We start from the raw sequence: 132683 nt of genomic DNA on the forward strand, positions 1-132683 counted from the left end.
AATAGCAGACAGGTTTTGGAATTGAAAGAGTTACATAAGCTTCTTGTCTATGCGGATGACGTGAATATGTTAGGAGAAAATCCACAAACGTTTAGGGAAAACACGGAAATTTTGCTCCAAGATATTTTAATTTTTCCACCTCTTCGAAGGATAAATCTCCAATTTTTATATTTCCATATCTTACAATAATCTGGTGACGAGGTATAATCATATACTTTGTCTTTACGGGATTTACTTCCAAACCTATCGCTTTACTTGCTTCAAGTAAAATTTCTGTGTTTTCCTTAATCGTTTGAGGATTTTCTCCTAATATATTCACGTTATCCGCATAGACAAGAAATTGATGTAACCCGTTCAATTCCAAACTCTCTCTGTTATCCTGAATAATAATAATAATAATAATAATAATAATAATAATAATAATAATAATTTAGTAAATCAAGTCCAATTAGTAAATCATCCTGGGTAATATAAAACTCGGGCATAGATCTTTATGAACAATACTGATCTTTCATTTTGTTGTATATCGATAAGCTGCTATTATGAATTAAACAATTTTGTTGGGCCACCTGTGCTTATCTTCTTAAATAGTTTTTTATACCATTAACGTTTTTGATACTACTTATGTATCATCATCAGATGTTAGAGCATTGTGTTGATTATATGTAATGAAAACCTTGCCTCATGGTATTTTATGGATTTACTATTTGGTTGCATATTACTTATCGTAATGTCTAAGCCTTGTTAGAGTTAACATGGTGACAGTCCGTTATGATTTCTTAGCCTAGGTCAGTGTCTCTAGTTCACAATAAAATGCAATATAAAATACAATAAGATACAGTTTTAAACAATTTAAAAAACACTATATAAAATATAACATGTAAAAACTATGTACACTTGTAGGAATGGCTGTGCTGGTCAATCGTTTACGCCGTTAAATAGGGCGGCTTTGCTGGTCCTAATTCAAAATCATTGTCTGGAAAACGAAGCACTTCTTGAGGTCACAGAATTTCTGTCTATGCTGTATGTTGTTATTAAGGTATGTATTAACGTTTGAAATGGCGTTTTTATGACTAAAATTTTCTTTGTAATAGTGTTAGCTGCAAAATCCTAGTACAGAGCATTGTACGCATAAACAGCAAAAACTCAGTGAAAGAAATTTCAAAATTGAGTAATTTTTAGAAAATATATGGTATTTTGAAGAAATAGAATAATTTTTAATTAATCATTTTTTTAAGGAATCAAAAAGTGAAATTGAAGTTTCTGATATATGGTTATGTTAGTCTACTTTCATATGTTGTCTGATAAATATCTTAAAAAGGTTGGTTAAAAAATGTAGATTTTCCTCCAAAACGTTAATACATACCTTAAGACCTTAATGGGATTTTCATTTGTAACCAGTTTCACTCTAACTAAACTGTTCAAAATTCATTGATGTCTACTGATATGCAAGTATCGGTGGTTAGACATATGTGATTTATATAGAACTGACACATTTCTTTCATTAATTGTTTCAAAACGAATTGTGCTAGCGAAAACTTATTATACCTAAAATGTAGAGGAATTTTGGGAGATTATTTACCTCTATAGCAAATGTTAAAAATGTCCTCCATCCTGCATAAGGCACAACTCAACACGTCGTTCCATGTTACTGGCCACTCGTTGGAAAACTCTGTTGTTAGCTTGAATCTCCTGTGTGATGTTGTGCTTCAGATCGTCCAATGTCTGGGGACGTGTGGCGTAAACCCCATAGAAAGAAGTCCGGCGTTGTCAAATCCGGAGATCTCGGTGGCCACAGGTTCCTGGAAATTATTCGGTCGTCACATAATCGGATAAATGGAACCATGCTTCATCTGTGAACCATGTGATGGACAATATGGCAGGATTTTGCACAATGAACGTCTGAAACCAACGACAATAATTCAATCTTTTATCCTTATCTGGTTCCTGTAGCTGATGAACAACCGTAACCCTATATGGCTTTAGGCTCTCTGACACATTGAGTAGGTGTACCCTGTCTCCTGCGACAAACGTCTTAATGATTTTTTGGGTGACTGCTCCAGTCGTGCTCTTACGTCAACAACAACCGTGGGAAGCCTAGATGAACGATGCTTGCCCTTTTCACTCACCAGAGATCCAGTTGTTTCCAATTTGTTTACCAGTCCCAGTATTGTGTTTCTTTTGGGAGGATTTCGAACACCAAATTCTCTCTGGTATGCCCTTTGAGTAGCTGTAATTGAATTCGTAATCCAGTATTGCTTCACAAGGAAGAGTCGTTGATTTAATGTGTAATGCATTTTCACGTTGACACAAAATGTCGAAAACAGCTGCCAACAATAGGAATAAAACAAACATCTGCGCATCTAGTGCTGCCAACAATAGGAGTAAAACATAAACATCTGCGCATCTAGTGACAAGGAATCGAAACTACAGAACATTCTGCTTAATTTGGTGCTAAAATTGGGTCACTGAATGAATTTCTAACGGAATAATTAAAGAAAGAAATGTGTCAGTTCTATATAAATCACTCTGTAGTTTAATGTCGAGCTCCGTGAATCTTGGCTTGGCTTGGCTTGGCTTGGCTTGACTTGACTTGACTTGACTTGGCTTGGCTTGGCTTGGCTTGGCTTGGCTTGGCTTGGCTTGGCTTGGCTTGGCTTGGACTATTTAAGAAGATAAGCACAGGTGGCCCAACAAAATAATTTAATTCATAATACTGATCTTGTTATATCATTTCTGGTTTTACCTTAATCTTATGTTATATCCGCGACTATAATGGCTATGAGAAGTAAAATTAAGGATATGCCATTAAGTAACTCAACAAGTAATCGAGCTGCATTCCGCTAAAATATATCGAGCATAACAAATCGATCCTCATAATTGGGGCAAACAAGAGACGGAGTAGTGCAGATAGGAAGAAAAGTTTCTGCATCTCTCTCGCTTCCTTCCTTCATAAGTGAGAGGCAGTAATACTTGTTGCTCGGCATCAGACCAGGAGTGAAATCTCCCCACCGCAGGCATATACAGAGAGTACAGGTGGCCCAATGCAGCACGGCAACGCCCATCTCAAGAGATGCCTTTAACACTCTCTAGAAGAGACACATTAAAGAGAAGGGACAGGTGAAGGGGTGCAGGGTGGGGGACAGGGAGCTCAAAACATGACCATTTCATTAGTGACAGGAAGAAAATCGGTAGATGAAGCATAAGGAAGGTTTGGTCGGAGAAACAAAACCAGGGGAACGCTGTCGGCAACAATCTAGTTGACTTCCATCGGCAAACCAGATCGTATGTGCAACAAGTACAGTGGCCAGTGGTAAAGGCATGGTAGGACGTGTGTTCTGAGAGTGTCATTTAGTTCAAATACAGTACTGTAGCGGCGGTACATCGGGAAATTTTGACTTTCTAAAGTGTTTCTGGTAGCCCCGCTGTTACCACAAGACAATTGTCAACACTATAATGGTTCCTCACAAGGTACGAACAGAACTTGATAACAAACACTAGCATGTTTTACTGTTTATTAAATAAATTTCTTACATAATTTATTATTATTATTATTATTATTATTATTATTATTATTATTACTGAATTCAAACTGTACCAAGTGGGTGTTATTTCTACACTAGAGCGTACTTTATCCTTAATGATATGGAAAACAGCTTTTGAGTCAAAATTTTTACAGCTTTTACGTTTGACTAATTAATAATTCGTTAATTTATATTACTATATATTTGATATAGGAAATGTCCTCAGGAGATATTTCTGCCACATTTTTATGAATATTTTGTCTCTGGAATATATGTATTATTATTGTTATTATTATTATTATTATTATTATTATTAAATTTAAATTATATCATAAGGGTGCTATTTTTAACTAGTATGCCTTCTTCTTGAAGATCCAGAATAAACAGTTTTTGAGTTGAAATTTTTACAACTTTTACAGTTGATCGTCTATAAATAATTCGGTGATTTATATTTAAAATATTACTCTGTTTTTAATATGCAAGAGGTTCTTAGGAGATATTTCTGCCAAATCTTTATGGTGCCTGGAATTATGATTACTATTATTATTATTATTATTATTATTATTATTATTATTATTATTGTGCATCAAAAGTATGCTACTTCAAGACTACAACATATCTCATACTTCGCCCTTAAAGATCTTTAGTAAACAGCTTTTGAGTTGAACTTTTTGCAATTTTTACGGTTAATCTCCTCTAAATAATTCGGTAATTTGTACTTTCTTTAATACCGGCATGTGCGAAGTTCTCAGAGTTATTTGCCTAATTTTATATTACTCTGGATTAATTTCATATTATTATTATTATTATTATTATTATTATTATTATTATTATTATTATTAATACTACTATCATTACTATTGTCATTATCACTATCTTAATCATGTACTCATTATAAACACTAGTTGCTGAGTTAAATTCTTGCTGATTAGTTTTGATTAGATACATAACAAACGATATCTTTTCATACGAAGTGGCACTTCCTCCTCGTGTGGTTAGCTTTAAACAAGACAAAACTGAATATGAACCATCTCATATTTTGGTAGCAATAAATGTTATGACTGCGGAATACCCTGGCTTCACTTTTAATTCTGCAGTGCTCGGGAAAAGTGACATAAGTCAGTTTCCACAAACCTTTTTTGATAATTTGACAACTTACGGAACATCTGCTCGCTTGGAAAAAAAATACATAAGTATTTCTCCAATCATAAAATTCATACAGAAAAAAATCAAATCGACATAAACCACAGTAAGTTGTCAATAAATTATAAAAAAATACATATAAATATATATATATATATATATATATATATATATATATATATATATATATGAAAATATCCCACAAATATTATCATCGTTTTAATCCATTTGTACGTAATGGCAATCATGTAGTAACTTTCTATATTTATGCAAGTATTGTGCACGCATCTATTTTCCGTCCATGTCAAAACACAAGTCACTAACATTATTTTTAAGTTTACTTCAACCCCCTCCCAACATGGGTTATATATATATATATATATATATATATATATATATATATATATATATAAATCCCACAAGGGTAGCTGCCCTTCAGTAAGGTTTGCCAAAAGAACAGCATAATAAACACATAAAAATAAAAATAAACATTATGAGTATTTATGATTATTATTTTCAAATGGAAGCTACCCTTCGGAAAGTACTTTTATTCAATAATTATTAGTGATGAGATAGAATATAAGGAAATTTAGGTGTACAAGTGATTACGTAAAATCTGAACAGAATATTTCATTGCGTCTATAGCAATAATTTAAAAAATTTTGAAGGAATTCCAAAAGACGTAAAACTCTTCCAAGTAGGCTATAAGTATATGCGGAATCCCCTTGTGTATGTGAATAAACTCGTTCATAATGTTCATGGAATATGACGTAAGAATTTACAAAGGCGTACTTTTGTTCTAATTTTTTTTTCTATTCATTTATGTAAGTCCAATATAGACGCTATAATACGTGAAAATAATAACAGAAGAATGGATGGACAAGACTGACAAGATAAACAGAATATTCCGATGTATATAGGTCTATTACAAAATAAATCATAGAGACTTTGCTGGGGTCAAACTAGCGGTTATATTATTGTGGGGAGCTGAATCTGAGTGAAGTATAAGTATTATATTGTTTTAATCTCTGTATTAGAGTTCCACGTATGCCATATATAAAGTGATAAATTAGAAATAGCCCTAATTTTCACTTGACCCACAAAGATACTTGAGACACTGGTCCTCAAGATGTGGTAATGACCTACCACAAGATAGTTCAAATTTTTTCTTTAGATTATAACGTTCGTATAGCATGCCAGTGCTTTGTAATGTCGAGTCATTGTAAGATGTGTTCCAGATTGGATACTTTATGACCATACTCTCACTTCACATTCAGAACACAATACCCATTTCGGATAAGACTAACACACATATCAAGTAGGTTAAGTGCCCACCAAGATGGGAAGAATCAATCAATTACGGGATGTATTATGCTTAAACTTAGAAAAGATTTTGATGGGTTACTATTATTAGAGGAACAGAAAGTTCTTTTGAAGATTATTAGCAATAATGGAAGAAAGAGTACAGGTTAGATCAAGACCCAAAGTTAACTGAGAGATAAACTTGCGCGACCCATGGGCCTATTTTGAAATTAAACAGTTCTATTGTAATAAAATCAAGCAAATAAGTGTAGCAATTATTTATTAATACAAAGTTGTAATATTTCATAATAAGGAATAATTATAAAATATAATCATAATCCCAAGTACTTTGTTAACATTTCTTTAATTTTATTTTTTCTGGAAGCTACGGCGACCCATCAAGAAAGCCACGCGACCTATAGGTTAAGAACCCCTGGGTTAGATCATAATCTTTGCCTAGCGATCGAAAATGAAGCAAACTCCTATAGACACACTTGTCATTATAACTTCTTTATTTATTTTTTTTTACATACATTAGGGTAAAGGTTGGTAATATAGTGATACGAGTAATATTGTGATAGTTATCTTTGAGAATTTATTACAATTTTACTGAGCGAGAGAAGAACCGGTTTTGTGCAGCAACTTGTCATCGAACATTCCCTTAATACGTTAACGCAAAAAACCGAGCTTCCTCTCGCTCAGTAAAATTGTAATAAATTCTCAAAAAGAACAATCATAATATTACTTATACCACGATATTACCAATCTTTACCCTATATTTCACATCAATAATTTGTGTGCCCACCATTTTGCCCCCTTTCCCCGAACGGTATGCAATCTTACCTAAATTAACAAAGGGGGAGGTGTATCATGGACTAGCAACGTCTACCGCTGTGGAATAACAGTTAGCATGTCTGACCGTGAAACAATGGTGCCCGGGTTCTAATCCTCGTTGGCACAAATTACCTGTTGAAGTTTTCTTCGAGATTTTCCCTTAATTCAATAAGTTAAGCAGAATTGCTGGGTAACTTTCGGCGTTGGACCTCGTACTCATTTCACCATCATAATTTACATTTCCGTCTTTAATCATCATCTCGTTTCTTTCCAATATTTCGGGATTGCTCTGATGTAGATCCGGCAGCGGATCGCCATCGAACTTGGACTCCGTGGTGCAGTTTGTGGTCATTAGTTCCTGGTGGAAATGCTACGCACTATAGGCTCTGCCCTGTGGCTCAAGGTAACTCATAGGATCGGAGTAGGGGGCCGTGGTGATGCCTACGTGGAAAAGTAAAACGGATTCTGCAGGCTATAGGGGAGTTCGGGGGCGGCTCGCAGGGGAATTTGTAGCGCGGGAGACCTTAGGGAATTCACATTCCATTCCGGGTAGTACAATGGACCCACTCAAAGGGGCCTACAACGATTGAAGTCCCCAGTTAGTGCCCCTTCTCTCAAGGGGATAATAGAATTGAATAGATGGACTAGGAACTATTTCATGAATACCGTTTTAGATAACGAATTGCTTCCGTTTTTTAGGTATCCTGATAACTTCCTTGATTATATGGTTTCATTTATGCTCGATACAACATTATGTTTTAAGGCAAACGCAACACAAAAGCTCATGTACGATAGCAACATTGAGTACTTCGGGAACGTAGAATGGCCTAGTACAGGGCTGGGGGCAAGCTTCCCTCCGAGCGCTCTCGCTCTCACAGAGAAACCAACTTGAACAGGTGGATAAACAATGCAGAAGTTCAATGACGTGTTATTCACAATGAGTGAAAGACGTGCTTCACTCACATATGTACATTAATACTGCATTTAATGTTCTGTTTATAACAAATGTAAATGTAGCTTACATATTGCACGCCAATGATCGATTCTTATGTCAACGATGAACACAATTGCGGGAGTAGAAGGAGACCGCTATGTGAACATCGCTCAAGCATAAATCCCCCAGGCCTGGCCTAGTACATCACCAGATCTTAACATCGTCGTGCGTGTCGGAAAAAATTGAAGGCCGGAGTGTAGATTCTAAACATGCATAGGTATTGTCGTGACTGTTCTAAATGACATGGAATGGGATTACATCTTTTTGTTACACTATTACGTACCTACCCAGAAAGATTGAATACTGCCCGAGAGGCAAATATTGAATACACAAATTATTAATGTCCATTATGCATATAAGTGAATGATAATTAAAGACGTTACAGTAGTCAAGAATGTTTATATCGGCTTCATTTTACGTTGGACTCGTAGGCAAAAGTAAGACGAACCCCTTACAGTTATCAGTCGTACTCGATAGTATAGTAGTTATTACAATTTGTATTAGAAATTTCTTGAGTTATATTATGAGGGGGGGTGGAGTAACAAAAATTTTGTATCAATGAGAGATTTGCTGTATTTGTTTTTTCGTCTTTAATTCTCGCCTGTGAGGTCATTTTATAATACTTTTATGCTCGACCATGCCGAAATGTAGCAATTATACACCTGGTAGCAGCGCTTTAATGGACCTCATTAAAGTACACCTATTCATTAAAGTTCAGGTGTTCCGCCAATCCGAAAGCACCATATGAAAGCGCAAGTATCGATTTCACCAATTGCACAATAAATAACCTACATTTGAAATAAAGTCAGTTCTGTTACTATAATAATTAGCGGTAATTGTAAATAATATTCAAATAAATTCAATTTGTCATATATCGTTTTTCAATGTATAATTCAATTTCAAGGTTATATTAAGATTGTTTCTTTTACTCTCTAGATTATATCAAGGTCGTCGACATCTGTTTCTCGGAAAAAATCAATACTTTCGCGTCTGCGCACATCTCACAATTTACGAGGTAGGCAATTGCCAAGGTCAGTTCCGCTCCTCACTTAGATAACAATAACATGAATACTTATAAATAATTTCAAGTTAGAAATATGGTCGAGCATAAAAAGTCGTATGAATCTTGCCTATAATGGTAATTAAGACACTCGTATGAAAATTATGAAACTCGCTTGCGCTCGTTTCATAAACATAGTCGGGTCTTAATTACTACCATTATAGGTTCGTTGCATAATGTACTATTACATAGTCTTTCTATGGCTCTACTATCCCATTCGAAAGAAAATTGGAAATAGTATATATTACGATACTGGCTATAAAATAACATCACATAGAAATTATGACGTCAAAGATACGTTACATGAAGATGACATCACAAGATGGCGATATCACCAACAAAAGACACATGGGAACCAGCGTTGGAAACCAAAATTTTTTGATGTGGACATTCAAAGGAAATATAATGATATTGTTAACTAATAAATTTACAAATCGTGGTATCGTACGCTCATAAATTTCAGTAAAATTTAATAATAATAAAATAATATTTTATTATTATTATTATTATTATTATTATTATTATTGTTATTATATACCTATAGTACACATTTTGTACGAACAAAATAAGATGCTGTTGGTGGTTTCGGAATTGGAATATCTGATCTATAAGACACGGGTCTTTGGTGATGGCAGGTTTGGTTACACAATGGCCTCCCAGTCATGTTCGAAAGAAGTGCCGGTTTATATTGCCCAAGGCTTCGAATACGCAGATGCTTCATGAATTGTTTACCAACCCTTTGGATGTCAGGTTTACTACCAAGAGATCACCTTCTCTCTCTCCACGACAATGTTTTCTCGCCTAGCTTTCCAACGGAGTGTTTTGCGGAAACTCCCCATTCAAAAGGAGAGACAAGTAAACGATTTTATATAATCTAAAATTTAACTTGTTCCGCACAAGAGGTGGGCAAGGAGGCAAACATTTTAATAGTAAAGAATGACGCCAATGAAAATAACAGTACAAATGTTGTTATGAACAATGATTAGAGTCAGAAACCAATAGCGGCTTTAAGTGCTAAAACCATTTCTTATAAATATATACATATACAGTCTATAACGAAGAATTTACACGGCTTGTGTTTTAAATCAATTATTAGGTACTGGTATTGCCGTTTTTTATTAAATATTACGTATAATCCGAAACTTTTGAATTTTAAACACAGCATTTTAATTTGTGACGTATCTCAGAAGATTGTGGGTTGGACTAGAGATATAGGCTGCTACGGACAAGGGTTCGAATCTCGCTAAGGCTTATAACATGGTTACGATACCTTCTGTAAGGCGAATGTCAGATAATCTCAAGGTGAATACTTGGACTCCGTCTCTCTATCATTTTTTTTTTCTATTTATTTATTTATTGTCGCTTTAACTTATAACAAAAGTCATATCGCGACACGAATTAATTTTAACAATATCTAACATTTAGCAAGTCGTAAAATAAAAAAAAAAATAAAAAAGAATATTACACAATTTTATCAAACAATCCAGTCAACTTGAAAAACTTTATGACACTATTGCAGTGAGAAGGTTCACCAAGAGATCTTGCTATATCGTTGGGGATTTTTAGTTGTCGTAACTGATTGTATTGAGGACAGTCCTGGATGATGTGTTTCACAGAAAGAGTTTCACTGCAAGTGTTACAAACTGGAGGAGGTTTCTTCTTTAAACCATGTGTGAGCTTGGTATGTCCAATACGTAGTCGGTTGATGAGAACTTGATTCCTGCGTGATAGATGATTAGTTGGATATGATAATCTGAAAGCAGTTCTAATTTCCCAGAGTTTGCTAGTAGAAAATGTTATGTTTTATTTAACGACGCTCGCAACTGCAGAGGTTATATCAGCATCACCGGATGTGCCGGAATTTTGTCCCGCAGGAGTTCTTTTACATGCCAGTAAATCTACTGACATGAGCCTGTCACATTTAAGCACACTTGAATGCCATCGACCTGGCCCGAGATCGAACCCGCAACCTTGGGCATAGAAGGCCAGCGCTATACCAACTTGCCAACCAGGGCGACTGCTAGTAGATGTTTGAAGCCAGTTGGAGTACCATAGATCATTTAACTTTGTTTTAAGATGAGTGGCTATATCACTATTCCAAGTGGCTATGTCCATATCCTGTATAGGAAGACGAGTTGCTTCTTTTGCTGCCATATCGGCTTGTTCATTCCCATGCAGACCCTGGTGGGAAGGAATCCAGATTATGATAATTTGCTTTGATTGATTGTAGATTTCAGTGTAATAATGTCGAATTTCGTTGATCAGTGGAGATTTAGAGGATGAGTTATGTAGGGCTTTTATGGCAGATTGAGAATCCGTGAAGAGCAGATACCGATCGCTATCAGGATGTTTTAGTACATTCTCAAAGGCCTTTTTAATTGCATATAGTTCAGAAGAGTAAACTGTATAAAATGTTGGTAATGTATGCAGCATGATGTGAGTAGGATAAACTATTGCACATGCAGTGCCGTCTTCAGTTTTGGAACCTCTCTATCATTATTTTCAACAAGAAGCATAATAAATATTCAGATCACGATGGCGCATTACTAGTGTACTGGGGTTGTAAGTCAGGAGCCCCGGTTTCAAACCACGATCTCTCCTGAATTTAAAATTCGTCTTGGGCAAGTCCGTGATACAGGAAATACAGAAATTTTCTTTGGGTAGTCCTGTTTTCCTGTGACATCCCAACAATTTTCCAACATCGTCATTCATTTATTCATTCGTTTCTTCTTTCTTTCTTTCTTTCTTTCTTTCTTTCTTTCCTTTCGTTCATTCGTTACGAGTGTAATGTAGATCCACCACGGTTGATGCATTATGGATAATCTCTGAAGTGGTTTATTCTTGTTGGCACTGGCGATATCTATGAGCGAGGTCGTAGATACAGGGTGAATAACGGCAACTAAAGGGTTCTGCCATTGCAAAAAGAAATTGTTTTGAAGTTACTGTACTATTACACTTTTACTGCGTTATACAACTTTTGACCAATAAAACGGTACGACAGGATGTGTTTCAACCAATCATGGCTGTTTATCGCTACAATTTTATCACTTCCCTAGCATTTGTTTGTTCTTATCACTTGCCTAGCATTTGTTTCTTTTATTACTTCCCTAGCATTTGTTTCTTTGTTTGCCAACATTTCAAAATGCAAATTCTTTACGATATTATAAAACACGCTTTGCGACCGTCATTTGTTTCCCGCATAGATAGTCAACTGAAAATAGCAGCTCCGTTCAAAAGTTTTGTTGAAGCTAACATTATTGAAATAGAATTTTAGTAAGTCAATTAATATTTTATTGTATTAGAGTACTTTATTTCTTCTAATATTTATATACTTTCTTCTAATCGTGTATTAGTCAATTAAACCACACTCGAGTTTTGATTTTCTGTAGATAAAATTCACTACGTCATACTACTTTTGACCAATACAACGGTACGAAAGGACATCTTTCAACCAATCATGGCTGCTTATAGCACAATTTTATCGCTTCCCTAGCATTTGTTTGTTTTTATCACTACCCTAGCATTTGTTGTTGTATTTGCCAACATTTAAAGCTGCAAATTCTTTACGGTACTATAAAACATGCTTTGCAATCGTGATTTGTTTGCAGCATAGACAGTCAACTGAAAATGGCGACTCCATTTAAACGTTTTGATGAAGCTAGCATTAGTGAAATACAATTTCAGTAAGTCAATATTTTATTATATTAGAGTACTTTATTTCTTCTAATCTTTATATACTTTCTTCTAATCGTGTAACAGTCAATTAAATCCCACTCGAGTTTTGATTTTCTCTAGATAAATCAAAATCTCTAGTGAGATTATTGTTTATAAAATCCTCGGAAGAAAAAAAAAATCAGGTAGTCAGTCCAAGCTAGATTCGAACCCACAACCTAAGCATACATTTTACGAACATCATTTTTTCTTTGTGTAATCAAATTTTACGTTTCACAAATGTTTGTTCGATCGCTTGCACAGGACGCACATGATAGAATGTGCTGCTATCATTTTACAAAACTCTAATTTTGTTTACTTTCTTAAAAAATATATCGTCTTGTTTATGGTATTAAACATGTGATTAAATTCGTCAATGACATTACTTATAATTTCTTCCATGTGCTACAGAATGCAACCAAAATTCGATCGTTTGTTATTTATAACCAATTTACTTCGTATGAAAGGCATGTCATGTAATACAATTACTTTTGTGTACAGTACGTTTTGAATTTATGGTTAAATTCTTATGTTTAGTATAGTCTCAGAGAAGTAGAGTAGAATGAATGTGATTATTTTGCTAACTAATATGTTTGAAGTGAAATTTAAGAAATTCTGCTTTGAATCTGTATCTAACTAGGGCAATTGTAAGACCTCAATTCAAGTGTAAAACAGTACCTTGAACTGCAAGTATGCAAAACAGTATGTAAAGAAATACATATTCAGCACGTCATGGTGAAACACAGGTGATCCATTGTTCTTGAACTTGGAGAGGAGAAGCACGATAAACCGAAGTGAAATCAAGAGAACAATGTTATTAAGCCCATGCAAACTCTCAATTCAACGGGGAACGTTCGAATAACGGTAAAAGGAATTATGTTAAACGTGAAATGGGAAATCGTATGGGCATATGTTTTGACACAAAATACTACTAACATCATCCCGATTCTTAAAGTTATTTATAGTGTCTAATTATATATTTTATTCTAGTCACTGTCATTACCGTTAGTATCATCATCAAATTTTCATAATCAACATAATTTTCTAAACCATTGCCACAACTTCATTATCTTAATCACCAGCATTAGTAATCATATTTATTTCGTTCTTATCTTTTCGGAGTGCCAGCACTATATTCAGAGGGTTTGGAATTGAACGGGATACATCAGCTTCTTGTCTATGCGGATGACGTGAATATGTTAGGAAAAAATCCACAAACGATTAGGGGAAACGCGGAAATTCTAGTTGAAGCAAGTAAAGCGATTGGGTTGGAAGTAAATCCCGAAAAGACAAAGTATATGATTATGTCTCGTGACCAGAATATTGTACGAAATGGAACTATAAAAATTGAAGATTTATCCTTCGAAGAGGTGGAAAAATTCAAATATCTTGGAGCAACAGTAACAAACATAAATGACACTCGGGAGGAAATTAAACGCAGAATAAATATGGGAAAAGCCTGTTATTATTCGGTTGAGAAGCTTTTGTCATCTAGTCTTCTGTCAAAAAATCTGAAAGTTAGAATTTATAAAACAATTATATTACTGGTTGTTCTGTATGGTTGTGAAACTTGGACTCTCACTTTGAGAGAGGAACAGAGATTAACCCTTAGTTGCCTGACGGTACTTAGAAGTACCGTGATTTATTTTGCATACTGGAAGACCTGGAAGAATAACAAACCGCCAGAAATTACGTGCAACCTGATAAATAATATCCATCAAGGATACTGACAGTACTGTACATAGAAATACGACCTTCAAAAAAAAAATAAATAAAATAAAAAATAAAAAATTTCTGAAAAAATTACTGTATGTTTTGAATTCATATTCTAACAACATTCACTAAAGAAAACGGATTTATTTTAATTTTTTCTTATGTCCGGCAACAAAGGGTTAAGGGTGTTTGAGAATAAGGTTCTTAGGAAAATATTTGGGGCTAAGAGGGATGAAGTTACAGGAGAATGGAGAAAGTTACACAACACAGAGCTGCACGCATTGTATACTTCACCTGACATAATTAGGACCATAAAATCCAAACGTTTGAAATGGGCAGGACATGTAGCACGTATGGGCGAATCCAGAAATGCATATAGAGTGTTAGTTGGGAGGCCGGAGGGCAAAAGACCTTTGGGGAGGCCGAGACGTAGATGAGAATATAATATTGAAATGGATTTGAGGGAGATAGGATATGATGGTAGAGACTGGATTAATCTTGCTCAGGATAGGAACCAATGGCGGGCTTATGTGAGGGCGGCAATGAACCTCCGGGTTCCTTAAAAGCCAATAAGTAAGTAAGCACTATAATAATCTATAAAACAATAATGATACTTTTTAATGTAAACTTATTTATGTATGTAGATATCAATTTGAAGACGAAATGTGTAAACTACCACAATGTTCTCGCATGTTTGCGAAGCCATCTATGCATGTCATTCGCAAATTATAAGATTCGTTCGTAAAATACTGTCCAAGCACAACAGTGCGCGATGAATGCATAATACTGATTGGATTAATTATAACAAGTGCACTAATATCACTCATTACGGAGATATTGTGATTAGTAGGCTACTTGCTAACTCTTCAGTGAGGGACACTTGTCAACCAGCGTGTTTCTTTTCATTGTTGTACTTCCTAGCTCGACCTAAAGCACTACGAACTACTCGTCCGCACATGGTACTCAAACTCCACTTCAACACCGTTTAGATCGCTGCCTTCCTCAAGGAAGGTAAAGGTGCGTAATTCCGTGATACCCCTAATCCCGTGATAAAATTTCAATTGACTACCATGGAGTTGTGGACTCTGACTTTTAAGTTTTTGAAATACCTAACAGATGCCAGGAGATGTCTTCTTTTCATTTCTATTGACTACCCGCCTTTTGAATAGAAGCAGTCGACTGCAGAAGCTTTTGTTCAGTGAAAAGTGGTTAACCAGTAAGTTTTTTTTTTTTCTCTTGTGACCGCTCCTGAAGAAACATTTATATTTGATGTACGAATTAATATAGCATTATATAAATGATATATTACTGTAGATTATAGTCAGCTGAATCAATGTGTACGATTATTGAAACATTATGAGACAATAAAAATGCTACAGGAGCTTTCCCATTTTCGGATTTTTTTTCATTTTTCTCCTTCCTGGCTCACTCGATTAGTGATGCCAATGCTAAATTATGAAAATTAATGTCTATGAAAGAAAATAGTTCTTGGAAATAATAATAGAAATATGTTATAGAAAACATCAATTATAATTATAATAAAATAATAGTGTATATATTTAACTTAATTACTGCTGTTGTTAGGGATATAAATAATGAGAAATAAATTTAACATTCAGTTTATTTTGTGTATAATACATTAATATGTAATATGTATTCCTGTAGTTACACAAGGTAATTTATATGAAATTTGTCACTTAGGCCCTTTTTCTATGTTGTAATTTCTTTCTTAATCCATATTAAAACAATACACCATGACTTTAATGTGTTTTTACAAATACACGTTTGTTTTCTGAGCAGTTAATCAGGATTATTTTAGTATCACGGAATTAGGAAATCATTATCACGGAATTTGGATCCCTGTCACGGATTTAGGAACCACTATATAACAATGTATAATCATATATTATATACCAAACCTGTGAAACTGTTGACACTGAATTTTGTAAAAACTGTAGTTGAAGGTCCAAATAACGTCATTTAAGTGTTATTTGAAAATTGTTATTACAATTTTGGCATAAATATAGACTTCATTAAATATGTCACGGAATTAGGCAACCTTACCCTATACCTTCCGCACTCCGCAAGAATAATCTTATTATTACTGCATACTACACTGTAAATCCCCAGTGATATACCTCAGGCGAAACACGGGTTGTAACCAATTTCTTGAAAAAAAAAAAAGTTTACAATCGTGAGGCTTTACATATCTTCAAAATCAAATTCTTTAGTTTCAGTCTTGATATTGCTCATATAGTTAACTGATGTACCTAAAGTTTTATTCTTCTGGGTGACAATTGTCAACCACGCGACATTTTACGTTACGATTTCTGCAAAGTTTCGGTAATTATTATCACTTTTGTGAGTTATATACTATATCTTTAGGAATAATTTGTTCTATTAAACTTCGAAGAATTGTAGATCAGAAGGCGTTCTCAAGTGTTACTGGGAATTCAAGAATTCGCTACGCCAGCCCCAAAACAAACGAATTGATCCAGGGGCCGTTGTTATCAATTTGGTAGGTCTCGAGACAAAATGACTAAAAATGATGTGTGAAATGTTCAAAACGAACATGTGCCGACCATTTGAGAGATATCTGTTTAAACTGCTTGTACATAACTAGGTATAGTAAAGACATGTCTGCAGAAAGTATTCAGGAATAAAGATTTTTTGAAGGTTAATCCAAGGAAAATAGGACAATAAGATACAAGTTATTGAGGTATTATTGTTTGCTATAGAAAAATTTTTACAAGAAAGCAAGGATCATAAACGTGTTTCCAGTGTTAATTTTTTAGGTAAATGTAGGAAGTATTTGAAATTTACACATAAATTATTTATTATGTATCAATTATAAATAAAGTAATTGTTTCAAAACTGTTTTATATTTATTTATAAATAAACTGTGTATACACCGTGGTAGCACATTTATGTAATCTTTGATATTGAAAAGACTGTTCATATTCATTCTCTAAAGCAGGGGTTCTTAATCTATGGGTCGCGACTCAAACAAGAGTCGCCGTGGCTTTCGAGATGGGTCGCCGTAGCTTCCCAAATAAATAACATTAAAGAAATGTTAATTAAAGTACTTCAGATAATGATTATATTTTATAATTATTGCTTATTATGACATATTACAACTCTATATTAATAAATAATTGCTACTGTACTCCAACCAGGAGAAAGTCTCTGGGGAATGAGACGCAGCGGGGTAATGCTAAGAATGAATGTTGATGTCATAAGATGTTATAAGGTCACACACGTGGATAGACGTATCTCCATTAGCTAACTCTCAAAGCACAAACGATAACACTGATACATACATACTCATACTACCCTAGTTACAAAATTAGATCACGGTTAATTTCCTGGTCTTTTAATCCCTCCATACAGGAAATAACTTATGCAGAAGAGTGCATGTTTTTTAAACTGACGTTATAACGGTAATATTATCTATCTACTTCGCTCCAAGACATGACGCAATAGTAAGCACATTCCTTTCACGGTTAATCTCCTGGTTGGAGAACACTTATTTACTTGTTTTCATTACAATAGCAATAGCACTGTTCGTCTTCAAAATAAGCCCATGGGTCGTGCAAGTTTATCGCTCAGTTAACTTTGGGTCTTGGCCAAAAAAGATAAAGAACCTCTGCTCTAAAGCAAGAATATAATTTGAATGGCAGGTGTCCACCACGCGACCGAATACGTTACGAAAAAATACACGAGTTCTGAAGGGTTAATCAAATGGGGCTCATTGTCGAGAAAAGTGAAAATGTACTCATAATAATTAATGCTATTGAGTGCCTATTGGCGTCCGAAGGATAGCTTTTTGCGTAGAATTTAACAATGGATGACATGTCACTGTAGTCCTTTAAACCGCACTACATCAAGATCCTAATACATTTTAATTACTTTACATTTACAGTCGCAAATATACTAAAATTTAGAGTTGGGCAATATTATTACTGTTTCCTGCCTTAAAGGCATATACACGGTGTTTCAAAAGTAATGGTCAAAAATTTAGGAACGAGAAGTAAAAACGAAGATTAGCAAAAACGGTTTAGTAAACATAGATCCACAAATAATGAAATTTTTTGCTGGTTGGGGTCACAAGTGAACTGACGACAATGATAATGAAAATTATGACAATAGTAATGAAAACGATGAAGACAAAAGAATTAAGATTAAGTAGATCAGAATGGAAATCAGTAAGATAATAGTGAAACTGAGGAAGGTGGTAAAGATAATATTCAGAACAATCATAAGGCCAATCTTGAGAACTATGTTGCTGGAAATGACTACGGCGATAATGGAAGTAATTATGACGAGGAAAATGATTATAGTAATGAAAATGATAATGAAGTCGAGGGCGATGTAATGAAAGTGATGAGATTAAATAAGATAATGATATAATTATAAGAGAGAGATTAATGATAATCATTAGGCCTACCATGATAAAAAAATACGTGGTAATAAACTACATAATTGTATACAAAAATAGTTTCTTCTAGTAGATTTTCGATTATCGATACTGACAATCAAATGGAAGAACTGGAAATTAATTATGTTGATTGTGCGTCAAAATATTTTCTTCTGATGGAAAACAACAACAGTTAATTATTAATTCTATACTTACGACCACAATTTGTAATATAGGATCAAGTTCAAAGAACTCCCGTTTCTACTGTTATAATTCTATACGACCACATATCACTCAGTGGGTAACGTTCGCAGCTCCTATCTACTTTTCGTGCACAGCTGGAAACTTGACAGATGTCTGTCCGAACCGGGAGATGTAATATACTCTTGAAACTGGGTCGTTGACTCTCTTAAGTGCTTTCGAGCGGATCTGCGTCCATTAAAATACTTTTAGATTATTAATAATAAAAGCGACAACGGTATCATTTCAGCATCTCTGAAACAAGAACAATCACTTTATTAACAAATGATATGCAAATTAAATTCTTAAAATTGAAGGGTTCAGAGCCATAGTGGGCCAAGCGCCATTTATTAAAAACCGAGAAAGCAAGGATTAAAATTTAAGTGAATGCAACAGGTTAATGAAGATTGACATATCATTTAGTTTTAATGTGTATACTTTATATTACTTGCTATATGTTTCCATTGAATTATGGTAATACTTTATTTTAACCCATGTTTTCTACGGTTTTAGTAAATGGTGTTTGGCCCACTATGGTTCTGAACCCTTCAATTTCTGTTAATCATAAAGCTAGAGCATAATATTTTCATGCCCGAGACACGAGATCAAATCACACTAAATCCGTATAGAATTTGTAGTGGGCGAAAAGTCTATTGGAACAATTTTCCTTCATGTACTCAATATTTCACTTCCGTTCCGCCACAATTTCTTCATAATAAATTAGCGTCCTTGACATCATTGCAGTAGCAATAGAAAATTACTTCATAACCCCATTTTCCCTGAAAAAAACTGCATGGAATTCTTACGATGAACATTACAAAAAAAGAAAAGAACGGAATTCTTAATATTTGCTACTAACTTCCGAAGATAGAGTATGTTACCATACAAGAGAGCAATAAAACTTTTATTGAAAACTTAAGTTGGGTTCGAATAATTTTAGCTTTTATGCCATTAATACGGACCAGAAGATTAAATTGGGCAAGAGATGTTATACGTATGGGTGACTGCTGCAGCGCAAAACAACATCTTTAACAACAGAAGGCCACTGGGAAGACCTCGAAGTAGATGGAAAGATGAAATTCAGAAGGAATGTATGGAAATGCGAATTACCAACAGGAAGTAACTAGCAAAAAACAGAACAGAGTGGAAGCGTTTTGTGAAATCCACATGGAGTCGAAATGCTCGTCCTTCGATTGATTGATTGGTTGGATTGATTGATTGATTGATTGATTGATTGAAGGCAGGAAACGAACCGACTATTGAAAGGTTCGGGATTCAATCATTCATAATTTTCTGACAAAGGGCAGATCTTTCACTGCAAACCCAGCATTCTCCAATCTTTCCTATTTTCTGCCTTCCTCTTAGTCTTCGCATATGATCCATAAATCTTAATGTTGTCTATCTTCTGATAAGTTCTTTTGCCCTGACATTTCTCCCGTTCATCATACCTTCTAGTGAATCCTTCTATAGGCAGTTCCTTCTCAGCCAGTGACTCAGTTTAATTTATTTTTCTCTTCCTCGCGTTGTTCTTTACCAGTAGCAGAAGACGGAAAAATGACGGATGAGGACAGAAGGTTTCGTCATTATTTATCTCAATTTCCAAAGAAAGAAATATTTTACATTTTGCCAATTTACTAGTGTTACAGGCGTTGGTAATCTAGAGCTCAAGTAGATTTACTTGTTCCTGGGTCTAATGTACCACTAGACGTGATCAGTCGTCTTCTGTCTCCACTGCAATATGTAAGTAGTAGGCCTACGCAATATAGCCTATTTCGATGTCACAGGTCACTCCATATTTTCTTTTTTGGTTACGTCTCCCACGAAGTTATAGGCCTATTGTTGAGCAATCTTTGACAAACTATCTTATTCCATAAGTTCTGATTGAGATTTTCGATTAGGCTATTGTTTCTGTACTTTAATGCTTGAATGAATATATTTTAAGTTCATTTATTTCTTCATAGTTCTCCTAAGTTCGTACAAGCTTTAGTTCTTCTTCAAAATCCCATCTCTTCTACCTGCAATTTGGAAATATATTTTTTGGTTTTAATCTAATTTTAAATCCCATTACGTCATAACTGGTAAAATTATAAATTATGTTTCTTTTCGTCTTTTATTTTTCGGTGTTCGCTGTATTGTCTCACACTTATTATGAAATGTTCGTTTTTTATATTAGACGTATAACAGTATATTCTTCTCGTATGTACAGTTGCAGCCAAGATATCTGAAGTATTCTACATTTTCCAATATTTGATTATTCGCCACATTTTTATCTAACCGTGTTCTTACCAAAAAATAAATTAATTTTGACTTCATTCTCTGGTATTTTTAGATGATATCCCTTTACACATTTTCTGTAAAACAAATATGACTATTTTTAATATAACCTCAGTGTTCTGTATTATATTTTAATAATTTTCGAACATCAAAAAATAATTATTTTTGCTCTTGTATTCCATATACTCGTGCTTCTATAACTTTTTATTGTCGTAAAATCTAAATAGAGATTAATAAAGCGGGTGGCCGCAGGCGTAGCTCAGTCGGCTAAGGCGCTTGCCTGTCCGTCCGAAGTTGTGCTCGGGCGTGGGTTCAATTCCCGCTTGGGTTGATTACTTGGTTTGAGTGTCAGATATTTGATGGCGAATTCTCGGCCTCATCTCGCCAAATACCATCTCGCTATCACCAATTCCGTCGACGCTAAATAACCAAGTGGTTGATACAGCGTCCAACTAAAAAGTAAATAAAGTGGGTATAAACTGCACCCTTCCTTTAATCCTTTATTTGTTGATGGTTCTATTTTCTTGGGTTCTGTTGATTGTTTTTTTAGCCGTAAAATATAGCCTTATAATACATTGTATAATTGGGTAGACATTTCTTTTCACAAGACAATTTGTATCTATACACAGGGTGAAATGATTTTATACAATCTAAGTAGGCAATTATTCTACGTACCTGAACAAGCTAAAGTATATTATGTTATTATATGGCAATGTAAGTTATTATTCGTATTTTTGTGAAATTGTACGGTTTTGTGGGCGTAAGCTTATATATTTATATTTTTCTATTCTAGACAAGTGAAAAGTTTTTGTCAATTTTCTTAGCAACCTTTCGAATTCTTCGAGGACTGTTCAATTAATTCTGCATTCTAGTGTAAAATAACACAGCTTTGACTTTAGGATAAGCAAAGTAAATTCACCTGCTCCAACCTCTATTCCATTTCTAACACCATATTACTACACAGATGCGGTACCATTTGAGTCGCCTTTGTAACTGATACTCATTGTAGCCATTCTACTAACGACGGTATGAAAGTAATTTTAGAACACGTATATAATCGTCCGTCCTTGGGGTCTCTATGACTGTAGGTCGTGAACTGTTAGAAATTGGAGTCCACGAGGACACCCACTGGCCGCAGGCGAGAGGAGCGTCTTGTTTCACTTGCAGCCACCGTTATTGGGAGTGCTGACCACCCAGGTTCAAGGTCACAGTGGAGGCCGGCCTCGCAATGTCATTAATCTCGTAGCTGGACGTTGTGAATGCATTAATCTCACCTGTGTTTACACCGCGGATAGAAACTACGCCATAAGTAACAGCACAGGCTTGGGAAAGTTAAATAGAAAGTAAACCATGCTTAATTATATCAAAGTGTAATCAGAGTCGTGTATTACTTCCACTTTCCGAGCCACTTTATAGAAATATTTATATCTTCAACGATTTATAGACAAATATATTTAGGCGTTTCTATCCTCATTCCTAAGATGTCATATCCAGGCCTTGTACATTGGTTTCTGACAAATTATTATTATTATTATTATTATTATTATTATTATTATTATTATTATTATTATTATTATTATTTTATCTTTTCCGTTATCCACTGAAGCTACGTAGCATAACATCTCACAGTTTCTTTCTGTCAACATAATGTTGTGACAAGATTGTTTTGCCTCTCTACCGAAAAAAAAAATGTCATTTAAAAAGTCACATGAAAATTTAAAGCTTTATACATATTATAGTATTTGAGAGAAAAACAGAAACATCACTGCGCAGGGCAAGCAATGGGGTTTTAGATTGTTACTTTTCGCATTTCCATAGTTAACACTTTTTTGATTAAAACATTAAAACTGCTACAAAAATTTTGAAGTTACAAGCCACGATCCTTCATGAAGTGTTAGAATACAGATGTTCCAATTCGGTCCAATGCTATTATGATGAAAGCGATAGCTGTATTTCTCTAAGTCTGAGAAAATTTAGAACATATTCTGATAATATAAGTGAAGGCTCATATTCATTTGTAATTACGGAGATTTAAGAATTCCAAACAGGTTTCAACGTTGGAAAAGGTTTACCCATGAGTCTATGCTAGACAAATTTTAAGTCAAGCTGACGTGTAATATTTTAAAATGACTAATACACTTTTACTACATCATACTACCTTTGACCAATAAAACGGTATGGAACGACGTGTTTTAACCAATCATGGCTCCTTATCCTACAATTTTTATCACCTCCCTAGCATTTTTAATCACCTCCCTAACGTGTGTTTGTTTTTATTACCTCCCTACCATTTGTTTCTTTGTGTGCCAACATTGTACTATCAATAATGATACCTTTTAAAATGATTCATGTTTATTTCATCATCCTTCAGTAATTAAAACTTTTCTATCATTTAACTTGTTTAAATTGTTTAAGTTATGTTATGGCTTCTGCTGTGTGAGATTATGAATATTCACGCATCAGAGATTGTTTAACATATACTGATAATTGAAGTGGAATTCAATGTTTTAATAAAAAGAAAATGAATCAACAAAGTCTTCTTAAATAGTAATCGTCCATAGAGTTCAATGTAGATTGTATAGTTGTCACAACTGTAACAATAGAACAGCTGATCATAACACACTACTTCCATCTAGCGGAACATTTGTAATGATGAGATGGTATAATAATACATATTCAAGACAGTTTAGTATTTTAGTAAGTCAATTCATATTTTATTGTATTAGAGTACTTTATTTCTTCTAAGTACCTTCTTCTAATCGTGTAAAAGTCAATTAAATCCCACTCGAGTTTTGATTTTCTCCGGATAAAACAAAACCTCTAGTGAGTTTACTGTAGACTATTTCGTTTATATGACGTCATTCCATTTTCGACCAATGAAGTGTAATGAAATTTTGAATTTCAACCAATCACAGTCAGACTTTGCGATAATTTCTGCAGCTAGATTTATCGCTATCAATTTATCGCATGGTCGTTCTTTTGTTTAGTCGTTGTCGCCAACTGTTTTCCCGTAAATTGATGATCATGAATACATTAAGATGCAACTACACGGTTAAACTTTTCTTTCAACTTTAAAGCAATGAATGCAAGATTGATATTTAATATTAATTAATATATTTACGCAGTGAAGACCACGTTCAAAACGGCGCCTCATGTAGACACAAAATCTTTATGCATATTAATTGAACGTACCTTTTAAACTTGATTCTTTCAATATTTTTCCCAGATTGCACGCATACGCAATTGGAATATTGAACTGTGTAGATGCAGCTTTAGTTCCGTTACACACTACAGCGAGAATGCGTTTGTCGAGCTATAAAAATTGCTTTCGTGTAGCACTCATTGTAAGTAACGGTCGAAACAAGGCACAGCTGACATTGGTCCTGCTTCCACAGGTAGGCCTAACGTAACCTATAAAATTGTAGCCTATAACATTTGTATTGAAATTAATCAATTAATAGACGTTCAAATTTATGTAACATCTTCGCATATCAAACTCAAAGACCTTGCATAGTAATAATGTCTTTGATCAAACTGCCTTTCGTATGGCGTAATAAAATTCGTGTATTAATTAGGCCTATCTATACAGAGATGGCTTCACTGTGTAGCAACATGTCTCGCTGTGAATACATAAGCATTGGTATATAGCTGTCCCCACTATTACTGTTAAATTAAATTATGATTTCAGCAGATAATGAAAATGTATTTGTTATAATAATAACAGAAAAGTGCAGTACATGTAATTAACATTGTTAAACCTGTATTTAGCTTTTCGCAATTGGCATTACTGAATAATAACATCGAATTTCTTTATTGCAATAATCGATATTCATCTACGAGTATTTCAACTTCACAATGTCTGAATAGGTTAAGTATTCGTTAATATACAATTATTAACATTTTGTGATCGAATTTTAGGGATATATTATTTAAATTTTTATTTTATTCACGAAATAGTCCTAATAAATGTCACTCGAGGTCTGAGATTTCCCTGATAAATCCACTCGCTTCGCTCGTGGATTTATCGGCAGATCTCAGACCTCTCGTGACATTACTACAGACAATACCACAGTACCTATGATGAATATAGAGCACATATATGTATGTATATTAACGAGTAAATAGAAATATTTTTATCTTTGTAATCTATTTTTTTCACATTGAATATTTTGCACATTGTTACAGAATTACTCAAAACATTCAATAATATTCGCTCACTCCCATTATTGAATCGCTTTCCAGGCCCAAAGTGTAAAGTTGGATGTACAGTATACATTGCAAATGCAATACGTAAGAAGGCACGAATTATCCAAATTTCCAACATAGGCCCTACATATTTTAGCTAGCTTTCATAGCTTCAAGACTTTTCATAAAATTTATTAATAAAGCTTTATTATATTAACAAAGACTTAGGTCTACGTAGTCCGCTGTAACTTCGCCTATACAGAGTGAACCGTAAGGAATGCCATTAAATTCTTTGAAATATTTCAAACAAAAAAGTTTATTACAATTTTGCTCGTTTTTGCTTCCTTTTCGAGATAAGATTTGTTTTATATGAAACAGATCAAAGCATGTTTTGTTGAAGCCATTGTTTTAATTTCCAATATGCTAAGTCAGTTTAAAAGAGCAGTGTATTATGGTAACAGATTATTGAAAAAAAAAATTATTTTATTCTTTAAATGTGCAGAAATTGGATCCCAACAAATGTATCATCGTAAAATTCCTTTGTAGAACAAAAGTTATATTTGTTCGGATCAAATTTCTGCACATTTAAAGGATAAATCTATAATTATTAATTCAATCGTTTATTATCATAATACACTACTCTCTTAAATTGACTATGCATATTTGCAATTAAATCAATGGCTTTCTCAGAACACGCTATGAAATGTTTCATATACAACAATTTTTATCTCGAAAATGATGCAAGAACGAGAAAAATTGTATTAAACATTTTTGTTTGAAATCCCTGAAAAAAAAACCCCTGAACTTAATAACATAGCTTATAGTTCACTCTGTATATAAGATAAATCGGCGCGAAGCAAACGTGCCGAATACATATACAAATACATTACATACGATAGCGCTATTCAATGGCAACTTAAGAAAAGAGATTTTCCTTTTTCTCTTATCTTAAATCAGTGGTTATTAACACTAATTTCACTAGAAGTTTTGATTTATCTAGAGAAAATCAAAACTCGAGTGGGATTTAATTGACTATTACACGATTAGAAGAAAGTATATAAAGATTAGAAGTAACGAAGTACTCCAATACAATAAAATATCAATTGACTTACGAAAATACAATTGTCTTCAAATGTATTATTGTACCATCTCAACATTACAAATATTACGCTAGATGGCAGTAGTGTGTTATGATTAGCTGTTTTTTTTTTGTTATCAGTTGTGCCAACTATGGAATCTTCATTGAACTCTGTGGACGGTTACTGGTCAAGAACGCTTTGTTGATTCGGTTTCATTTTTATTAAAACAGTTGCATTCCACTTCAATCATCCGGATCCCAGTAATCAACGTCACTTGACATTCATTCATTCATTTATTTGATTCCATAGATCTTACATGAGCAATGAAGCTTTAAGATGTGGAACATGTCAACATTTTACAATATTACAATTACAATTTTTACAAATTTTTATAGTTTTACAATTTAGTAATTTTCTACAATTTTGTAATTTTTTTTTTTACATCTTAGTATTAAACAATCTCTGATACGTGACTATCCATAATATCATATAGCAGAAGCTATAACATAACCTAAATAATATAAACATGTGTTAGAAAAGTTTTAATTAGGGATGATGAAATAAATAAGAAAAGTTTTAATTAACGATGAGAAATAAAAAATAAACATGAATCATTTTAAAAGAAGCAATTATTGAAAGTACAATTTTCAAATTTGAATGTTTTAGTGGTTAGTGGTTCAGTTGATGTTATATTGGACGTGTGCATAAAAGGAGTGGAACTCGTTGATGTACATGATGTATTCCTCAACTTATTCAGTATTTCCGAATGGTGCTCTTCATTTATTTGTAAATAGGGTTTCAGGGAAGATGCACAGCTACGACCAGTGACCTTTATCAATTTTTGTTCTTGAATGCCAATGCGAGTCATATTTGAAACTGCTGTGCATCGACTGGAGTGATTTGTAATTTTCTGCTTTTTGACGTCCAGACCAGTGCAGTTTGAAATGTTGGCAAACAAAGAAACAAATGCTAGGGTAGTGATAAAAATGAACAAATGCTAGGGACGCGATAAAATTAAACAAATGCTAGGGACGCGATAAAATTTTGCGATAAGCAGCCATGATTGATTGAAAGACGTCCTTTCGTACCGTTTTATTGGTCAAAAGTAGTGTGACGTAGTAAAAGTGTAATAGTCACTATAAATAAATGCATAAAATCTTATTCCACTCTGTATGTATTCACCTTGTAAGCTAGTTTTAGATCTAAGAACGTGCTTTTAATGAAACATTTAAACTGCTCTTGACTATTACCAATTTATACGGATGAAATTCATACATTTTAAGCGAAAGTCGTTTTTTTAATTTTCCAACGCTATTAACACAGTTTCCAGAACACTAAACGGAGTTCAGATTTTAGAGTACCAACGTTTGTCTGGTAAACAAATTAAATTTCCGGTATAAATTACGTCGCTACTCGTGTCACATTATCACAGCTTGTATATTTATAATTCAACCACGATTATTTAACGCTTATCTGCTGGTATAGACACCTATCCATTGTTGTCGTCTGCAAATAGGATGCTGTAATTTATACATTCTATCATGCATGATTATTATTTAAGTAACGTAACGAGATTAAATGCACACGGGTGGAAGGGCACATAAATCGGTTTGCCGTTGTCACACTGTCTCATTATTTTCCCATCCTGTTTCGGAAAATAACTAGAGAATTAATTACGCTGATTTTAATATATGATTACCAATGCTCCTCCACCAACGCAACCTGCCACCACAGCATTTATTTCTCGATACACCATCGCTATTGCACAAGGTGCATCACTTGTAATCATCATGAAGTAACCATATATCAAACATATTCCAGTTCTGTATAGCCTCCACCTCGAATATGTGATAAACTGATTCTGTAGGAACAATGGGTGCCTACCAGGCGCAAACAGGCAATGCCGGTAAACAGAGATGGACACTGGCTAATCGACATACCAGATTTTCGTCTGCCACTATTTATTATACAGGGTGTATACAAATTGTTGTAAAACAATTTTGGGACGTATTCCTAACAAGTAAACATTGGAAAACTTAAATATTAACATGGTCCTGAAAATGCTTAATTTCAGAGTTATGCTATTTTATTGGTAACTAACACGCGCATAGTACAATTGGTATTAAATAACTCAATTTAATTCAATTTATTTGGTCATTAGACATACTGTTTTAGACTTCGCCAGAATACATTGAAAAACATATAAATACATTTTAAAACACTAATAAAAGAAACTGTAAAATTTAAATAATGCAACGAAAAAATGAAATAATTTGAAACTTTTAAATTAAATAAAACTAACTAAATTGCAATTAAACTTATTTATTAAAATACAATTTCATGCAAGTTTGTGTTGAAAAACTCAACAACAGAATAAAAAGGATTATTTAATAACCAATTGTAAAATCTAGTTTTAAAACTATTGATTGGTAATTAATAATATTTACTGGGGAGTTTATTATATAATATCATCCCCATAATTAAAAAGTTTGTGTTGCTCTTGTGTAATATATAATATGGAATATTAATTTGTTCACTATTTCTAATTTCATGATCATGTATATTGGCCACTAATGAGTAATTGTCGATATTTTGTCGAGTGTAAAGAACTAGATCATATATATATATATACAAATTTATGATTATTAAAATCCGTTAAAATTGTTAACTTATTACAACAATAACAAAAAAACCCTTATTAAAAGAATACCTCAAAGTGGCCTCTTTTTGCGTCCTTGCATCCTCTGAGTATGAGTTCCATGCTTTGGCGCACTCTGTTCAAAACGTTTGGAATGTTTCGTATTTGTTCAAATCCGTTTATGGTATGCTATCTAACAACGGCAAAATTATGTAGAAGGGTTGCATTAATTATGGTCTTCAAATGTTCCCAGTGATAAAAGATACATCGGATTTAAATCTGACGATCGGGCAGGCCATTTAATGAATTACATTATTCATAAGTAGCTACAGGGTGAGTCAGGAAGAAAGGTACATATTGTGAAGGGTGATAATACTGGTGATTCTGAACAAAACATTTATATGAACATATGCCCTCTTCTTAACAGTGTCTGACACACAACTGTTTGAAAATATCACGGGCGTCAGTCTCATGTCTTTCATCAGCATTCACATGCGGACGCAACCAAACCGACATCAGGTTGTAGTAGGAGCAATGAAACGTATCCTAGGCGCTGGATCGGTCGCGTTGAAGTAACTTCTTGACCACTGAGGTCACCTGATCTTACTCAATTGGATTAATATGTGTGGGGTTATCTTATGGGCGAAGTCTACATGCGCAAAGTGGAAACAAGAGAGGAACTTCTCGCTCTCATTTTACATGCTTGTGCTCAAGTAAAGGAATGTCCGAATCAGCTCAGATCAGCAACACTGCAGCTTTCTACAAGAGCTGCAAAGTGCACTGAAGTTGACGGTGGACTTTATGAACATGTTCTGTCAAGAAAAGTGCACGATTAAACTGAACACAAGGTAACAATGTTTTAATTTACTATCAACTTCACTTTTCCCCTTCCTCACTGTTTCCAATAGTTTTCTCCGAAACCTTTAAGAAGAGGACATAAATGTTCATATACATTTTTTTGTTCAGAATCATCAATATTATCGTCCCTCAAACCATGCACATTTCTTCCCGATTCTTGTTTATTATATGCTGCTATCTTGAAAAATATGTAACTTATAGACTATAGTCTAAGGGTGTTTTGGGTTTAGACACTAAATGATAAAAAGCAGGTCTATTTATTATTATTTTTAAATAAAAATTAAGAGTTCGGCTATTCTCGAAATACTGTACTGTATTGAACATACTATTTTTGCACTACTTATTGCAGGGAAGATCTTTTTCAATGCAGTAAATATTTTGTTTCTTTCATTGCCTTACACAGTCATACTACTACACTGAGTGATACGCGTTATAATGCAATTTGACGTCATAATATTTGCATACGTTATGCTTTTATCATACAAGACTTTGTTACTCTCCTCCACACTTAATGGTAAAGAAAATTTGTCGAACGTTAAGAGAAAATTTCTAATAGTAAAATGCCGTCTCCTGAGATACACATTATACGAAAATAGTATTACTGAAATCGATATACAGTGTTTCCCTATCCCTAACTCGCTGTGTTTACTTCTCTACTGACTAGCAAATACTGCACAAGTGCACAGACGTGCATACGACTTGTACATGCTTCTCATATTGATCATAACATGCTATACATTCCATATCTCACAGCATCTCTGTATTTCTCATCTTTCGCTGTTGGTGCTTCTCGTCACTGGAATTCTCTGCCGCCTGAAGTCAAGAGCTGCGGAACTTTGATTTCTTTTAGCTTATAGGGTGCATTGGAAGAATATCTTATGAGTTGCCGGACTTAACGCTTTGTAAACATGTAATGCAATATATATTCCACAGTATTCATTTTCATTTTTTCAGAATATATATTTTATATAGAGTATTAGTTGGGATACCGGAGGGAAAAAGACCTTTGGGGAGGCCGAGACGTAGATGGGAGAATAGATTAAAATGGATTTGAAGGAGATGGTTTAATCTTGCACAGGATAGGGACCGATGGCGGACTTATGTGAGGGCGACAATGAACCTCCGGGTTCCTTAAAAGCCATTTGTAAATAAGTAAGTAGGTAAGTAAGTATATTTTATTGCTATCAAGTGTTAAATACTAGGTGGCCACACCTGTGGAGTAACGGTCAGCGCGTCTGGCCGCGAAACCAGGTGGCCCGGGTTCGATTCCCGGTCGGGACAAGTTACTTGGTTGAGGTTTTTTCCGGGGTTTTCCCTCAACCCAATTTGAGCAAATGCTGGGTAACTTTCGGTGCTGGACCTCGGACTCATTTCACCGGCATTATCACCTTCATCTCATTCAGACGCTAAATAACCAAAGATGTTGATAAAGGGTCGTAAAATAAGCTACTAAAAAATACTAGGTTAGTTGCCGTGTTGAGGGCTGTCAACAAGGTACCGTAACCGAGCATTTAACACGTGAAAGTAATAAAATATATATTCCGAAGTGATATAGTCTTAAAAGTTGTGTAATCAAGATGTATTTTATTTTTTTGTTTCTAATTTTTATTCTGTACACTTTATACAATAAAATTGTTTTTATAATTTTATTACGTAAATCATTTTTGTTTCTTATTTAATGCTTGCATATTTTTCACAATGTTTACTTTTGTATACTTACTTATAAATGACTTTTAAGGAACCCTTAGGTTCATTGCCGCCCTCACATAATTCCTAACCTGTGTAAGATTAATCCACTCTCTATCATCATAACCCACCACTCTCAAATCCATTTTAATATTATCCTCCCATCTACGTCTCGGTCTAATTGTATGGATTCGCAACAAGCTGTTTTTTTTACGGTGATGGGTTGTTAGCCCTTCGCCTAACCCTCAAGCTGGAGGACCACATTATTAAAATTTATATTAATTATTTTATTATTTAAATCGGGTTTACTTACTTAGGCTATCACTTAACACCAATATAAGTTTCACTGTGTTTGTTCTCTTTTATATTATTTTTATTGTGTAAATTTTATTCAATTGTCGGTTTCTGGTTGTATTACGTGAATCTTGTAACTTAATATCAATATGTATTGCAATGTATTTATTTTTATTTTTATTGTGTAGGCCTACATTTCATTGGATTGTCGGTTTCTAGCTTTATTAAGCAAATCGTACTTACTTCTAACAACACTACTTTGTATTTCACTGCGTTTACTTTTATTTTTACTGTGTGCATTTTCGTTTAACTTGTTTCTTTCGAGTTCTTTATTTATTCATATCCGTCTAGCTTAAGACTAATATGTTTATTAATTAAGTCGGATACTGTTATATGCTCAACTATATAAACAAGTTTTGTGCGAGATCGTGCATATTTGCTTGGTTTCCGCACAAAACCAATCCGCGGTAAGTCTAAAATTCCACATTCAGTATTACTAACCTAACACACATAACAATTTCTCTCTTCTTACCGCTTAAGTGACATATTGATTTTACTGCTTTAGGCTTTTAACATATTATTTTTAGAGACGTTCAATATAGTAATAATTATAAATTGGAAACTTACCACTGCAATTTCACCTAAATTGCACTGCTAATTATTGTTTTTAAATATTTGCAAAAATTAAGTAAAATCTACAACTCCACTAAAGTTACTGCATTCGTGATGCATGTAACAGTAAGGAAGCCGTTGTTTTAAGTTCGCATTTATAGACTGGGGGGAAAAAAAAGACAGACGTATATCACGGCCTGCTGGAGTATAGTAAACACAGAAAACATTTTAAAGCAACAATGTTGAAGATAGATATTTTTATTTTGCAAATTTGCCGTCATTCAACAGAAACCAAGATGGAGATTTCATTGCAACTAATTAGAAATTCCTCTTTCAGGTATGTAATAAACGATCTTCGCACAAAATAATGTACGATACACGAGCGGTATGTTTTCTTTCAATTCTCGGAAATTAAAAAAGCTCAACTACGTTTCGCTTTTTCAAACTTTTCCTGGAACATGAAAACTTCAACATACCGCTCTTGTAACGCATATTACTATTACTCCTGGTTCAATGTAAGTGAAAGCCTACGGCCTTAGCTCTGTTAAATGAAACAATTACTATTATTATTATTATTATTATTATTATTATTATTATTATTGGCCTATTATCATATTGTGCATTATTTGTCACGGCTACTGTATAGCATAAAATCTTTATCGAAATTATTCAGCACGCATTAGACTAATGTAAAGTTAGTCATTAACACATGAGAACAAGAGTGGTATTTGTTACCGATATGAATTCTTTCCTACATTTAATATTTCATCATTTACTTATGTGTATACGTACAGTATTCCACAAAGTTAACAATTTACATAATATTCTTTCCGCTGTGTATTATATTTGTATTTTATTTTGAATAAATTTTATTCAGCTTCCTCCAAGTGAAAGCTGCCTAGAAGACAAAGCTTACCATAAAATTGTTTTTTTTTTTTAGTAAATGGTAGGTAAACAATAATAATGAAAGAAAAACAATGGAGAAGGAAAAGAGAAAGAAATAACACAATTATAAATAGTTGCAAACGACTAAACAAAACATCATTAATTCCAGAAGAAACGTAACATTTCCTGGTATCTATTTGCTATCAGGTGATCACAGTCGTCTATTTAGCACTAGTTGCAAAACCTAACTTAAGTGAGCAGATCTCCATAGGAAAGAGATAAATCTATTTAAGATTTGGTAGGATTTTTCAGATCCCTTCACTGCAGACAGAGATACTTCAGTGACAAGAGTTTGTCCTAAACCAAACTGCTAGCAAAAAGGCGCGAATCTTTTTGTGATGGTCCCTCTAGCCCCAATCAGTAAAGAAAAAATATAGGAAGATAATAGTAATAATAATAATAATAATAATAATAATAATAATAATAATATTTACATGCTACATTTTCTTCTGCAGTCTGCATTACAGACGAAACACGGAAAAAATAACATTGCCAGACCAGCAAAGATGAACAAACACGTCTGAAATCGTTAAAAAATTATAGAATGCAAGATTAATACAATTATGCGTAACTTGCCACAGGTTTAACTTCATTTTAGCACTGATGCTTGTTTTAGGATACACGTAAATGTTCGACTATCTGTGGAGGTTTAAAATACGGCCGGCACTCGGTTAATGTCCAACTAGAGGTGAAATGTCTTCGAATTGGAAGCTTCCTGTATCTCTGAACCCGTCAAGCTAAAAGCGAGATCTTGACAGGTCACGTGTGGAATTTCCTCCACATTCCAGCTGACAGTAAAGAGTGTTTCTGTTGTATTAGGAAAGCAGCGGCGTGTTACGTGGTAACGTGAAGTTGACGTTACACGTGAGACCCGAAGTAAGGTAGCGTCCTATCTAAAAGCAATACTTCAGCTGACCTGTTCTGGAATAGATATAACCGCAAGGATCGTGAATTTCCTTCACATCCTTGAAACCTGAGTATAAAATTGCATCATAAGAATTTAACTACATAAATGTTAAGTCAAGTGGTTTTTGACGAAATGTAACTCTAAACGATTAACAACGTTTGTACTACAAGTTGAAAATGAAGTTTGGACGGTGAACGAATTAGATATTAGCCAGGTAATCTTTTGGCGAATCCTCGGGCCTCACCTCATCTCATTATATCTCGCCAAAATATTATAAAAATTGTAGAAATTTTTAAAATTGTAAAATATTGTAAAAATTGTAAAAAAAAATTGTAAATATTGCAATTGTAAATGTAATCTTGTAAAATTTTGAATTGTTCCACATCTTAAAGCTTCAATGCTAATGTAAGATCTATGGAATTTAATGAATGAAATGAAATGAAAAAAAATAGATTATTATATAGTAGCATAAGCATTATTAATGAAATAAATCATTGAAACAAACAGGTGATTTCCAACACTTTGTGATTTTAATTTCAATAAAGGATTCAACATTTACGTATCAATTATACTTAAAAATTGATATCATGTATAAAGTTTTTTCATGTTATTATTTTTTTGTACACACACACGCACGCATGCACGCATGCACGCACGCATACACACTCTACGTGTTAAATATAACAACACTTTTATTACACTTTTTCTTGGTGAAGCATCGTTAAGCAGAAAAAAAAGTCTTTGCCCAATATTTGCAGCGCTCTACTGCGGTAATGTCCCGAGAGAAATGGTTTATTGCTATACAAGCAGATAGGTAAAAATAATCTAAACAGCTAAATCTTTTTTTTTTTTGCAAATTAAAATCTTTAGCCATGAATCTGAACTGAATAATAGCGAAAATCATTTAAATAAATCTTGCAACGCAGTGCATGTCGCGTGTTACCGACTCAGTACAGCAGAGGGGAAGGGGAAGGTATTATCTCGTAAACGGTTAATTTGTTGGCCTATGTTTACTGGAAATTGCTTGCTTCTTTTCATTTCCGGATTTTTTTTTATAATTTTATTTGCGTCAATCTATATACAATATTGAACCCCTTGGACTAGTGTTGCTCTGACGCGAATTCATTAATTTAATTTAATTTTATGTTTTAATATTATTTTATGGAGAAAGTAACACAACGCAGAGCTGCACGCATTGTATACTTCACCTGACATAATTAGGAACATAAAATCCAGACGTTTGAGATGGGCAGGACATGTAGCACGTATGGGCGAATCCAGAAATGCATATAGAGTGTTAGTTGGGAGGCCTGAGGGAAAAAGACCTTTAAGGAGGCCGAGACGTAGGTGGGAAGATAATATTAAAATGGATTTGAAGGAGGTGGGATATGATGGTAGAGACTGGATTAATCTCGCTCAGGATAGGGACCAATGGCGGGCTTATGTGAGGGCGGCAATGAACCTCCGGGTTCCTTAAAAGCCAGTAAGTAAGTAAGTAAGTAAGTAAGTAAGTAAGTAAGTAAGTAATTAAGTAATATTATGATATTTTTGTATTTCTAATGTAATTAGTAGCTTTGAATGCTGAATGATTTCTTAATTCTGTTATTTTGTTTTAATGTAATATCAATATTGCTTGCCAAATACTCTGTAGGATAGACCAGGGTAATTGTACACAGATGCTGTGACAAATACAAAACTGTGAATATAAAAATGGTAATTCGGGACATATTTAAATTAACATGTTGGCTAACCTGCAAAGCAGTTTGGCGCCAAATAGGAGTAACTGCTTAGTTGTGAACGAATGTTTTGTAAGAGTCTACAGAAAAAAGAATTTTCCATCTTCATTTTTTGCATCTTAAGTAAATGTAGAGTACTATTTTTTTTAAGAATATGTTGTTTTTATGAGTAATGTATAGTGGTTAACATTTATTACAACGGTTTTGAAATCTCCCATAACCTCAGTTCATTGAATTATGACGTGTTTACATTTGCCCCATAGTTTTAATTGCTTGGGGTAATTGTAAACATGTTTTACTATGGTTACATTTCGTACTTTTCAGTAATAAATATGCGAAGAAGTTATATTAGAAAGAGACCCCACTCAACTACACTCTAGAGGATTTAGAGAGGGTTGTCACAGATGTGAAAAATAGTAACTACAGTTATCGTGAAGCTCAGGAGAGGTACTGAGTTCCTATATCCGTCATATATCATAGGTTAAAGGGACGAAATGTAACAGTGACCAAAACTGCAGTTGGAAGGAGTGCAGCTCTTTCTTCTGAAACAGAACAAAAAATGTCCAGTGTCTGATAGCCGGTGCGAAAACTGTTGTTTACAATTACTCCCTCTCAAAGGGGTAAATGTAAACAGGTGTGGTAAATGTAAACTGGCAATTAAAAGATGAGAAAACTCAACCTTATTATTTTACACCCATTTTCAGGGAAAAGAAAGATCTAATAATAACACTTACATACTTACTTACTTACTTACTTACTTACTGGCTTTTAAGGAACCCAGAGGTTCATTGCCGCCCTCACATAAGTCCGCCATTGGTCCCTATCCTGAGCAAGATTAATCCAGTCTCTACCATCATATCCCACCTCCCTCAGATCTATTTCAATATTATCTTCCCACCTACGTCTCGGCCTCCCCAAAGGTATTTTTCCCTCCGGCCTCCCAACTAACACTCTATATGCATTTCTGGATTCGCCCATACGTGCTACATGTCCTGCCCATCTCAAACGTCTGGATTTTATGTTCCTAATAATGTCAGGTGAAGAATACAATGCGTGCAGCTCTGGTTGTGTAACTTTCTCCATTCTCCTGTAACTTCATTCCTCTTAGCTCCAAATATTTTCCTAAGAACCTCATTCTCAAACACCCTTAATCTCTGTTCCTCTCTCAAAGTGACAGGCTAAGTTTCACAACCATACAGAACAACCGGTAATATAACTGTTTTGTAAATACTAACTTTCAGACTTTTTGACAGCAGACTAGATGACAAAAATTTCTCAACCGAATAATAACAGGCATTTCACATATTTATTCTGCGTTTAATTTCCTCCCGAGTGTCATTTATATTTGTTACTGTTGCTCCAAGATATTTGAATTTTTCCACTTCTTCGAAAGATAAATCTCCAATTTTTATAGTTCCATTTCGTACAATATTCTGGTCACGAGACATAATCATATACTTAGTCTTTTCGGGATTTACTTCCAACCCTATCGCTTTACTTGCTTCAACTAGAATTTCCGCGTTTTCCCTAATCGTTTGTGGAATTTCTTCAAGCATATTCACGTCATCCGCATAGACAAGAAGCTGATGTAACCCATTCAACTCCAAACCCTCTCTGTTATCCTGAACTTTACTAACGGCATATTCTAGAACGAAGTTAAAAAGTAAAGGTGATAGTGCATCTCCCTGCTTTAGCCCGCAGTGAATTGGAAAAGCATCAGATAGAAACTGGCCTATACGGACTCTGCTTAAGTTTCACTAAGACACATTTTAATTAATAATAATAACACAATGTTTCTTTGTCATACTTACCGTTATTGAGGGTTGTGTAATGTTGAAATATATTTGAAGTCAGTGAAAAGTGTTTACAATTACCCTGGTCTATCTTAAATTAAATAAATAATTAAAATTTAAAAATAATAAAATTAACAAAACTTTCAGTAAATAAATATTTGTATATAAAACACAAAGTTTACAATTAATCATCATAATGTAATTTGTAAGCAGTCAAACAGAGAATTGGGTCATCAATATTAAAGGACAAGGAAGTTATAAAAAGCTTGTCGTGATTTCGAGACACAATTTGTAATTAGGAAACTTTGTCGTGATTAAGCAAATCGTAGCGGCTTCAGTGTGTGTATTGTCTGGATGTTGCAGGTGCTAGCGTTCAGCACAGCAGTGATGACATTGTGTTTGGCCACGCCTCCGCCAGGGTACGTCAAGAAGCCTGACAATGACAAGGTAAGCCGAGATCACTGTCTGCACCTCATTGTTGTCTCTATTATCGGTCGCAGGCACCTGCATGCCAAGATATTAACTCGGCCCTGATGCCTGCTAAATCCTGATTAATTAACATACGACGTGCCGAACGTGGATTTGAGCTGCTTAGCCTCAAGAAACTTGTCATTGTGTAATTCTTAGAGCAAGCGAATAATCATACAATATTGAATCCGCTTATACCACAGTCTACTATATACAGTCGCGAAGCTCAATATGTAGTAAAAATGCAAACATGGGTAGTTGCCCACCACTAGGATCGCTACTATCGCCTCATCATCGCAGATCTCTCCTAACAGCCGACAAAATATGTTATACTTTCGTTGTCGTGTTCTTTTGGAAAAATTAACACCTTCCTTCCATTATTGAAATATTTATTAAATGCATAAAGTAAATTTATTATTTTAATGAAGTATGTTAAATTCCACCATAAACTCGAAGATATCTGCAAGAAATAAGTTAATATAATTTTTGTTTATGCAAAACGAACTGAAATTTACTATAATAGCTTCACTCATTCAAGATTATAGCGATAATTAACTATGAAACCAATAAATATTAATTTGCATTTCTCTTTACAACAATAATAATGGAAATATGAATTAATGGAGTAACTTACGTGTACCGGTACTTGTAGTGTAGGCTTACGTAGTTAACAAAGTGGGATGAGGTTAAGCAATAATAATCACACCAGAATTGGAAATAAAACGTGATCAATAAATTTTATTGTAACAGACTTTTTCTACGTCTCTAGTAAAGCAACAAATAAAAATAACAACAAAATTAACAGCTATAATTAAAAACGTATCCTTTGAAGAAAAAAGTAGGCCTAAGCAATAATAATCCCACCAGAATTGAAAATAAAACGTGATCAATAAATTTCATCAAAGCAAACTTAATTTTTCTACGTCTTTAGTAAAATAACACATAAAAATAATAACAAAATTAATAGCTACAATTAAAAATATATCCTCTGAAAAAAAAGTAGACCTAACCTTTATTTCTCTGGAAATTTAGCAGCCTAAGTGACAGAACTTTAACCGGTATCTAATGTCCTTTCGGTTAGACTGAAACATTTCATTGTGAAATTTAAGGATATAATGTATTCTAACAGTCACAAAGAACTTCAAATTAACAGTTTTGTTTCTGCACGGCATTCTTGTGGAAACCCAGGAACCTTTCTGAATCTTTCGGAAATCGGAAAAAGGATAACTCTGGCCTCTTTCTCTTATTGTTGCTACAATTTATAGCACTACAAAGTCTCCTCTTTGTCCCATATTATTATTCCAATTATTATATTTTAGCCATTAACATTTTCGTTATAACCAATAACGAACATTTCACAAGCATCAATGTGAAATACGCAACGAGCTAGCACTCGATAGAAATACGACACAGTCCAAAGTCGACCATGGACAGTCTATTGTTTCTAGTTGCTAACCGCTTGGAGCGCTTTATCACGAGATTTGCAAAAAAAAACCTCAAGCTTCGCGACTGTATATAGTAGACTGTGCTTATACTGTAAAGGTAAGCGTTCACTACAACGTATCGCACTCCTCGTACGAATTGCACGCAACGGATATTTTAAGTGTCCTAGTGCGTTCACTGTAACCGCTCTACCTCACCGTTCCATCGGATTCTCTCAGCTGTTTAAAACATACAACGTAGGTGCTCGTGTAAAGGGGGTTAAGTCAAATTGTAAGGTATGTAAACTTCTCTCCTTTGGTACTGAACAAACTATGGAGCACTGTAACTGCATCATAGATGGAAGAATAACTTAACCCCTTTAACACAAAAGTAATTGTGGATAGTTCAAATCTGTACTTATTCCAGTTTAGCCAATTCATACTTAACCTCCTTTACACGAGCACCCGCGAATGACGTACGATATTGACATTGCTGAAAACAGAAGAGTGTTGAGGTTAGTTCTATCAATCATGAGTGTTAGAGAATAAGAATTTGTAATTGTTTCATGCTTCTTAATTGAAGAGGAAGAAACGAAAGAGATATTGGTTACATAATATATATGTAAGAAACGATTTGATTACTGTAATGGGAACGCCTCAAACTATATAATTCTTCGCAGTTTTCCGTCTGTCATTTTGGCGCGACACTGAACATGGCACAACATAGTAGTAACAGTTGACCAATTAAAGTTGATTTATTAAAGAAGGCCATGATAGCACGCATCGGAAAAGTTGCTCATCCGAGAAATGTAGACGGATTTACCGAGAGACGATGCGTGCAATACGATGTAGAGAACGCGGTTACATAACAATTGTAGTAAAGACTGTTATTTTCCGATCCTTGAGATTCGTCCGATGAGTGCGAAACGATGTAGTGAACGCTTACCTTTATAGGATATTATAGGGGTGTTGCAAAAAAACAAAAAGGTAACAGAAAGTAAGCAAAGCAAAACCAAAAGTGATTTGTCTGACCAATCTTACACAACTACCAAATGACATCCATCATACTTCACTATGTATTGCATGCTGTCAAAGATCAGCGCAGCCATGGCAAGGCCTAACATACGAGGGTTATATGAAATGTTCATAGCCTGACATACAGTAGAAATTAAACTAGGATTACACTGAAACAACATTTATTTTTCAACATAATCTCCCCTGAGATTTACACACTTTGTCCAGTACTGCAATGCTGCTATACTCTTCTTTACACAGATTTTTTGATGTCAGCAAGAAAAAGCCTTCTCTTGTAGCGATAACTTCTTCGTTTGACGAAAATTTCTTCCCAGTCATGTATGTTTTGAGCTTTGGAAAAAGAAAGAAGTCTGAGGGTGCGAGATCTGGTGAGTAGGAGGAATGCGGCAACACGGCATTTCGTGTAGGAGGAATGCGGCAACACGGCATTTCGTGTAGGAGGAATGCGGCAACACGGCATTTCGTGTAGAACAGCAACCGTGATTGCAGATGCATTGTCGTGATGAAACAACACTTTCTTCTCGGCCATACCCGGCCTCTTCTCGCGAATTTTCCCTTTCGGTTACTGCAGGAGATTTGTACGACTACAAGGAAGAACGATTATTGAATGACTAGTACAGTTCGGTAATAAAACAACGTGGATTAGAAATCTACAAGGTCTACGGTTGTGAAGTAGCGGTTAGTATGCCTGAGTGTAAAACGAGCGGCCCTGAGTTGAAATTTCATTTGGGACAAGTTCCTTGTTAAGGTTTCCCACAACTCATTAATAGCAAATACTGGGTAACTTTCGGCGTTGGACCCTGGAATTATTTCGCCCATAAAGAAATATGGCATAGGACATTGAAACAGGAGAATACAGTTTATGCAATGAGATAGGAATGCTATACGCTAGAAAGTTTGTGCGATTTAATTCACGCACTGTATATTTCAATATTATTTTTTAAATATAGGCTATAATTAAAAATGTTTAACTGTGTTTAGAACTGTTGACATCCAGTCAGGGGTTAGCCTTATATTACAAAATGTGTGTAAACACAACAATAAATAATTTATTTGGGATTAATACAACTATTTAATAATATTATCCGCACACAGAGGAAAAATCTAATTATTGAGATTGATAAATAAGTTGTTAGGCCAACTGTATAATATGATTAGCATACTGTTACCCAAGATGCAATCATTAACTAGAGCCGCCATGCAAATCAATACGGTATACGTATAATAATAGGAGCTATAATAATGGTGTTTAAGAGCTGTTAAACTAGTTACGGCTGGGCAAGTGCATATCAAATAGTACAATGTACTGAGTGAATGAACATAAATAATTGCTTGAATACGAGTATGAAATTTTTCTTCTCTCTCTTTTAAGAACATATAAAATTGGTTTCCATTTCTTACTCAATATGAACCTACTGTCACGGTTTAAACATACGAGATAATTACAATTTGGTATCTATTCAGCTAAGTTCTTATCAAACTGCATATCGTCCACCGCTGTAGAATAACGGTTAGTATGTCTGACTGTGTAACGAGCAGCTCGGGTTCAAATACTGTTTGGGACAAATTGCCTAGTTGAGGTTTTTTTCCGGAGTTTTCCATCAACCAGTCAACAGCAAATTAATAATAATAATAATAATAATAATAATAATAATAATAATAATAATAATAATGGGACTAAAAATAACATTAAATACGAAAGTTATGCGATTATCTCTAAATCCATGAGATTATCGTGTCGGAAGTCGTGTGTTAATAATTATTAATTCTAATTAATTAATTATTAATAATTAATTATTACTGGTGACTCGCGCATTATGTATGAAAGTTTGTAGGTTTATAATTTAACCACACACTGATTAACAAAAACCATCAACAGCGTTCTGCTTTCGATTCAGCTCGTCACTTGGCCTCACAGTCACAGTAAATACAGAGCTCTGATTTTTATAACATTTAATCTAGAAATAAGAACGCGATACTCAAAAGTTAACCGATGTCTCTTCATGCGCCATTTCGAAAACTACCTGCTCTGCGATGCAAAACGATGTGACATTAAACAAAGGATCAATAATTATGCTTAAAAACCAAGCTATACTAGGGTAAGTCAAGTAATTATTGTATTACCGAATCAACAGTGGTAACATTACGCATTACTTCTGAAACGAAAATTCTAATTCAAATTTATTAAGCCAAAAAATAAGAAAGATATAGTCAATTCATGTTAAAATTTGAGCACTAAAATATTCAGGTAAATTGTAGAACGGATTATTTAAAGGTCTGTCTTGAACCTAGTGCTTAAAACATATGTTATAGGTACTACAGTTAGTGTTTTAGCATTTTGAGGTAACATATCATAAACCTCTATTGCTCTAATAACGAGACTATATTTAATTTTATTTAGTCTTGCAAATGGTACCGGTATAATATAATTATTTTATTAGCAATTCTTGTGTTCTGTGTTTGTATTTCTTATGCTAACTGATAAGTCCTGAATGTCTTTTCATATATAATATTAACTCAAATACAGTAGGCCTAAATAAATTATAATATTATCATAATACCTGTATTTATAAATAAAGATATATGTAATTATTCATGAGGAAAATAATAATAATAATAATAATAATAATAATAATCATTATCATCATCATCATCATCATCATCAAACACATCATGGTTTAGGCCTTTAGGCCTGTTCCATTTCCATAAAATCAGATCTGTTCTCTCCATCTCTTTCTGGATCTGCCAAGATCCCTTCTACCAACTGGTTGATATAGGAACATCTGTACAGGAGTGCGGCTTATGTCCATTCTCATCAGATGTTGGTACCAATGCTGTCTAGAAGAGTCTATAGACTTCATAGATGAAGTCAAGAAGACTTTGTATTTGTAACTTTCACGAATTTCACTATTTCTCTTCTGATCTTTCAATCTGTTACCAGCAACCAATAATCTCATCTCCGCCGCGTCTATTCTTCTACGTTGGTGCTTGGTTAGTACCCAATTATCGGCTCCATATGTTAATAATGGTATTCCATTCCTTTATAAAATTTCAGTACCGTTTGCTTCCGGACTCTTTTCATTAAAGTTCGTTTCATTGTTCCCAGGAGCTGGAGAGTTTAGTTTCTTGATCGCTTGGTTGGTCATATGTAATATTACATCCTAGATAATTAAAATTTGAAACCGGTTCTAAATTGACATCATTGATTGAGATTTTGGTTCGTTTGGGTTGAGATTCTTTGAATCCGAAAATTTTTGTTTTCTTTGTAGAACCTTCAAATTGTAACCGAAAGCTATGTTATACAAGCTGAATACTATTTTGTAGAGTGTGCTCATTTTCAGGAGGAAATATAGTGTACAGTAGCGGCAAACAAACCGGACCGACCCTTCTAGCTGAGTTCAGAGCCTTGTTCACTCCAGAGCACGATAGACTGGTAACTAAGACTTTCGTGCTTTGAATCCTGCCTGAGAAGGAAACTTTTTTTGTTCGTTATTCAGATTTATTCCCAATACTTTTCAATTGCTGGTAAAATTCATGTTCTGGGAATAAGAAGTTAATTAAGTAGTAAAATATCGCCGCAATGGAAAAGTAGGCCTATTGGGAATAAATTTGAAAAAAGGAACAAAAAAAAAGTTCCTTCCCTGGTAGGATTCGAACCACGAAAGTCTTAGTTACCAGTCTATCGTGCTCTGGATTGAACAAGGCTCTGAAATCAGTTACAAGTGTCGGTCCGGTTTTTTGTCACTACTGTATAAACACAATGAAGAACAATGTCAAAATCAAGCTTTCGCTTTCAGAGATAATGGAAACTTGCATTGCACCGAGAACCTCAAAATATATATTTATAAATTTTCACAAACACTTCCCCCTGTAACTCAACTAATGAGAATTTAAATTGGTTGCTGACCAGAAAAGTGTCCTATTCAACAGGCCTAAGGTCGCAGTCTCGCTGCACTTTATTCCACCGTGAGTAGAAAGTTGCGGACATCGAGACAAAACTTCTCAAACAAACAAAAATACGGAGAAGTTAAATCTCCCAGAGGGAGGCAGGACATACAGAGAAGAGGGAAGTCACTTTGGGGTTTGAAACTGTGAACGAAAGCCGCAGTAACTGAAGTGTTGCAGATGAAACTCAACACCGTCACATATGGGATCAAAAACAGCATTGCCGTGTTCGCAGTCTGTCAATTAGGCCCCTCTTATGAATGCACTAATTGGTTGAATTATTAAATTTTACTGAAATTATCATTAAAGCGATACAGTGGGAAGTATGTGTCTACGTTTATAAGACACAATACAATAAAATTGCGATCAATTTCAAGTAGATATGTGTGTATGTATGTATTTATTCACACTGCAAATGGGTATATACCCGGAGGCAGTGGTAACTAATTACATTCAATAATGACAATTAATAATAAACACAATTAATAAAAAATAAAATTAATAATAAATTAATAATAATATTTATTTATTTATTTATTTATTTATTTATTTATTTATTTATTTATTTATTATTTATTTATTTATATATGTGCTGGACAACAGCCATTGGCCAATAAAAATCCAGCACAGTGATACAATTAATACATTAATATGAGGGAAACCACTACCCGAAAGCCGTTTGATGTCAATAAATATGAATATGAATATGAATTAATACATTAAAATGAATAAATATGGTTCAATTAAATACTTGTGTTAACAACAAAATAAAGATCATAGATTACAATAATTAATTTACAAGAATTAAAACTATAAATTATTAGAGAAAGGAGTTGGTTCGTACTACCAATTTGTGTATAGGCCTAAGGATTATGCAAATAATATTAGCAAAGACATTGCCATATTCTAATACTTTTATACATTGAATGGATCGAAATCGCCTACATATAAGTTAGCATGTTTAATACATCTGGAGACCGGCGAGGAAAATTTAGAATTTCTAATATAGAAGAGTATGTGATGTCTCATGTCCTTCATAGGAATACGAGGGCTGACACTGTTTAAGAAAGATTGACAGTTAATGTCACCTTTAAGGACCTTACATAAGAATAAGTAATCGAGATCATGACGTCTGGCATACAGGCTTCGACATTTAAAGTGCTCGCATTTTTTATCATAGTTATACCCAGAGTTATTAGGCAGGAATCGGTACGAACATAATGAAATAAATTTCCTTTGAATATTTTTCAGTTTTGCCGAATCAGAACTAGTAATAGAGTTCCAAACTACAGATGCATATTCGAGTTTCGATCTCACTAATGTATAGTATAGTATTATAAGAGAGTCAGGTGTTGAAAAAGAATAAGTAATTGACCGAATTAATCCTAACATTCTTATTGCATGATTAATAGTAATAATAATAATAATAATAATAATAACAACAACAACAACAGGGAGCATCCTAAATTAAATAAAGAACGATCACATAAAATAACATTTAAAGTTAATCTAATTTGTATTTTAACCCCAAGTTCGAACTAAAATCCACGAGTATGATATGTTCTCACTTGCACAAGTACCGTTCAGCACTACACTCATTTCCCTGTAAACTCATTCACTGCACTGGAACTGCGACACATTTCACTGATTCTATCCTGATTTCACTATCACTTCAAAAACATTTCACTGTTCAAATACTTTGTACTGCCAATATAAACTATAAAGCTCCACTGACAGAAACGCACTTCACTTACACAACACACTTCACTGACACAGCACGCTTCACACTTCATTGCCACAATACACTTCTTCACTGATACAGCACTTCAATAACAAAATATTAATTACTCTCTTTAAATAGTGTGTATAATGTACTACCGTCTATTAGTAGAGTCCTTAAGTCTATTTTTAAATACATTTTCGGTTATTGGTAAAGCCTTTTGAAAAAATGCAGGTAAAGCATTCCAGTCCCTGTTAGTACGATTGAGAAAAAAAAAAACTTTCCAGTGTTCGTCCTCTGTCTTCTTTCCCTCAATTTTTATGAGTGGTCGTGAAGAGTAATTTGGCGGCAAAATACAAAATCATACTTATTAAAAATGGGTTTACTATCATTTTATACAAATTCATATCCAGTTTCAGCAACGTTCTGTAAAGAAAAACAATCCGTTAATATCAATTTAACACATGATTTTACAAAAAGAACGTTTCGTCAACGTCTATTAAAATTAACAACTTTTAAATCTCCCGTCAGTTTAACATTCCATTTCGTGCTGTTAATATTAACAATTTGTTAAATTTATAATATGGTGGCGAGACAACATAATTTTCGGACGCAATAAATTGCCATACCAAAAATAACTAAGTGGTGGAAAATATAAAAGAATTTTACCTGGAACAAACTAACAGAATTTAACGGAATACGAAAGTATGGATTGATAAAAAGTGTTTTAACAATTGTACTGGAAAAATGTAAGGGAGATTAGAATATTTCACAAAGATTATTCCTGCAAGGGTCAATATGCAAAAGAGTTCCACATTTGGTAATGTGCACGTTAAAAAAAGCCCATTGTTCAAAAGGTCCTACAGTTAGCCTATATGTTCCCGGTCTACAATGTCAAACATACTAAAATTCTAGCTAAGCGGTGAGAATATAAAAGAATTTTACCTGGAACAAAGTTATAGAATTTAACGAAACACGAAAGTATGAATAGATAAAAAGTATCTTAACAAATGTACTGGAAAAATGTAATATTTCATAAAGATTATCAGAGATGTGGTCATTTCGTGCTAGGGTCAATACTCAAAAAGGTCTCATATTTGGTAATGTCCACGTAAAAAAAAGCCCATTGTTCAAAAAGTCCTACAGTCATATGTTCCCGGCCTACAAGGTCAAACATACTAAAATTCTTCACCTGCGTTTCATAAGTACCACTTTCATAAAATGTCCTTTTCCGGAGAAGTGAGTATTAAATTACGTCAGGTTTTTAAATATCCTACGTGTTACCTCTTGCTGTCCTTCGTATGTTATTCAGAACCTCCCTCACTCGTACCTCTCCGACGTTTGGAGATTCGCTATTACAATGTGTGCTGTATTAAGTCGAACTAAACTAAATTCAGACTAAATTCAGTAGTATACTAATGTTCTACCCTTGAAATTCCTTCAGCCTTGTTATCTATCCATACTACGTAACACAGAACCTGCTCACGCTCAATCCAGGAAAAATGAACAGTAGTGGCAAAAAAAAAAAAAAACCGGACCGACCCTTGCAGCTGATTTCAGAGCCTTGTTCACTCCAGAGCACGATAGACTGGTAACTAAGACTTTCGTGGTTGAATCCTGCCTGGGAAGGAAACTTTTTTTTTGTTCCTTATTGAAATTTATTCTCAATACTTTTCGATTGCAGCGATATTTTACTACTTAATTAACTTATTATTCCTAGAACATCAATTTTACCAGCAATCGAAAAGTATTGGGAATAAATTTGAATAAGAAACAAAAAAATTTCCTTCCCAGGCAGGATTCGAACCACGAAAGTCTTAGTTACCAGTCTATCGTGCTCTGGAGTGAACAAGACTCTGAAATCAGCTACAAGGGTCTGTCCGTTTTTTTTTTGTCCACTACTGTACATACTATCTTCTCGGCTGTCGCGGAAGCCCTATGATAATAAAAGGCTTACATCGGAACGAAAAATATTTCCCGGCGAACGCAGAATTACAAGTTAAAATACTTGCACTAAGAGTCAAATAAAATGCTCTAAAGCAGTCTCATGAAGGTTCATTTCATTACTAATCGTTCATGAAGAAACCGCAGAAATTCATAATCGAGAAATTCTTCCAATATTTCCGGACTAGAACAATCTTCGAAGAATGTCAATTAACGATATAATCGTAATCGTCCACAAAAGTCTGTATTAATAGTTAATAACACCTCACTATAGTGATATAATAACTTTCTTTGGTATTCTGTCATTCTGGTAAAATCGGGAAATGTTATTATCGCATTTATAGTAACTTAAAACGAACGTACGAAATCAAGGACGGCATCTGTTAGCAACGACCATCACCATGGACTTCTAAGTAAATAACATGAACGTAGAAAGAAGAACTTTCCAAATCAATTATAAAAAGTTGCTTGTACCACTTCAAGGAATCGTTATGTGTATCCTAGCTTCGATTTTAATAGTTGTCCGTAGTCTCTATGACAAGAACGCCTTATTTCTAAACACTTTTTGTCCTCATCCCGTAAACTGCTGCAAAATTTGGCTGAATTTAACCTAATCTTATATGAGGTCTTTTATCATCTGCCACTTGACTGGACTATCTTGACGTGAGAGCAGAATAACATCGAACATGCACTTAATACAACAAAAAATATCACATTAACGACGAACGAATATTCATGCTTTAGGCGCAATTTCAACTCATGGATGTAGCTTTCACACAATATTCAAGCTATGCGCAAGTCGTCACGTATTCCGCTAGCAAAGACAAGTGGATATTATAACATATTCAAAATAACTTAAGAAAAAGAAGAAAGATTGATAATTATTTAAAACTATACATCAGAAAATTTCAAATAGCTTAGGAAGTAGACGAAAAGCAATTATCTTGGTGATAAAGAATGAAATGAGGCCTATCTCGTTGGAAGAGACAGAGGAAATATGAGGTGGCAAGTTATGAAATCGAAATAGGTGAAATATAATTCCCTAAAGAGGTTGGCTTGGAAAGCACACCCGGAAGGTTCAACACTTTCGTGCTTCCAGCAGAAACCTCCCAGATACATATTTTGTTCTTGTATTTATGCGGTCTGTTGATCAAACGGAAGTGTTATCTTTCCCAAGGGGACCAATGTAACGAGGAAGTTATTAAAAACAAGCTGGAATGTCAAACCTGCATTTTAACTAATTGAGAGTCTTCACAATATTTAAATGAAATCTAGTTCCTAGGGCTAGAAAGAGGAAAAGGAAATTACAAATTTTCTTTAAATCTCTTATATTTTTAACACAATATCAGATATATGATATGATATGATATGATATGATATGATATGATATGATATGATATGATATGATATGATATGATATGATATGATATGATATGATATGATATGATATGATATGATATGATATATGATATGATATGATATGATATGATATGATATGATATGATATGATATGATATGATATGATATATGATATGATATGATATATGATAAAGTATGTTATGATCATTTACATACATTTTGTATCCGGTGCCACAATTACATTCATTACAGTTTGTAGACGCTCTTACAATTTAAGTTTCGACCCCATTTAAATTGATCAGTATTTCAACCTTTAAAACCTAACACATACCCGCGAGGCAACCACATACTACAGTCCTCATTATTATATCTTAAAATCAAGTATATGGAGGTTTTACGTGATTACCAGTCAAGAAACATCGCCATCTAATCTTTTTATAATGTCAGTATTTGATAATATTTGAAAATTGGACTTTACATTCAGTAATATGATAGATTGGCTTCGCGTGTACAGACATTAATACCCATAAATTATGGCATTTGTTAAACAATAAAGTTGTGTTCACACCAATACCACATTAAGATTTTTAACTTATTTTAATTCATCATGTTTTTATCGACAATTTTAGAAGGCTATGGTTGTTATACATCAACACAGTAAATTTTAACATAATTGATAGTATCATATCCAGTCTTCATTGCATTTGTGCACACATTTTTCACAACATATGCAACATATTACATTTGATATTTTAAGACACTGATATTGTTATGTACCGCCTAATGATGCCCCAAGAGGGCGAAAACGTTGGTATTTGTAACAAATTCATAACAAATGTTATATAAATATATTTCAAACAGTTATACTATGTCACATTTTTTGTATATTTTTATTTTTAAGTCATTAAGATTGATAATACAGAAACTTGATGTAAGTAAGTATACATGTTAATTGTCTTCTCTGAAAAAATCAAAATGAATTGTAAATTACTAACTTAATTTAGGTCATTCAAAATTGACACATTTACAACTCCGTTATTGATTTCCAGTTCACTCATATCGAATACACACCGTTTCTAATAATCCTTGTTACTAAACCTTACTATACCATTGTAGTTCGTTAATATGTCTGAAATTTTCTTTAAATATAATTCATTAACAATGATAGCTTTGCTCTGGAGGAAATAAAATGATCATCACTATCATCACTAAAATCACCAGCATTATTTTCATTTCCATAATCATCATTATCGTCAGTGTCATCTTTCAATGTTCAGAATACTTTTATGCATCTATACAGGTCTTCGTGCGCAGTTTTCCCGTTTCATCTACCTTTCTCTGTCTCATTAAGTTAGAGAAAATATTGCGATGCTGGAGATAATCTACTTACAAATTTTCTCGGAATTCCGTCTGCTTGTGTACGGAGATTTACCCTGAACTAATGGACAGATTTTTTCATATTCAGTACCTAGAAATCAACTTATCCGGTATTATTTATATTACACACCCGAGTACTAAAATTAGTACGACCTTACTTGATATCATAGACACAAATTACAATAAGCACATAATCAATTCTGACGATAATTTTAAATATAGTGTCCTTCATATAATTAACATATAAATGAAATGATTTAATAAATACTTCTCCAGATTTCTATGCTTTGAAGTTTGGAGAAATTAATTATTCATGCATGCAGAAATTTGTCTAGACTACTTCTTTTTGCCTATTTTGTCAGAATCCAATAGTCTTATGCCAAGCGAAGTAATCTTCGCCTCATGTTTTGTGACAAGCGATCTAATTGGAATTAACGTAGTGAAAAATTGGCTTGACTCTAATCTCCTGTCCTTAAATACTATTAAAACTACCTACATTCCTTTTTTTAACAACGAAAAGTTTACCTACACCTATGAATAATAATTATCACTTAATAATACTTAATACTTTATGTAATGAATTAACAATTAATTGTAATTGCCCACACCTAACATCTTCCACACAAGTCAAATATTTAGGATTATTATAGATCAGCATTTAAGTTGAGATATACAAATTGATTTTATGTGTACAAGTATAAGAAAGACAATTTATAAATTCATATTATTTAAAAATTTTATTACTAAGGAGGCATTGAAAATAATATTTTTAGCTTTAGTACAATCATTAATACAACATGGCATAATAAATGGGGGTGGAGCAGCATTATCTGTACTTAATCCATTAATTTTATAACATAGAAGATTAATAAAAATTTGCCTGGCCAAAAATATGGATTACCTAACAAATTTAATTTATACAGATTTTAAAGTATTAACTATTGAAGAAATTTATTAATATAATTTACTTACTTACTACCACAGAAATCAAATAAAACATAAATCTAATCGACATGGATATCATACTCGAAGATAAAAGTCTACTTTCCCATTAATTGAGCCTAAATGTCACACAAGTGCAGCATTTAAACATGGAGTTAGTTTCGGCTCAAGACTTTATAATAAAATTACAAACCATTTTCCAAATTTGAAATATTTTAAAATTGAACTTTTTAAAAAGAAATTTATAAAATTATTCATGATATAGGCATATAATATTAACAAATGTAATTTTTTTACCTTTTTTTCTGTCGACTCTAGTAATGTTTCTATTGAATGTCACTCACTTCTGTCTGATTCTCAATTTATATTAAATGTGTTTTTTCTCTCTTTTTTTTCTTTCTTCTTTTTTTCTTTGTGTGTTGGTTATGATTTGAATTAAGTTAATTAGTAAACAATCTCTGTAAATTTTATGTTATATTATTGGCTAAGATCACACCGCACACGACTCTGGCTGTTACGGTAGTGGCTAGAAACACTTTTATTGTATAATTTTAATTTGTGCTCACTTTGCCTGCTGGCTAAATAAATAAATTATAAACACATATTACTCGTGAGTGAACTAAAGCAACTATAATAAATTAAATCTGATTTCTATCTATAACTCCCCCTTGAGGGGAGGGGCACGGGCTGATACCGCTCTCGCACGTAGACCGCTTGGGTGAGCTCACTGCATTATCCGGGATTGAATCGTGTGCGTTCCGTAAGGCACCCTTTACAATAGATTCCCCCGCGGGCCGCCTCCGAATTTCCCTACAATCTAAAGAATACTTTAGCCTCTCCATGTAGGCATCACCCCGGTTCACGAGCTTCCATGAGCTTCAGGGAAGAACCAAGGTACATAGCACTACCACCAGCAACTCATGACCATATACGACGCGTCCAAGTTCGTTGACAGCCGCAGCCATCTCTGCATCGGAGCAAGAGAGAAATATGAACAAATGGAGATAATGATGAAAAAGAGGAAGTTAAATTATGATGGCTAAATGAGTTCCAGGTCCAACGCCAAAAGTTACCCACTCAGTTGAGGGAAAATCTCGGAAAAATCCCAACGAGGTGACTTGTCCCAAACAGGATTTGAACCCGGGTCCGCTTATTTCACAATTAGACATCCGAAGTTGAAAAAGACGTAATAAGAATTTATGAGTAAAGGTGTTAGATATTTTCATAAGTAAATTACTCCTGATAGCCTAATACTTAACAAATTAATATGTTCATCCCATGCAAATTTAGAATCCAATACAAGTCCTAACAATTTTACCTGTGACTAAGCTTCGGCGTTCGATGAATTTTTCAATGAAAATATTATAGGCTATTTTGAGTTTTATTTAAATTTAAACAATTGTAAAATTGAATCGCTGATAGCAAAAACACCCTAAGTCACAAAATACACATTTCATGAAAACCTGAAAAAACATTATATCGGGTTAATGCATTGCTATACACAGTTTATATTCAAAATTAGATTACAAATGTGTTAAAAAAATAATTTATGGCATGGACTTAGGTTGTTTTTGTAATCACTTCAAAGTAATTGGTATTTTATCTATAAATTGGATTCAGACACTTTAAATTTTAAACAAACTTTAATTAAATCGTTGAAAACAAGTTGATGAGCGTTCTCATTGTACTAACTATACTTAGTATGTTCTAGTATTTTGCACATTTGTTTATGTTATTTATTTTTCTAGCAACAGAACATTGTTGTTGTATAGTCAACTGTCCGAAGTCAGGTTTGATCCTCATAAGACATCACCCATGAAACAATTGAAGGGTTCAGAGCCATAGTGGGCCAAACGCCATTTATTAAAACGGATAAGGTTAAAGTTAAGTGAATACCATAGTTTAATGAAGATCAACATATCATTTAGTTTTAATGTGTATACTTTATACTACTTCCTACTGTATATGTTTCCATTGAATTATGGTATTAACTTCATTTTAACCCTTGTTTTCTATGGTTTTAGTAAATGGCGCTTGGTCCAGTATGGTTCTGAACCCTTCAATTGTGCCAGGAGATACCGGGTTAGAGCGAACATTGACACATCAGTATTTTTCTGTTCCAAATTCTTAAAATATACATAATACTACGTGAGATTATCCTTATTATAAATATTATGTCTCACCATATTTTGTCTTTTAAAAACGTTTTTCTATATCGATGGCCCAGAACCAGACTGTTCCAAGTCCATTTTACCATTTTTTTTCAGGAGAGCTATTTTAAGTTCTGACATTCACAGCTTCATGAAATAATTTGGAATAGCTTCACAGCAACCTTACGGAGAGGAATATTTACAATTTTGTTCGATTCATGTATGTAAACAAGAACTGGAACACAATGAAACACATATTTCTTTCTTATAAAAAGTTGGACTTAGAACAGTCTGGTTCTCAGCCATCGATTTTCTGAAAAATGTTTTGATTTATTTTTGGAATACCAATGAGCTCCTCCACTGTGAGCACACATACATCTATACAGCATAAAGCTCGGTGAAGAGATTTTCTCCAGTAGAGCTAACAAAAACAACTGGGATTCTGCACTTCGGTTGTTTATACACTCAACGTAATATTGATGATTTGTTTATTAATTATCATTTCGGTTATTTTTCTGCCCAAACTGATGCAGCTATGTGCGATGTGACCACTATAATGCTCAACTCATTTTCAATCAAAATGTGACTTAGGGTATTTTTGCAATCAGCGATTCAATTAAGCTTGATGCTAGGCTTTTTTTGTATCACTCCTGTTATAATTTTATAGTGATTTTACTTTATGTCTCCTTAGAAGGGTAAGACTTAATACCCACATCTGTGGAGTAACGGCTAGCGCGTCTAGGCGCGAAACCAGGTGGCCCTAGCTCGATTCCCGGTCGGGGCAAGTTACCTGGTTAAGGTTTTTTTCCGGGGTTTTCCCTCAACCCAATATGAGCAAATTCTGGGCAACTTTCGGTGCTGATGTTGATAAAGCGTCGTAAAATAACCTACTAAAATAAAAAAAGACTTAAGAGGAGAGGATGGTATTTTTTAAAACTTTTTTCCTATTTGGTGTAAAATATTAATTTTTTTATGTAGAGAGCTCATAAACAAAATAAAAATATTTTGAAAACATTATTTGAGGGCCTAAATTTGAAAAAAAAAAATATACCCAATGCAGGATTGTACTAAAACCGATATATCTTAATCGTTTTTAAAAGATAGATTCAAACAGTTTTGGCAATGTATTTGCAAAAGCATGTTCTACAAACTGTAACAGAATTTTGATATTAGTCCCTACGTTTGTGAAATAAACAATTAAATTTTAATAACAATTTTTTGATTTCCTTTCTTGCAAACAAACTGACGTATTTTTAAAATGAAATCAATTAACAAAATTCTGTTACAGAGAAAATTTTCCTAATAGGCTAAAGAATGTGTGTTCTAAATTTCATGCATGTATCTTTAATAGTTCAGAATTCATATCCATTTTTGTCTGGCAATGTAGCAAAAACATATGAAGTTACTGGAAACCGATAAAAGCCGGCGTGTGATTTAAAAATCCATAGCGCAGGAAGTTTAAAACTGACGTCTCAACATCCGATAAGGGCACAAATACCCACAAAATGTTATGCAATTCATTCCACACATATCAAAGGGTATTTAATTTTTTTTTGTTTTTTTTTTTTAATTTAATGTACTGGAAACAACAATAAAAGTGAGCGAGTGATTTAGGAAGTTTAAAAATGGCGAATGAACATCCGATAAGGGCACAAATACGCACAAAATGTTATGCTATGCATTCCACTCATATCACAGGGTATTTTAAAGAATTTTTTTTTAATTCACTAATTTTTCACCAAAAAATACCATCCTCTCCCCTTAATACTAACCACAGTCCTCTACCGCGGTCACTGTTTTCAAGAAAATATTTCTTATTATGAAATGCACTCTATTTCGCACTTCCTCTATTTTAGATGTATTCTGTATATGAATACGACAGTGTTACAATCAACACTGAATACGATGCTCCATATTAGCTTTAAAATAATGTAAACTGTAAGAGGAAATGGAGAATAAACTAGACGGAAATTGGCAATAATTAGCATCACATCGGCTGCGAGCAACGGTTCACTGCGTGCGAGAGAAACCCAAGAAATGCGTTTCCTGTTTCTCTAATGAACGGCCGGTCTACGCGCTCGTCTGCCTGCAAGTGTTCTGTCAATATCACCTTTTATTTCATTCCAGTTCCACTTGCTAAAATTTGGACCGTCGTCGGCCAGAATCAGTCTCCTATTGGAAGCGTGGACCAGGCCTTTCTCTGCTTTCACTTTTCTCCTTGCAGATGTCGTCAGGTGTGGATGAATTATAGTTATTACATTAAGTCGCAGCTTCCATTTACTGATGATGCGTCACAATTGTTGCGCGACGTGAGCTGGCAGCACGCAGTCAGTACCTGACTTGCGAGTTTCGTCCAAATACGAATTTACGGAACCCTATGCCTATAATCATTAAGGTTTCCTACTTCTCTCATCCTATTTCTTCCAGCTTCTCTTACTCTACCTCGCTCTCATTTATTCTCTTACCCTACCTCTTCTTACTTCTCTCATCGAATTTCTTCCAACTTCTACTACCCTGTCTCTTCTAACATCTACTACTCCACTGTCTCTTACGTCTCTTATTCTACATATTTCAACTTATCTTGCCCTATCTTTTCTTACGTCTCTAATTGTATCTCTTCCTACATCCATACCATACCCCTATCCTACTTCCCTTATTCAATCTCTACCTGTTTCTCCTAATATATAGAGTGTATCTAAATTGGTGTCAAATATTTCGGGGACGTGTTCCTAACATCAAAACAATTTAAAAAAAATAATTAGAACATGGGTCTGAAAACCATTCGTTAGACAGTTATTAAAGGATTTGTCCCTTCATTGACCGCTGATTGTTTGATGGATTTTTTGTTTGTTTGTATTTTGTTGAGCAAAGAAATCAGAAGAAAATGTATTCTGTGAGTGAACAGAACGAAATGATTTGCATCATTTAATTGATTATGTGCTTCTGGACGTCATCCAACGAATGTGTTTTAACACGATGCTAGTCCAGCTCATTTCAGTCTGATAGTTCGTAATTTTTTTAATGATCGATTTCCCCAAAGATGTATTGTTCGAAGGGGATTCATTGCATGGCCTGCTCGATCGCCTGATTTGAATCCAATGGATTTCTTCGCCTGAGGACATTTAAAGTCCCTGGTTTATGAGACTCCTGTACTTAATGTTGATATTCTGAGAGCGTATCCAAACTGGATTTCACGAAATACGAAACACTCCAGGAATTTTCAACAGAGTACACCAGAGCATGTAACGCATGTTTAGGGGACACATCGAATCAGGAAGAAGCCACTCCGAGCAATTTTTGTAACATTAAATTTTGTCTTGTAACTCTGAAATAAATTATTTTGAGACCAATGTTCATATGAACTTTTTGTAATGTTTTGGTGTTAGGAACACGTCTCCGAAATATTTGACACCAATTTAGATACACCCTGTATATCTTCCTACTTATTTTAATATATGTTTTTCTACTTCTCTCACCTTACCTCCTACTACTCCTCATATCTCTTTTTACGTCTCTTAGCCTACGTCTTCCTATTCCTTCTCTTTACTCCTTGTTTTTGTAACATCTTTTAAATTCTTCCCACTTTTCTTCTTACACTATCTCTCCCTTTACATGTTACCTCCTCCAATTTTGTATTTTTTCCTTTTTATCTCTCTTCTTCCTATTTCTCTACTACCCTTTTTCTGTTATTTCCGCTTCTCTCAATTTCTTCACACTCTTTTATTTTACATCTTGATTACAGAACTTTTAACACTATATCACTTCGAAATATGTATTATACGTCTTTCTCGTATTAAATTTTATCGTACCTGGTTAACATGTAATTTTGTTATGGCTGTGGTGTGTCCTTTGTAACGTGTTTGAAATGATCTGCCTGTCTGTCCTATGTTGAAGTTGTTGCAGGTGTTACATTTGAGTTTGTATATGCCTGTGTGGTTATATTTGTTTGTTTGTGTTGTTTGTGTGTTGAGATGTTTTTTTAGAGTATTATTTATTCTGTATGCGATGTTGTAATTTAATTTCTTGAATGAGGTTGCAATCTTGTGTGTGTTTTTGTTTTCGTATGTTACAGTAGTGTGATGTATTTTTTGTGTTCTTGTGTTTGTGTTGTATTCTTATGTTTTTTTTTTGTGATTACGTTCTTTCTTTCGTATTATGTTGTCCATTATGTTTGGGTTGTATCCGTTTTCTTGTGCTATTTATTTGATTGTGTTTAGCTCTTCTTTGTAATGACGTTGGTTCATTGGTATGTTGAGTAGTCTGTGTACCATTGTTCGGAATGCAGCTTGTTTGTGTTGTGTGGGGTGGTTGGATGTGTTGTTGTTGTAGTTGTGGGTTTTCTGTAGACTTTGAATGTGTGTTTGTTGTCGACTTTTCTTAATGTGATGTCTAGAAAATTTATGGATTTGTTGTTTTCAATTTCTAATGTGTAGTGTAGCTTTGTGTGTATTTTGTTTGTGCGTTGATGCAGGTTTTGGATCTGTCTTTTGTTTCCTTCGTATAGTATTACTATGTCATCTACGTATCTGTGCCAATATATGATGATGTCTGTGTGTTTGTTGTCTTTGTTTAGTATGTATGTCTGTTCTATGTGGCGTATGAATATTTCTGCTAGTATGCTGGAAATGGGTGATCCCATGGGTAGACCTTCCGTTTGAGTGCAATATTTGTTATTGTATATGAAGTAGTTTTGTTTTGTGATGATGTCAGTGATGTGGATGATTTCTTTAATGTGTTCTTGTGGTGTGATGTTGTTTTTGAACATTTGTTCTAGTATCTGTAGTGTATCTTTCATGGGTATGTTTATATTTTTATTTTTCTTACTACCCATTTTCAATTACTAATTCCGACTTTCCTCTAATTTATACTCCTATACTTATGTAATTCATCTCTTCTTTTGGTATCCTTTCCCTTCTCTTTCTATTTTTGTTATGTACTTCGCTTTCCTCTTTTCCGAATTCATATCTTTACTTTCCCGTCTCCTCTAATGTTTTCTTTTCTCACCTCTTTCTCTTGCCACATTCTTCATATTTACTTTATCTCATATTGTTATACTCTCTCCTATCCCATCTCCCTCTTCTTCTCTCTTCCATTTTCTCTTCATCTTCACCTGTCAATTTTTCTCTTCCACCGCCTTCTCTCCTTGTTCTATCGTATTTCCTTCTCCCTTGTCATCTCCGCTTTTCTACAGTCTCCTCTATTCTATCTTTCGTCTTTCTCTCCTCTCTTCTATCCATCATCTTTACTTCTCTCTTCTTTTCCCTAGTCTATCCATCTTATTCTCCTTTGTTCTATCATTGATCTTTTCTTTTCTTCTACACATTTTATTTTCTTCCTTTCATCTCTTCTTTTGTTACTCTTTTTACTCTCTCTTCTATCTTTTCATCCATATACTAATCATCTTCTCTCTGTTCTCCTTTCACATTATTCTCTCACCTCTCCATTCTCTTCCCAAATTTATCTCCCTTTCAAATTAGCTCCTCTTTCTTCTCAATTTTCCTCGTTCCCTTTTTCTCCTCGTAAAATTCTTTCATTTTTTCTTATCTTATGTTATTAGAGATATTTGTGAATTTATGGTATTCGTAGAGGCCATTTTTCAATCAGGAAATTAAAGCGTTAAAATTTCTGAAAATGTTTTTTAATAAGTTAATTTACCACGCTTTATCAACTGCTAAGGTTATCTAGCGTCTGAATGAGACGAAGGTGATAATGCCAGCGAAATGAGTCCAGGATCCAGTGCTGAAAGTTACCTAGCATTTGTTCTTAATAGGTTGAGAGAAAAACCCCAGAAAAATCTCAATCAGGTAACTTGTCCCAACCAGGATTTGAATCCGGGCCCACTCGTTTCACGATCAGTCATGCTAACCGTTACTCCACAGCGGTGGACTGGGGAATGTCAATATGCAATACTTTAATATTTCACCCTTGATTAACATCGTTATCATAAAACATAACGCTAATTTATTATTATATATGCAGTATATATAGTGAAATAATAAAATTACAGAGTAAATAGTAGCCTAATTTGTTCGTTAATAACAATTTGAAGTTGAACTTGCTGGTATTTACACTCTGCTACCCATATACAGTACATTTTGTCTAGGCACATAGTAAATTCAATTTAAACAAGATAAGAGCAACTGATATTTAGATAACATTCGCACAAGCAGCAGATGTTTATATACACAGAAGCGTGCATGTGAGTTTATTTGCATTATAGAAAGGGTATGACTTGCGAATATCGTGCTGTATAATGCTTGGGTTTAAGTACTGTGTGTGTTTCACTCCTACTCTATTTCAACGTCATTACTGAGCGAAATACAGCATAATAATATAAAGCAGGTTGCATAAAACATAATTAGAGCTATTACGGTTAAGTTAAGGTCATGGCCACACCACAATATGCAGGGAAGGGAGTGTACCACATATTTAAAGCGAGTGGCCGCCACACACCTACTCTTAAGTAAACAGAGACAAGCATTAATTCACAGCTAATATGAATCTCATTTAGCTTTAGGCCTAGTTACTCTAAATTCAGGTTCACTTCGTGTAGAAAGGTACGCTTACTCTCCCTATTTCTTGGAAACATCTCTGTTCTTAGTCTTAATACGGCAGATGGGCACTGTGGATTTAAGCTCCATATCAGATAAGGATGTCCTTTACCACCTACTCTGTTCAACATCTACTTGGAAAATTTAGTGAAGAACTGTTTTCAGAACACGGGAGGAGTGATAGTAGGAGGAAGAAGAATGAAGTGTGTAAGATTTGCTGATGATATGGCGTTGTTATTTTTAGATGATACTAAGGGATATGCTACTGGAGCTAAATGACAGCTGTGAGTAGTATGGAATGAAGATAAATGCCAACAAGACGAAGACCATGGTCAAAGGAAGAAAAGCAAAGAAGATAAACCTGCGAATTATAAATGAGGCAGTAGAACGAGTGGACAGCTTCAAATACTTGAGGTGTACTACTGGGTGTTCATTTCAAAGTGTGTCATGACGTCACTGTTGTGAGTCAGCGATTTGAAGCGAGATTCAGCTTTTATGTCAGAGAAGTCTCCTATTATTCAAGGCGTTCAATCTGAACTTGAGAATGAGTACGGTATAACTTCAACATCATAGCAACAGATGGAGGTGTGTACGGTCTGTGTGCTACCATAACCTCTTTCGAACTGTGTTTTGTGCGGGCAAATCGTACGCAGGGTATTTGTTATCATCGGTTGCGTACGGCAACATTCCACAACACAAATCAAATGCTCCGTGTCCATGTTGACCATCCAAGTTAATGTCAACAAATACGTAAGTAATCGTCTTAACACTCTCGCCATATCCCGACAGTAAGAAAAAATCTCACCTCAGTACGTGTTTCCAAACAGTTCACATTCCTGCCACTATTGGTGTTACCGTAAGTATTGGTACGTACTCTTCAGAATGAACGCCGTACTTGCTAGGCAACTTCTCTGGCACATAGGTAATACGCCTCTGCGGAAGTGTAAGAAGATTGAATTATCTAGGCTTATCGGCTAGCCACATGATGGCATACAGCGAGCAATGACACACTTTGAACTAAACACTCAGTATAAGCAGTAACATGAGCTGCTGTTAAGAAGTCAAAAGGAGAATAGCAACGGCAAAGGAAGCTTTTAATACAAAAAGGAGCATCTTCTGCGGACCTTTGGAGAAAGAACTAAGGAACAGACTAATGAAGTGCTTTGTGTGGAGTGTAGCATTGTATGGGGCAGAAACATGGACATTACGACGAAGTGAAGAGAAACATTTGAAATGTGGATATGGATAAAAGGATGGAGCGTGTGAAATGGACAGAGTAAGAAACGAAGCTGTGTTGGAAAGAGTGTACGAAGAAAGAATGATGGTGAAACATATTATAAAGAGGAAAAGGAATTGGCCAGGTAGCTTTTTGAGAAGGAACTGCCTACTGAATGATGCACTGGAAAAAATGGTGAACGAGAGAAGAGTTCATAAGAGAAGAAGATATCAGATAATAGACGACATTAACATAATATATGGATCATATGAGGAGACAAAGAGGAGGTCGGAAAATAGGAAAGACTGGAGAATGCTGGGTTTGCAGTGAAAGACCTGCCTTTGGACAGAACATTACGAATGAATGACTCATTTTATTAAACTTCCTATGTGGCATTACAGAAAATCATTTTTCAGGAGGAAGAAAAAAATTAATTAAAAATAATAGGCCTACCCTCATCCTCGATGATTTCATTTATGTTCATCATATTCACCAATATTTTCTACCTAATTACATCATATTCTTATGTAGGCCCATTGATTTTTAATTAATTTTTCCTTGATCTTGAAAAAATATTTTCTGTGAAGTCACATAAGAGATTTCATAAAAATCAACGAGGATATAAATATAATATAATTTAAAACCTTCTTTGTATTAAGTATTTCAGATGGGATAAACATATTTCTTCTTTATGTAACAGATTTCATAACCAATTTATAAGTTTGTAATTCTTCACTGTTACATCCCTACAAATATTCTGCGATTAGTTTATTTGGGTTTGGTTCGATCTGTCATTCACTATGGTATAATCGGATGGGGAGAAACAACCAAATTTACACTTTCTCCGCTGATATTGCTTCAAAAGCGGATAATTAAAATATGCTTAAATATGTAAATTGATTATCCAATAAATTTAATTTATTTACATTTTAATATTTTTCCAAACTGAACAAATATATACATATATGTTATTAAAATATTACATAAAATCGTCAGAAATATGAAGAACAACATATTTATTCTACCGGAAGAAATTTTACATGTCCTTTACCTAAACTTAAATGTTACACAACCACTGGACTAAATCACAGCCAGAGTTAAGAGCTAAGGTTATACATCTCTATTTTGATCATAAATCCTGACCTAAGTTATTTCGAATATAATAAATTTAAGAAACAAATAGCAAATTGTTTAGTATTCACGTCTATTTCAGCCCTTTCTTTAAATATAATTTTATTTCAATATACTATTTATTCATTCCAGCTTATATTCTGTTCTTGATTTGATTCTGTACTTTTATCTTCGTAATTATCTCTGTTTTGTAATAATTGTACTGGTTTTGTAATTTTATTGAACCTTTCTTATCTTCCATTTAATACAAAGTAGTTATTTATAGAAACCGCCTCCTAATACGAGCTTGCTGAAACAGGTGTGCGTTATGTCCATTATATGTATTAATTTTCTTTTGTATGTAGCAATCAATACTGAATGAATTAAAAAAAACTAAACTTTGACTTAAGTAGCAAATATCCACTTTGTCTTACAAATCACCACTGAATATTATTTTTATGATGCCTAACGTAGGTATATAAGTACATATTATAGGCTTAAGTGTTGATCGAAATGTTAAAAGATTACACGCCAATGAGAAAGATTGTTGGAAAACAAGATGGTCTGATGACGCAGAGTAAATTCTGGAGACGGAACAAGTGAATTAATCTTGCCGAGGATAGGCACCCATGGCGGGCTTATGTGAGGGCGACAATGAACCTCCGGATTCCTTGGAAGTCATTTTGTAAGTAAGAAAGTTTGTAACTTGTTTTTTATTTATAAAATTTATATCTAGTGAATAAAATAATCTTCTTCTTGTTGAAATTATATTATTAATTTCCTTATCTATTCCGCCTTTGCGATTGATTACAGAAACTAGATATTTAAATTGTGTCACTTATTCCATAGTTTGGTTTCCTATTTTAATCTTACGAATTTTTCTTCTCTGCTGATCATCATAGTCTTTTATTGACATTTATCTACATGTTTCTCACCTCAGTCCTCTAATCCAGGTGCCGAGATTATGTTTCACATCATTCTTGTTCTTTGGTAATAATATCACATCATTAGCGAAAGCTAGTTATGAAATGTTTATGGATTTCATAATCCAATTACCTATATGAAATTGTTTTTTTATTCTTTCTGCATGGTTTAATAATATGATACATTAATATTACGAGCATAAACAGCAATGGGCTTAGAATACAACCCTGTCTTACACAGTCTACTATAAAATCTTTAGATTTCATTTTATTGGTTGGAACATAATAATTTATTTGATTTTTATAGAAACTCTGGACAGCAAAAATTAAAAAAAAATCCACTAATCATAAATATACATTGATTTACTTACTTAAGTTCGGCTTACTTTTCTAATTTTTCAAAAGTGTCATAAGGAAAACCTTCGTTATATTATTCGCACATATAAATTATCGATATCCGGAAGTCTAGCCTGTCTCTCACGTTCTAGAACGTGACTCGATGAAAAGAGTGCAGAAGAAATTAATTTCCTGGTGTGAGGACAACTAAGCGAAAAATTTCGCAATAACGTAGATATCAGGAAATGTATTGTTTCTGAGATAGAAGATGCGAAAACCTACTATGTGAAGGGTTACAATGAAGACCAATAGGAACAGCCAGATTGATACAAATCAGCAGTTAGAGGAACATGGTAAAATATGGAAATACATTAATCATACATCGATCCTACTAAGGTATAATAAAATGTTGAAAGAATGCTTCAGAGAATCTATATGTGTGTGTTATTTTGAATAACATATGCTTAGAAAGACAATAATTAAATTACATTAAATATAGACACTATCGTCAGTTTAGTGTTTAATTATACTGACCATTGTAGAAATGATGCAACTATAACAAACGAAATTAACGGAAGTGAAAATTTCACAAGTACAAAAAGAGTTAAAATGCAGAAATATAAACGACGTCATCTCAAATACAAGTGACTATGTTAGGATGTACGCGATGCATTCACAATGGGTGAAGAAATATGTAAAAATAGCCAAAGAGAATTTATCAGCAGTATTCTCACTATATATTTTGATTTATTTAGAGAAAATCAAAACTCGAGTGGGATTTAATTGACTATTACACGATTAGAAGAAAGTGTATAAAGATTAGAAGAAATAAAGTACTCTAGTACAATAAAATAGATATTAATTGACTTACTAAAATTATATTTCACTAACATTACCTTCACCAAAATGTTTGAACGGAGCCGCCATTTTCATTCAACTATCTATGCGGGAAACAAATTACGATCGCAAAGCATGTTTTGTAGTACCATAAAGAATTTGCAGTTTGAAATGTTGGCACACAAAGAAACAAATGCTAGGGTAGTGATAAAAATAAAGAAATGCTAGGGAAGCGATAAAATTAAAGAAATAGTAGGGAAGCGATAAAATTGTGCGATAAGCAGCCATGATAGGTTGAAAGACGTCGTTTCGTACCGTTTTACTGGTCAAAAGTAATATGACGTAGTCAAAGTGTAATAGTCAAAATAAATTAAACATCGATGGCCCTGGAAAGAGTAAGGGGTCTCTCTAACTTTAAAAAAATACATCGTATTTTCGCTTACTGTAATCAAGACTAATAGACATCCTTATAACGATAGTATTCCATAATCTCCCAGTGCCTTGTGCCTAATTACATGGCATAGGCCTATAACCAGCCAGTACTATGCCAATATTTAACAAAAAATGTTATGCGATTGCTACTATGAGCATGGTTGGAATTGTAAGGATATTTGGAGCTTTCTCATTAACTACTTCATAATCGATTCCTCATATCATGAGACCTAATCTCGAGACAGCAATGCAATAGACAGTCGACGATTCACACATCAATATGATGCGAATTAATTGTCTGAGATTTTTTCGTCTTATTATTTTGGCTATAGCGTGTTCTTCACAAGAGATCAGGAGTCCTTCCATCTCTTTCTTGGCCTTCCAAGGCTCCTCCTTCCAGTTGGGAGATTATCACGCGCCACGCGGACGATTCTGTCCTGTGTCATACGAGATAGCGACGAGCATTACAGGCATTATGTTCGAGTTCAAGTTTCCCGAGTATCTGCAGAACCAAAGCTCGCTTTGAGGAAGCAGATCTCAAATTCGTTCCAACTCGGACAGATAATCCATGGCGAATCCCTTGCCTCATCTCGCCAAATACCATCTCGCTATCACCCGTTCCATCCATGCTAGTAGTTGATACAGAGACGTTAAATAGCAGACTGAGAAAAAACATTTCTGTAATGATTAATAGGTTTTAATTAAATAAAATTAAGTGTGATACTTAAATGTATAACGTGAAACTTTTTCAAGTCTATCTGATATCGAAATAAGAGATCTCAAGCGACTGCTTAACACGCCTCCTTGTGTAAAGATATAAATCACTGAAATAAAGAGGCATCAAGATACCGGTACTTTATCGTTTTATTAATTAATACGTCATAATTTTTGTTGGTACTGCCTGTATAACGAGACGACATCCCGGATGGCTGAGTATCATTCTAAGGTTGCGTATTCCATTTGATCAATGTTGTAGTTTCATGAAATACTGTGATCAATATAACCTCTTAAATATAAAAACAATTAAGGATGGATCCGCTAACATAATTAATACAAGTTGCGCATTCTATTTGATTATTGTTGTAGTAGACTATTAAGGACCACAAATGGAAAAATGAAGCTCTTTAACTAAAGAATTTATTGCGGGTAACATCGACGCAACTTCCATATGAAGCATTGCTGTAATTTTTGTTCCAATTTTTCTAGGGTGGTACACAGAAAAACGTATGACGTTAAAATTGGTAGGTAAATACAGATTGAAACACAATTGACGTCATTGTAAGAAGTAACTAACGAAATTAATTTGACGATGGTTGAAAGTGACTGTTGTGGATTCGAATCCCGATTATATCATGGGTGTTCCGTTTGTCAACTGTTAGTTTGATGCCATTACGTTGCCTAATTTGATCCCTTGAAAAGAACTATCGTTCCTGAAATAAGGGTATTTCTTTTACTTGGTTATTTTACGACGCTGTATAAACTACGAGGTTATTTAGCGTCGATGTAATTGGTGATAGCGAGATGAAGCTGAGGATTCGCCATAGATTACTTGAATCCTTAGATTCAAAATCCTCTATATTCACTTACAAAAATTAAAGGATTTTGACAGTAACTGGTGGAAAATAGAGGAAACTTTCAACCTACCAGTGACGTTTAACAAATCTTTTGCTTTAAATTCAGTGGCATTTTGAATTAAAACTATATAAAACATTAGCATTCATTCTTAGCAAGCAATATGTGGGTATAACTCAATTATGAACAAAATAGTTTTTAGAAGGTTTTGAATCTAGAGGATTCACTTGACATTTATTGTTTATTGTTAGTAAAATAACGTGTACAAAAATAGAGTCTTAATTCTTCCCTGAAGGAGTAAAAACCAAATTTGTCCCCGATTAAAATATACGGCACCGACCGAAATTCCGTTCAGTGAATCAGTAAAGAATCTAGGTATTTATATGGATAAAAGTTTAAATTGGAACATTCAAGTTGCAGAAATCTGCAAAAAAGTATTCTCATTAATCCACTCGTTTAGGCGATTGAAGAATTTTCTACCCTTTTCCATGAAAGAAAATGTTAGTGCAAACACTCGTGATGCCCCACTTCGATTACTGTGATATTCTGCTTACTGACCTAAGCATTACTTCGGCGCAGAGACTACAACGTATTCATAATATGTGCGTCCGTTTCGTCAGCAATATTCGCCGGGCTGATCACGTAACACCATTCTCGAAATGTTATCCTGGCTCCGTCTAGAAGATCGTAGTAAAATCCACTGTCTTTCCCTTCTCTTTCACATATTGCATTTCTCCACTCCTGTCTATCTTGTGTCTCGTTTTCAAAATTTATCCACCCATCATAACCTAGACACACGATCACAACACTCCTCAATATTATCCATTCCCTCCCACCGAACATCCTCATATTCATCTTCTTTCACTATGGCTGTTCCTCGGCTTTGGAATTCCCTACCGAGTAATGTCAGGGACTGTCAGACATCAAACCAATTTAAGAATAGGCTAACGAAATATTTTTTCTAACAATTCTTGTTAACGATAATAGCTGTTTCTGGTTTGTTAATGTTTAATTGTTATATATATCACAGATAAATATCTAAAAAATTTCATCATTATTATTATTATTATTATTATTATTATTATTATTATCATCACTATTTATTACCAATGTTTATTATTGTCACACTAACATTACTTATCCAACTTTCATTATTTACTTTCATGTTGTTTTATGGTCTAGATATTAATGTAATAACTATGTAAGCAATTGTATTCAATTAGAATTAGAGTCTGGCTGGGCGGAAAAGAAGGCCTACTGGCCTTAGCTCTGCCAGATTAAATAAATAAATTATTGTTATTAAAAACTAGTGCTCAGGGAGTTATCTAAACACATACTTAACACAAACAAAGATAATTAGCCTATTTGGCACAAAGTGGGTCAAGAAAAAAAATTATAGCAATAAATTAACTTTAAAAATACAATTTCAATTTTAACAATTTAGCTCATACAAATACATATAGGCCTACATATTAAATCACTATATAATATTTAAAAATTGAATTCCTAACGCTATTTTTTAAATTTCTGATATTAAAATTTTCCAAATTTGGGCATTTTTCAATTATTTTATTATATGACCTTGGACAAAAGTAGGTACCATGGCTAAGAGTTGTGCTTGTGAAACACTTTAGTTCCTCTAGTCGTATAAAATTGGATCTTTTAGTTCCATATTTGTGATGATACAATTTGAATATATTGCGATTTTTATGTATTAAGTTTAATAAGGCAATATAATAAATTTGTTTAATTTTCAAAACATTAAAATCAGTGAACAAAAGCTCGGATGAAAAATAAATTGGTTTATTAAGGGATATTTTAATTATTTTTTTCTGAATAAGTATTAGTGGAGTGAGTTTAGAATTGCAAGCATTTCCCCATCCTAAAATTCCATACTGGAGAATGGATTGAAATAAAGCTAAATAAATGAGGCGTAAAATATTAACTGGTAAATATGACCGAAGTATAACAAAGGTATACATTTTTTACGTAATCTATTGCATATATATTATATGTAATATATTTATTCCATCGTAAGTGTTGGTCGATTGTAATGCCTAAATACTTAACTTCTGAGGACTCTATTAATATGGGACATTCAAAATTTTGAGAACAATCAGAATGATGAATTTTGAGCTTAAAAGAAGATTGAGGAGATTTAAGACTACTGGACTTTAGTGAAAACGGAACAACAGTTGTTTTGGATGTGTTTAAGGAAAGAGCGTTTGGATCTAACCACTCTTTAATTACCTGTAATCCATTATTCGCATCAATATAACTGCCTTTACAAGATTTTTCACCAAAAAGAGTTACGGTATCATCGGCATATGAATATATAATCCCATTATATTTGCCTTACGATTGTGAAAAAACTCGGAAAAAATCAAACCGGGTAATCAGCCCAATCGGGGATCGAACCAGCGCCCGAGCGCAACTCCTGATCGGCAGGCAAGAGCCTTAGCCGACTGAGCTACGCTGGTAGCTTAATAAGGATATTAAAAACTATGAAGAGATAGACATTGTTTCCTTTATACTTTAATACTTTTATTTTCCACATACCCTAATAAATACAACATGACTTATACGTATGTACCCGGATGTAAGTGAAGTTCGTAATCTTCGAATGTTGAATGTGAAAGTGGCGATAATATAGAGTAGGTTACTACCGCTGCTTCTATTAACACTATTCCGCTCATAACTCATCGGAACAGTTATTATAAGCACAAAAAAGCAGCGCGGCCATATTATCTATTTCCTGAAAGCAATAAGTGCAGGTTAAGACAAAAGCCAAGCACGTCTTATGAACAGAACAGTGTAGTGTGGTATTTTGTAATTTTACACGCCGCTGCTTGTAAAGGAATGGGGTCCTAACACAAAGAACGCCAACACACCTGCTAAATGTTTGCTACGAACATTCTTTGTCTTACTTGTTCCGAGCTGGAAAGTGAAGTGAGTGTGATAATTAAAAAGACGCATGGCTGGGGGAAAAGATGTTGCAGACCATTCATTCCAGAGATTCGGTAGTTTCCAGGCTTCTGCGTGTAAAGTAGGTCGAGTTCATTCTGCACAGGGAGAATAGACATCCTTACCTGCTCTAATGGAGTCATTTAAACGCAAAGAACGATGTGACATGATGAAGTAGAGATTCGAGGTGGGGGGGGGGATAACAGTTCGAACTCCTTGTTATGATATTGCCGAAAGGGATCAATAAATTTCATCCTCCAATAAAAGAGGAGAAGAAAAGAAAAAGATGGAGTAGCAGAGGATGCGTAAAGTGCCTAAGGGCTAGTAACGTCTTTTCTATAGTTTAATATAGAAGAGTCACTCTCACAAAACTGGTCGTGCCATTTAGGCTATCATTTGCTCTAGAAACGACAATCGATGTAGGGCGCAATCGAGTTGCACAAGTTGGAGCCGATCTAATGACGAGTATTTGTGGACTGCCTCGAGTTATATTCGCAAGAGAAGATTCTCGACCTTGATGAATCCGGTTTGGAACGTGTTGAGTTTTCCATTTCAAGATCAAGACTTACGCACTGCTTCAACTTTCCATTTTCTAAGCATTCAATTCGTACCTATTAAGCTTGCCCATTTGTATTCAAAGACATTTATAAAGGGTTACAAACTTTCCATTTTCGAGATATTACATGGAATATACAGGACATCTCGTAAAAAAAATTGTTAATTTTACTCCAATTTTAAAAACTTTGTAATGGATAAAAAGTAAACTCTGCTCTGAAAGAACTTATAAACTATTAGAGAATACAAATTTTTAACTTTTAAGTGCTGATGAACACTATAGAAGGTCTGCGAAACGCTAGACACCACCAAGTACGATCAATTATAGCCACTGCCCTTAAAGATGCCGATTACAACACCTTTGAAGAAGTACATGGTCTCTCCGTCACTGGCAGTACACGGCGCATAGATATAATAGCTTTCAAGGAATCTACAAGATCTGGATTCATAATTGATCCCACTGTGCGTTTCGAAACGAATGAGGAACAGCCAGCAGAAGTGGATAAGGAAAAAAAGAATATCTACAATCCTACCATTCCATATTACCTCAAAAAGTACCAGCAAGAAGAACTTGAAGTAATCGGACTTCTGGTTGGCGCAAGAGGTACCGCTACTCTCTTTATGAAAGATGTCTTTAAGAGGCTTGGAATACCTATATCTATTATTCAGATTGTAACTTTAGCTGCATTGAAAGGATCAATTGATCTCCTGAAGCATCACCTATATTTGAAATGAAACCAAGTTCATTAGCATTCTTTACTTTTTTTGTAACACTTGTCTCTCTAAAACTAGGTATATTTCCACCAATCACAAAATGTATTTGCAGCTATGTGCTTGTAGAAGTTTCATTGTCAAAACAAAATTAATGGTTCACTGAACTTGTAAACATTTATATGGTTAAGTACCCTTTGTCCCTCGTGGCAGCTCAGAAGATTTCTAAATTTCTAATTACTAAGCTACGCAATAATCTAAAAGCATGACTCACATAAATAAATAAATAAATATTTATATATATATATATATATATATATATATATATATATATATATATACACACACACACACATATATACATTATCTACCAAAAAGTAATTGGGCACTGTTTTTTCCCTTTAGATCCTCGTGGTACTACCTCTTGTTACTATAACAGCAGCCATCCTGTCAGGCATGCTTTCCACTAGTTTGTGTAGGATATCCACACTAATGCGTCGCCATTCCTCTTGCAACATGGCACTCAGTTGGATAATGGAAGTTGGTCGCATCTCCCGAGACCTTAATCGCTGGTCCAATTCGGTCCAAAGGTGCTCAATGGGATTGAGATCAGGATTCAGTGTTGACCAGTCCAACCGGTGGACATTATTGTCTGCATACCACTGCATAGTTGACGCCGAAACATGGGGCCAACTTCCATTGTCCAACTAAGTGCCATGTTGCAAGAGGAATGGCGACGCAGTGGATATCCTTCACAAACTAGTGGAGAGCAAGCCTGACAGGGTGGCTGCTGTTAAGCAACAAGAGGTGGTACCATGAGGTCCTAAAGGGGCAAGAACAGTGCTCAATTACTTTTTGGTAGATAGGGACCGATGGCGGGCTTATGTGAGGACAGTAATGAATCAGCGAGTTCCTTAAAAGCCATTTGTATGTAACTCCATATGCTAATCGTAATGCATATCTCTCGCCAACATAATAACACGGATAAATAATTTCAAGTCATATAGAGTTTGTGTGCACTCGATGTGGGTTTTTGGCGTCTTGTCAGCTCACTTGAGCTATGTGAATAAAAAGGAAAAAATTGACACGGTGTTGGGTGAAGTTCCTGGGTAGCTCAATCGGTAGAGCGTTGGTGCGCTAAGACAAAGATCCCGGGATCTATACCCATCCCGGAACAATTTTTCCCTTGAATTTATTCAAGTCTGCTTCACAATGACTTTTACCTGAAAGCTAGATTTGCATAATAATATAGAGTTTTAAGGACATTCGGCGTAATAAGTTACGTCAAATTAAATTTCTGATAAAACAAAATTTGGGTCATATTTTGAAAGAATGTTCGTCAGTTTCTGAAAATGAGCTCTTGAGTGTGAATATGCCGAGGATACGAGACGCTTTAGAACAACCAATGTTTATACGAAGTGGTAAGGACTGCATTACATTCTTTCTCAAATAATAATATTACCATAAATTTTCTGGTGAAAAAACGGAACACTTTCCGATCGACGTCTTTTTGTTTTTTTGTTAGGAAATTAGAGACAGAGTTTACTGAAAAGTGTATGAAATAAGATTGAAAGAAGAGAGTTAACAAAAGAAAGAAGACCGTTGCCTCTAAACGATGTTTATTCGTGTCAATTTATTTACGTCTCTTCACGGTACTTTGTACTTATCTTTTCATCTTACAGTAGCCTATCTTTGATGATATAGTTCATTATGTTTCTTGATCTCAAAATGAAATATTTGCAAACATTTTTACAGATCAAAACAATAACTTCAATATTATTATGCAGTAAGCATCAGTCACAAAAATTATTGATTTAAATGTTACCGGTATAAAACAATGATTAAATTGCGGGACTTTTACGCGTCGGAGACGCCGACACCTAGGCCTAAAAAGGGGATTGTCCCGTTTTTACAGGACGTATGATAAGCTTATTCTAGAAGTATGACGAACAAAAATTTATAACATTTTGCTTCTTTGTTGGTAGTTAAAAACGGCATTTTGTTCTAAACTTGTTATTTCGAGTTCAATTAAATTAAAATATGTATTTATGATCATGTTTTAGTAGAAATTTAGTCATAAGAATGCAGGTTTCGACTAAACCCATAAGAAGGGATTGTAAATTTTACTCGACAACTGTAGCAACATAGCTGTGAAAATCCGACAACACTCTAGCCAGAGAACCTATATCATAGTAGGCTGTATTACGATACAAGGTTGGGAAGTGCTTTTTACAAGCTCGGGGAAAAGTTTGAAAAACGAGCAGAGCGAGTTTTCCAATTTCCAAGATACTGAAATGCACTTCACAAACGTGTATTGTACAGTACTTTTTGCACAATAGCATATTTTGAAAATAATATTTAAAAAATCTTAATATTTAATACATACGTTACACTATGAACAGCTAACTGATGTTAACAGTCTGGCCAACGTAAATACGCTAAATGCTGGAAGTGATTTAGTTCATATTCTAGGAATGTGAAGGAGTAAAAATTATTCAGGTACTTGTAATATTTAGTGTTCAATTAGAATAATTATTGTTATTTATTTCTGTTAAGTTAAGTTTGAATTGTTTAAATACACTTCAAATGCAGTGGTTTTCATTACAGCACTAGCGCAGTTATTTGTAATATTTCAACATACTTATCTAGGTTGACAACTCTGAATTCAGTAAAATCAACTTTCAATCGTGGCGGACGTGTGCTATAAAGAAAACGCACTATACTGTTTTCGCTGTAAGAAAAATCCTAATGTAAACATAATCACGTCACGTGATTGGCTCCCAGTGGATACACTCACATGACGCAGGAAAATATAGTTCGTATTTGGAAACCATAATCTTGTATTATTTGAAAATAAGAAATTGAATTCTAGTTGTTAAATACGATTAAATACATAACTTCACTCATATGTAAAACGCTATGTAAAAGAAAAGCTTGTTATGTACTATGAACGCGGATGAATACCAACAGTAATACCGAGGTAGTCTGTTCTTGTAACAAGCTGGCGTCACTTGAGCTCGTAGTTGTTCACGTAAGCACATGGTACTCAAGTATGGCTTCTGCATTCTCGGTGTGCGTGGTTATTGAACATAAGAGTGGAAACCCTCTCAAAAGCGAAGAAAAACAAATAGTCTTAAATGTATGTAATAAGTTAAGTGAGTTACAGTAATTATAAATTAAATGTTTTCTAAGCAAACGAATGCATAGTAGTGAGGTTAGGCCTACTTGACGAGTAACGGGAAATGTTTAACATGAAACAGAATGTACAACAGTAGGCAGGGACACGTACTGAGAATCTGTGGCGCCAAACAGTGGCCAATGAAGCTTCCCTTCAGTCACGTGCTATTGTTTATATTGGGATTTTTCTTACAACGAAAAGATTATAGGCCTATCGTGCAAATAGGTATAATACGAGTTCATATCCCCCCTTACAAGTGAAGTTGTACTATTTATGTTTTTCAGCGTTGTTACATACTATATTCAATTTCTTTAAGAAAAAAAAATTAAAAATTCTCAATAGATTGGTTGATTGAAAATATTTGACAAAATTGTTTTTAAAGACCTGATCTGCAACTAGTGCGGATTAATGTGATACATTTCCTTCCACGTTATGTAAGATAAGCCATAAGAGACAATACGTAAACTCATGAAAATTTCCTGACATCGCAATTCACAAAACATTGATATACCCTACCAAGAATGCCTAGACGCCCGCCGAGAAGAGAGAATTTCCGCGTAACAGTGTGAAATGAGTGAGATGCCGTTACAATAATTAAATTGGTGGTGAAAACTATATCCTGTAGAATCACTACCAAAATAAATATAAATATTTCTTAACATAATAATGCTAGAATAACGAGATTGTGATTTTGTGCTGGAAATACCCACTGAGTTCCAATAGATTCCACATTTACGCCTTTGCCGTCCCAACTCATATCACTGGGACCTGTCCTTCCGATCCACACCTTTGGAAATTGTTCGATTAAGTTTTGACTGAATTGGCGCAATGTGGTGGTATTCCATCTTGATTAAAAACGTGTCTTTGTGGTATCCAAGAGACAACATAATTTCATAGTACGTTAGTTTCGCTACTCCAGTGACAATTACTTCCGCGAAGAAGAACAGCCCGATCAGTGAATTCAAAGTGAAGGCATTCCACACGTCCAATCTTTCTGCCGTATTCATATTCTATGCCACACGTGTTTTTTCACTTCCCTAAATTCTAGAGTTATAGAGGTTCACTTTTCTGTGAAGGGTGGCGTCATCAGACATTGCAACACGATTGAGAAATGCATTGTTGTCTATCCGATATTGCATTTCTTTTCATTTACTTCGTGACGTGCCGCACATGTGCATCAAATCACAATCAATCATTCATAGTTATCTGCCATGGGTAGGCCTTTCACTGCAAACCCAGCATTCACAAATCTTCTCTCATTTTCGTCTTCCACTTAATGCTATCATCTGATATCTTCTTCTGCCCCGAATTTCTCTACCGTTCACTATTCCTTCCAGAAAGCAGTGTCCCGGCAAATTTCTTTTTCTCTTCCTGATTAGTTTCAGTATTATTCTTTCTTCGCCCACTTTTTCTAGCATAGCTTCATTTCTTATTCTTTCTGTTCATTTCACAATGTCCATTCCCTTCATATTCACATTTCAAATGCTTCTAGTCGTTTTTCTTCACTTCGTCATAATGTCCATATCGATCGTCCAGTTCAAAAGTGCGACAACACAAAAATTGTCATTTTTAGTTGTATTGTATTGTATTGTATTTATTAACATTCTATGATATCCATACATTGCTTCACAGCTAGAATATGGAACAAGTCAAAAAACTTAATACTATTATAAAGTCTGAATTTATAGTCACAGTCTAGATGAAATATATACAGAAGAGATTTACAATATAGTCTACTAGTACAACACAAAGTTTTAGTATCTATTTCATGAAGCGTTATTTAATGTCATGAATTCACATACAGAATAGAAGGCGTGAGAAATTAGGTACTTCTTTAATTTGATCCTAAATAATCTTATGTTTTGAGTTTCATTTTTTATATCGATAGGGAGGCTATTAAAAATTTTTAGTGCCATATAACGCACTCCTTTTTGATAGCACGATAGACTTTCCGATGGAGTATGAAAGTCATTTTTTGACGTGTATTTATGCTATGAACTGTTGAATTAGTTACAAAGTTTTCACGATTACATAAGAGGAAGATTAATAATGAAAAGTTATACTGACAAGCCATGGGCATTATTTGTAGTTGGGCATTATTTGTAGTGGGCATTATTTATACTACAGAAAGCCCCTTTCGGAGCTCTGTCCGATTCAGTTTTGAGATAAGTCATATTTACAACCAAAAATTAAAAAAAAAAAATAAATAAACTGCTTTAGAAATAATTATAACTATGGACTTTACTAATTCACTATTAGTACATTTCGAAATGTATTAATAATGAACTGGAAGATTGTGATAAACGCGTCCTGAATACTGACTCATTTCTAATTGTCGTGGTTGTGAACCAGAACTCTGTTCCTTTCTAAGTGATTTATTTGAAACTTTCAACTGAAGATATCTCAAAACTTATTTTTTTGAGTTGTCGCACTTTTGAACTAGACGATCGATATTTCTGCCCCATATGACACATTCCACACAAAGCACTTCACTAGTCTCTTTCTTAGTTATTTTTGAGAAGTCCGCAGAAGATGCTCCTTTTTCAACTGAAAGCTTCCTTTACCATTGATATCCTCCTTTTGAGTTTCTGGCAGCAGCTAATGTTATTACTTACATTACACCCAATTAATTGAAGCTGTCCATTTGTTCTACTGGCTCATTTCGAATTCTCACTTCCATGTCAGATACTCCAACTTGGATTCGTAAATCCGATGCTGACAGGTGGCCATCCTGCCTCAGCCCCGACAGGAGAAGATCTCATACCCAAACAAGAACCAGATAAACCATAATGCCTGAACTCCTAAACTCTTCCTATATCAATAGGCCTACAGAAAAATTGTACTAGTCCAAAAACCTAACCCAGTCTTATTCTTTTAGCTATTGCAGATGATAGACAAAATTTATCGGGAGGTGGTGAGTGTTTGTGGAACAAAAGAGAGGAGCGGGAGTACCCCGAGAAAACCCCTGCAATGACTATTTTGTCCACTATAAATATGTCATATGGCTTAGCCGGTTTCGAAATCTAACCGCGTGGACAGAAAGCCAGCGTGCTAGCGCAGCGCAAAAGGAGCGGCTTCTGTGCCATCTTCTGGTGAAGATTCATTGTAATCGTAGTTTCACGCTGCTATTTTATTCGGATATTTTTAGGACGATGTCAGTAAAGAAAGGGGGCATCAATTCCAAGCTCTGCTGTGATGCAGAAGTTGTCAGAGTTCAGGCCATCTCTATCACTCAACTAGGAGTAAAACTGCGATACAACATACACTACAAATTTACAAAATACAGCACACACAAAAAAACTGAAGTGGGTAATCATAAAAAAATGTAAACAACAAGTCAGTAGAAATGAGTTATAATAATATGTAACGTACAGAAAGAAAGGAAAAGCATAATAAAATGTTAACAGTAAGTCAAAATAAAAGAGACATACAAAGTATAAAAATATGAGACAATAATAATGATAATAAAGATGATAAGTTAATAATAATAATAATAATAATAATAATAATAATAATAATAATAATAAAATATTAAAGTGCAAAGCATAAAATGAACACAATATTTATTAGGTAGGTACACACAGTAACGAAAATTATGATTACAAGTAGCTCAAGTTCTCATATGATAGACATAATTACCATTGTCAGGAAATATGATGAAACTAAAACAGATAAAATAAGATAAATATTACTACCGGTATGTAAAATATCAAAATGTAGTGAATAAGCGCAAACATGCAATACAACGCTTGTCATAACAGTAAGTCAGTTTGACAACTCGTCATAAGATAATTTTCTAACTTGGTTTTGAAAGATTTCAAGATTCGGCAGCCCTCAACTTCAGGCGAAATAGAGTTCCAAGTAGCAAGAGTGAATGTGGTTGGATATCAGATAGACAGATAGATTTGTTCAGTGATATTATACTTACAGATGCACTACACTATCAGAATTTTCTCCTAAATCCAGTGCATGGGTATTTTGACAGACGTGCTTAAAAAGAAAAAAGAGTCTTACTTCGTAGGTTTCACCCCCCCCCCGCCACCTATGATTAAATCCAACAACTCTCCATAAAAAACAAATTAATATGAAAATGGTACAAACAAAACACATTTCATAAATCCTAACCTAACATACAAACAGGCATAAAACTCTATAATTCAATAGTTAGCATTATCCCTTCGTCAGTTCATATCATACACTTCAACAGTTGATGTTCTTAGCTGTCTGGCCTTGAAGATGAACAATCCAGTCTTTTGTTCGTATTCTCTATTCCACATGAGGTCGAGACATGTAAGCGAACCCCTATTCCACCTCGCGACAATGGAATTCCTTGTCACAAAGTATTAGGGGCAGCAAGACAATAAACACTTTTAAATACAGCTTAAAAGATAACCTTCTTAGTATTTGACTCCAATCATACCGACTTCAACTATCACTGACTACATTGTTACTTCTTCCTTTAGACATGCATCCTGATAGTGCTATATTTTCAGAATTGTTTCATAATAATCTCTTTCTTTATGTAACATTATTTGAAATATATTAACATTCTTTGTATTTTAGCTTAATTCTGCTACATAGTTTGTATTTCATTGTTTAATTAATAGTTCATAGTATTTTGCTGTTTAATTCGTAAATAATCTCTTGTATACATGTAACTCTTATCTAAATCAAATTGTTGAATTCTTTGTAAGTTCATACATATGAAGAGTCCACAGCAAGAATGATGGGTGTCATTTGGAATGCGCTTTGCAGGAGCAGCAATTGAAAGTTTGAAATGCTTAGCGCTCAAAGCTTAATTGTGATTTTCCGATCATTACTGGACAATGACTATCAGTGTTAATGCCATATAACTCTCTATGTACATTCTATATGTCTAACGCTATGCATTGGTTCATTTTCGACAAGAAAGTTACATCCATCATTCTTGCAGTGGACTCTTCATATGTATATATACTTTTTGCTGGTTGAGTGGAAGAGAAGGCCTTACGGCCTTAACTCTGCCAGCTAAAATAAATCATTATTATTATTCCGACCTAGCATCAAGGGTGGAAGATATTTTCTCCGGATATATTCTGTTATTTCACATTGCATTAAAATATGTTCCCATATCTCCTTTTCCACACATAATGAACAGATGCAGTCTCCTTCTTCGGTGACAATTTTATGACCTCTCCATGCCCCCAGTCTTAGCCACGCCATACCCGCTCTACTTTCTTTGATACTAGAATAATTTATATAATCACACCTCCCCCAATTAAGCATGAGATCTGATTGTAAATGTAGTAAGGATTTTTTCGAACACTGGAGCTCAATCTCTTGCCTCTTGATATCAATTAAAAGAAAATTAGTTCCATTAGCATTGCACAATTTTCATTAAGTACTTTTTAATTTTTGATAACAGAAACTGCGAAATTCTCAATTTTGAATGAAATATGCGACATTCAACAAGAAATCTGAAAGCTTTGTTTTCTGGATGGCCAGGTTCACTGAATAGAGTCATTGCTGAGCAGTTGCTCACGTAAAGGTTACATGTGCATAATCCGTCGACGAGGAGTGCCTCGGCAGATGAAATGGCTCTGCAAGTTTAGACTGCCGTCAGCTTTCATGGAGCATGAAACTGGCTCGTAAGAAGCAATGGAGTCTCGGAAGAGCACCAAGTCGCTTTATATGACAGACTGACATCTTTACTGGCTAAACCGGAGCTCATCAAACAGGAGCTTCAGTCCCGCGATGAACATTCTGGTCTTATATTTACAGTATTAAGTACTAACTCCATGTAGACGCTATCGTGAAAATAACGTGCTTTACAACCGGCTCATGATACACTGCATCAAGTTGCCGATTTCAGCCTAATCATTTTATTTAACAACCAGCTGTGATGTACGCAACGTCTAGACAGAGCAGATGCGGGCAGAGCAGATCACATCTCAGTGTATTACTCTTAAATCTGAATACAGATAAGAGTAGAGAAAAACTTAAGATTCATATGACATTTTAGAGCAGCATTCTTGCCAGGTTCTCGGGGCAGTGAAAGGTAATTGTTAGAGTTCGAAGCTTGTTAGTCACTTGTCTCACTTCGAGGAACACTGTTTTATCGACGTAATTTACTAAGTAAAATAAAGAGAGACAAACAGAGTTCTAAAGGTGGTAAATCGACAACAGATGCGGGACTCCTCTATGAAATTGTCAATCAAAAGTGAGAAACATAGAATTCCTCAGGTAATCAAATATATGTGACCCTACAATAACAACAACAACGATAATTATTAAATTACATAAGTTAGGTCAGATGCAACAGTGTTCATAAGTAGGATAGTTATATACAATAAAAGTGATTTAATACAGTTATATGAACACTTTTTAATGACTGAATAAAATTAATAAAATCGGTTAAAAACTATACATGTTTCGGAGGAATGATCCTCCATCTTCAGTGATAGTACCACGACTGTAACAAGAACATAAATTATGTAAAGATCATGGTTAATAATACAATTTTACAAAGATACATAATTTAAAAGTCGACAATTGTTAAAAATAAAATGTAGATAAACACAATATAATATTTGTTACTAAGTCAAATGACAAATCAATGTAAAATAATGACTTATATTATATGGTCATTAAGTTTTATATACATGAGCTACAAATTGCAAACGTTTTCGCCATTCAGGCATCTTCAGGCACAATTATACAATATCTCAATATCAAGCTATGTAGCTATTACATTGGTGGTAGATAAACTGTTTAAGATTAATGGTGTACAAAACATCTCCATAATTAAAATGTAATATTATAGTCATAAATTAAAATAATGTTAAAAACCACGTAGTGTTGTAATTAATCTTCATAATATTCTGTGGAACTCTTGTTCAGTTCCCCCGCGTCATACTAGCTACAGTTCCAACAGCAGCAGGTCGTCTCACGTCTACATAACTACTTAAACATAGGATGTTTTATAGTGATCTATACAGTTGCCACGTTGAAACGACACATAATTCATCACTCATTGGACTCTACTGAACAAGATTTCCACAAAATATTATGAAGTTTAATTACAACACTACGTGGTTATTAACATATTGTTTTATAGTGATCTATACAGTTGCCACGTTCAAACGACACATAATTCATCACTCATTGGACTCTACTGAACAAGAGTTCCACAAAATATTATGAAGTTTAATTACAACATTACGTGGTTTTTAACAAATTGTTTTATAGTGATCTATACAGTTGCCACGTTCAAACAACACATAATTCATCACTCATTGGACTCTACTGAACAAGAGTTCCACAGAATATTATGAAGTTTAATTACAACACTACGTGGTTTTTAACATATTGTTTTATAGTGATCTATACAGTTGCCACGTTCAAACAACACATAATTCATCACTCATTGGACTCTACTGAACAAGAATTCCACAGAATATTATGAAGTTTAATTACAACACTACGTGGTTTTTAACATATTGTTTTATAGTGATCTATACAGTTGCCACGTTCAAACGACACATAATTCATCACTCATTGGACTCTACTGAATAAGAGTTCCACAGAATATTATGAAGTTTAATTACAACACTACGTGGTTTTTAACATTATTTTAATTTATGACTTGTAATATTACATTTTAATTATGGAGATGTTTTGTACACCATTAATCTTAAACAGTTTATCTACCACCAATGTAATAGCTACATAGTTTGATATTGAGATATTGTATAATTGTGCCTGAAGATGCCTGAATGGGCGAAAACGTTTGCAATTTGTAGCTCATGTATATAAAACTTAATGACCATATAATATAAGTCATTATTTTACATTGATTTGTCATTTGACTGAGTAACAAATATTATATTGTGTTTATCTATATTAATTGACAATCTGAATATTTCCATCATGCTTTCTAAGTTAAAAATAAAATGACCTAAATGTTGTTAAGTTCGCATGCATATTATAAACTCAAATACAATTAAATTGATTAAAATAGTATTAAAATAAAACAAAATGCATTATCTAATAGTAAAAAAATATATGCATTGAGTACTGAGTAAATAGAGAATATATAATTAGTGTATGATGTTAAAATTAACAAAAGGCAATGTTGAAATGTCAAGATTATTAAATGATATTATATTGTCATATTTTTCATTTTTAATAATCTTGACATTTCAACATTGCCTTTTGTTAATTTTAACATCATACACTTATTATACATTCTCTGTTTACTCACTTAGTACTCAATACATATATTTTTTACTATTAGATAATGCATTTTTTTTAATTTTTAACACTATTTTAATCAATTTAATTTGTATTTGAGGTTATAATATGCATGCGAACTTAACAACATTTAGGTCATTTTATTTTTAACAATTGTCGACTTTTAAATTAAGTATCTTTGTAAAATTTTATTATTAACTATGAGCTTTACACAATTTATGTTCTTGTTACAGTCGTGATACTACCACTGAAGATGGAGGAGCATTCCTCCGAAACATGTATGGTTTTTAACCGATTTTATTAATTTTATTCAATCATTAAAAAGTGTTCATATAACTGTATTAAATAACTTTTATTGTATATAACTAACGATAATTATGTTGATAATCAAATCACCACCAAGCCATTTGATCGTCATCGATCTCTTAGTCTTTCTTCAGGTGAGGGCACGGACTGAGACTGTCCTCTAAGGCAGGTCGCTCGGGTGCGTCCATTGTAGTACCCGAGATGGAATGGTGTGCATCCTCTAAGGCAGAGATAGGCATCGTGCCTCACTTGAGAAATAATGCCTCACTGATCTTCATAGAGCTTATCGCTTTGAGTAACATTATCTTCACAGTCCCCGTTCCTCCCTCACGTAGCTCCTAGGCGTGGGCAGGTTCCTTATCAGTTTCATAAGCAATATCAGTGGTGGCATAATGGCATTATCAAAGCAGTGTGTACGCGTTAGAAAACGATTATTTAATGAGAAATGGGAGGAAGAGTTTTTTTGTTGTTTAGAAGGGGAGAACATACGATGTATGTTATGCTCGAAAATCCTATTAGGCATTAATAAATTTAATATACAACGACATTACTCCTTATGTCATAAAGAACATGCTGAATTAGAAGGTTAAGACAAATTAAAAGTTATTTTTCGTGCTACTCCGAATAAAATTTATGATCTTAACATTTGTTATACTAAATATGACATTATACCTTAAACACGCTGCATTAAAAGGTACGAGGAAATAAATGTTGTCTGTACGTATTATTTCCAAGAGAAATTTATAAAAAAAATATCAAATGTGCGTAGAAAACGAAATATGATTTTCTGAATTATTTTAGGTCGAGAACGTGCAAATCTATTAAGTAATCTTGATAAACGTCAGAATATTCAAGAAAATAAACGTAGACAACGTGATGGAATATTATTGGCTAGTTATTCAATTTCTCGCCTATAATTTAAATCAATTCAATGATGGAGAAATAGTAAAGAGGTTTATGATTAAAGCTGCCGAATTAATTTGCCAAATTGAATAAACGTTTTCGAGTCTCTCACGTTAACCAAGCGCTTTCATAATAATTCGCCACTGACCGCCTTAGCGATTGCGATAAGGTGACGCAGGTCACAGCAGTTTATATTTCCCATCCTACTCTGCAGTCTCCTCTCCTAGTAAACAAACTATTTCAAATCGAGTGCCTCACGTAACCGAAAATTGTGCCCATGTATGCTGTAAGGCCTTTCGCGCTACAGATCTCCCTGGCCGCCGCTTTCGATCTTCCCTATAGCCTACATTACCCCTTTACCTTTCCACAATATTCTTCAAACTATTCACGATTGTACGCAGCTCCACAGACTGATACTATGCATTGTTTATGTGAACTACGTATGGTCTGTAGAGGACGGGAGCAGGGCGAGGGGCAGGTGACATCTATACTCCATGCTCTACTCATCTGAAATCTACCCTTTTGGTTCGAACTTCTTATCTATGGTTATCTATACTAATAATAAATCTGTAGCCGAAATGTTTCTGGTAATTTTCGATTTTCTAAAAATAATTGGTCCTAACATATATACAGTAATTAACCACCCTGAAACCGAAAATCGCTTTTTTTTTTAATTTTTGTTTGTTTGTCTGTCTGTCTGTCTGTCTGTATGTTTGTTACCTTTTCACGCGATAATGGATGAACGGACTTTGATGAAAATTGGAATATAAATTATGTTCGTTGTAACTTAGATTTTAGGCTGTATGACATTCAAAATACATTATTTAAAAGGGGGGTTATAAGGGGGCCTGAATTAAATAAATCGAAATATCTCGCTTATTATTGATTTTTGTGAAAAATGTTACATAGCAAAAGTTTCTTTAAAAATACTTTGCGATAAGTTGTATTCCTTGACAAATTTTGATAGGACTGATATGTAATGAGATAAATGAGTTTTAAAATTAAAATAACTGCCATCTAAGGCCGTATAATGAAATAAAAAACAAACGACTTCGTCTCTAAGGGGCCTTGGGCAGCAACAATCGAAAGCTATGAAAGATAGCCTACAGAGAATGTTTCTGTGTTTGTATGAAGTAATATCGGAAGGTAAATTAACCGATTTGTATAATTAATTATTATTTCACCATTGGAAAGTGTAGCTTCTCTAGATGGACATAATGCTATAATGTTATTACAGTAACTTCTGATATAATGTAATGTAATGTAATGTAATATAACATAATATAATATAATATAATGTAATGTAATACAATATAATATAATATAATATAATATAATATAATATAGGCCTATGTAATGTAATATTATATAATATAATTTAAGTTATTTGAAGGGTTCAGAACCATAATGGGCCAAGCGCCATTTACTGAATACGTAGAAAACAAGGGTTAAAATTTAGTTATTACCATAATTCAATGGAAACCTATAACAATTAAAATAAAGTATACACATTACATCTAAATGATGTCAATGTTCATTAAACTATGGTTGCATGTAATAAAAATTAGAAACATGTTAAAGGAATTGTCATTGCACCAATGAGTGGTCTCTGGACCAAAATGATCGCATTTTAATTATTTGGATGCAATTTAAATTAAGTAACATATTAAACGATTTATCCTTCTATCAAACACGAATGTTCCCTGGATCAAATGTCCTATTTTAATTATGTAATTACTTTATATTTATTTCTAACGGATGCAGCGAAGCGCACGGGTACGGCTAGTTACTAAATAAATTAAAATGAAATGTCATTTCTTCCCTTCTTTTCGGAGTTTTGCTTTTCCCAATAATTTTCCCTTAGCTGTAAGGCCGAAATATTGAAAGGAATTGAGTAATAGTTATTGAAAATCTTTAATATAAGTAACTATAACTTTCTAATGTCCATGTAGAACATTATCTAATCTTGATAATATAGAAAGAAACGGTAATTCCCTATTGTCGAATTTAGCACGACTCCGGACCTAGAAAAATAAAATCTATGAACTTTGAATCGGCGTAGTGATAAACTGCTCTTTAGCCGTTGCACATGACTTCATACAGTGGTTGTGTTAAAATTTGGGTTTTCACAAAATAAAATCGCTATCCATCACTACGTAAAAAAATATCATGGGGAATGTCATGAGAATAAACAAATATATTCATTTTCTCACAAGAGAAAACAATATTCCTGCCTTGACACATTTAAGCCATTCTTGCAATTCTATATGAAATAAGAACTCTTTAAAAATTCGATCAATATCCTTCCAGGTCTTGTGTAACATTAATGGAAAATATACTCATTTATAGCTCCTAAAAGAGAATTTGACTATATATTTTGAAGTAATCATCAGAACTAGGTCTCGGAAGAAGGAACCGAGCACTTCCATGAATAAGAATCAATTTGCCACCTTAAAGCGTTTTCAAAGAAGAGTTGGTTGTAAGAGCATACAAGATGCCAACCCCATTTCCCTATTCTAAGAATGTTTTAAAGCTGCGCTACTCGATGCAGAAAACAGCTTGCAATATTTTAAAATTGGATTGGCTGTAATAAGAAAAGCGAAAGAAATTAAATTACATTTTCAATTTCGGAATATAATCTTCGATATTTATAAAAGATAATATGTAAATAAAACAGAAAAAAAAATTCTTAATAAAATGAGTAATAGAGAATTTTGAATTCTTTCATACACGATTTCTCAACTAATAATTTTCATGAAAGCTGAATAATTCCAAGGGAAACAGTGTTATGGGGCTGGGTATCTGTCCAGGGACCCCTCGCTTAGCTCACGAATGCTCTACCGACTGAGCTACCCAGGAACTACACCCAACACCGTTTCAATCTTTCCCTTTATATCCACACAACTAGTGGGCTGACAAGGCGTCAGAAACCCAACTTTGAGTGCACACAAACTCTGTGCGACTTAAAATGCGGTTTTCTGTTAACGTACCTATAGCGACGTATATAATTTTATGAAAAGTTTAACTCATTATTTAAAAACTTGTTATAAGGAATATTATCTTACTCTCGAAGAATATATTTTCAATTTCAATTTTTCGCTGGGTGGTGCATGTCTACAATTTCCCTCCATACACAAAATCTGAATACAAAATTTCACAGTCATCTTTTTTCCCTGTACAATGATTTCAGATGTTCTTAGAAACATTAACACTATCATACGCTAAGTACTAAATCACAATACTCTGAAACACTGGATTACAAAATGACTGAGTCTTCTATAACAATACATTCACAGATGCACAGTCTGCTGCTTTTTTAGAACCATTGAAAGTAGTGGTAAAAACATTTTGCAGAGACATCTGTATAGGGGAGAGTCGGGTAGTATCGGACATCGGGTAATATCGGACAGTGCGTTTCTTTTATCTACCACCATATGGTAGTACCTGAATGGCATGGTTACGTTTCTCTGTGCGACATCACAGAAACGTAATTATGTCAATCAGGTACTATCATCGTGTGGTAGATGAAAGAAACTCACTGTCCGATATTACCCGATGTCCGATACTACCCGACTCTCCCCTAAGTATGCAACGTTCGTTGCTCGCGTTCCTTAAGCATTTTCTCTGCGGCACATAACACTGGAAAACGTGATTACTAGACCCAGGATTTGCACGAAAACGCATGTTGTTATTTATAACTCATAGTTACCATGTTCACATATTTCTTTGCGTTTCTAACAAAGAATAATAATCAAATAAAACCATTTGATATCGATATTGTGCATATTTTGACAGTTTTGGTGAAAAATGTATATTTTAGTTCAATAATAATAATAATAATAATAATAATAATAATAATAATAATAATAATAATAATGAATATTATTAACTCTTTTACATCAAATTTAAAATTATATTATAATTTATAATTAGCTCACATCCAAAAGAAAAGCGAAATCTTGAGCTTCGGAGTGTTTTTTGAAACGTAAAAGCAAAATAACATAAAATTTAAATTAAGCACAATAAGATAATTTAAAAATATAAAACAGTCTACATTCAAAAACGAAATTAGATTTAGCATATTATAAAATGCAGGAAATGTTATTAAGTGTCCATTTGCCTATTAGATAAATTTTGGGGAAAAAAAAATGTAATTCGTACACTTTTATGCGTTCTGTTTGAACCAGCCCCCAAGAAGGAAAAAAAAAGAGACACCTTATTCGCAGTTCAGAAACGGATGATTAAGGACATCCGGCTCGTACGTTCCAACTTACACCTATAGAGTCCACACCTGTGGAGTAACGGTCAGCGCGTCTGGCCGCGAAACCAGGTGGCCCGGGTTCGAATCCCGGTCGGGGCAAGTTACCTGGTTGAGGTTATTTCCGGGATTTTCCCTCAACCCAATACGAGCAAATGCTGGGTAACTTTCGGTGCTGGACCCCGGACTCATTTCACCGGCATTATCACCTTCATTTCATTCAGACGCTAAATAACCTAGATGTTGATACAGCGTCGTAAAATAACCCAATAAAATAAAATAAAAACACCTATAGAGGGCAGGGCGCTGATTCGTCTTCAATAGACTTGCGGTTCGAGACAGAATCATCTTGGCTGTTTGCGCATATGCGGAGTACGCGGACTTGATAATAAAAACCTAAACCAAACAAAACTAACCTTCGTATATGCAAGATGTGTAACCGGAGCACGGAGGAAATTTCTTGATTTGATTTGGAATGTACACGCGAAAATAAATCCAGGTAAGGATCACGCTGGCACTGTATGTGAGGTCCGCGCATGCGCCACAGCCAAAAGTTTTCTGTCGTGAGCCCCTCAGCAAGGAGAGTCTGAAATACCTAGTAATATACTACTCTTTCCTGCTTAAGACCTTTGGAAAACTGGTTACCCAGGGGTCTACCTTTCTTTGACTTCCTGGCGGTAGTTGGAGATGCACAGGAGAAACTGAAAGGAGCATGAAGAAATTCTCTCAAAAATTCATCACAATGTGCCAGAAAATATTGTGGTCTAATTTCTTTGCAGAAAGTGGCATTTGCGTTGAAAGGGCAGATAGACTCTGGTCTAAGTACTTGAGATTTTACAATGGTCTTTTAAGTTTTAATACATATAAATCTTCAGTGCAGTAATTACGAGGCGCATCCAGAAAGCAAGTTTCCCTAATTTAAAAAAAAAAAAAGAACACACACTTTCAGGAAAACATTTATTGGCAACAGGTACAGCAATGTTTCAGCTATTTTTCAACACAGCCACCATCAGAATTGAGACACTTGTATCGTGGGATCAACTTTTGCATCCCTCTGTCATAGAACTATACCGCCTGTGAATGGGACCAGCATGTGACAGACGTCTTCAGCTCTTCGTCGTTGCCAAAACGCTCACTGGAGGACAGGAATTTCTTGAGGTGCAAGAAAACGTGAAAATCGCTGGGAGCAAGATCAGGACTGTAGGGTGGATGATCAAACAACTCCCAGCCAAATTCCGTCAAAACAGCTGCTGTGCGCTGAGCCGTATGTGGACGAGCATTGTCATGGAGGTGCACGACACCTGCAGTAAGCATTCCACGCCTCTTGTTTTGAATGGCACGTCGCAATTTTCGCAGTGTTTCACAGTAACGGTCAGCGTTCACTGTTTCATCTCTTGGAAGGAAGTCAATGAGCAGAATGCCCTTCCTGTCCCAGAACACTGTGCACATCACTTTCCGTACCGACAGCGTCTGTTTGAATTTCGTCCTGACCGGAGATCCACTATGCCGCCAATGCATTGACTGCTGCTTGGTTTCCGGGGCGAAGTGCGAAATCCAAGTCTCATCGTCCGTGACGATCCTGTCGAGGAACTCGTCGCCGTCATCGTGATACCGTTGCAGAAATGTCAGTGCTGCTCCTAAACGTTGCATTTTGTGTTCGGGTGTCAGGTTTATCGGCACCCACCTGGCACACACTTTTTTGAACAGCAGGTGCTTAGTGACAATCTTATGCAACAAGGATCGCGATATCTGCGGAAAATGGCTGCTCAGCTCCGTAATCGTGAAGCGACGGTTCTCCACTGCCGCACCAGCTCAACACGATCATCATTGATGAGGGACGGTCGCCCACTGTGCTCTTCATCATGGACACTTTGACGACCTTCGGAAAACTGCCTACACCAGCGACGCACCATCTGCTTACTCATAACTTTCGGCCCATAGACCTGACAGAACTGCCGATGAATTTCAATTGGCGCAATGCTTTGTGCATTAAAGAACTTTATCACCGACCGAACCTCGCAGGCGGCGGGAGAAGGAATACGAGCTTCCATTTCGGACCACTGCTGCCATGCTACTGGCACCAGGCGGGACCTGTCCGGCTGACATATGATTTTTACGTCATAGATCTGTTACGCATGCGCAATTGACACGGCTAATTGCGTTTACTTTCAAGGGGAAAAAATCGGGAAACTTACTTTCTGGATGCGCCTCGTAGACATTTACGACCCATTGTTTCGTACAATCAAAATAAATATCAAACTTTATCATATCTATTACTCACAAAATTGTTTGAAAGTAGTCGATCATTTACACCAGATGATAAGATAATATGATGTTTGAAGGAAACGAGATATTTAAAACTTGAACGGTGATTGTTAAGAAAACTTCGGATGGAAAATCAATTCTTCTGAATGTGAAAGAGGTACGATTGTTAACACAACTAAGTTATCACAATTCTAAAGCTAAATTAATTTGTCGTTTAGAGGTGATTTTATTTTCCGTACATATCCAATTTTTGTGTAGCCATACAACAAACATTTACAGTAATAAAAATGTTTGTTCCAAGTTAGAAATATTCTGTGCGTGACATATGCAATTGAAAATAATATTTAAAAATTAAATTAATACAAATTTCTGTATTAGACACGTAAAACATTTTAGTTGCGAGTTTATATGTCCATAAGCGTGTGCAAGCATGCAGATCTAAAATACAATTATGTCAATAACAATATTAGTACCGGCACCGCTAATGGAAAGTATTTCAAACTAAAAAATTGTTTTTATATCACCTGCATCACTCGTAAATTTGACAACATAACGCCATCTTTTGAAGTTCTTTCTTTCTTTCATGAGCATCTGTTCTGTTTAGAATATTACTCACTTCTACTCCAAAACATCTGAGAACTCGCTTTAAATATCTTACAACGTTACGGAATCAACATCAGGGCTTACTATGCATTCCTTTTCACTGTACCTCTTTCTATTCATCCTCCTTCACCGTGTCAGTTTAGGCTGGTTCACAATAAATCGGGAACGGAAACGACAACGAGAACGAGAACGGAAATATTGTTAAAGTAAACGTATTTAAATGTGAGCATTTACAATAGTTGATTGTGAATACTTACATTTAAATACATTTATTTTAAGAATATTTCCGTTCTCGTTCTTGTTGTTTCCGTTCCCGGCTTGTTGTGAACCAGCCTTTTGTCGCCTATGGAACTCCTTACCTCGTCATGTCAGGGATTGCCGAACGGTTAAATCAATTTAAATTAAAAATTGAGAGTTACATACTTTTACATTGAATTTATTTGTGAGCGTTAGCCGATTTTTGTAGATTATTCTGTCTGTTTGTATAAATTGTCATTTAGGCCTATCATAAAGTAGAATTAGGATATGAACTGTAAGTCAATTATGTATCATGTTTAGTCAATATTTTATTTATTATTTAAGCATGTTAATCTGCATGAAAATGATTTTTATATCTAAGTGTGACTATTATTATTATTATTATTACATTTTTGTCATTGTTTCATTGTGTATTTTCCTTCCGGTAGTGTGGAAGAGAAGGCCTCATGACTTTTACTCTACCAGAATAAATAAATAAATAAATAAAATAAATAAAATAAATAAAATAAATAAATAAATAAATAAATAAAATATATTAAATAAATAAAATAAATTAAGTAAATAAATTAAATTAAATAAATAAGTAAAATAAAGTAAAATAAATAAATAAATAAATAAAATCAATCAATAAATAAGTAAATTAATTAATTAATTAATTAAATGAATAAATAAATGAATTAGTTAATTTAATTAAATAAATAAAGTAAATAAATAAATGAAATAAATAAATAAAATGAATGAATTAAATAAATGAATTAAATAAATAAATTAAATAAATAAAAAGAAAATATTTAATTTAATTAATTAATTTAATTAATTAATTAATTAATTAAATAAACAAATACATAAATAAACAAATAAATCAATTAATTAAATAAACAAATAAATTAATTAATTAAATAAAATAAATAAATAAATAAATAAAATAAATAAATTAATTAATTAATTCAATAAATAAATAAAATAAATAAAGAAATACGTGAATAAGTGAATAACTAAATAAATAAATATATAAATAAACGAATGACTCAATGAATGAATGAATAAATGAATGAATGAATGAATAAATAAACAAATAAATAAGTAAATAAGTAAGTAAGTAGTTAAGTAAGTAAATAAACAAATAAATACAGAAATAAATACATAAATAAATAAATAAATAAATAGGTAAATAAATAATATATATAAATTAATAATAAAAAAATAAATTTTATACCTTAGCATTTTATATCTAACAATTATTGCAACTTATTACTATGATGTACTGACGTACTATGGAGTTTGAGTGGAGTAATTTTATTCTGCGTTTCCGCCTGGTGAAGAATCGATAGAACGGAGAAAAATTCTCTCGGGCACCGGGACTCCAACCCAGATTTCCAACTTTACGTGCTGGTGCTTTATCCACTAAGCCACACCGGATTCAAGTTCCGATGCCGGATTGAATCCGTACTGTGTTCCCCCGTGTCACAGTACGTATGTGTGACAGTGCCCAACCACAAGTACTGAGGTGCACTCATTACGAGTGACTGAGTGGCCGGGGTCCGACGGAACATGGCGCCGTCTTGAATCATAAGGTGATTACTTACGCTTTATCATATTAATATGATGTACCGAAGTACATATGCAGTTTCAGTGCCGTAGTTCCGCGTTCCCATATGGTGAAGAATCGGTAGAACGGAGAACAATTCTCTCCGGCATCGGGATTCGAACCCGGGTTTCCAGCTTTACGTGCTGGAGCTTTATTCACTAAGCTACACCGGATTCAAGTTCCGATAGTGGAAAAAGAACCAGTTTCTTAAATCTGGAAATCCAGGTTCATATCCCGGCTTCAGAGAGAATTTTTCTCCGTTCTACCGATTCTTCACCAATTAATGTAACAATTTGGCTGAAATGGTAGAACTGTCATTTATATATAACCAGTGGGTCTGGGTTCGATTCCCAGTTATATTTATGCACTGCTTGTTGAATGTGACATAAGTCAGTTTCCACAAACATTTTTTATTAATTTATTGACAACTTACGGAACATCTGCTCGCTTGGGAAAAGAGACGTAAGTATTTCTCCCATTACAATAATTCATACAGAAGAAAATCAAATCGACATAAACCAGTGTGAAGACAGTTTTTTTCCTTCTGTAAAATTAACATTTTTGACTTGTGCCACTTTTCCCGAGCACTATAGATTTGTGAATATAAAAAACACCGACAGAGAAGAGATCATTTTCTCTATTAATGTATTAATAACCTATTACCTTAATTTAGCTTACTTTTCTAATTTTTTGTTAAATACATTTTGGTGTATGGCGCACAAGATTTTTTTTTTTTTTTGTATATTTTAGGTAATTTCCATTTAAAGAAAGTTTGAAAAGATTAGACTGACAATGTAATTTGTAGGTGCAGTGTAATTAACTAAGTTGTGTCATGTAATATTAAATAAGTTGATATGTAATTAATTATGATGATATGTAATTACTTAAGATGATATGTAAGTAAGTTGATATGTAAATAAATTAAAGTGATATGTAATTAATTAAGATGATATGTAATTAATTAAGATGATATGTGAGTAAGTTGATATGTAAATAAATTAAAGTGATATGTAATTAATTAAGGTAATATGTAATTACTTAAATTCGTACTAGTTGGGTAAAATAGGTTAGGTTTACTTTTGCTTATTGTAGGCGTTATAATAGCACAGTTTTTATTTATAGTCCTAGGTTTATTGCATCTATTTATTTATAGTTAGAAGTAAATTTACGTTAATTCTTTTATTCCTGGAATTATTGTAATATTATAATGGTATTATTGTATATTATATACCACTGCCACCCGGGTGTCTACCCAATTGTAGTGTTAATAAATAAGTACATACATACATACATACATACATACATACATACATACATAAATACATACATACATGCACACATACACACATACACACACATACATACATACATACATACATACATACATACATACATACATACATACATACATACATACATACATACATACATACATAGAGGAAATTGAAAATTAACTTAAGCATTAATGTCTGCAAAGCTGTATTACTTATGACGAGATACATCTTGACATAAGTTATAGATCAATTATCTATGGACAAATAACGTTGGATGAAATTTCCTTGTAAATGTTGAAAAACGCGTAATATATTCAGGGCGAAATAATGAGACATAACTAGTGTATGACACTGATTTCTTAAGTGCGTCTCTGATCCCAATGAATTTTCTCACATCTAAGGTTAATCAGATACAAGCCTTACCACATTCATAAGATCGATTTTTTCAGTTCGTCTGAAAACGCGGCATATCCTGTTATTAATTTTCCCACCGTTGGGAATAATAAGTTCTAAAAACTTACAAAGGATGTTTCTGCGAGTCACTTCTCAGAACCCGTGTTCAGTCTTGTAGCAGTGGGCATATGTGCATTGACTTCACTGTGAGACTACGTATTTACTCGGCGGTAACTCGACACATGCACATTACTGATATGAACATAACACAGTGCTTGCCTCAATTGATGCTTTAACGTGGTAGTCTCTGTAACACAATGAGCAACCATGCTTAAGCTTATCATACTAACAGACTGCAATACAGTCTCATTCGAGCGTGCTATTCCAAATAAAACCAACATAATGCAAGTAAAGCTGTTTCCGAGTGCCGTTTCAGATGTAGAAATTTCTTGCCACGCCAAAATGTGTTATCGCCTATTTCATCAATTACTACCACGAAAAATAACCATAATTATTTTTCGCCAATAATCATAATCGAAGACAGTCATTAATCATCTCAAAAGATCGGTAATTACAATCATCAACCTCTAATTGAATCGAGAACATCTCAGAAAACCAAATATGTACTATAAACCAATCTTTTCATGTGGCAAAAAACATTACATATATTATTGTATTGTGAATAGATCGTATAGACCATACCCGCACAAACAGCGCTCAACGAGCGTGCGCGCTCCTTCGGAGCGGGAGAGCCGTGTTTACCATTCGCCGAAACGGAGAGGAAGATACGTCAGAATGACATAGACTTGCTATAGGTAGAGGAGAGGGAAACGACCACTAAGCTATCTAGTGGAGTGCAGTGTGTAGGCCTATTCTCAGTAACTGTTTCACGTTGCTTACCTACTGCTACAGTACAGTTTGGAAGAATCTAAAATACGGAACATAACATTTAACATTTAACGATTTACAGCTCGAACTTATTGATCTTCAATGTGACCTAAGGGCTAAAGACCGTTTGAATAATACTACTAGCCTGGTTGAGTTTTACAAGACTAAACATTAGCAATAATATCCACGACTACACAGTCTGGCTGTGAAAATGATTGCTATGTTTGGCTCAACATTCATATTTGTGAGCAACTGTTTTCTATACTCAACTTTATTAAAGGCAGACATCGAACATCTGTAACTGATGTTTCATTATGATCAGTAGGCTACTGTTCCTTTCAGCTGCTAACAGCATAAAACCTCGTTTTGATGTTCTGATAAATAAAAATATAACAAAATGATATTGCACATTTAAGTAGCTATAGAATTTCTATTATTTCTGTAAAATAAATATTTCTTTATTAATTAATAATAGTCCAAGATAGTTTTGCAAACACTGAACGGGAATTCATTTCATAAACACTCGTAATAGTACTTCCTTTTGTGTCGGCCTACATTTTGTACGAGTTCACCCCTTCTTCCAGTCCACCCTTACTGTATAAAGAGCGCAGCTAATATGTGCATTCCGCTCATGAGCTGTGAGCCGGCTCGGAGAGCGCAAACCTTATGCAGGCCTGGTATAGACCTATTGTTTGTGTAGATCAGACATCGCAAAACATTACAAATTCACAATGCAATATAAATACTACCCGCTATACACAAAGTGAAGACAGGGTGTAGGGAGAATCGATCGCAGTAAATACTGGGTCACAATAAACCGGGAATGAAAACTGCAACGGGAACGAAATAATGTTAAAATAAATGTATTTAATTATGAGCATTCACAATAGTTAATTGTGAATGCTCACATTTAAATGCATTTATTTTAACAACAATATTTCCGTTCTCGTTGTTTCCGTTCCCGGTTTATTGTGAACTAGCCTTAATTTAGACAGCAGAGTTAGTTTTTGATCGTTACTACCTTCCGCGTTCAATACAATGAAATAACAACAGAAACAATGAATATCTTTTCAGGATTATATTGTTTTCATCTGAATTATTTTATTTTTTGATTACATTATTTCCATTCGGTAAGGTTTCAAAATTAGGGATTGTCTCTTTAGTGCCAAATGTGCACGAAGATTAAGTGTGTCCTTTTTGATTTTAATATGTTTAATTGAGAAAAAAAATCACAAATATAGCCTAAGTAGAACCGAACATAGCTGCGATTATGGCACAAATGATCTAAGACGTGGTTATTTAGAGGAGGCAATATTTTTAAATATATCAAACCAACACAATCCTTATGGTTGCTTTTTACAAAGATGTCATTTTGGAGATCAGCAGCCTCAAATTGGACGTAGTTACGCAACAATAGGTCATCCGACAACTTGAAAAAAAAATAGACATTTGCACAAATCTTTTGTTGACTGGATTATTTAACTCGGAAAAAGTAAAGGATGCGATACCTGCATTTTACTGCTATTTGTAAGTAATATTCGTTTATTGCATAACATTTATTTATTTATTTTGTTTTACAATATTGAATCAACTGCTGGTCTGTTATTAAAAATCGGTTAGCCATGGTTTAGAATTATTTGTGACTTTTTGTAATAATAAGAATGTTACAATACTTCTTGCATAAAATGTTTAATAAAAACTAGATTTATTTCAATGGTCAGTATCTCCAAAAAAGGTTTTTGACGGTTGGTTCCTTATTGCGTAACTCCGTTCAATTTTAAGTTTGGTCGTACCTTCAGAATGGGTGTGTTTGCAAATAGAGAGAAACCATTTTCCATTTTTTTAATCACAAAACTTTCCCTCTCTAAATTCTGAAAGTAATGTTTCCAGGATATCTCAGTATTTATCTATAGTATTTTTGAATCACAAACATTTGAAAGTGACCTCAGACAAGAAAAATGATGAAACTCATTTTATTTCAATTGCACTTTCCAAAGATTATCATCATGGAAAAAGATTTCATCACGTCATACATGTCACTATGTTCTGTTCACGTCCTTGAAGTCGGCAGTTTAGTTTATTCAGCTGATCAGAAATATCTGTTATGAACGCCAAATCATTATTCATGTAGTAGATAACAGAATGAGCCACTGCTGACAGTATAGACAACGCTACAGAAAGGGGTTCAGCGCGGAAAGGGGTGTTGTCACGTGGAACTTAAGAACTTACGTTAGAGTCCAGGCGCTGTTTCACGAAACACAATTTTGCGATGCCTGGTGTAAATTATGGGTTATAGAAAAGAACAAAATTAACAGCCGCTCTTGCTCGCTGTGTGCATAGCATTTGTCTTTTGAGTCTCGTCTCGTCATTCTCGTGAGCTTCGAGTCTAGCTCATTATTCTCGAAATAGTATTTCGTTGGCGTGGAGAGATTTCGTAACTTTGAATAACATATTTCATTGAAATAAATAACATTATAAATGTTTAAATGAGACAAAAAGACAAAACAGAACAGTATCTTAGTTATCAAAATGTTCTAGTTCTATTATATGGCATTACCTATGGTTATTAAAAAAATTCTCAAATAAATTTGCAATTATAAGAAACATAAAACATAACGTTAATATCTTTTTACTTGAGATTGCACACTTGATTTCAAACATATGAAAAGTAAATTCCTAGCCTTTTAATAAGGCCCTAGTAATTAAATAAAGACTGGGGAACGGATTATTATACACTGAAAGGTACAGATAATGTATAAAATAGGCTACTTGATTGTTTATACATATATAACATTTGCCAAAGTAGATAAAAGTTCAGTCAGGTATAAACAACTGTGGCGGTTCAAGGCTGCTTGACGTTCGGGACTTAGGGAGTGATCAATCTCGCCGTCTCGAAACACTCACAAGCAGTCTTTACGTCAACGACGCCAAGCAGTTTTTATGTCAACGACGCGACATATAGAACACTGTCGTGCGGGTTTTCGGCTTTGCGGGCGCTGTTAGTCTTGCTTTCTCGATCGTTGTTCATCTTGAATGGGAAAGTAGGAACACAGACATAAAAATCTCACACGATGAATGAATGAATGAATGAATGAATGAATGAATGAATGAATGAATGAATGAATGAATGAATGAATGAATGAATGAATGAATGAATAAAGTCAAGACAATAATGTTTAATATTATTCTATTAGTAGTTATACATCTTGTCACATTTCTATAGCAACATGTGTGACGTATGTGATACTAATTAGAGGACATTTTTCACTGAACCACACCCTTCTCAAAACTTGTATACTTATCAATCAATTTCAGGAAATGGAAGTTAAAGCATACAATTTTGCAAAACCATTTTTCATTAGATGGGCTCTGCCCTCAGTCTAATTAGAGACTTCAAAAATACTTCATAGTAATCAATTCTTCTCAATTATTAAATTCCCTAACTGAAGTATCTTAAGCAATAATGTTGGTTTCACCTCCACGATTTCAGTAGAGTGCCTGCTAATGTGATTATGCTGCACTCAAAAACCACATCCATTGCACGCAATATCCTTGAAAACTTCTAAATTTATTTAAAGAGTTTCATATTTATGATCACGAAAGACTTATCTGCTAACTTGCGTGTTTTCATAATGTACGTAATTTAAATTCAATTCCGCTTCATTTTCTAGAACAAAAATATGAAACTCTTAAAAGAATAATTCACACAATTTATTCATGTTTCCACTTGTTAGTATGCTGAATACAGCTTGTGTTACAAATCAATACTGTAGATGTATGTTCAGTTATTGTCCCCAAATCATCATCTTGCATAATGCTTTGAAAATTATTGTATTTTCGGATGTTATATCATTGATCCGGACATTTCTGTCTGATTTAACAATCCTTCTTATACCTACAACATCATGTATAAATATTTTGCAGAACAGTCTGTCTTTATTCATCCTTTCTACGCAAACTAACCATTTCTGTCCATACATTTCACCACTCTTTTTTTCTTACCGATGTTCAATATTTCAAGTTCTTTCCTTGTATCCTCATTTATAATTTTCTTCTCTCCAGTCACACCCAACTTCGCTCTCAAAAATCATATTTCAGTGGCATGCAACCTACTAATCTTCATTACTCAGGTCTAGCTTCATATTTCCATCATGGTACAGCAAGGTTTTGTAAAATGTAAACCTTGTTTACATTCTTGTATTATTCTTCAGTGTCTTGCTTATTTAGTGTTTAGCATTTATTGCTACATACAATAAAAAATAATTACATATTACTGATGTAGCTCACACCCGTTTGAGAAAGCTCGTGATCGGGGGCGGTTCCTATAAATAACTATTTTGTACTAAATAGACCATAACATAGCTTCAATAAATTTGCAAAACGAATACTATTACTCTATTATAAACAGGGATAATTACACAGATAAAAGTGAGAATCAAGTCAAGAACAGAATATAAGTTGGAATGAATACATTGTATATTCAAATTAAGAAAAAGAAAACAGGGACATGAACGCTAAATAATTTTCTTAATTTTTTCTTAAATTTATTAAACTCAAAGGCTGCTATGCATAGACATTTCGCTAGCCCGCGCCACGGGCGTGCTAAACTAGCCCCGGCTATCGAGTGATTACTTGTACAGGATTCATATCATATATCGCTAACACTGGTTTAAAAATGCGAAAATCGTTAGTTCGCTGATCATCCACTGGAAGCCCGCGCTAAGAATATCTATAAATATGGCCCATAATAACTAGGTCAGGATTTATTATCATTATAGAATTGTATAACCTTTACACGTAAGTCAGGCTATTATCTAGTCCAGTGGTTAAGCTAAAGGACATGTTAAATTTCTTCTTGTAGGATAAACATGTTGTTCTTCTTTATATTTCAAACGATTTTTATGATAATATTTTTATAATGTCTGTATAAAGTGTTTCATATATTTAGCCGAGTCATCCATTTTCATGGTTTTTATCTATCTGTCCGTAATAGAATAAATATTTGACCGCCTGCGAATCGAAAATATTTGCTTGTTGCAAAATTTGGTCTTTCAATAGCAATTTAGATCTTTTCTCAAAGCGATTTTTATAATTAGAAAGAAAGTGGAGGAGTAGTAGCAGCAGCAGCAGCAACAGTAGTAGTAGTAGTAGTAGTAGTAGTAGTAGTAGTAGCAGCAGCAGCAGCAGCAGCAGCAGCAGCCGTAGCCGTAGCCGTGTAGTAGTAGTAATAGTAATAATAATAATACCGCTAATAATTTAATCAGAATAGATTTTAATTGATCACTTGTGTGGTACAGTTATAGAAATGGAGAGAAACTTGATAAAAATATACCTAAGACATATAATTATAATTATGGGGCGGATGTTGATGAAAAGTCATGACAGTAGCTTAGTATAAGTGAGGACTTTGACCGCTACTGTTCTTTTGTAGGTACGAGGGTGTGTTTAGAATTTATGTTTGGAAGGAGGGAAACTTTCACCATGTCCTGGAGAGGACGTTGTGTCCTCAACATGGTTCGGAAGGAATGTCTACTGTAGCAGACAGTATTTTTAACACAAAGATTGCTAGAATGGACGCTGCGCCCACTCCCTCATCTGGAAGATCTGGTAACAAAAGTGAAGCGCGGAAGGAGGAGGAGACGGAGAATGAAGGCACTGACATGGACTACCCCTGATTGAGACACATTGTAAACCCTCATTGAAATCTATAGCTTTCCCTTAAAATCTTCATTTTGTTGCATGTTCTTTTCCTTTATCTTAGTCAAATTCCAGGAAGTTGTCTCCTCTCTCCGAGATTTGCAGGGCAGTCATTGAAACAAGGTGACTAATTTTTAAGAAGCTGTGGTGCGAGTATACTTTTGAATAATATTTAAATGTCATTTTTTTTAAATTTCATGTAATTTTCCATTAGTTTAAGGGCATTTTAATGATCATTTTAAGTAGAGTGTTAGGTCGTCAACATCCGCCCCCTAGTTATAATACTAACATCAAAAGGACCAACCGCTCAGTTTGATCCATTTTGATATTTAATTTATTTGTATCTTTTCTGTGTATTGGTTCATCAGGTTCGTTCTTCGAGACTTGTATTGAATTTACTCTCTTTACGTCTTTTAAGAATTTCGAGTATCAAACGTCATTTATGGGCGTAACAAGTACAGCTATCTAGAAGGACCAACACAGGTCATTTTGACCTGTCTGCTCTATCTTATTTTCTTGCAGCAGAAAACTACAAATTTAATATTGCTGTTTTATGATCGTCTTCCGCCGTTTGACAAAGAACTCGATACATTGTCGCCATGTGGAAAGTTTATTGAAAGTATGCGTCAAGTTTTTCATATTACAGACAATATTCCCTTTACGTAGGCTGGTGCTACTCAAAACATGAGAACAACAATAGGGAGTTTATAACCGCCCTCCTGTGATATTACAATTGAGTCAATATATTTTGGATGACAACGGCACTTCTTTTCACAACTCGATGAAGTATTTCATTAGTCTATCTCAAGACTCCTATTCGCCATTTTCTATAGTTCTTTTGTAAACATGGCACGACAAGGTTTGAGCGATGAAGAACTTCTGGCACGAAAGATTATGAGCAATGAAGAATTCTGCATTATTTAGAAACGTTGTCAGAAACAGATTCAGATAGAGAATACCGAGTTTGTATTTGTGACGAAGATGAGAATCAGACTGGTGTTCCTAATTATATCTCCCAAAATTATATATCTCAGCAGTGTCCAGGAAACCTGGGAGTAAACCTGCCAGGTTAGAGAGTGTCATAGCAGAAATAACATACCACATGTCTGCGTAAAGTGTAACAAATTTTTGTATGGCCAATGTTCTGAAAGAATCATATATGTGTGTGCAAGATGTGATTATAATAACCTATAGACGATATAGACGAGGATAGTCAGTCAGGATAGGAGACGAAATGTCAGAAGGAAGTGAAATAGGAGATGAGTATGACAAGGATGCTCTTTATCACCTACTCTGTTCAACATCTACACTACTTGGAGCACTTAGTGAAGAACAGTTTTCAGAACATAGGAAGCGTGATATTAGGAGGAAGAAGAATAAATTGTGTAAGATTTGCTGCTGATATGGTATTGTTAGCAGAAGAGGAGATGATACTAAGGGATATGCTACTGGAGCTAAATGACAGCTATGAGCAGTATGGAATGAGGATAAATGCCAACAAGACGAAGAGCATAGCCATAGGAAGAAAAGTAAAGAAGATAAACTTGCGAATTCTAAATGAGGCAGTAGAACAAGTAGACAGCTTCAAATACTTGGAGTATACAATAAGCAGTAACATGAGCTGCTGCCAGGAAGTCAAAAGGAGGATAGCAATGGCAAAGGAAGCTTTTAATTTAAAAAGAAGTATCTCGTGCAGACATCTGGAGAAAGAACTATGAAAGAAACTAGTGAAGTGCTTTGTGTAAAGTGTAGCATTGTATGGGGCAGAAACATGGATATTACGACGAAGTGAAGAAAAGCGAATAGAAACATTTGAAATATGGATATGGATAAGAATGGAGCGTGTAAAATGGACAGAGTAAGAAACGAAGCTATGTTGGATAGAGTGCATGAAGAAAGAATGATGTTGAAACTGATCTGAAAGAGGAAAAGGAATTGGTTGGGTCACTGGTTGAAAATAAACTGCCTACTGAAGGATGTGGAAGAAATGGTGAAAGGGAGAAAAGTTCGGGGCAGAAGAATATATCAGATGATAGACAACATTAGGATATATGGATCATATTCGGAGACAAAGAGGATGGCAGAAAATAAGAAAGGCTGGGGAATGCTGGGTTTGCAGTGAAAGACCTGTCTTTAAGCAGAACACTATGAGTGAAAATGAGACGATATAAATACATTCAGAAAACACAAAATATATACTTCCAAAATATTTTAATGTAAAATTGAGTGAACATGAATAATTCATTGCACATGATGTTAATAAGAGTATTGGATCTCAGAAATGGTAGAAATAATATGGTAGTAGTTATACACAGTTCATAAAACAAATTTTTTCATCTAATCAAAAAAAATATATATATATATATTTTTTTTTTTTTGATAGAAGATTTTATGCCGGTTTCAAATTATTATGTTCCGAAATTAATTCTCGCTTCTTTAAGTACAATCACTAAGTCTATAGTAAGATACTAATATTCCAAATAAAAATTTCTAAGAGAAAAATTGACTATAAAACGTGGGGGTCAAAATGACAGATGCTGGTCGTACTAGGTAGTTTGAAAGCCCCGGTCCTCGTAGTGTTAAAATAATTTAAAGTGAGTTATATATCAACTTTAAGAAACCTGAATTGTTTTTCAATAGAGGTACAGTTAGTAAGTAAACACACAAAAGTTGTTACAATGGAGGAAAATATGCAAGTTCCATAAAACAGTTCATTTCACAGTAATAATTTTACCTGCTTATTGTTATGACATGTTAGAGAGTTAACATCGAGCTGCTGCCGTTTGGAGAAAGCCGTTTTAACGTTGTTAACTAAAGTACGTAGCTTCTGTGTTTTGCAGAAAGTGCTTTTCATTAATTTAAGAGCTTTTAAAGTCATATTGCTTATCTCAAATTACACAAATGCCTTACCCAGAATACCACGACTAATACTTTATTATCACGGACCTAACTCGGCAGTCTGATTAAATTTGTATACATCAAAAGTTAAGCTTTTCAACGTAACAGCCAAGTCTGATGTGCCACTGTCGTACATTTTATGTCCGACATCATATATCAGAAAAGTAGCCAAAGAACATTATATGCAAGAATGGAACGAAAGATGGGTCAATAGTGATAAGGGAATTCTTACAAAAGAGCTATATTTTCCAACGGTCTATGATCGAAATAGGGGAGAGTCGGGTAGTATCGGACATCGGGTAGTATAGGACAGTGCGTTTCTTTCATCTACCACCATATGGTAGTACCTGAATGACATGGTTACGTTTCTCTATGCGACATCACAGAAACGTAACCATGTCACTCAGGTACTATCATCGTGTGGTAGATGAAAGAAACTCACTGTCCGATATTACCCGATGTCCGATACTACCCGACTCTCCCCTAAATGTAAAGTAATAACGCCAAATTTCGTACTGACACAGTTTTTGACTGGGCATGGAAAATTTGGGGAATACTTAAATAGATTCCATATTAAAGACGATGCAACTTCGATTTGTGGGGAGGAATCTCAAGATGTCAAACATGTATTATTTGATTGTCCAGTCTTTTGCCGTGAAAGATACGAGTTTGAGTTGTTACTGAACACTTTAAATTATAGGGTAGAAGCGGGTGAATCGGATTGGAGGACGAATCGGATCAGTTAATACAAATTGCTGGTCCTAGAGTGCGCTAGTGAGTTCTTGGTGATACTATCCTCTGAAGTCAAAGAATGCAAGTACTTGATTTCGATGACCATAAGGAGTTGGCGTGTGTACGATCTGCTTGTGAGAAATAGACTACTTTTTATAAGTTTGAGGTACGTAGATGCTCTGAATTTGCCATTTTGTTATTTTTTAGCTCTGGATTAAACAATTTTTTGAACACACATTATTAAAATTGATGCAACAAGTTATGTAGTAGGAAAGAACAGTCTGTTTTGATTTTATAACCTCACCTGATGTTGTCATTTATTTGCTGCCAGTGCTGCCAATTTTCAAATATGTATTTGTCTGCATGTGCGGCCGAAACGGATCAGTGAATGGCGGGTAGTTTTAATTGCTTATTTTATGTAGAAATGGCAATATTGTTTTTTTTTAATTCCGGATGGGTAAATAACAAGAAGTTACGTACTGTAACAGCAAAGAACAATTTGCTTGATGCTATAGTCGCAACTTTTTTTTTTCTAATTTCTTTACTGCCAGTGGTGCCAACATGCAAATATGTATTTCTTTGTATGTGTGTGGGAAACGGATCAGTAAATGGTGGTTAGTTTATACAGAAATGGCCTTCTGGAGATAGAAAAATCTCTAAATTAAATTTTGGGGACATTTTTAAGAAAGCTTGGAACAAAGCTGCTACAACTGGAAATGCTCAAAATAGGTTCTCCTCTTGTTGGATTTATCCATATGATGCTGATGTCGTTCGCGAAGACGAGTATACCCCCACTTTGCCAGAAGCACCATCAAATCCTCCTGCTCCAAGTACGAGTGTCTCTGCTCCAAGTAGTGGTTCATCCAGAAGCTTCCATGACTTGCTTCCTACTTCAACAAAAGCAAGGAAGACTTCAGCACGAGAAAGACCCAGGAAATTGCTTGTCTTCTTACTTCACCAGAGAACATAACACAAATGAAGAAAAAGCAAGAATTAAATCACGAGAAGATAAATAGTAAGAAAGGATGCAGAATGGACAAAAAAAATGTGCAAAGAGAAAGTGAGGACATGATTGAGATTGACGATAGTGATGATGACGACGAAAACGATGATGATAATGACGATGTGGTTGTAGAAATAGACAATGAAGGGAGTTATGACATTTGCCAATTTTGTATGTTGAAATATTCTGATCCCAAGTCTGTGAAGAAAGGAGAAGGGTGAATGGTACTATGAGGTGTGTGTGGGAGCTAAGGGCAGAAAAACGTTTATCTGTGGAAAATGTGTTTGAAAACAGAGAAACTAAGGAATGTGATTTTGTTATTACTGAGCTTCTAATTTTGTATCTTACGGCATGAATAATAAGTTTCCACTGGTTTTTCTTTCAACCCGATTCACCCGCAATACCAATCCTATTCACCCGCCACTGGAGGATGATTCGGATCAATTTTAACAACCAATTAAGTTGAAGAAAAATAAAACATAATAACTTTTTCTGACAGACTGTTGCGTCAGACTTAAAGTTAATGAAATTATCTTGCAGCGGACAGTAAGAGACGCAAGAATTAACAGCTTGTTACCACTTTTATTTATAATTATTTTAAAAATGATCCGATTCACCCGCGTTTACCCTACATTTACCAAACCGTTAACCGATATACTTACCAACTCTAAATCATATAATTATTTCATGTCCTTCTTGAATAGAATATTCGTGAAACTGGAAAATGTTTAATTATTCCGGAAAAAAAATCGTATTAGTCCTAATCAACTATTATGAAACTGTAAGTCTTCAATTTCGCATACTATAATATTGTACTATTGGTTTTAATTTCATTTTAATTAGGTATTTGATTTCTAATTTTGAGCCATTTCTTGTAATACCTCCTTATTGCCAATTGTTGTTACTGAATAATGTATTTAATTCGTAAATTTTAAGCCATCTCTTAATATAGCTATTTATTGCTTCTAAAATAATATGTTTAATAGCTATTTTGTATATAATATATATTTCTTCCTATAACCATTACAGGTTGCCATTGACAAAGAGTACCATGATACAATAAATAAAGACAAATGCCTTGAGGCTTTATGAAACATATTTTTGTTGTTACAGTGAAAAATAACAAATTGAAATAGATTGAAACACAAAATAATGTACAAAGTAACGTCAAAAAGATGTGAATTAAAGACATGGTCCATGTATATAATGTCTGAAAATAGCTATTGACCCTTTGCGTGTTTGTTTTTAAAATAATGTGTTTAATCAGTAACTACAGTCAGTGTATTGATATTTTATCTCTTTGTTGTTACCTATTGCTTTAAAAACAATGTGTTTAACTTGTAATTTTAAGCGAATTTTTCTACTATTCCTTTACTGTTTACATTTATTTTTAAATCTTTTGTATTGCCCCTACTATTATATATTGCCCTTCAAGAATTTCGTTATTCATTATTCGTTAGATATAAGTCATTACTTGTGTTATTATTTTAATTATTGTACTTGTTCCTGAATCACATATTTAACTTGTAACCGCAAATCATTGCATGTAATGTCCTTTTATTACTCTTAACTGTTCCATTGTTTATGAATTAAGTATTAATTTGAAAGTGAAAGTCAAACTTTGTTATATTAATGTACTATTGTTTATCTTTTTAAGGTCGTGTATTTACTCTGAAACCGTTAGACATTCTTGTATATTTTTTGCATTGATTATTCCTCAAACATCTCATTAATCTTTAACAGGATCCATTCTTTCATTAAGGTGTATTCTTCTACATAATTCATATGAATTGTAACTGCGACCACAATTTTATATTATAATAATTATTTTACTATCGTTTTTCGTTATAAAATATGTATTTAATGCCAACTATAACCCTAATATACCTCAGGTTGAAATAGGGCTTATTAAATTGGATAATAAAAAAAAGTAACAGTTTTCAACATCCTTCGAAATACATTTCAAAATATGTAAAGGAAAAGAGAATGATATCTCGAGGTCCACATGTTAGCGGGAGATTAAGTCTCTAAACTTTTCTAGGTAATTAGCATTAGTAGCAGTAGGGACGTACTGCATGTCCTACGTACTGCCTGCCTTTACGTCCATGGAACCCCTGTTACTAACAAATGCTGTATTAGGGTTAAGTTTATTTAGGTAGCTAAATATGCGCGAAATTGATATCTTTTTAACGAAATGTTCACCGAAATAAAACCCTTGTAATCACCGAATTCACAGTAAAATAATCACCATAAAATTACCCCCCTAGTCATAATCATGAATGATTCAATCATTGTATGCTCTTTTCAACTGACTGTTTCATGAATGTGTCTTAGGATCCGCCCAAGTACGAGTTCGGGTACGACGTGAGAGATGGGAAAGGCGGTCGACAGGGCCATCTGGAGACCCGAGATGGCGTATATGCCTTGGGGATGTACTACGTGAACCTCCCCGACGGAAGCGGTCAGAGCGTGCGCTACTTCGCAGATGACTGGGGCTATCATCCGCTTGTCACCTACAGCAGCTCCACCAAGAGTGGATCCACGAAGACGCACTTCGCTCTAGGAGAGAAAGCAGTGGCGGCTTTGGCCAAGTCTAAAGACGCCAGTCCTTCTGTAAGTGATCTGTAAAAAAAATCACTCCGGTCATATTTTATAAAATATTTAAAACTGTTTTTTTATTTATGAATAATAAGAGGACATGAACGAAGAACATAGAGGGAGGAAGTAAATGCATTTGGAAGAGTAAAAGAGTGCATACTCCTGGTCAGAAACATCACTCAAAATATCACAGCACTTTCATATATATTCAACTACTTTATGAAATAAAAGGATGTTTAGAAAATTTCCTCCTAGATCATGTAATTAAATGATAAGGAAACCACGGAGTACCTGTTATATAAATCAAAATTCACATAAGAAAGATCGGTGCGGAGGATGAAAGAACACTAATTAAGATATTTTAATTGTCTCCTGCGAAGACCTTTAGTCTGTCACGCAAGCGGCCCGGGTTCGAGTCCCACTTAGCCCTGGGTTTTTTTCGTCATTTTTTTCATTGGAAAATCCATAGTGACACGTGGAGGACAAGATCGCAGTTGGGCCTTTCTCGTGATTCTCCCATTTCCCCATATTAGAATCTACATCTTTCCGTCACAATTTTTCCATTTCGCCGTCATTCCCAGAACGCCGGCTAGCGAAGCACGGCGAGAGCTGACCTATGGAAGAAAGGCGTTGCTTGCTCTAAACCTGGGTACGTAGCGAACCTTAGTGTAGTCAGCCGGTGTGTGTTTGGGAATGCGCCTAGCTTGAGGGTTAGCGCAATAAATCTTGAAAGGTCGCAGTGCTCAGTCATAGTGCCCCCCTTCCCGAAATTTCATCCATTCCAAGGTGTTTAATTTTCATGAGAAATGGGATGGGCTTCAAAGGTGTGAGCCCTGAACTTATTATTATTATTATTATTATTATTATTATTATTATTATTATTATTATTATTACTAATGCCACTGATTGACGTTCCGGCTGATGTTCGTCTATTATCAGGCAGTACATCTCACTTGATGTGTCAGAGGTAGAACAATTATTAAACAATTGGCCACCATACCCCATTATCTTCTGGATTAGTTGTGTCATGGGTAATGCCTTATTGGTCTCACGAGATTCCAACTTGTCTTCCGACAGTTGACTAGAAAATAATAATAATAATAATAATAATAATAATAATAATAATAATAATAGTAATGAAACTAGTAATAATAATAATAATAGTAATAATAATAGTAATAATAATAATAATAATAATAATAATAATAATAATAATAATAATAATAATGGTAAATTTCAGTAATACATTCAAATTCGCGGAAACAGAAATCTCTCTTGTAAAAGAGTAAGTACACCTAAACACCGGTGCTTTCCGTATTTCCCCAATATATGCAAGTCCATTTCTCTCGTAACATAAAGAAACAATACTATTTCTGATACATAAGTGAAATCAATAAAGTGAATAAGTCACTTAATAGATAGTAGTAATTCATAAATTACTTCCTTGTCTTCTTTTTCAAACTACAGTGACTACATGAACATAGAGAGTGAAATTCTAGCAATGGAAAATTATGGGTTAATTAATGAGACAGGAAACTGAAATACAACGATGAAATCTTCACACGCTGCTTTTTTCGCCATTAATTACATGAAAAATGCCAGAGATTGAAGCCTGATCTCTTTAGCAGCAGTTAAATGTTGATTAATTTACTGATTGATTGGCATATTTTATGTATTGACTAAATGAACTGTAGCTGGGTCTGTTCTATGCACTTATAAATATATACTAGATGCTCGCTAATCCGGCCCTCAGTAATCTGTCCTCTCAATTATCCGGTGCTAATCCAGCACGCCTCTATGCAAAAAATAGTTGGATTAGCAAGAGTCTACTATGAGGTCATGTTCGTTTTATTTATTCTTCGTGTTGTTTAGTGATGTAAAGAACCTAAACCAAACAAGAAAAGGAAAGTATGCTCAGGACAGATCTATAATGCGAAGTGCGATGTGTGAAGAAACAAAAAATTTAGTCCTAATTTTTCGTGAATGGTTTACTAAGAACATTCGAATTATTGCAGCTCATGTAAAATAATGTATTCCTATTAAAACTTCAATTGGCGAAAAAAAAAAAAAAAAAACAGAATAAATATGACATCCACATGAAAATTATGGGCTAAATATTAACTTCTTGTAATTGAAGTTAACTTATAACTCTGGCGTTATTTCTTTCAGATTCCAATCGCTGGCCCAACAGCATCTGCAGTCACCAGTCCTGTCCACAAACTGCCTGCCAACACACCACAAGTGGATTCCAACGTAGCTGACATACTTAAGATCCGCCCTATTCATGTAAAAGCATCCCCAAAAGCTTCTGGTTCTTCCGGAAGAAAGATATCCGCATCTTACCAGCAAACATCTCGTCCAAAGTCTAAAAAGGTACAAGAACAAGTAGATGTGCCTTCCAACTACAACATCGTTGATTCTACTGGCAGCAATGCTGGCTCAGGTAATGTGGAATACGAAGTGGTCACTCCACTGCACTCAACGTCTCACACATCGACAGGAATTTCGACTCCATCTCCTGCGACTTACATAACTCATGAACCATCAAACTACGAATCTGGGCAAGGATATCAAGCGATAGGTACAGAAGGGACGGGGTCCTCTAGTTATCAGCTAATCGAAATTGGAGGTGATTCTTCTAAAGGGAATAGTAAAGACTCTGAATCTCAAGCTCCTGTTTACTTGTCTTCTATATCTGAATCAGCGAACAGTGAGGCTGGAAAGTCTTCAGAATACAGTAGTGATGGAAATATAAAAGGAACTATTCGTGTTTCTCACAAGAATAACGTATTCAACTTCGGTGACAGAATTCCAAGTGTTAGTACATCTTCAGTATCAAATGTGGAACAAGAACAAAATGAAATACAAAAGGAAGAAAAGGAAATTATTCACGTCACTCCTACTCCAGCACCGCAACGCTATTCGCCATTAAGACCTATAATTGTGGCTGAAATATATCCAAAAGGTGAGGAAAAGCAAACTACTGCCAGTATTAGGCCCATTGTTGTGTCGCCAACCACAGCTCCTGAAACTATCCACATATCCCATTCTCCACAGTCTTTATCATCTGTTTCATTCTCTAGTTCTGATGGGGGAACATCGTCTGTTGACAGTAGCCATGGGACAAGTGACTTCTCAACACAAGGCGCATCACTGCAATACACGTCAGGATCAGGAAGCAATTCTCAGCATTTAACATCAATCGGCAAAAATGGGCATGAAAACCGAATTGTTGCTCTTGAATATTCTACACCAAAACCAATAGTGGCAACCTATTCGGAAGACGCAGCAACATCTCAATATTCTTCTGGATCTCAGAGTGATTCAACAAGTTATATTGAACAAGGAAGCACTTATGACACTCAGCCTGTAACCGAAAAAACTGAAGCTCCTGTCATATTTTCCTACTCACAAGGCTCTTCCTACTCGTCTTCAGGTGAAGGGGAAACTTCATCACAGGCAGTGGTTGCCAGCAACAATGGAAATTCAGGGCATGTTTCAAATACGCAGCAGTCACCAGCTCCCATATTTCTATTTTACCAACCACAAACTTCATACTCAGAAACTTCTGGCGCTTCAGTTAGTTCTTCCGATGGAACAAAAGTTTCGAATGCTGCAGTAGGATTTTATCCAACTACGGTACCAATTTTTATATCGCAATCCCACGAATTATCATCCGGATCTCAAGAAAGTTCCCATCAACAATCCGTTAAGACTATAAATAATGGTAACACAGGGCATGTTATCGACAGTCAACAGTCTAGTCCTACTACAGTTTACGTCACACATTCACCACATTCAACCTCGTTCTCTGTATCTGATTCTGCTGGAAAATCTCAGGAGTCAAATTCTGTTATAACAACAAATGTTGGCACTTCTGGTCATGTCGAAAACAAAAATATTCATTCAACAACTCCTAGTCCAGTAACAATATCTTATTCAAATTCGGAGGATGTGTCTTCAAGAGGTTACATTGTTAGTTCGACGCCAGCCCCTATTTCCCTGCATTCAAATTCGCTGCCAGTTGCAGCTGCTTTGACTTCCACGGCTGAGATACTAGCGCCTATTCAAGCCGGCGTTTCTCTCGGCACTGTATCTCATCAAAAACCATTTGCGGTTCACACAGTAAATCCCGTTACGAAACAGCCTCCACAGGTAACCGAAGAAGTAGATGACATACCACAAGCGAAAACAGTCGTTGAAATTCAAAAATCGATAGCTATTGACGTAAACAGTTTAACTTCCAAGCCAAATGACGGCACACACAAACAAAATGAAGTTTTTGCCACATCAGCACCACTCATATCATACAACCAGCAAATAGTGGAAAGCGGGAAACAGGTTGAACAAAATAGTGGTCAGCAGCAGATAAACACAGGAAATGTATTGGTGTACGGTTATAGACAACCACTGATTGGGCTTCACGTTCAGCCTCAGATAACACACAGCCCCCAGCTCGTTGAAACGGGTCAAGTTTTATATGACTACAACCCGCAATTGTTTGAAGCACAAAAAGTCACACATTCAGAACATAATACCCAGCAACAGCTGTACGGTGAAGTGCAGCAGCAATCCCAATATGAACAGAGCCAAGAGTCGTTTGAAGTAGGCAAGCAACAACAGCAGGGACACACTGAAAAACAAGTGGATGGACAATTATATGTAACATCAGGATACCAACAGCAACAAGTGACAGAAGCTGAAAAGGAGGGAGAAAAATATCAATATAACCAACAATTAACAGGAGAGGCGGAAAATAATCTGCAGAATCATCAGCAGCAAATAGACGTGGTAAAGCAACAGGTGACGACGGCATATAACCAACAATTGACCGGTGGGGAGCATCAAGTTATCAGTCCGCCTTTGCCTGAAGTAACACAAGTACAAGCAGGGTATAATCAACAATTGGTACAAACAGAAAATCAAGTACAGAAATATGAGGCACCTGTAAAAACCAATCAAGATGTGAAATATCAGCATCACATACAGGTTATACATCACACAGGATACCAAGAACCGCTTCAGGTTAGTCCCCAAGTGACTTCGCAAGAACCCGTGCAAATTAGCCAAGTGATCAGTCAGAAGCCTATAGCATTAAACCATCAAATACAGTATTTAGAACCTATAAAAGAAAATCACCAACAGCAAGAACAAAATGTGAACAACGAAGAAGTGCAATCTGAGTACAATCAGCAAATAATTTACACACCAATCCGCAATCAACAGAACATACAAACAAATATACAGACATCTCAAAGTAACAGCCAGATCATAAATAAAGTTCAACCTACATATAACCGAAATCCAGCTGAAGTTTCAAAACAGTTGCAATCTGAATACAGCCATCAATTAGAAGAAGAGCAGAGACAAGAACAGATACGATTCAATAATCAAATAGGGGAAGCACTTAAACAAATCCATGCTGAATACACCGAAGATTCATCAGAGAAAGACGTTTCGACGCAGAATTTACAGGACGAAAAGACATTAGTACCTGTTGTCGTGCCTATCGAGTATACCCAGCTAGATGCACCGGTACAAAATTTTGAGCCACTTGCTCCTGTAAACACTGAACAACGTCCAACAAAAGTTGTCGAAGTGGAAAAACAAGTACCTATAGAGCATACAAAGTTCATAACAGTAGAAAAACCTGTTAACATACACCACACAAAAGTGGTCGAAAAACCAGTGCCTGTACCGCACGCCGTTCCCTTCGAAGTCACAAAACTGGTGGCGGTCGATCGACCTGTTCCATATCCTCAACCGATTGCAGTTCCACACCCCGTGCCCGTCCCTTATGCGGTACCGCATCCCATTGGTGTACCAGTACCACATTTAGTTCCATATCCACATGTCGTCACCGTCCCTTACAAAGAATTGCATCCTGTTTACATCCGCAATGGGAAGCCTCACAAACACGAATCAGCCATTTACCACTATCAAGTTCAAAACTTCCCTCCAGATACACCGTTGCCAGCGATCCTGAAAGCTCTTCAATACCAGGGAGGAAGATACGGTGTGCCTGTGTCCGTTAAACCCCATCAATATAATTCATGGAGAACTCATCAGTCTGGTTACCTGACGCCGCCGCCTCTTAAATCTAGTGGACGAGGAACTGGTCTTCACCATTCGAAATATCTAGACAACTTAAGGACACTTTGTATAGAATATGGGTTTAAACCTCCTTTAGTGCCATCTTTACAAATTGACGAGATTCCGGCCTCTGCATATGGCCCGCCAAAAAAAGATTGAAGAGAGATACGCTTATTAACTTAGTATTTAATTTTTGTAGTCATAACGTTGAGTGTGCGTTGTTGAACTGTTATACGTAACGTTTTAGTGGACAAATGTATCAAGATGACAAGTGCTCAATTATGCCCCACATTATTCCCTTCCTCAAGTGTAGGTGACTTCACTGTATGCCATATAATAAAACTTACTACATTTTATATATGGTAATGTTTATGTAAAACGTCTTTATAAGTTACTTCATGATTTTCGGATAATGTTCAGTGATAAAAGTCACTGTCAAAAACTTTACAGAATTCATAAGAATTTTGTGGAGCGTTGGCTCAGTAAGAGTAATTCTGTATTCTACACTTACATTTATTATGTAAAATATACAGAACACATAATTATAGTATTATTGAAAGAAAATAGATTTTCAAGCACACACTGCAGTATGTGGTAAAAACAAAGAAAATCATGGAATTATGAGATAAGATGTCAATCAAATACCAAACAACGAGTGGAAAAATGTGACCTCCGACATTGAGGAATGGAGGCAACGTAAGGTGGAGGTACTGGCTTCGTATGGTTTTAAGTGTCGCAGCAGCATAGCGATATATGAAATAATTTTCCACCACAGACATGATTAGATCGTACAAATTGTTTCAGTTTTTAAAGGTTTCTCTCAGTTACATTAAGAACATGAAATGTATATTAATAAGATGACTACATACTATCTGGAAGCTGTAGTGTGAGTATTGATTTTATTCGTAAATTCTAAAAGGAGGCAGTGATCGTGTGTTCTATTCTCTCTCAGCTTGTAAAGTTCAACAGTTTTAATGAAATATCAGGTGCGTAAGTGGAGACTACCCATCATGCTGACACACGGTCAAGACAGTCTTGCTACACTAAACTATTCTGCGGGTTAAAGATTATTGAAAATGTAAAATAGTGGAATTCCATCAGAAGTAATTTGTTCGTACAAAAAGAAAAACCTCAATATTTGAAATATTTTTCTGAAATATATAGGATTTAGAGTCCACCGCTACAGAGTAACGATTAGCACTCTGACCATGAAACAAGAGGGTCCCGTTCAAATTCTGGTTGGGGCAAATTACATCGCTGAGGTGTTTTTTGCGAAGTTTCCCTGAACCAATTGAAGCACAGTTGCTGGGTAACTTTCGGCGTTGGACATCAGATTCATTTCGCCATCATAATTTTATTACACTTCTCCTCTTTCAACGTCATCTCCGTTTCTTTCCTAGGAAACCTAGGCTTCTTCCGATGTAACCGGGCAACCGCAGAACTTGGACCCCATGGATATGTGGTGGTAGCGCTATGCACCATGGGCTCTCCACTGACATCATGCTAATTCGTGGTAGCTCATGGAACAGGATTTGAGGAACCATGGTGAGGCTTACATGGAAAGGTAAAGGAATAATGTAGGCTGTAGGGAGTTCGGAGGCTGCACATACGGGGGACTTTGGGGCATGCACACCATTCCATCCCTGTTAGTACAATGGGCCCACGCGAGCGACCTGCGTGAGAGACAGTTTCAGTCTGCGCCTTCTGTTCAAGGGGGACTAATACATAGGCATGGTTTAGAAGTGTTAATATCCAAGTATTTATATTTAGATAGCACAAGAAAAAAATAACATAAATCTCTCTGCAAATGTATTTTGATATATTGTCTTTTAGAAGAAATGCATATAAAACAAATTTCAATTTGATTCCCCCCCCACTATATTAATAACTTTCCTATGTAATGTATCACGTAATGTTACAGTTTAGTGTTTCAGAAATGATACGCCTATCACTTTCGACTACAGTATATGCACGTCTTTATTTTACATCAACGCCAATAATTTCATATTTGTTTGGACATTTATACTTGTTATAACTTACGCCATCTTCAGTGTCTGTTTTCTCCTATTTCACATTTTCCGACATTTATTATCCTTCTGACGGACAGAAAGTAGACTTCCAATGGGCAAAAGACTCCATTGAGGTACCAAATTAAAGCTTGAAGATGTGGCTATGTCGTGAACTAAAATTATTATTTTCAGTCTATTATAATTATTTTATTCCAAAAATATACAAATATACTTTTCTTTCTAAAGTGCTTATATTATGTGACATTTTTGAATGGTTCAACATAAATAAATAATTTTAGTATTTTATATTCTCCATATGTAGATGAACATTTTGGCTAAGGATGTTTTACTCAATGGTCAATTTCTTATGGTGTTAGGTGGGTCCAAAATTTTATTAATAAAAAAAACACATTTTTTTTTTCTTTGAGCCCCGTAGTGATCGATTATCAAGTTTATACTATATAAATTTATCAGATTACTCCCAAGAATCATGTCACCAAAGTCTGAAAGACATTAAAAAGGAAATGTGGATTTTATCCTAAGAGTCGATGTATAGCCTACCTTAATATATCAAGAGCCACGGTTGTTCTATTCATTATCTGTCAGTACACAATAGTTTATAAGAATATTACATTAATCCATTCTGAAGTACAGACTTTATAATACTCTTGTTAATTTAATGAAAGAAACTTCGCTCTTAGCACACACACATAAATAATTAGACTTATTTACACAATATGTATGCACAGTGATTTAACAATTACATAATGGTATTAATAATTTAAGCATAATGTAATAACGGATTACAATCAGAAACACAAGAAGGAAATTAATTATAAGCACTCTCTTACATTTTTCTTTTGCATGAATGAACCTAACAAAATCGTACTTCTATCAATATGAAATCAAGAAACATTTTCTATTGAAATCTATTTGAATCTCAGTAACCATAATAACTGTGTGATTGTTTTCCGAGACTTATGAAGTCATTTCATCTGCAGAAGGCGTTCATGTTTGGAACAAATGAATTAGTCATGTTCGATCTGAAAATATAAGTTAAGAGAGTTACGTACAGTATGCACGCGCCACAGCGCTTGGGAGTATTGCTCTTTAAAGTAAACAGCGTCCATTTCTCAGAATCGTGTAACGTGCCCAGCCCTGTTTTACATGTATTCCAGCATAAACATTCTAACTCAATAATTAAGGGTTATTAACCTTGTAGGAACTCATTCTCCAGTATTGATGACGTAATGGAAGAATTTAATAAAATCTGATTCATTTGTTATTCATTTATTGTACGGAGCAGCTGGAGGATCTGTAAACGTGAAAAGAAGAACTGTCATAAAAGATTCGGAAGTAGTCGGATTCTAAACAGTCAAATGTTCCTTTTTGCGTACCAAACACATAGGTATAGAGGATTTCTTCGTCCTGAAAACTTTGAAGAGTGAGAAATTTTTAATATAAAGTGATACAGTATTTATTATCTTCGATTTTCTCTAAAATATTTGCACTAAATTCTTTACATCGTGTGTATTTGGAAAACATTTTTATTTCCCGTTTATGTTTGTATTTTTTCTATGAATATATAAACTCCAAAATTAAATTGACAGTGATTAAGATAGTAACCTGATCTATATTTCACTGGATCAATAAAATCCTCTTCATCTTGATTTTTTTATAATTTAACTCTCTGTAAAACTCTAAATTTTGCAGTCACACAATTTCAATATTCCAATCAATTATTTTTGTAAGCACATGTTCACAACTTTTTCATTTATAGTTTATTTCATGTTTAACCGCTGATTAATTTCTTCATTTCTAATCTGTTTTCTCAAGTCCTACCTTCAATTGTTCTTGAACATTTAATTTCATCGGACTCTATATGAATATGTATTTCTTCGTACATGTTCATAATTCACTCTAGTATATAATTTGTGAAACAGCTTTAACTTTGTACAACTTTAGCTTTACGGATCACAATTGGAATCACTTGCAATTTATATCATCATCGTCCTCACAGGATGTAGTCCTTTGAAGAACTGTTACGGTCTACCAAAGTTTTCTTTCCATCGTTTTTGAGGACCTCCCTGTTGGGTTATAATTCAGAATTACTTTTGGTATTCTGTTGTTTTAAATTCGATTTACATGTTCGAGGCAATTGGTTTGATATTGATATATGTGATTCAGAACAGGTATTATTTGGAACTCGTTCAAGATATCTTCAATTCCTTTCCTGTCCCATGCAATTGATATAAGATTGAATATGAACCGGGCTCAGAAAAGAGTTTGGAAAAATTCTACGAATAACATTTAGCCTAATGATCGTCGGAACCAGCTTCCTGATCTCACGTTCATTAAGGAGACTGGTAGTGATTAGGGGGTCGAAAATCTGATTTTTTTATTTTGTATTTAAAAAAGTGCAAAGTTGCTCTTTTAAACAACATACTGTAGGAGTATCTCTGCAGTTAAGCCCTTTATAAATGGTTTCTCTAAATTTGGAGGTTCATGTAATTCATACATCTTTTTAGTGCAGTTTTCCATAAGTTGATATTTTTGAAACTTAAGTAGTATATATTTCTTTTAAACTACTGGACATATTTATAGGATTTTTTTTTCTGCTGCCTGTGTTTTACAAAATACACCTACGGGTTTATGAATATCACACACATAACATGAGGGAAAAAATATATATGCATTGAAAAAAGGCAGAAATTGTTAATCAATTTTAAATATTTTTCCGTTACTAAGGGTTAAAGATTCAACTATTTTTTTCATTATAATTTACAGTAAACATCACTTAATAACTTTAAAAAATGACAAAGTAGGCTATAGGAGTGATGATTGTAGCAAGTAATGTGCACCTGAAGATTCAGGTACATTTAGAAAAGTGAAAAAAAGAACAGGTTATCAGTTAGGCCTTTCTTTTGTACTTGGATAAGAGGATAATTAGTCGTCTTTCATACCACTGTATTTAGAATTACTTATTGTATAACCGTGAAAATTTTTATTCCACTCTGAACACTAAAAGCCTAGAAATATTGAACTCAACTTTTGTACTGAAATCCTCTAATCGCAGAGGCATCATTACCCAACTCTCTTAAAGATTATAAAGTTTTGATACTTGTAGTGAGTTATACAGTCACCCAGAATTAAAGCTTTCTTCGGCTTGATTCTAGATTTACTTACTGTGCGATTCTCTGACATGAAATCAGCAAGATATCGTTTCTTTAAGGGGTTAGGTACAGCTTACAGTAGCAAAATTTTTGGAAATATTCAACATATTTTTTCTTCATTACTGTATCTTTACAATAATGAAAATTGGTAGGATGTGTAAAACACTGTTCTTCTGCTATATGAAAAGAAAAATATTTACGATTAAAAAAATTATTTACTTTTTTTTTCTTTTTTTTTTCAAAATTCAGTTCATTGTGCAGTGATGAAGCGTTTCCCACATAACTAAAAAACTATCCAACATTCCGTGATGAGACTTTTATGTGTATTTATGCACATCGCATCTACAATATGATGCAAGACCACTTCTCTACCTTTGATAGATTGTCTGATAAAAAATAAATTCATTTCAAAAAATGGTCATATATATCAGTATTTTCTTCTAACAAAAAATTAAAAAAATATATATTTATTAAGGAATGTAGTTGAAAGAGCATGGTATTATAAACATGAGTTCCAGCAATAAAATAAAAGAGAGAGAACATCAGAAAGTTAATACGTTTATGAATTACGATGGAAAAGCTTCATCACTGCACAGTGAAGTGCCACCATTTTGAATTTTGAAAAAAAAAAAATTTAGTCGTAAAAATATATATATATATATATTTTTCATTATAGCAGAAGAACAGTGTTTCACAAATATCAATTTTCATTACTCTACAAGATACAGTCATGGAGGAAAAAAATGTTGAATATTTCCAAAAATTTTACTGCTGTAAGCTGTACCTAACCCCTTAAGATAACAGAGAATGGCATAAGTCAGGGCTGGGCATGGGGAGCGGAACTAGACTCTAAACGGGGACGCTTAATATTCATCCATTACTGAATCAACGCTGCGCGGTGTTCGGCAGGGAACAAAGGGGACGAAAAGAAATCATATGGCTCCCTGTGAGAGAGTAGAATCCGCTCTTGCTGCCCAGCCCTGGCATAAGTGATACCAACGAAAAAGAAACGTTATTGATTAGTCGGGATTCGAACACACGATTATTTTTCTACTACTGTTTAACAGGTGCGTATACGAAAGCCATCTTATAATCAATACATGCATTTGCGTATAACAACACCAATTACTAAATATAAATGGTTACAATATTTCGTAATTTTGTCTTAGTAGTTAAATGTCTGTTGGTGAAAATATGCTGTACTGAAATTAAATGTTACTTTGTACTTAGATTTGTGATGTACTGAATTCTTCACAGCTCTATACTATCATATAAATAGCTAATATATTCCTTTTCAAGTAATAATAAGAAATCTACTTTATTTGTAAAGAAATACAACATGATCTACTGTTTTATGTATTCTGACTTTTTTCAAGTTGTGCATAATTTTAATCATGTTAGTTTATAAATAGCGGCTAATCATAATCTTGTGTTACTGTGAAGTAACCTGTATCATATATTTTACGCTGCAGTATTTCTGCAGATGCCCAGATACAGCAGGCAAGGGTCACAACCGTAACATTTGCGGTTGACAATTCTGAACATCTGTTACAGAAGTATGAAGCAAACACTGAAAAACCCATGTAATATTTACCAATTTAAGTGTATTTTATTTCTCAGTGTTCATCGTATTGTCATCTGTAAAGAATGATAATATTAAATAAATATTTTTGTAAATAATATGGGCAGAATATGGTGCGTATTACAAGTTGTTTAAAGTTCAGATAATGAAGAGTGTATGTGTGTAGGTGTGTGTGTGTTTGTGTGTGGGAGGAAGGACGGGATAGAAATTGGCAAACACGAATTTCAATTTAAAATGATACAAAGAGTTATATTTACACCGAAATGATATCTATAGATACATAATTGCACCGAGGCTGTAAAACCAATAAACATGTAATTTAAAAGCGAACACAGTTGGATATGTCGTGCTTACTTTTTTGTTGTTAAAAGGGTATGGGGTAGAAATACAAGAGGGGAGGATTAGGGGAGCCCATGTCATATTGTAGGAGGGAGGATAATGGAATGTAGTCAAGCGGTTTCCAACATATTTACACCCGCCGTAAACATGAGTTTCAGTGGAAACAGAGAGGTAATAGCAAAACGCACCCCAGAGAGTGCGTAATATGAAGCCGTATAGAAGGACAGCGCAAGGGAGGCGGGAAAGCCAGAGAATTTGACTATTTTTTGTTATTTAAAATGATGTTTAATTGTTTTGGAATGAGTTCACAGTGATTAGGGTTGCCTATACATGTGTTTGTTAAGAACACCCATTTAGAAGCGAACATCCATGTTTACCGAACACTTTGTAATTGTTTTACAACAGTTCCTTTTTTAGTTTTGCTGTTTATATAACGAAGTTATTAAATCTTTGAACGTAATAAAATTAAGTTCCTTGAACAATTGTTAAAAAGGGTAATTTAAGAATTTTTCTCCAATAATTGGTATCTACATGTTGACTACATATCGTCTTGATTATTCAATGAGGACGGCGAGGTCTCACATATGAACATATATACAGGATGTTCCCGAGGTGGTGTTACAAACTTACAGGTATGATGGCGAAGGACACGTGTATCAATCTGAGATAAGGAATCCTGGTCCGGAAATGACCGAGTCGAAAGTTACAAGCAAAAATAGTTCTGTGGAAATGAAATAATTTTATTCCTCTCTGCACCTTATTTATGTGTCTTTAACTGTACATCTTACACATACTGTATTCATCTGACGTTGTTTATGTTGTCTACTTACAGTATTCCATTCAATGCGCTGTCTGAGGGATGGGGACAGGAAACTACACTAAAGCAATGCAGACAGCGTAATGTGTAACGGGCATGGTCGGTCCTGATATGCACGTCTGTAAACAGCAGTGTATGTGTACAAGTTGCAGTGTCCAGTCGTTCACTGGAGGAGTACACGAGAGCGGAATAAGCAGATCTGATTTTCGAATACGGATGAGCCAATGGGAAGAGTAGAGAAGCTCACAGATTGTATCGGGACAAGTACCCACGTAGGAGACATCCGGCCCATATCATTTTTCCACGACTGTTCCAAAAGTTAAGGGAAGGAGGGTACGTGGTACCAAATTACAATTCCATTTCTACACAACTATTTTTGCTTATAACTTTCGACTCAGTCATTTCCGGACCATGGTTCCTTATCTCAAATTGATACGTGTGCCCTTCGCCATCATCCCTGAAAGTTTGTAACACCACCTCGGAAACACCCTGTATAACAGTAAGGTGTTGTTTCGGTTATGAACATAGGGTGGGACAAGCGCGAGCTCATTTACGCCAAAAGTATGGTCCCATTGCGGGTCATCAAAGTTTTGACGTGGGGGCGAGAAATTATACACGGACTTCTATACCTCTGCCAGGAACAGGGCTCTTCCATGTGCCGAAATCTAGGACCATGTGCATGGATGGGCAACTCGTGCTCACAAAGTGCTAAAAACATCTTCAAAGAGAGAAAGACAGACGGAGCCAGCCGCAGCAGTTACTAGTTATTTGTAATTTCGCTGCAAAAGCAGTTCGCTGTCACGGTGCGCTCTGGCGGCTCATGCAGGTGGTCGTAATATCAACTCTATGATTAGAATTTCAGAATTACGCAAGGTACAATAATTATAGTAATTTTATACAGACTGTACCTAAACAGACATAAAAAATTATATTTTTTATTACTTTTGTATATTAGTTTAGTACTGGAAACACTAACTACAATCTTTTCAAGATACAACAATTATAGCTGCAACACTATTTGTTAATATTTCTTATTATATATCTTATTTGAAACATAGAACGCGAGAATTTGGAAGTCTCTATAGGCCTACATTAAAGAGTATTCCTCTGTTCTCAGAAAAGTAATAGTTTGTATTCGCAAACAATCACAAATTCAAGGTAGTAATTGTTACGTATCACAGAAAGTGAAATAAACTTATTTCTGTGCTCTTTTTGTACACAGAGAGCTTTACACTTCTTTCTTGTATTAAACTCTGTCTCAAGCACATACAGTATATATGGAAGCAAAGAGTATATTTGAAAATTCCGACTTAGGTAGCATTACGAACAGTTCGATTCCTGATTTCGCTGGAATCTGAGTGGCGTGCTATTCTGTAGATTTATCAATTCAAGCTACAAAATTTCAGGGTCTTCTATCGGCTGTAAGCGAAAAGAATTTCAGAAAAATCTCGATTCCTTGTCAATTGTCACTGTTTCTCCAAACTTACCAGTGAATTCCGCTGTAGGTCTTGAAGTAGGGTCTTATATTTGACAATAAGATTTACTTATCACTCTTCAAGATAGTTTATAGTCAAAGAAAGTGAAGTTGTCTATATTCTACATGATACTGTCATATTTCAAATTTATTCATAAATGTTCTAAGCTAGTTGATCATATTTCGTGCAATTCTGTAACTGGCACGCACAACGTTCTCACGATATTTGATATCAGTCTCACATTGTTGATATCACATTTTTACCTTTAGCTGTTCTAAAGCAGTTCTAGACAGAATTACTTTACTAAAATCTTCACTGTGGTTATTTGTAACATAAAATGTCATGCGTAAGAAAGTGTAATAGAACATAATAAAAGTTTTATCACGCTTATTAATAAAAAATATTTCTCTTTCGACTCAACACTAAAGGGAAATGATCTGGGGATTATATTGTTTTTCACTTAAAACAAGCCTCCACTTACTGCAGATGCGAACGAACTTGTGTGTTGCAAGAACCGCATACAGACACTACAGCTAGTACAGAGTCCGTTGTACCTGCATTGAGATTGTGTTGATACTTTGAGAGCACGAGTTGCCCACCCATGACAATGTGCCTCGCATCTTTATTTCCTACAGGACGCCAAGGCAAGACATTTTACTGCCTTTAAAAATCATCCACCGCTCTCGGGCAGGTTTTAACTCAAGAACCTCAGAGCCAACGATTAGTGTGGTAAACGATAAGCCACCAGGACGCTGAAGGCTACAGAAAGGCGTATTACAATTTTGAACCTTGCTTTATGACTTGTTCCACTACATTGGCAGTTTTGACATAACTGTAACTCTTGATGTTGGACTTCTTTCCATTTTAGACTTTAATTTGTATTCGGCAGACTTTGTGAGAGGAAGCTGTTGTAGGACATTTTCCTAATCACCAAAAATAATTACGTCTATTTAAACGTGTTTCGTCTCTAATTTTCCCAGTTTTAATTAAATAAATAGTATTATTCTAAATCACAAATAATATTGTAAGTTTCTTCAAAGAAATGTTTGACTGGGTAACATATTCTCCTCCTGCTACGAGCTTAAAGTTTACCATCGTGTTTGTGATTCTGTTTCGAAAGTTTAATGTAAGCTCAACAAAGGCGCCTTGCAAGACTCTGGTCTGTTCTACCTACTTTGAGTCTGGTACAGAAGGTAAGTAACTTATCAAGTTAAGTAACGAGGTACTTGTAAGCTCCAGAAGTTCTACATTATTCCCATAATAAGTATAAACTATTAACAGATAATTATGTCTACCTTCTCTTTTCTACAATGATTGATTACCGTAACAACGCAATTAATAGAACCTATCATTTGTCCGATATGCCATTTTATAGGCTAAGTAAAGTATTTCTAAGCACATTATGAATATCTCTTTTATCTCTCGAAATAATAATATTAGTTTAGTAATTGTGATGATGAAAGTATACAACAAAATACATGAAAAAGTCTGCTGCACCAGATTATTTCAATAATATTTGTAGATAATTTTTTTCAAATAGAATTCCAGTCAAGAATCTCTCAGTTAAGTGAGCTGTTAGTGGTTTATTTCCGAGCGAGTGGTTCATGCATTCCGCATAGAACTCGCATTCCGGAGGTCCAGGATTCGATTCCCGGACCGACCAACCTAACTATTGTTTCAGTGGTTTTTCACAGTTATTTAGGTAAATGCTGAGTTGGAATTTTCATCGCCACGGTCCATTTCCCTTCCCCTCCAGTGTAGAAAAAGGAATTTAGATTTCATATCATTCATCTTTTCATTTCATTCCATAGACATATTCATGTCTTTGTCCGCTTACGGGTTTGGGGAGGGGGTCCTCTCTGTAACCGTTCCTGGGTTGTCCAGGCTTCCACAATATCTCTGCCAGAATTCATTCCCCAAGGGCGCTTCAACACTTTGGAAGGGCCGTTGGAATGGATTCTGTGCTGCCTGGTCACATAGACGGTATGAATTTAGGGTGAGGGGTAGGAGCTCCAATTGGGTGAGCGGGTGAGGGATCACATGCGACCAGTGGGCCGGTACACCTCATCCTCATTCATCTCATAAATTCAGGGTGCACAATAGACCTCAGTATGGCCGACGTGCAAAAGATCGTCCCTAACCTAGTGGTTTATTAACAGTTAATAGCCAGTAAATTTTAGTTGAAATATTTTCAAGCGTCGAAGTTATAAAGTGCGTGAGGATTTGTTGTGTGGTTTAGGAAAAGAAAGAAGTTTATAATGAGGATAGATTTATTGGCCTATTTTCTTCTCGTATTTCAGTAATCCATTTGCACGTAAATATATTATTCTCTGTGATACAGGCCTAGTGAATTAATGACTTTTTCTTTTGTTATGGATAAAGGCCTCGAAGGCTAGCATTACGGCCTCTAATGGCCTTGCTGTGCCTTACTGCTCCTATCGTATACAAAAGATGTTTGAAGTCAAAACGCTCCCGCTGCTGTAGATATCGTGTGGTGCCATCTGTCGATTCAGTCTGCGCATCTTAAAAGTCTGATGGAATCTCACTAGAGCACGCTTTCACCTCCCACTCACCTCCTCAAATTGATATCATATGTACGCCAGTCACCATACATAACGCCGCAACGTTTTGCGTGGATACTATGGAAATAAAAATGTAGAAATGGCCAGTGAGCGTGGAATGAGGACAGACACGGGAGAATTCCGAGAAAAACCTTCAGGAAATTTGTTGTTGTTCAACATAAATACAAATTCGACACTCCTGAGATAAGAACCAGGGTCTGCAGTTATCGCAAACCATTTCTCCACTAACTTAGCTGCTAGGTGAGAATTAATAATTTGTAAATTTGAAGAGAAATATTTTCTAGAGTATAAATTATAAAGTACAGTATAAGATTTTTTTTTATACAAATTGAGAAGCAGAAAGAGGGTTGAATAGAGGATTGATTTGTTAAAGTATTAATTTCATTTTATATCACAGTACTTTTTAGAGCAACTGACTACGGACTGGAAGGCCTGGAGTTCCATCCCGTGTGGTGATGGGATTATCTTGTTGTCAAACATCCAGAAGGCTCCGAGGTTCACTTAGCCTCCTATCAAATTGAGTACCTAGTCTTACCCGGGGATAAAAGGCGGTAGGAACGTGGTGTCCATCACACCACTTCATTCTAGTGGCAAGGTCAAGAAAATATGAAGCTCTACCTCTATGTCCCCCTCCCAGTGCCTTCATGCCATGTGAAAAGGTGTCTTTATCCTACATATAATTATAAATATGTCGTTCTATGTCATGTAGTGAATGTCATACTATGGGTAGCTACAAGGTTTGAAGTTTGTGAATGCAAACCCGGCCGATGATATTAGGCTTTCAAAAGGTAAATATCATTACAATAATCACAGAACGTGAAAGAACACTATACCAGACAAAATAAACTATTTTCTCTTTCTCGCGATACCAATTTCTCTGCTTCACGAATAGATGTCTCTGCGAGTCAAGATCTCAGCCGAAACAGCAGGAAGTCTTTAGAGAACACAGAGGCCTCTGACGGATAAAGTATAAAGTATAATAATAGAAATGATCCATCTACGTCCAAGATAAGCCCAAGTACCTTACTATAATAATACCTGACAGATAGCAGTTCTGCACGCGAACGGCGCAGGTGCTGCTACCTAGGCGGCAGGGTGTGCTGAAACCCGCGAAGCAAGCTGTAATCTACTATAATGCAGATTGTTGCTGAGCTAGTAAATAGTTAATTAGTGCTGTGTTAAAATGTCAGAGTGTACAGTAAATGTGCTGTTTATAACTGCTACAATTACAGCATTACATACAAACTGCTTCATATCGTACTTTCGATATCCGAGGGATCATAAAACGTGAATCAACGACATTCTTTAGTAAGCCTAATGGCTTCGTCTCTGAGTTGATAGAACAATAAAAATTAGCTTTTTTATTTGGTCCTAATAAGTGAATAGAAGTTAAAATGTGTTGTAAATTTTAAGGTTTTATCAAATTAAGTTTTATTGCTGTCCATATGCCTTTATTAATTATTACAAGCATCAGATTACTACCAATTTTATCTTTGCAGCCCTCAGCAATGGGTATATAAAGCATTATTGCAAATTCATCTTTAATGTCAGAATTTGTCTCACTAAACCAAAGAAAAAAATAAGTAATAATTAATTACGAAAAGTAATATGAAGTATGCAATATTTGTAATAATATGCAGCTTTGATGTTACATTAAATACTATTCAACATTTCTTAAGTGTCTCATATAATATATTACTAATATTATTCCACATTATTACCTCACGTTTCAAACAATAGTCAGATTCCCGATATGTTAATATTTGCATTTGTGGTCGTAATACCACACCTCTCCGCAAGATGTCAGCTACGCGACATTTCGCACTCACATCAATGCTGCTAGTATACAGCTATCCGGTAGTATTATTGTAAGTTATTTGATAAGCATGCAAAGCCAGCTGCCTGCATAATCTCCATGCTAATGATTAGACTGCGGAACTTCATGCAATTGCATGTTTTTATTGACTTTACATATTCGAGAAAGTAAAAATGGATCTTGGCCGATCACGCTTTTTACGTCCGAATGAAGCAATTTATTTTGCATAAATGCATGTTCCGAGGGCTGTCTTCTTTAGATGCATATTGATCCTTATTTTACATATTTAAATGCATAAATTGACATATTTCTTTGTTTTGCTCGAGTTAACTAATTTCACCATTCCTCTCTGATAAAAATACGATTAATTTTTAAAGAATATAAAATGAATGTATGTATGTATGTATGTACGAGGCGCATCCAGAAAGTAAGTTTCCCGATTTTTTCCCCTTGAAAGTAAACGTAATTAGCCGTGTCAATTGCGCATGCGTAACAGATCTATGACGTATCAATCATATGCCAGCCGGACAGGTCCCGCCTGGTGCCAGTAGCGTGGCAGCAGTGGTCCGAAATGGAAGCTCTTATTCCTTCTCCCTCCGCCTGCGAGGTTCGGTCGGTGATAAAGTTCTTTAATGCACAAAGCATTGCGCCAATTGAAATTCATCGGCAGCTCTGTCAGGTCTATGGGCCGAAACACACACACACTCTCTCTCTCTCTCTCCCTCCCCCCCCCCCTCTCTCTCTCTCTCTTGCACCTCAAGAAATTCCTGTCCTCCGGTGAGGGTTTTGGCAACGACGAAAAGCTGAAGACGTCTGTCACACGCTGGTTCCATTCACAGGCGGCAGAGTTCTACGACAGAGGGATACAAAAGTTGATCCCACGATACGACAAATGTCTCAATTCTGATGGTGGCTATGTTGAAAAATATCTGAAATATTGCTGTATCTGTTGCCAATAAATGTTTTCCTGAAAGTGTGTGTTCTTTTTTTTTTAAATAGGGAAACTTAATTTCTGGATGCGCATCGTATGTATGTATGTATGTATGTATGTATGTATGCATGCATGCATTTATATATACACGGTCATTCAAACAAACAAGCTCCGTCATTAATGCAGGTAGCGAAAAATGGAAAGATAGGAAAGTTGTTGGAAATATGTAGTTTTCAATCTAATTTGCTAGACTTTTCAACATACACTTTGAGGCTGTACACCTACCAGTCCCTATGCTGCCAAATTATTGGCTTTTCCACTAGTTCTACCGGGTCCCTTTTCTGCTGCCCAGATTCGCCTTGTAAACAAGTACAATAAAACGGAAAAAATTATATTTGTAAATATTTCTAGTTGACCCATTAAGAGTAGCTGCTTCATTTAGATTTGATATAGAAGGCGAGAGTACAAAGGATTAGGGAACTGGCATTAACATATACTAAAACTAAAATGCAAACGTAAAAAAATAATAGCTTAGAGTCTAAAACAGTGGTCGTCAGCCCTCGCTGAAATGGGTGAAGGTTAAGCGGAGCCGTCCCGTGCCGTCGTGCAGCAGGAAGAGGTAGAGAGCATACCCGCTAGCAGCCACGAGTGCAGTGTGTTCTCAGCGGGTAAGAGACGCTAGCCCCAGGGTGCTCTGTGTTGATGACCGCTGGTCTAAAACATCAATATAATATAAATCGAAGTATTGAGAAAGCTCTGTATATGAGTAATCTCCCTTCGATTTAGGATTCCCAGGTTCCCTCAGTTCTCTAGTTAAATTGAGTCTAGTAGTTCCTTATTCAGTTGATATGTATTAGTAGAGAAAAACTCTTATGAGGTAAGTTTTGTTCATAAAACTGAACTTTTTTTCCCGCTGCTATTTTCATTCCACCGTATATCGGTTATCGGTTTGTCATTTTGTAGTACCAGAAATGTCTCCGTAGTTCAAAGCGACGTTAAACAAATCAATTAACCTCGAGAATGAAATACAGAACTGCCTTCCTGCAATGGTTCATGTATTTAGCACACAAAATTGCTCGCGTGCTATGCACCTGTTTTCGATGGATTGCGGATTAAAACGCGCTTCAGTTACAATGTGTCGTACCTAATATTGAACAGAAAGTTGTTTTCTCATAGAAACTGCAGCATCAAGGGGATACATATGGTCGCTACGTGTGTGATCACAGAATCGCAACCCTTGGCAATAGGTCCACCTGGTCGTTCATAATTGAAGGACTATAGGGTGGGAGGAAAAAGACTAAACTGTACTTTTAAACATTGACTTCATCGTGTATTGTGTGTTAATTTCATCAACGTATTGGCGATAGGAATATAATCTACTTGCAAATGCGTTACATTTCAATTCTAATTAAACTTTCAACACTGTTTTGAGTAATCAAGATAATAGATATGATTGTGACAAATACAGTTCTTAATTTCATTGTTATTCAGTGATAAAAGTATATCTTAAGAGAGGTTGCCAAAGTCCTTAAAGAGACGAACACATCGTTTCAGTTCCTGTTGATTTATAAATAATACGTACATCATTACACATTTAAAAATTAATTTGTGTCATAAAACACTGACCAATCTCTGGTACAATACAATAAATAATTTTCAAAGTATTGGCGAGTATAGTGTATATAAGGTTGTTTGAGAATTAGGTTCTTAGGAAAATATTTGGGGCTAAGAGGGATGAAGTTACAGGAGAATGCACAAAGTTACACAACGTAGAACTTCACGCATTATATTCTTCACCTGACATAATTAGGAACATTAAATCCGGACGTTTGAGATAGGCAGGGCATGTAGCACGTATGGGCGAATCCAGAAATGCATATAGACTATTAGTTGAGAGGCCAGAGGCAAAAAGACCTTTGGGGAGGCCGAGACGTAGATGGGAGGATAATATTAAAATGGATTTTAGGGAGATGGGATATGATGATGGAGAGTGGATTAATCTTGCACAGGATAGGGACCGATGGCGGGCTTATGTGAAGGCGGCAATGAACCTTCGGGTTCCTTAAAAGCCATTTGTAAGTAAGTAAGTAAGTATTAGCGAGTATAGTTTTAAGAACGATGGCAGGCTTATGTGAGGTCGGCAATGAACTTTCGGGTTCCTAAAAAGCCATAAGTAAGTAAGTAAATAAAAAATTACTGTTACTAAATTGTTTAAATCTATGTTGATCACAACGCAGAGAAATTACAAATAGATTAAAAAACCAATGAAAAGATAATGTTTAGGTACTGCAGTGATTTGCTATTAACAAACTATTATTACATTTAATATTGGGTTGATACAAACGTTCGTAGCGTTTTCTCGCTATGCAAAAGTTTTATTTGAAGTGAATATAAGACAGAAATAAATCATTAATGTATTATCCTACGTTACCTGTGACTCTCTGGGTTAGTTTTTCGATTTCACATCTGAATAAATCTGCCGGTTTATAGTTAAATAAGTTAAGCCAAGTTTGTAAGCATATTAGTTACCAAAGGACTTGCATTGAAGATTGTTGAATAAAAACGGAAAAGATGAGGGCGCAAGATCGGGACAATATGGGGGATGTGGAAATACCTCCCAACCAAGATCCTGAATAACTGCTTTCGTCATGATAGCGGAGTGTGGGTGTGCATTATCGTGTTCCAACAGCACTTCCAGACAGTTTTTCTTTAACTGCGGCAGCAAGGCGTCCGAGTCCTTGGCAATAAATGTAAGCAGTTACGGCTACATTCTTGGAAAGCAATTCATAGAACATTACATATTCTTCATCCCGCCAGAAGCATAACATCATCTTCTGTGGATGGACACTAACTTTTGTCCAGAGTGTTGCGTGTTGAAAGGACAGAAATATTTTCTTGCAGAGCTTTCTCCGATGGCGTTCTCCCCGTACACAACATAAATGTTTTAAGCCGCCTTTGCTGCCTTTGCTCCTTTATTGAATTCAAACAGAAGAATACGTCGAAACTGTTAGTTTTAGTCCACTATCTTATTTAGCCTACAAATAGGACAAAATATCTTCGAATCCATTAAAAATTCAAGGCGTATTTTCAAGCACAAAACTGCAAATAACAAATAATAAATTTAGTGACAAACGATAAACAATCTCCTAAAAACGCAGTGTTGTGGTGACGAACAAAAACGTTACGAAGTTATGCACAAAGGAACAATTTTAAAATAACGCAAAAGGGTCATCTGTAAACCATAGCAGACATGGTAAATTTACACTTAAAATTTTTATG

General features: G+C 34.7%; 1 protein-coding gene across 1 annotated transcript; it reads left to right on the forward strand.

Annotated features, from left to right (window-relative positions):
- The first annotated feature begins 3178 nt into the window (after positions 1–3178).
- On the forward strand, positions 3179–121570 carry LOC138710844 (uncharacterized). The gene is made up of 4 exons (XM_069842007.1): positions 3179–3471; positions 38309–38392; positions 108324–108602; positions 110757–121570. Exons 1-4 carry the CDS (start codon positions 3457–3459, stop codon positions 114837–114839), a joined length of 4461 nt encoding a protein of 1486 aa, XP_069698108.1. The 5' UTR covers positions 3179–3456; the 3' UTR covers positions 114840–121570.
- The last annotated feature ends 11113 nt before the right edge of the window (positions 121571–132683 follow it).

The sequence above is a fragment of the Periplaneta americana genome, chromosome 12 (assembly GCF_040183065.1).
Source record: "Periplaneta americana isolate PAMFEO1 chromosome 12, P.americana_PAMFEO1_priV1, whole genome shotgun sequence".
Lineage (NCBI taxonomy): Eukaryota > Metazoa > Arthropoda > Insecta > Blattodea > Blattidae > Periplaneta > Periplaneta americana.

Coding starts and splice junctions, on each gene's coding strand:
- LOC138710844 (XM_069842007.1), top strand. Junction 38,393..108,323: donor AGAAGCCTGACAATGACAAG/GTAAGCCGAGAT, acceptor AATGTGTCTTAG/GATCCGCCCAAGTACGAGTT. Junction 108,603..110,756: donor CTAAAGACGCCAGTCCTTCT/GTAAGTGATCTG, acceptor TATTTCTTTCAG/ATTCCAATCGCTGGCCCAAC.